Source organism: Erinaceus europaeus, chromosome 12 (genome assembly GCF_950295315.1).
Source record: "Erinaceus europaeus chromosome 12, mEriEur2.1, whole genome shotgun sequence".
NCBI classification, from domain to species: Eukaryota; Metazoa; Chordata; class Mammalia; order Eulipotyphla; family Erinaceidae; genus Erinaceus; species Erinaceus europaeus.
Window position 1 is genome coordinate 85154561 of NC_080173.1, and position 130543 is coordinate 85285103.

General features: G+C 45.7%; 7 protein-coding genes across 17 annotated transcripts in view; 2 read left to right on the plus strand and 5 right to left on the minus strand.

Moving 5' to 3' along the window:
• Positions 1 to 2071: 2071 nt before the first annotated feature.
• On the plus strand, positions 2072 to 11043 carry BCL6B (BCL6B transcription repressor). The gene is made up of 9 exons (XM_007521674.3): positions 2072 to 2220; positions 2650 to 2840; positions 3257 to 3478; positions 3586 to 3936; positions 4230 to 4354; positions 7457 to 7621; positions 7703 to 7833; positions 7920 to 8057; positions 8683 to 11043. Exons 2-9 carry the CDS (start codon positions 2662 to 2664, stop codon positions 8797 to 8799), a joined length of 1428 nt encoding a protein of 475 aa, XP_007521736.2. The 5' UTR covers positions 2072 to 2220; positions 2650 to 2661; the 3' UTR covers positions 8800 to 11043.
• A 5221-nt stretch (positions 11044 to 16264) lies between these two features.
• On the plus strand, positions 16265 to 20649 carry SLC16A13 (solute carrier family 16 member 13). 2 transcript variants are annotated; one of them, XM_007521686.3, is made up of 4 exons: positions 16265 to 16939; positions 17043 to 17186; positions 17909 to 18646; positions 19568 to 20647. In XM_007521686.3, the coding sequence occupies exons 1-4, from the start codon at positions 16741 to 16743 to the stop codon at positions 19762 to 19764; spliced, it is 1278 nt and encodes a 425-aa protein (XP_007521748.1). In that variant the 5' UTR covers positions 16265 to 16740; the 3' UTR covers positions 19765 to 20647. The 2 variants fall into 2 exon arrangements, with proteins under 2 accessions (XP_007521748.1, XP_060060247.1); XM_060204264.1 differs by having other exon boundaries at positions 16806 to 16939; positions 17023 to 17186; positions 19568 to 20649.
• A 573-nt stretch (positions 20650 to 21222) lies between these two features.
• SLC16A11 (solute carrier family 16 member 11) lies at positions 21223 to 25147 on the minus strand. 5 transcript variants are annotated; one of them, XM_016188023.2, is made up of 6 exons: positions 25002 to 25146; positions 24673 to 24744; positions 22892 to 23099; positions 22504 to 22647; positions 21587 to 22354; positions 21223 to 21499 (listed from the first exon to the last, which is right to left on the minus strand). In XM_016188023.2, the coding sequence occupies exons 3-6, from the start codon at positions 23091 to 23093 to the stop codon at positions 21270 to 21272; spliced, it is 1344 nt and encodes a 447-aa protein (XP_016043509.1). In that variant the 5' UTR covers positions 23094 to 23099; positions 24673 to 24744; positions 25002 to 25146; the 3' UTR covers positions 21223 to 21269. The 5 variants fall into 5 exon arrangements, with proteins under 5 accessions (XP_016043509.1, XP_060060244.1, XP_060060245.1 ...); XM_060204261.1 differs by lacking the exon at positions 22504 to 22647 and having other exon boundaries at positions 25002 to 25147; XM_060204262.1 differs by lacking the exon at positions 22892 to 23099.
• A 29947-nt stretch (positions 25148 to 55094) lies between these two features.
• On the minus strand, positions 55095 to 59219 carry LOC103113717 (C-type lectin domain family 10 member A-like). The gene is made up of 9 exons (XM_016187514.2): positions 58923 to 59219; positions 57923 to 58039; positions 57536 to 57631; positions 57366 to 57437; positions 57195 to 57266; positions 56975 to 57061; positions 56743 to 56894; positions 56364 to 56473; positions 55095 to 56233 (listed from the first exon to the last, which is right to left on the minus strand). The coding sequence occupies exons 2-9, from the start codon at positions 58035 to 58037 to the stop codon at positions 56077 to 56079; spliced, it is 861 nt and encodes a 286-aa protein (XP_016043000.2). The 5' UTR covers positions 58038 to 58039; positions 58923 to 59219; the 3' UTR covers positions 55095 to 56076.
• Positions 59220 to 64722: 5503 nt separating this feature from the next.
• LOC103113727 (C-type lectin domain family 10 member A-like) lies at positions 64723 to 72914 on the minus strand. 2 transcript variants are annotated; one of them, XM_016187515.2, is made up of 10 exons: positions 72360 to 72914; positions 71224 to 71309; positions 70224 to 70340; positions 69837 to 69932; positions 69667 to 69738; positions 69484 to 69555; positions 69243 to 69329; positions 69012 to 69163; positions 66554 to 66660; positions 64723 to 66423 (listed from the first exon to the last, which is right to left on the minus strand). In XM_016187515.2, the coding sequence occupies exons 2-10, from the start codon at positions 71288 to 71290 to the stop codon at positions 66267 to 66269; spliced, it is 927 nt and encodes a 308-aa protein (XP_016043001.1). In that variant the 5' UTR covers positions 71291 to 71309; positions 72360 to 72914; the 3' UTR covers positions 64723 to 66266. The 2 variants fall into 2 exon arrangements, with proteins under 2 accessions (XP_016043001.1, XP_016043004.1); XM_016187518.2 differs by lacking the exon at positions 71224 to 71309 and having other exon boundaries at positions 72360 to 72913.
• Positions 72915 to 83289: 10375 nt separating this feature from the next.
• Positions 83290 to 98505, minus strand: LOC103113739 (asialoglycoprotein receptor 2). 4 transcript variants are annotated; one of them, XM_060204266.1, is made up of 9 exons: positions 98322 to 98505; positions 97629 to 97652; positions 97298 to 97516; positions 95840 to 95959; positions 95623 to 95715; positions 95044 to 95115; positions 94744 to 94830; positions 94514 to 94659; positions 83290 to 83862 (listed from the first exon to the last, which is right to left on the minus strand). In XM_060204266.1, exons 3-9 carry the CDS (start codon positions 97419 to 97421, stop codon positions 83566 to 83568), a joined length of 939 nt encoding a protein of 312 aa, XP_060060249.1. In that variant the 5' UTR covers positions 97422 to 97516; positions 97629 to 97652; positions 98322 to 98505; the 3' UTR covers positions 83290 to 83565. The 4 variants fall into 4 exon arrangements, with proteins under 4 accessions (XP_060060249.1, XP_060060248.1, XP_060060250.1 ...); XM_060204267.1 differs by lacking the exon at positions 97629 to 97652 and adding an exon at positions 85934 to 86040 and having other exon boundaries at positions 83657 to 83862; positions 98322 to 98502; XM_007523302.3 differs by lacking the exons at positions 83290 to 83862; positions 97629 to 97652 and adding exons at positions 85354 to 85731; positions 85934 to 86040 and having other exon boundaries at positions 98322 to 98500.
• A 30684-nt stretch (positions 98506 to 129189) lies between these two features.
• Positions 129190 to 130543, minus strand: part of LOC103112310 (asialoglycoprotein receptor 1) — a 3642-nt gene continuing 2288 nt past the window's right edge. For both annotated transcript variants that reach the window (XM_016188051.2, XM_007521714.3), the window contains exons 5-9: positions 130398 to 130469; positions 130137 to 130223; positions 129883 to 130034; positions 129694 to 129800; positions 129190 to 129609 (exon numbers count right to left, since the gene is read on the minus strand). In XM_016188051.2, the coding sequence (XP_016043537.1) occupies positions 129453 to 129609; positions 129694 to 129800; positions 129883 to 130034; positions 130137 to 130223; positions 130398 to 130469 (575 nt within the window). In that variant the 3' untranslated portion in view covers positions 129190 to 129452. The remainder of the gene's footprint in view (positions 129610 to 129693; positions 129801 to 129882; positions 130035 to 130136; positions 130224 to 130397; positions 130470 to 130543) is intronic.

The window sequence follows — 130543 nt, forward strand, 5'->3', positions numbered from 1 at the left end:
TGCTTTTCCATTTCCCCTATCTTGAATCAGTTTAAAAAAAAAAAACTTCAGATTGAATTTCATTCCCCCACAAATCTAATCTGAGCCTCAAAATTTGTGGAACCCCAAGACTCACTGTACCCCAGAATTTTATGACTACACCTCCTGGAATCAGATTGCCGGTATACACCAGTGACTAGGAACCCCAAAGACAAAACCCCCATCTACATTCCAAAGAATTCCTAGAAGGTTCTGACACTTCATCTCTGACAAAGGTGGGCAAAATTTCAGATTCGTGGATGTCAAGATTACCAGGATAAATGTAGCTTCAAAATAAGCTCTGGCTCAAACTTAACATTGACCCTCAAGCCTGAACACCCCCACAGCCCAGAATGAAGGTCAAACACCTTCAACATCCCACTACAAACATATACTCTACAATTGTCCAGATAACAGGGGAAAAGAAACAAAAACAGTTCCACCCTATACCAAGCAAAGCCCCTCAGCTAACTCCCACCCTCCAAACTGGACAGTTACCAAAGGAACCTCCACATGCCAAAGCCACCTCACCATCCTGATTCCTTAGTGACCCCCACTTCCCGGGTTCTTTTCATTCACCCAGACAAAGACACCTTCAGATATGAAGGACAGGGCCCCAGGTCACTGATAGGGGTCAGCTGATTGTTGAGCCCAGGTGTCAGGCACACTCGATTTGCAGCTGGACTCACATCTGGCCCTTTTCCAAAAGAACTGTGTGTCCTGTGCCCCCCCAACCTCCTTCCCACTCACCTCCAACCCCTGCAGCCCCCCAAGCAAAACGTGATGGAGGGTGTGATACACACTTTTCTTCAAGATCAGGGATTTTAAATTTGGGTTTTCTCTCTCCCTTTTACTCTGGGAACTCATTTTTCTTTTCTTTCTTCTTTTTTGTTTGTTTTTGTTTTTCCTCCTTGCTGTTTGTCCCCCCCAATCTTCATATTCATGACTTCTGAAAATTCACCTCTAAGGACATCTAGATAATAGTCAGGTTTGGTTAGAAAGCAAGATCCTGTGCCTCCTCACCCCATCTGGTTCCCTTGCTCCCGAAGCAGCAGATTTCTCACCCCAGGTAAGACCGCCAAACTCATAGCAAAGTCCCTTTTGTCCCCCACCCCAACTCTTCCTCCCAGCTCAGTCTCCTAGGAGACAGAGTGACAACAGCAACCAGCGCAAAGGGAAAGAGGTCCAAGGTTTCAACCGTGCAGGCCGAATAACCCGCGGCCCTTATCTGAGTGGACCCCCCACACACACCCCGCACCCCACTCTCCCGCCGCAGCCGGATGGAAGCGGCTCAGCGAGGCGAGGCTGGTGCTCGCCCGCCCCCTGCTGGACAGAGCCTCGCATTGCCGAACGTCGCCTACTTGCCGCGCTGGACTCCCGCGTCCCGCCAGTCCCGGGGCTCAGCCGGCCGGCGGTGCCCGGGACCTTAGAGAGAGGGGATGGGAGGGAGCGAGCAGGCTGGGGGCGGGAGTCTGGCTCTCGGGATCCTTAGAGGATTCAGGAGAGAGACGAGAGCAAGAGTCCGACGCCTAGGTCCTCTGAGCGTCTCTCGGCTCCCCAGCGGGGCTTTCCCCACCTCCTCGGCGGGGAAGCAGCTGTCGGAGCCGTCCGGTCCCGGGACAATGGAAGGAAACCGACTAGAAATCATATCCGCCCCTCCCTGCCCCGCCCGGGCAGAGCCCCCCTCTCCCTCTCTGCAGGCCGTGCTCGACGAGGCGGCCATTCACACCACACCCTCCCTCCGCTCTGTCTGAGACCCCGCGGGAGCCCGCCATCGCCCCCAAGACCTGGTGCCTCCTGGGGCTCCCCTGTATCTCCTTTGCCGCTGGCACCCCCTTCCCAAAGCCAATTCTCACGTTTTCTCTATCCTAAGCCCCCACCCCACCCCTCGACGGCCCAAGTCGCTCTCATTTCCAGCCCCCACACCCCAGTCTTCTCCCCCCCACACGCCAACACCCCACCCTGGGATCCACTGTCACGGGCCCGAGATCCCGTCCATCACCACCCCCGGGGTTCCTGAGCTCCCGCCCGCGAGCCGGAGACCCCGCCCCGGCCTCGCCATCTGTAGATGGAGGAAGGAAGGATGCAGACCCAGGCGTTCACCCCACCTCCACCCCGCCCCCGACATCCCGGCCAGATAAAGGACCGAGGCCGAGGGGAGCGAGACCCGCCAACCGAGGCCGCGGCCCCTGCAGGACGGGGGTAAGAGCGCCACTGGGCCGGGCCGGCGCCTGGTCTGCAAAGACGGCCGGGGTCTGCTGGGCAATGCCGAGGCCCAGGAAATGAACCGAGCCACGGCTCTGGGAGTAGATCTGGGGGGACTCCGGGGCTGGCTGGGGAAGGGGGCTTCAGCTGAGATGTGGACGGGTGTGGGCCGCATGCAGGTCCTCCGGAGGCTCGGGTACCCGGACTCGGACATGCAGGGAAGTGGGTGTGCGGGTGCTAAGGGGTCACCGGGACTCCAGCTCGAGGCCCTGCAGACCAGACGCCCCCTCGCTCCGCGCCCCCTGGGAGCTGGAGCTGGAAGCCAGCAGGGAGGGGCTGCGGGCTGAGGACCGGGTGCGGGAATGGGGCTCCACCCCGGCTGCACTTGAGGTGCTGAGGACTGAGCCCTTCGCTTGGCTCCCCCAGGCCGGCGTCGCTATGGACTCCCCCGCGTCTGCGCAGGGAGCCCTGGGTTATGTGCGGGAGTTCACCCGCCACTCCTCCGACGTGCTGGGCAACCTGAATGAGCTGCGCCTGCGCGGGATCCTCACTGACGTCACGCTGCTGGTTGGCGGGCAACCCCTCCGCGCTCACAAGGCGGTGCTCATCGCCTGCAGGTTCGAGGCGTGTGGGTGCTTGAGTTGGGTTGGGAGGCCACCTAATAAAAAGGAAAGAGCCATCCAGTTTCTGGGAGGTCAGCTGAAGGTCAGCCTTCCGATAAATGAGATGGAGTCTCCTGTAAGTGGGGAACACAGTGATATTGGGGAGGAGAAAGAGGGCCATCTTTAAAAGGTATTTCATTAATTCATTTTTAATGAGTGACAAAGAGACCACAGCACTGCTCAGATCTGATTTACGGTGGTGCTGGGGATTGAACCTGGGATCTCAGAGCCTGAGGCATGAAAGTCTTTTTGCGTAACTATTGTGCTGCCTCTTCAGCCCAGAAGAAGGGCTTCTGCTGGGTGTGACTTTGGTGGCACTTGCCTTCAGTGGGTTTCCAAGTCCCTAACACGGCCTATCTGCCCTTCTCCAGTGGCTTCTTCTATTCAATTTTCCGTGGCCGTGCAGGAGTGGGAGTGGACGTGCTTTCCCTGCCCGGGGGCCCCGAAGCTGGAGGCTTCGCCCCTCTCCTGGACTTCATGTACACTTCGCGCCTACGCCTCTCTCCCACCACTGCACCCGCAGTCCTTGCCGCTGCCACCTACTTACAGATGGAACACGTGGTGCAGGCATGCTACCGCTTCATCCAGGCCAGGTGAGGGAGACCCAGCTCAGTCTGCATGGCGGGGTGGCATCCCAGACGTCAAGGGTAGAGGTCAGGATCGGAATATATAGCACTAATGCCCATCACGCTTTCCCTAGCCATGAACCTCTGGGCATCTCACTGCGGCCCCTGGAGGCAGAACCCCCCACGCCCCCAACCGCCCCTCCACCAGGGAGTCCCAGACGCTCGGAAGGGCACCCAGATCCACCTACTGAATCTCGCAGCTGCAGTCAAGGTTCTCCCAGTCAAGGCAGTTCAGAACTCAAGGCCTGCAACTGGAAAAAATACAAGTTCATCGTGTTGAATTCTCAGGCCTCCCAAGCAGGGAGCCTGGAAGGGGAAAAGAGTTCTGGTCAACTGTGCCCCCAAGCCAGGCTATCCAGTGGCGATGAGGCCTCTGGCAGCAGCAGCAGCAGTGAAGAAGGACTCATTCCGGGTCCCCAGAGCAGGTACAGAAACTAAGAATCCTTAAGAATCAATCCCTAAGAATCTGTAGAGTCTAACCTCAGAGGCAGAAGCTGGGCCTGGGTGGGTAGTCTGAAGCAAGGAGGAGGTGGATTTCAGAAACATTAGCCCACCTCAGAGATTAGCCAGAGGCCATGCTTTCTGCTTAATTAGCAGCTAGCACTGGCTACCCCTCTCCCTCCCCAAAGATGGACCTTTGGTGTCAGGTTCTCCAGGTGCACCAGCCCCCATGTGCCCTCTTCCTGACCCTTTCCTCTGGACCTTGCCTTCTGCCTAGGCTCTCTCCCACTGCTGCTACTGCCCAGTTCAAATGTGGGACTCCAATCAATACCCCTCGTCTCCTCACAACCCAGGCTCAAGAGGCCAATGGATTGCCTTCTGGGCAGGCTCACCCACCACCAGGTAAGAGCCCCTTCTACCTCCTTGGTTTTTCTCCTGTGACTGCTCAGGGCAGGTCCAAAGTCCTCAGGAAAAGCCTAGTTAATATAAATTAGAATCTCTGCTGTGTCATAAATTATTTGTAAATAAGGCTTTTGACAGTCTGACAAGATAGCAACAGCAAAAACTTAACAGCCAGCTTTAAGCCGTTCTGCATATCAAAAGATAAAATCTCCATACCTTGCTATTGAGTGGAGGCAATTGACTAGAAACCTGCCCGTGACAGGTGGCTACTACATGTTCCTTCACCCACTTTCCCACAGACCCAGTTTTCACTGAAATCTCCATAACCAAGGCTTCCCTGCCCAGCAGCAGGCAGTTGGCTCTCTCCTTGCTGACAGGCCTCCCTCTGCCTCAGCTCCTTTTTACTGTCCACCCCTCTCTTGGTGACTATTTATTAACTTGTTTATTCCAATCAAATTTACATATTTTTTTAAAAAACCTTTGCAGCTGCCTCATTCTCTGTCCCTGACATCCCTGTGCATCACAGGCCATAAGAAGGCCATATGGGTGGTCCAGGAGGTGGCGCAGTGGCTAAGGCACTAGACTCGAAAGCATGAGGTCCTGAGTTCAATCCCTGGCAGCACATGTACCAGAGCAATGTCTGGTTCTCTCTCTCTCTCTCTCTCCAATAAATAAATAAATAAATAAATAAATAAATGGGAGTCGGGCAGTAGCACAGCGGGTTAAGCGCAGGTGGCACAAGGACCAGGGTAAGGATCCTGGTTCAAGCCTCTAGCTCCCCACCTGCAGGGGAGTCACTTTACAGGCGGTGAAGCAGGTCTTCAGGTGTCTATCTTTCTCTCCCCATCTCTGTCTTCTCCTCCTCTCTCCATTTCTCACAGTCCTATCCAACAATGATGACATCAACAACAACAATAGCTACAACAATAAAAAAAGAAACAACAAGGGCAACAAAAGGGAATAAATAAATAAGTAAATAAGTAAAATCTTTAAAAAAAAAAGGCCATATGGGAGTCAGGCCTTAGTGCAGTGGGTTAAGCGCACATGGCGCAAAGCACAAGGACCTGCATAAGGATTCTGGTTCGAGCCCCTGGCTCCCCACCTGCAGGGGAGTCGCTTCACAGGCGGTGAAGCAGGTCTGCAGGTGTCTATCTTTCTCTTCCCCTCTCTGTCTTCCCTTCCTCTCTCCATTTCTCTCTGTCCTATCTAACAATGACAACAACAATAATAACTACAACAATAAAAGAAAAAAACAACAAGGGCAACAAAAGGGAAATTTTTTTTTTTTTAAAGGCAAATTATGTCTTCATCTAGTGGCCCTGGACAGTTGGTTCATGGACCTTTCCCTGTCCTGTCATACCTGTCTGGCTGCCATAAGAAGGCAAAATATGTCTTTAATTACTAAGGGAGTTTTTAGCTTATTTTATTTATTTAATGCATGAGAAAGAAAGAGGTAGAAAGAACAGAGCACTGCTCAGCTCTGGCTTATGGTGGTGCTGAGGATTGAACCTGGGATCTGAAGACCTCAAGCATGAAAATCTTTTGTTTAACCACTATGCTGTCTTCCCAGCCCACTAAGGGAGTTTTTTTTGTTTTTTGTTTGTTTGTTTGTTTTAAAGGTTCATTTTATTTACTGCATATGAGACAGTATGTACAGTGCCTGGCATGAAATCAGGAACCTCAGGCATTCCAGTCCAGTGCTCTACCAGCTGAGCTATTTCCTCTGGGTTGGTTTGTTTGCTTTATTATTTGTTTCTTTTTATTATACCAGAGCTTGGCTCAGCTCTGGCTTACGATGATGTTGGGGATTGAACCTAGTCTTTTTTGCATAACTATTATGCAATCTCCCCACCCCCACTTTTGTTTTTCTTTGCTAGCAGGAAGGGCTTCAGTGGCTCCCAAAAAAGGTCTTTGTTTTTCTTTTTTCCAACGAATGGATGAGAAATGGAGGGGAAGGGCACAGAGAACTCTTCCACCACTTGTACTGCTTCCCCTTTGTATGGTGTTTCCACATGGTGGCCAGAGGCCTGAACCCAGGTCTTCATGCAAGCGAGCCATCTCCTGCACCCCCCAGAGAGCTTTCCAAATCCTATTGCTGGATTCAGTGAAGTGGCTCAGTGTACACAGCAGGGCACTTGCATACATAAGGTCCCACCCCTAGGACCACATATGCTGGATCTATATTCTAGGTCTCTTCTCAACAAATATTTTATTTTTTTATAATTAATTCTAGTCACTTCCTATGTGAGAAAGAGATCATTTTACATGAAAGAGAAAGAAAAGTCAGAAAGGACCGGGTGGTGGCACACTTGGTTGAGCGCATAAGTTATTTGTAAATAAGGCTCTTAACAGTCTGACAAGATAGCAACAGCAAAAACTTTCTTTCATCTCCCCTTCTCCCGCTCAATTTCTTTCTTTCTTTTTAATTTATCAGAACACTGCTCAGCTCTGGCTTATGGTGAATTGGGGGACTGAACCTGGGACTATAGAACCTCTTAGGCATGAGAGTTTCTTTGAATAACCATTATGCTACCCCCCCTCCAATTTCCTTCTGTCCTATCAAAATAAATAAGTATATTTTAAATGGTAAAAAAAAAAAAAAGGGAGTCTGACGGTAGCACAGTAGGGCAGTGGGCTAAGCACACGTGGCACAAAGTGCAAGGAAAGGCTTAAGGATCCCAGTTTGAGCCTCCAGCTCCCCACCTGCAGGGGAGTCGCTTCACAGGCAGTGAAGCAGGTCTGCAGGTGTCTGTCTTTCTCTCCCCCTCTCTGCCTTCCCCTCCTCCATTTCTCTCTATCCTAACAACGACATCAATAATAACTACAACAATAAAAACAAGGGTAACAAAAGGAAAAAAGAGAAAGATTGGTCTATCAGGAGGAACCTCCACCTACAATTACCACTGTTGAAGAGATTAGCAGACTACTCTGTGAGAAACACAATCAAACCCTGACTTCTCCTCTGACTAACCATGTGACCTTGAGCAAGTCAAACGAACCCTAGAAGTCTTAACAGGAAATCAGAAAAAAGAAAAGTTACGACTGTGTAGTTTGAGCACTCAGTGGTATCCACTGGTCACTGTCCCCCACCCTTTCTTGCAGGAAGGGGATTTTTCAGCTGCCACAACTGTGAGGCAGTGGCTGGGTGCTCATCAGGGCTGGACCCCTTGGCCGCCGGGGACGAGGAGAAACCATACAAATGTCAGCTTTGCCGGTCAGCCTTCCGCTACAAGGGCAACCTGGCCAGTCACCGCTCTGTGCACACAGGTAAGGGAGTAGCTGAAAGCAGCATGGTACTCCTTTGGTGTCCTGGCGCAGTCCTTGATGTACTTTCCTTTTTGCCTCCAGGGGAAAAGCCCTACCACTGCTCTATCTGCGGAGCCCGCTTCAATCGGCCTGCTAACCTGAAAACACACAGCCGCATCCATTCGGGAGAGAAGCCCTACAAGTGTGAGACATGCGGCTCGCGCTTTGTACAGGTAGGAAGCGAGGGACAGAATCGCCAGAAGATGAGGGGAGGGGGCAGCCCTGGGAGCGTCCGTCCTGAAGTCCCTTCCCCTCGCAGGTGGCTCACCTGCGTGCTCACGTGCTGATCCACACTGGGGAGAAACCCTATCCTTGCCTCACATGCGGGACTCGCTTTCGCCACCTCCAGACTCTCAAGAGCCATGTTCGCATCCACACGGGAGAGAAGCCTTACCACGTGAGTAGCCAGCCCTCTGGCCTGACCCAAAGTTTAAAAAAAAAAAAAAGGAAAAAAAAACAAACCCTCTGGTTTACATAGCCAAGGAGAGCCTGGAGATCCCAGCGCTCTTCCAAAAGGATAGTGATCCTGATCTGAAAGAGCCCATGAGAAGAAGGGGCTGCAACCTGCGGAAGGAATGAATAGGCCAAGAAAGTTAGATTCTGGGCTGGGGAGACTGCATAAGGGTTATGCAAGAAAAGACTTTCATGCCTGAGGCATCAAAGGTCCTAGATTCAATCCGCAGCACCACCAAAAGCCAGAGCTGAGCAGTCTCCTGGTTTAAAAAAAAAAAAATCCTGGACTGACCCTAACCCTCCTAGAGAACAAGCCTTTCCCTCCCCCCCCTTTTTTTTTCTTTTCAAGATTTGTGTATTTATGAGAGAGAGAGAACCAGGGCATTACTCTGACATGCGCAGTGCTAAGAATCCAGACCAACACCTCATGCTCCAGGGTCCTGCTGCAGAGGGCAGGGTCTATACGCCTCCCTCCCCGAATCTGGGTGGATGTAAAGGTTTCGCTAGGACAGACCGCAAGCTGTGGGTGTAGAGGAAGCTGACCCGGATGTTCTCCCTGTCCCCCACAGTGTGACCCCTGCGGCCTGCATTTCCGACACAAGAGTCAACTGCGGCTACATCTCCGCCAGAAACATGGAGCTGCTACCAACACCAAAGTACACTACCACATCATGGGGGGGCCCTAGCCAGGCCTTGGCTCAGAACCCCACCCTCCTGAAGGCCAGGAAAGCATCAGACTCCGGCCCAGCTTCCCTGTCAGGCTTGGGCGTGGAGGTGTGCAAGCCCCCGCCCCCGCCCTCACCCAACTCCATCAGAAACTATCCCCACTGGGATTTCTCCCTGGGGAGAGCAGGAGTGGCAGATCCTGGCTTGATCTGCCTGTTTTGCTGGTCAAAACCTCTTGCCCACAATCAAAATGGTTTTGAGAACACTGAGAGAGGGGAGACTGAAGACCCGGTTTTCTTAAAGGAAACAGTCTCCATCTCACTCAGTTTATCTATAAATGTAATTTATTGAGGCCTTTGGATGGCACCAGGGCCTTCATTCTATTGCCTTTCCCACCTCCTTCTTCCACGAGTGTGATCAAGTGACCTGAATCACAAAATGTGAGGTTACAGCTCTGCAGGCAGAGATGAGCACTTGGCTGTTGTTCCTTTTTTGGCTTGAATGTTTTATATTGTTATTGTCATAGCCTTTACCTTTAGAGGCGTTCTTCCTCCCATTTGTTTGTTGGTTGGTTTCATGTGGATAGAGGAGTTCACTGTGTCCTGCTCCTAGAGGTCTGGAACCTTTCTTTGTTCCAGGGGAGTTCTGGGAAAGTGTGGGCTTGTGGAATTGAGTTAGGAACTCTCTCTGGTATTCAGGATATTGTAGTTTCTCTAGCAGACTAGAAATGGGTAGAGGCTTTTCTCTCTTCTCCGAGGGTTGTAGGAAGTTTGTAGTGAGCCTGAAATGGAGGTGACAGTGCTTCCTGAAGGTCAGATGGAGGGGAGGCTGGATAGCATTGCTCTGAGGGGAGGCTGGTCATCACTACTGCAAGGTGGTCCAGAAACTCAGCTAACCCGCCCGTCAGGCCACATAGGTTTAGCTCCTCAGTGTCCTGCAGTCATGACAGAGGTCTTACCCAGGGCCTTGAGTTAAGTCCACAGTCTTCTCATGGGGCCCTGTCCTCAGCACTGAATTGATCTCTCCTTGGGGAGCAATCTGAGATCCTTTATCAGAAATGATGCAGACTTTTCTTGAGTCTGTCCAGTCTCTAAGAACATTATGACATAGGACAGAATTTCAGTGCTCTTTTTAGCTTGACTAAGCAGTAAAGAGCCCTGAACTCTCTTGAACTACAGACGTGTCTGGGTTTGAATGCCCCAAAGGGTTCTCTCTGTCTGAGACAAACATCTTTCTTTAGTAGGTTTTTGGACATCTCTTGGCAAGGGTCCAGATTCCAGAACCTTCTTTGACTCTGTACAGTATGGATGTTTGGTAACTTTCCTTTCTTAGAAAAGCTGGGTCTGTGACCTGGTTTTCTTGTCACTATATTCCTGTCTGGAACCAATGAATGCACTAGAAGCTTCCACAGGGAGAGAAAAGGGACTGAATTCCATTCTGTCTGTTGTAGTCTGGAGTTACTGATGGGATTAAAAATTTAAAAGATTTTGGGAGTTGGGTGGTAGCGCAGTGGGTGTAGCACACGTGGCACGAAGTGCAAGGGCCGGCTTAAGGATCCTGGTTCGAGCCCCTGGCTCCCCACCTGCAGGAGAGTCACTTCACAGGTGGTGAAGCAAGTCTGCAGGTGTCTTTCTCTCTCCCTCCATGTCTTCCCCCCTCTCCATTTCTCTCTGTCCTATCCAACAAGAACGACATTAATAACCACAACAATGTTAAACAACAAGGGCAACAAAGGGGAAAATAAATAAATAAATATTAAAAAAATAAAAGATTTATTGATTGATGGATCAAAGGCGCCTTCTAGTTGACCAAGTATCCAGGTAGGATTAAGAGGTTGGTTGAGAGGCACATTCTCTGGTGTAGGCCAAGTAGGTGGAAAGTTGGGAAAGAGGTTGCCTCTTAACTGAGTAGGTCTGAAATGTTAGCTGATATTCTGAAATTGATTTGCAACCCAGCCCCAGTTGATCTGGGGGCTGTTTGAATATGAAGCATGGGGTAGATGGTAAGAAACACTTTGTGGGATGGAGTTTCCTTGAGATAGGTCAGTACTAGGTCTGTTTGTTTCCTAGGGAATGGTGAGAAAGCTCCCTTCTCCCTCCCCACTGCAGAAGTGAAGGAGGGGAAAGCTGAGGAGGAAAACGTGAGCAGGAACCATGACTGACTTTTATTTAGCAGACTGAATGGTCAGGTGGAGAATGTCTAGAGTTAAGAGATGTCAGATCTTGCCAGATGAAAAATTTTGGAATAAAATCTTCTCTACACTGTCTTCTGTGTCCTGGGGTCTTGACTGGGGGAAATCTGGGGACTAAAGGGGTAAAAAGGTTCTTCCCTCCTGGATACCAGTGTGGATTCTGTGCCTATCCCACTCCATCCCACCAGATACTCTAAATGGCCCTGTTCCCCTTCCCTACCTTTGTCTTCCGGCTCATTGTGTAGGAACCAGTGACTTCATTAAGTTCTCCGGAGCCACCTGCATCCTGCTGCTGTGAAGTCACTTCCTGCCTGGGGCACAGAATTGGCCAGCAGAAGCCAGGAAATCACTAATAATGAGAAATAGGGGGATGCATCTTTATTGGAAATCTTAATGCTTGAGACATCCTCAAACATTACTGCCATCACCAAATAGATAGGATTTAGGTCCCTTGAAGACAATAGGAGCTGAAGGTGGCAGTAGAAGGTTGTGTGATAAGAGCCAATCTGCTAACTCCCCCTTTCCCTGGCACTAGTGTCTTAGAATATATTCCTGGCCCAGTGGATGCTTCTCTGCCTCCCTTCCCCCACCCTGTGTGTACTGGATGTGCAGCTCTGTTCTTACTCATGGATGGGGGTAGATGGTTACTACTTCTTTTTTTTTTTTTTTTTTCCTCCTCCAGGGTTATTGCTGGGCTCGGTGCCTGCACCATGAATCCACCGCTCCTGGAGGCCATTTTTTCCCCCTTTTGTTGCCCTTGTTGTAGCTTCGTTGTGGTTATTACTATTGCCCTTGTTGACACAAATCGTTGTTGGATAGGACAGAGAGAAATGGAGAGAGGAGGGGAAGACAGAGAAGGGGAGAGAAAGACAGACACCTGCAGACCTGCTTCACCGCCTGTGAAGCGACTCCTCTGCAGGTGGGGAGCCAGGGGCTCGAACCGGGATCCTTATGCCGGTCCCTGCGCTTTGCGCCACATGCGCTTAACCCACTGCGCCACCGCCCAACCCCCTGGTTACTACTTCTTATTAACTACCTTCATTTTGGACTTAAATTTTTTTTAAGTTTTTAAAATTATATTTATTAAATTCTTCTTGAAAGGAATCTCCTAATATAGTCTCTGCAGTTCTTCAACATTTACAATGTGTGCTAATATTCTTCAGTCTTTTAAAACCCATCACCCGGATTTATGGATTAGATAAGTTTTTTTTTAAATATTTATTTTCCCTTTTATTGTCGTTTTTTATTGTTGTTGTAGTTATTATTGTTGATGTTGTTGTTGTTGGATAGGACAGAGAGAAATGGAGAGAGGAGGATATACAGAGAGGGGGAGAGAAAGATAGACACCTGCAGACCTGCTTCACCGCCTGTGCCAGGTGGGGAGCCAGGGGCTTGAACCGGGATCCTTACGCCGGTCCTTACCATGTGCGCTTAACCTGCTGTGCTACCGCCCGACGCCCATATAATTTTTTTTTAAACTAAAAACCTTCATCTGCCACTACAGCTTATCTTCCTGTTGAAAATAAGATCGCTAATATTACTTATCTCCTGCAATAGTAGGCATTTTAGCACACAGATTTTCTTTTTTCTTTTATTTATTTTATTAATGAGAAAGATAGGAGGAGAGAAAGAGCCAGACATCACTCTGGTACATGTGCTGCTAAGGATTGAACTCAGGACCTCATGCTTGAGAGTTTAGTTCCTTAACCACTGCACCACCTCCTGGACCACAGCACACAGATTTTCTAATTCAACTCTCTCTGAAAACCCTAAAATTAAGTGTCATTACTATCTATAATTTTCAGATAGGGAAACATAAACAATGTTGACCAAGTTAATAAATGAAGACAGGCTGGGACTGCAATTTGATTTTAAAGTTAGAGCTCTTAACCACTGGGTTATATGACCACTCCAGTTTCTACATCTTTAGCATATTCTTCACCAACCAAAGTATTTTTTTAAAAAAGATTATGGGGGCCAGGTGGTGGCACACCAGGTTGAGCGCACATATTACAGTGCACAGGACCCAGGTTCAAGCCTCTGGTCCCCACCTGCAAGGGGAAAGCTTTGCGAGTGGTGAAGCAGTGCTGCAGGTGTTTCTCTGTCTCTCTCTGTCTCCCCTCCTCATCTCAATTTCTGGCTATCTCTATCCAATAAATAAAGATAACAAAAAAATTTAAAAAAAAAAAGATGGGCCAGGGAGATAGCATAATGGTTATGCAAAAAGACTTTGATGCTTGAGACACCAAATGTCCCAGGTTCAACCCCCAACACCACCATAAGCCAGAAGTGAACAGTGCTCTGCTGTTTGTCTGTCTCTCTCCCTCTCTTCTTCCATGTATCTTTCTCTTGTATCTATCTCATTAAAATAAAAAAATTTAAATGTTTATTTATGGGGAGCTAGAACAAAAGCATTTGCTGCTAGAGATTGAACTTCAGACCTCATGCTCTCTAGTGCTTGACCACTGCTTCACTTCCTGAGCCACAACAGCTGAATTTTGACCAAGAAAAAAAAAAGGTGGGGGCTTTCTTGGGGAGGTAATGCTATTATTAGACAGAGAAATTGAGGAGGGGAGATGGAGAGTGAAAGAGACAGACAGCTGCTTCACCACTCATGAAGTTTCCCCCTGCTGTAGGTCTGCTTTTTCTTCTCTTTTATAAAATTTATTCATTCCCTTTTGTTGCCCTTGTTGTTTTATTGTTGTAGTTATTATTGTTGTTGTTATTGATGTCATCGTTGTTGGATAGGACAGAGAGAAATGGGGAGGGGGGGAAGAGAAAGACACCTGCAGACCTGCAGGGGAGTCGCTTCACAGGCGGTGAAGCAGGTCTGCAGGTGTCTAACTTTCTCTCCCCCTCTCTCTTCCCCTCCTCTCTATTTCTCTTTTCTATCCAACAACAACGAAATCGACAACTACAACAATAAAACAACAAAGGCAACAAAAGGGAATAAATAATATTAAAAAGAAAGAAAGACACCTACAAACCTGCTTCACCGCCTGTGGAGCAAACCCCTGCAGGTAAGGGCCCTCAGGGCTCGAACTGGGATGCTAATGCAGGTCCCCTGTTGCATACCGCCTGGCTCCCTCAATGTGCTTTTTTAAACTACAAAGCTTCCCTCTCCATTCCCATCTGAGTGTGAACCTCCTGGCCCAAGGTTTTTCAAGGTGAGGATCCTGAAAAACTTGAATTATATCAAAGAAAAGGGAAACAGAAGCCACTAGGGCAGCAAAGGATGGGAGCTCTGGTTGGACAGGAGGGTCTCACTGCTTCAAAATCATGGTTTGTCTCTTTAATCTCTCCCATCATGAGATATAAGTGTGGTTAGTTACTAGAAGGCCAAGGAAGAGTCCAGCCCCACTGAAGAAGGGTCAGTGTGCTGGTGGGGCCCAGAGTGAGCTCACAGCCGCCCTTCCTCTCTAGTTATTTTTGGTCTCTGTGACCTGTAGGTTTCCTGTTAGAAGAGAAGTGACAGGCACAAACTCCCATTATAGAAATAAAAGCCAGGAGTCCAACAGCCCACTCTGTCTATCTCTTCCCTTGGTCTTTCAACCCATGTGGGATCCAAGCATCTAGATCTTGGTGTTGGTGACTGTCGTGAGCAAAAGACTCACTCAGAGAGCGTGTCGGGGTAAAACAATAATTTTTTACTTATTTTAGATGCCATAGAAAGATCACACAATTCATACAACACACAGCCAACCCGACAGCCCCCTCCTTACTTAGTATTTGTACGCAGGCACGGCTCACAGCCCGCTGGAAGGGGTCCTTTTGTTCTGCGGGTGCAGCCAAATAAGCGAGAGCTCTGGCAGCCGGTAGCTAAGTTACTGAGGCGGCTATAGCCGCGCCTGCTTTAAGCTTAGCCACACCGACAGCATGCCATTCAGTTATGGCGGAAATCGCTTGCTTTTAGCTGGTTTCTGAGCTTCTATTTATACTTAGCTTGCCTCTGGTTTCAGAGTTACATCTCCTTTGGCCAAGTTCAGGTTGACGTCTTATCTAATGCACACATATGTTTCTGTGTTATTACACTACGCAGCTGCACTATGGTTACTAAAGTTACACTTGGTTTACAAGTCCGTGTTCACTACATTTATATACTCACTACATTAGAGTTACATGTTCCTTACAATGACCTCTATCTCTAGGCAGGCATTCTGAGTTTCCTCTCTTAATTTTGCCGTCACTGGAGCTTTATCATTGCAGGTCAACTTTTTCACATAGAAAGACAGAGATAATGGGCCGGGTGGTGGCGCACTTGGTTGAGTGCACATGTTACAATGCACAAGGACCCAGGTTCGAGCCCCCGGTCCCCACCTGCAGGAGGAAAGCTTTGCAAGTGGTGAAGCAGGGCTGCAGGTGTCTCTGTCACTCCCCCTCACTATTTTCCCCTTCCCTCTCAATTTCTGGCTGTCTATCCAATAAATAAAGATAATAAAAAAATTTTAAAAAGAAAGAGATAGACATAACAGCTAAAGCTTCCTTCAGTGTAGTGGAGGCTGGGTTTCAATCTAGGTGGTGCTCATGACAAAGCAAGCTCACTAACCAAGGGAGCTATCTGGGAAGCATGCAACTAGCATAATGGGATTATGCAAAGAGACTCAGGGCTGAGGCTTCAAAGTCCCAGGTCCAATCTCCTCGCTACCACAAACCAGAGCCACGCAATGCTCTGGTTAAAAAAAAAAAAAAAGTAACCAGCTGATCGATCATGCCTGAGTTTCCTCTCATACCACTCCCATATTTGCCCTGACCTGGCCTTGCAACTCCTGTGCCCCTCCCTGAGGAAATGAATATTTTCTTTTTCTTCTCCCCCTCCCCGTTAGTCCTCCCCCCCCTCTTGCTTCTTCGCTCACAGATCCTCCTTTACATGAGGCTCTTGATGCTGGAATCTGGACGAACCGACCTGCTAGGTGCACTAGAGATGGGAGCCACCTCTGGGAGCCACCCTCCGCGTCTCTAGGGGGCCATTGAGTGCGTCCTGAATCCCTTTCCAGGACGCGGGTAGATAACATAATGGTTATGCAGAGACTCTCATGCCTGAGGTCCCGAATTCCCAGGTTCAACCCCACCCATACCCCACCCCCTCCACCTCCGCACCACCCTAAATCAGAACTAAACAGCTCTCTGGTAAAAAAAAAAAAAAAAGGGAGGAGGGGGTGGTCCCTTTCCCACGCATGCGCCCCATTCCCTCCCTGCGCAGGGTGCAGAACCAGGACCGCCCCGTCCCGCTGGCTCCGCCTCCTGCTCTGCAGCCTCCTGCCCTCATTGGCGAGCTACAGACGGGGATGTAAGCCGGGTGGTCATTGATAACCCATGCCAAAAATAAATAAATAAATAAATAAATAAATAAATAAATAAATAAATAAATAAATAAATAAATAAATAAAAAAAAATAGCCCACGCCGAGGCCCAAGCCCCGCACTGGGGAGAGCTCCCTTCTTTCCCCCACCTCCACCCCGGATTTCCAGACCAGGTGTTGGCGGGCCCCCTCCCGGGCCTCGACTCTGGACTCTGAGACGGGGAGTCACGCCCCCGGGAACTGATCTGCGCGCGCCGGGTGCTCCCGAGTCTACATCGCCCCCTCTCGGGGAAGGGAAGGGCGCCCGCACGCAGCCTCTGCCGCTGGCCAGCCCTCCCGGTCCCTCGCCCCCTGCCAGCCACTCCTCCCCCAAGGCCTGGAGCCCTCACGCCGGGTGCGGGTGCGGGGCTGCGGCTGGGCGGAGAGGACGCTGCCTGAGCCCCTAGAGGCGGCGGCCCTGCGGCCGCCCGGATGGCGCTCAGAGCCGAGCCCCCCGATGGGGGCTGGGGCTGGATGGTGGTGCTCTCGGCCTTCTTCCAGTCGGCTCTGGTGTTCGGGGTTCTCCGCTCCTTCGGCGTGTTCTTCGTGGAGTTCGTGGCGGCGTTTGAGGAGCTGGCAGCGCGCGTCTCCTGGATCGCTTCCATAGGAATCGCGGTGCAGCAGTTCGGGAGTGAGTGCTGCTCCTCACAAGGGAGAGGGGATGCGGGGAATGTTCAGAGCAGGGGTTAGGGGATGGCTCTTGAGATCTCGCAGAATCCCGTTCTTTTTTCCAGGCCCAGTGGGCAGTGCCCTGAGCACGAAGTTCGGGCCCAGGCCAGTAGTGATGACTGGGGGCATCCTGGCCGCGCTGGGGATGCTGCTCGCCTCCTTTGCTACCTCCTTGACTCACCTATACCTGAGTATTGGGCTGCTCTCAGGTGAGCTGGGGAAGGGGCAGAAGAGTGAAAGTTCTGAATCTTTGGCCTCTCGGCTTTCACCTTCTTCCTACTCCTAAAAATCCTAAGGAGAAGCTAGGAGAAACTTCGGGCTAGCACCTTTGCTCTGAAAGGGATACTGAAAGAGGAATGACAGGGGCTGGAGAGATAGCCTAATTGAGATTCCAGATCTCAGGCTCAACCCCCTGCTACCACCATAAACCAGAGCTGAGCCCTGCTCTAGAGAAGCACAAAACAAAACCAAAGAAGAGAGAGAAAAGGAAGAATGATGGTAAAAGCAGGGTTTCAGAAGTCAGGAGTCCAACATGTGCCAGCCCTGAGCTAGTGGGACTGGAGTGTAAAAGAATTATGATAAAATTAAGCTGTGTGATTGTGGCTGTGAAATAAATAACATTATTCCAACTTAAAGATGAAGATCTTAGAAGTTTATGCCACTTGCCAAGTGAAGATGGCACAGCCAGAAACAGTAGAGCCCAGTTCTAACTCTAAAGTTCCATGCTACTCACATTACAGTATTGTACCTTTAAGCATCTAACATCCCACAAGCCTTATTACACCCCCCCCCCGCCCCATTTTGTTGGGAGATTAAAGTCCATACTAGAATCGTATCCTAGGATTGGACACTGTGCTATAGTGGACTCTACTGTGCAGTGTTGGGGTTAATGGGTACTCTGAAGTTCCTAAAAGTTCTTCTTTTTTGACAGGCTCTGGCTGGGCCTTGACCTTCACTCCCACACTGGCCTGCCTGTCCCGCTACTTCTCTCGTCGACGTTCCCTGGCTACTGGGCTGGCCCTGACAGGAGTGGGCCTCTCTTCCTTTGCCTTTGCTCCATTTTTTCAGTGGCTACTCAGCCACTATGCTTGGCGGGGGGCCCTGCTGCTAGTGTCTGCCCTTTCCCTCCATTTGGTAGCTTGTGGTGCTCTCCTCCGCCCACTCTCCTTGACTGAGGACCCAATTGTGGGTGGCCCTGTGGCTCAGCTTACCTCCTTGCTTTACCATGGTCCCTTTCTCCGTTACACTGTTGCCCTCACGCTGATCAACACTGGTTACTTCATTCCCTATGTGCACCTAGTGGCCCATCTCCAAGACCTGGGTTGGGACCCACTGCCTGCTGCCTTCCTACTCTCAGTTGCTGCTATTTCTGACCTTGTGGGGCGTGTGGTTTCTGGGTGGCTTGGGGATGTGGTCCCAGGGCCTGTGGCACGACTCCTAATGCTCTGGACCACCTTGACTGGGGTGTCACTGGCCCTGTTCCCCATGGCTCGGGCACCCAGCGCCCTAGTAACTCTGTCTCTGGTCTACGGCTTCACATCTGGGGCCTTGACTCCAGTGGCCTTCTCCGTGCTACCTGAACTGGTGGGAACTGGCAAGATATACTGTGGCCTGGGACTGTTGCAGATGGTAGAAAGCATCGGGGGTCTACTGGGAGCTCCTCTGTCAGGTAAGGAGAATGAGGTTTCCTGGGCTGCCATGTTGTACAGTTTGGGGAGGAGCCTATTCATAGTATATTTTATGTGAAAATTGCCTGTAGTCCCAAAGTAAGTCCGATGTAAAAAAACAATGGAATGACTAAAAGGAGCTACTGATATATAAGACTGAGGAGATAGCACAGTGGTTAAAAGACTTCCATGTCTGAGTCACTAAAGGTCCTAGGTTCAATCCCCAGCACCACCATAAGCTAGCACTAAGTAATGCTATGGCAATAAATAAATCTAAAATAAATAAATAAGGAGCTCTGTGGTGAAATATCAATACTAGAATCAAAACCTAGAATTGGATCCTGTGCTACATCCTCCTGTGTAGTGTTAGGGTTAGCAGTAACTCTGAAGTCCCTAAAAGCTACTCAGTCCCATTTCCCAAGCTACAGCTTGGGTTTGCAGAGAACTTGATTTGACCTGCCCAGATAAGCATGCTGGTACCTGCCTTTTCTCCTGGCTCACTGGGCCCCAGCCCAGGTGTCTGAGCTATCTATCTGTCCAAAGTTCTCCTGGCTCCAGATGCCAGAACTTTCAGACCCATAACACTTCTCTTTTAACAATTAACTTTTGCTGTAGAAGGAAGGACTGGCCACAGTTGCCACAAAGAAAGGCCAAGATACACTAGATTTGATTTGGAGTCCCAAATTTCCAATCATTAATTTGGAGCTCCATTCTGAAATTAGAAAGGTAGTTGAGACTAACTCTGAGGTTCCTTGGGAAACCATAGTTCTCAAGTTCATCCTCCCTTTAGAGTCCTAACTCTTCCAAGATAACAGGCTCAGGATTATTTACTTTTTTTTTCTACCTCAAAAATGTATCTGGTTCATCAGTTCCTAGAAACAAATCTCCTGTCTGTGTGTTCTTTTTTTCTCTCTTGGACCTAGGCTACCTCCGGGATGTGACAGGCAACTATACAGCTTCTTTTGTTGTGGCTGGGACCTTCCTTCTTGCAGGGAGTGGAGTTCTCATCACACTGCCCCACTTCTGTTTCTCGGCTCCTACCTTCAAGCCCCAGGGCCCTGTAACAGACACACTGGATACCCAAGTTCCCCTGCCCAAGGAAGAACTTGGAGAAGAATGAAACTGTAAGAAGGGGCGGTTATACCCAGAAAATCAGAGTGGCAGTTTCAGATCTCCTCCTGCCCCATCTTGGCACCCACATAACCACAGTGCCTTAAGCATCTTCGTCTGCCTCCCCTATAGCAGAGCTGCAGTTCTACGATAGGTGTGCCAGTCATTTGTGGAGGTTTCATCTCTTCTGTGTTGTGCTGCCACATTTTCTGAAGGTTCCAGGAGTTCAGTCTGCTTCAGTGAGCCGTGAACCAACTGTGAAAATCAAAGGCCAAGAAACTTACATGTTTTACATATGATCTAGAGGTGCCCAAGTTTCTTCTCTGATGCTTGAGAAAAAGGGATATTACCCCTTTGAGATAAAATTGAGTAAGAAAACTGGATAGTAATCAGAACCTCAAACAGAGCTGGACTCATGTGCTTAGGTTGATAAGAGCTCATGGCTGGGTTAGGGGGTATCCAGAGCATCTTAAGCTTGGACTCTGCTCTTGAGACCACCACTAACCTCTCTGTTTACCACTGTCCCTTGACTTAGAAAATAAATTAAAGGTAGGGGAGATAGCATAATGGTTATTCAAAAAGACTTCCATTTTCTGAGGCTCTAAAGTCTCAGATTCAATCCCCCAAACTACCATACCAGAGCTGAGCAGTACTCTGGTCTCTGTATGTCTCTCATTAAAATAAATTAAAATATATTTTATTTAAAAGAGAAAATAAAGGGAGTTGGGCAGTAGTGCAGCAGGTTAAGCGCATGTGATGAAAAGTGCTAGGACTGGCATAAGGATCCCAGTTCAAGCCCCTGGCTCCCCACCTGCAGGGAGGTGGCTTCACAAGCGGTGAAGCAGGTTTGTAGGTGTCTATCTTTCTCTCCTCCTCTCTGTCTTCCCCTCCTCTCTCCATTTCTCTGTCCTATCCAACAATGACGATGACATCAATAACAACAACAATAAAACAAGGGCAACAAAAGGGAAAATAAATAAATATTTTTTTAAAAAAGAGAAAATAAATTAAGAGCATGGTAGGGACACTGGGGTAGCTTGAGGAAGGGTTAAAAGTTTAGAGACTTGAAGTCTTAGGTCTAGAATTCATGTATTTCTCTCAAGGCAGTTGAAGTTGACTGAAGTACAGGAAAATTTTCTGGACAATCTAGATAGTCAGTTAAGGGAAATGAAGGTGAACAGTTAGCTCCTGTGGGCAGCCCTCCTTCAACAATCTGAAGTTAACAGACAACTTGCTAGACTATGGTCACAGCATGCTGAACATGCCTGATCTTCTCTGATCTTGAAAGCTAAGCAGGATCTGGCTTGGTCAGTACTTAAATGAAAGAAAATGGAGTGACTAAATAGACACCCTTCTCCTCCCCCAGGGCTTACTGGAACTCTTCCTTTCCCAACCAGACTTCTTGAATATCTTAAGGAGTGTGTTTTTAGCGTCCTAGATTGGGTAACAATTGGAGCTTGGCAGAAAGCCCGATAGAAATTCTTTATTGGGGCCGGAGTTCCTGCGAGAAAATGGTCAACAAGTGGTGTCCAGTGCAGGTCGAGGGCCTTCCGGAGAGAGCAGGGCCACCTGGGGGGTGGGGAGCTGCTCCCCCCTCTCAGCGGGAGGCATGGTGGGGCGGGAGGCTGGCCGGCAGTGGGGCAGCGCTCCTGGCAGACCCATATAGACGAAGCTGCCAGACAGGATGAAGGAGCCGCACACGAGGAAGGAAGCCGTGAAGTCACCAGTCTCATCCCGCAGGAAGCCTGAGGGGAAGGGTAAAGGATTTCAGAGGTCTGGCTCCTCTAGGGCAGAGGACAGCTACCAGCCAGTTGGCTGACTCTGGCCCTTACCTGACAGGGGAGGGCCTATAAGCGCCCCGAGGCTCATCAGCATCATCACCAGCCCGGTGGCCTGGACCACGCCTGCGATGCCCACAAGCCCCGGGAGAACACCGAAAACCAGCGGGGCGTAACTCCCGGCGCTCAGGCCGTACGCCCCAGCCGCCACCAGCAAGGGCCCCTCCCAGCTCTCCTTGCTCCCCATCACGGGCACCAGCCCCACTGCCAGTAGCCCCAGGCCCGTCAGACCCCCGAACACTGCCAGCAGCCGCGGGAGGGGCACCCAGCCCTGGTCTGCCAGCCACCCGCAGACCAGCCGGGCGCCCGCATCCCCCACGGCAGCCACTGCCACTACCAGCGCAGCCCCGTAACCCCCCAGGCCCCGGTCTAAAGCGTGAGGGGCCAAGTGCACATAGGGGACGAAGTACCCGCCCCCCACCAGGGCGGTGCCCAGAGCGAAAACCAAGAAGGCCCGGCGTGTGAAGAGACCCAGGCCGAGAGCAGCCAGGGGCCCTCGGGGCGGGGCGGCGGGGTCGCCAGGCAGAGCCAGGGGCCGCAGCAGGGCTCCGCAGGGGGTGAGGTGGAGGGTGATGGCGCCGAGGAGGAGCAGGGCGCCTCTCCAGCCGAAAGTGTCGAGGAGGAGCTGCAAGGCGGGCGCCAGGAGTAGCGAGGAGACCCCGTTGCCCGTGAGTGCTAGACCCACGGCCAACACTCGACGGCTGGAGAAGTAACGTGAGAGGGTGCCGAGGGCGGGGGCGAACACCAGGGCCCAGCCGGAGCCTGCGAATGGGTGGAGTTGAATGAGGCCAGGGACCCCCGGGATGCCTCTCCCAGGGGTTCCCGCCTCGCAGGCCTCCAGTCCCCAACAAGCTAGAGGTGATGATCTCCATCATCAACCCTTGGAGGGCCCGGCATCCATCTCCCCTCACCAGCAAGGAGGCCCAGGCCAAGGAAGAGATGCAGCATACTGCTGGCGAAAGCCGAGAAGACGAAGCCGAGCGAGGTGAGAACACCCCCAACCATCACCACCGGGCGCGACCCCCAGCGAGTGCTCAGAGCACTGCCCACTGGGCCTGGAAGGGGGCGTGGTCAGTGGGAGCCACGCCCACGGACTCCCAACACTTCTCATTGGCTAAAGCCCCCTGGCGTAGTTAATAGCTCCTCCCCTTGACGACTAGACCCATTCTGCAGGAGCTGGATCCTGCTGATCACCCTGAGTCAGGTGGCTTGGTAATCGGTGGGACCCCCCCCCCTCACTCCTACACTCACGGCCCCGCCACCCGGTCTCCACCTCCCATCCCAGAGCCCCCCCCTCACTGGCTGCCTGCTGCACGGCCAGTGCCAGGGCGCAGACCCACGCAGTGTCCTGGGCATTTCGGTCAAAGTGCTCTGCGAGGTCAGGGAAAACCAGGCCCAGAGAGCGCAGGACCCCGTAGGACAGCCCGTTCACCGCGAAGGCCGAGGCCGCCACCACCCAGCCCCAGCCCCCGTCCGGGGGGCCGGCCGGCTTGGGGGCCATCGCCGTCTGGGGGGAGAGGGAACACCTATGAGTGGGCGCAGTGCCCTCGTCTGCGCCTTCTCTCCGGTCTGGCATCCCTGAGCCCCAGTTTCTGGCTGTGTGCCCGGTGCGGGGGCAGAGGGCGAGTACCCCTGGGCGCGGGGAGCAGGGCGCCGGGCCTGGGGATCCCGACCCGGGTCCGGGCGGGGGTGCCGTGGCTCCCTCTCCCACCAAAAAAAACCCTTGCCCCTTACCCGACTTCTCCGGGCGTTGGGGCAGGGGAAGGGCGAGGAGACGCTCGGCTGGGTGTTCAGCCCGCTTCCGGCGAGGCCGGGGTCCCAGAGTTGGAGCGAATACTGAAGTGGAGCCCAACCTGGACCGGCTTTCCCGGTAAACAGATCACCACAGGGGGCCTGGGCCACCTGGGACGCGGGGGTACGGAGGGCGGGGGCGAGCCGAGGCAGCCAATCCGCCGCGCGCGGGTGAGGCCAAACCCGAGTCCCACGGGGATTGAATTCTGCACCCCTGGCCCGCGGGCAGCTAGCAAGAGGCACCCTGCCCGCCCCGCTCACACCCACGCACTGCCAGCCCCAGGTCGGTAGGTCCTGCTCAGAATTAGAGGTGACGCCCTGAAGCCTGAGGGGAACAGCACTTTTGTTCCACGGAGGGTCAGGGAAATCTCGGATATCAAGTCACAAACCTCCGTGGTGCTTAGGTTCCGGGTTCAACCACCCTGTGTCCTTGAGGGACAGAGAGGAAGTAGCTGTGAAGTGGCAGACACCTTTTCCGATTCATCCGTGACCCTATGAAGAAGCTGTCACCCCCATTTTACAAATGAAGCTTAGAGTGGTTAGGTGACCTGCCTAAAACCACCCAGCTACACAATTGGGTTGGAAGGGGGAACATTTGGATTTAGATCCAACTAACTGGAGGACCGTGATGAAGAGAGAGGATGTAGGACTGAAGCAGATGCTACAGGCCCTGTCTGCCACAGTTGAAAGGAATGACCTAGAGTGGATTTTTTAAAACATATTTATTTATTTATTCCCTTTTGTTGCCCTTGTTGTTTTATTGTTGTAGTTATTGCCGTCGTTGTTGGAATGGACATTTGGAGAGAGGAGGGGAGTCAGAGAGGGGGAGAGAAAGATAGACACCTGCAGACCTGCCTCACCGCTTGTGAGGCGACTTCCCTGCAGGTGGGAGCCAGGGGCTCGAACCGGGATCCTTATTCCGGTCCTTGCGTTTGCGCCACATGCACTTAACCTGCTGCGCTACTGCCCGAACTCCTGACCTAGTGTTTTATGACCTGGAATTGGCGAAGCCTTCGCAGGACAAGAGAGTTTATGCTTCTGTAAGAGAGTGGTCATGGGAAGTGAAACACATCCTTGAAATCCATCAGAATCACTAAAGATTTAGATTAGAAATTTAAAGCAATCGGATGAGTTAACCTAGCTAGTGACTTCTTGGTCGACTCTATATTTTTAAAAAAAGTAGCCTTTTTACATTAGGATTCAGGTCGCCATTGCTTTGATTCAGTTATTTAAATCCAAAGATGTCTCTGGTTTAATTATTAAACAATAGAGAAAATTCAGTCACTTACAGTTTGGAGTATGTATCACCCAACAGCCACTTGATGGCAGTCTTTCCTAGATGTTGAGAAACGTGGTAGTTGCTAAAAAAGAAAAATACCGTCTTAAGCAGTGAAACTGTAAACCGAGTAAACAAACCGTGACCTTCCATAGCTCTCAGCTGCCTCTAGGGAGAAAACAAAATCAAATATTTGGACTCTGTGTATAAGGCTTGTCATAATCAAAATGAAAATCTAGATCCAGGCTGCCTTTCTGCTCCATCTCCTTCCTTTCTCAAACGCCCTTCCTTCAGCCATTAGCTTCTCATCTGCTCTGTGGGTAAAGCCTAGCTTGTTCTTACTCCTGGGTTTCTGAACGTCATGTCCTCTCCTGCAAATACCCTGAATAGACAACATGAAGATCCATGAATGTTGGCGGTCCTGACACGTAGACCTAGAAAAGCGACCTCACCGGTTCCCCAGCCCAAGATGCTGTTGTGCAAGGCACCTAGGAGGTGGAGCCAGAAGGTGCTTTGCTATTCTAGAGGGCAGGGAGCTTGCTTCCCTAATGGCCGGCTAGGATTCACTGTGCACTGAACAAAGCCAACTGAAACAAACAAAATACACTATAGTGAAGGTCAGTAGAGGAGATTGAGCCCTTTGAGTCAGGGATGCAAGCAGTTTAACAGGATACTAAAGAATATACATAATTGGGTGGGGGGGGAGATAGCATAAAGGTAATGCAAAGACACTCATGTCTGAGGCTCTGAAGTCCCGGGTTCAGTCCCTTGTACCACCAAAAGCCAGAGCTGAGTACTGCTCTGGTTATAGAAGAATATATATATTTAACAGGATATACAAAGGGCATCCAGAACCTGGGACTGGGGCAATTGGTTGTGAGAGGGCAAGTTTCTCTTTTTATTCTTTAAAACTTTTAAAATTTAATTTTAATGATAGAGATACAGAGAGAAACAGAAAAACCAGAGCACCGCTTAGCTCTGGCTTATAGTGGTGCTAGGGACTGAATGTGGGGCCTCAGAGCCTCAGTAATGAAAATTCTTCGCATAACTATCATGTCAGGAAATTGTGAGGATGTGGTTGAGCTCGGCAGGGTTTGAACCTGAGGGGTGTGTCTATCCTGTTAGTCTCTCTCTACTGAGAGGTTGAGCAAGGAAGGACAGTAGTAACCCCAAAGATGTGCCTCATCCTATCAGACTCCCTGCCTCACAAAGCACCCCGCATTCCTGATATTATGGCCTTTAGAAAAAAAGAAAGGAGGAGATGTTGGACATTAAGCCAGCTCCCCCTGCTCCACCCTGCATTGCTGATAGTATGGCCTATTTACATAATCATTGTTTTGCCTGATCCATCTTCTTTCTACCTTGAGACCCACCCTGCCTGCAGGGTAACATTAATCCCATCTGCTAAAACCTTCTCAATAGTTGCTAAGGAAGCTTCCACCTTCCCAGCATGCCTTTTGCCGTTCTCCACCCCCTTCCCTAGCCATTTCCATTTCTGACTTGCCACTTCCGGTTTTATCCTATAAAGCCGCTTCTGTTTCTGGTTTCTCTCCCTTCTAGAGGAGGGCAGTTGTGCAGGAGGAGGCAGATGCTGGCCATTGCGGTTTTTGGCTCCATGTGGGTTCGGTTTTTGGCTCCAAGTGACTTAACCCGCTGCACTCACACCTGACTTTGAAGCTCCTGCATGAATAAAGATTTGTATTGCTACCGCCACGAACTTGGTTCCTGGATCCTCTCTCTCTCCTGCGAAGCTAGACCAGCATCCCTGTTCCTGGCAAGTTCTTCTACCTTGTGATATATATATTACCACCACCACCACCCCCAGAGCACTGCTCAGCTTGGCTTGTGGTTGTGTTGGAGATTGAATCTAGGAGTTCAGAGCTTCAGGAGACTGGAAGCTATTTGTATAACCACTGTGCTATCTCCCCAGCCCTATAAACATGTATATATATTTTTTGTTTGTTTGTTTTTAATATTTATTTATTCCCTTTTGTTGCCCTTGTTGTTTTTTATTGTTGTGGTTATTGTTGTTACTGATGTCATCATTGTTGGATAGGACAGAGAGAAATGGAGAGAAGAAGGGAAGACGGAGAAGGGGAGAGAAAGACAGACACCTGCAGACCCGCTTCACTGCTTGCTTGTAAAGTGATTCCCCTGCAGGTGGGGAGCTGGAGGTTCGAACCAGGCTCCTTATTCCAGTCCTTGCGCTTTGTGCCACCTATGCTTAACCCACTGTGTTACCACCTGACTCCCACAAATGTATATGTTAATGGCTTTGCATTATTGTGAAAACCAGTTTTAGAAAAAAATTATTTATTTATGAAAAAAAGAACCAGAGCATCACTCTGGCGCATGTGTTGCCAGGGATTCAACTCAGCATCCTGTGCATTGAGGCTCCAACACTTTATCCACTGCAAGATTCATGTTTTCAATATTCCTAGCCAAAATTACCATTGCAGTGTATCTTTTTTTCATAAAAGGATTATACCTTTGAGGATGGGAGAATAGAGCCCCAAACAGGACTCCCAAGGTTAGAATCTCAGCTCCTGCCACTTTCTAGTTGTATCATCACGAGTAAGTTACTCAGCCTCTCTGCGTCAGTTTCGTCATCTCTAGAACAGGGATAATAAGCATAGCTAACCCAATAGAATTTTCTGTTTTTTTTTTTCAGCACTGATGAGCTCTGGTGGCTTATGGTGGAGTGGGAGGATTGAACCTGGGACTTTAGAGCCTCGGCATCAGAGTCTCTTTGCACAACCATTATGTATCTATCCCCACCCCCCAATAGAGTTTTCATGAAGATTAATGCGTCACCATGTATACATGTCAAAATAGTGCCTGGAGTTGAGGAAATAGTGCAGAAGTTCATGAAATAGACTCACTCCTAAAATCCCAGAGGCCCCAGATTCAATTTCTGGCAGCACCACCATAAGCCAGAGTTGAGCAGTGTGCTGGTAAAACAAAACAGCAGTGCCTAGAGCATGATGTGTGTCAGCCTCAGGGGGCCCACTGTGACCCCAACAAGCCCGTCTACACTCTGCAGCACTGCTGACCCTTCCACAAATGTCTCAGGATCAAAGAACCACTTTGGTCTGATGAATATGCAGTGGAATTACATGGGTTTTCATGATGTGAGGCTACAGAAAAGAGGACTTTTTCTTCTTGGTGGCAAGTGGTTTTCTTAGCCTTTTCCAGAGTTTGAAAAATGTATCTCTCTCTGTTTGACTCTAAAAACAAAAGAACAGAGTCAAAATGAGGTTTTTTTTTTATTTGCCCTTTCAAACTATAGGCAGATAAGGTACTGTATGCTGTGCTGGTGGTGAGGGATGCAGATATAAATGGCACAGTCTCCCCACTCTCCAGATTCCCATAACCATGACACAGAAAAAGTGAAGTAAAGAAAGGAGAAGAAGGACCTGGTGTGACCTGGTTCAGCACACACCTTACCACGTGCAAGGACCCAGGTGCAAGCTTCTGTTCCCCAGCTGGGAACAATGAAGCAAAGCGCTCTCTCTCTCTCTCTCTCTCTCTCTTTTAACCAGAGCACTGCTCAGCTCTGGCTTATGGTGGTTCGGGGGATTGAACCTGGGACTTTGGAGGCTCAGGCATGAGAGTCTCATTGCATAACCATTATGCTATCTACCCTCCACCCTCTCTCTCCCCCTTTCTCTATTTTGCTTTGTCTTATCAAATTAAAAAACAAACTCCAGGAGTGGTGGATTTATTGTGCAAGTATAGAGCCCCAGCATAACCCTGGTGGTGGGATGGGATGGGGGGGAGTGGAGGGTGGAATAAAAAAGGAAGGAAGGAAGGAGAGGGGCACATAGAATGGGAGGAACTGATTCTCTTACTGGAGCCTGATGGGAAGACTTCACAGAAAAGGAGCCCTTTGAACTGGGTCTTGCAGGATGAATAGGAGTTTGCCAGATGGCTACGTTGGCAGGGGCATCCCAGGCAAAGGGAAAAGATTGTGGAAAATCACAAAGGCAAGAATCATCTTGGTACATTGTTTATCATTTGGGGAACTGCAAATAGCCACCGTGTGGGGGATGAAATATGCAGGAGAGTAAGGTAAGACCAAGGTGCTGGGGCAGAGAGTCCCATATGAAAGGCCATGAAAGCCAAGCTATTGAATTTAGCTTCTTGCTTTAGAAAAATATTTATTTTTATGAATTAATCTAACAGGAAAGAACCAGAACAGCACTCTGGCATATGTGATGCTGGGGATCAAACATGGAAACTCATGCTTGCAGCTCTACTCCCAGGTCGCAAATTTAGCTATTTTCTGAGATTAATGCTTCTCAAATATCTCCACTGATGTGGATTTCACTGTTACTTATTGGAAGCTGAGTGCAGAGGGAAGCGGAATCACACCAGCGTCGGAAGGGTCAGGACAATCTAGGGTTATAGACATTTTGAGAGTCAGAAAGGTTTTTGAAAGTTCTGGTTTTATATTGACATTTTAGTGACAGATTTGCATCCTATTTCATCTCACTGTGTTATATATTTTGTTTGAGATCTATTTATTTGATAATAAGAAAGAGGAAGGGAGAGAAGCAGATTACCACTGTGACACCTGTAGTGCTTTTATTTGACACTTTCTGGTTCTGAGACTTTGACCTGCAACTATGTCAACACTCTTTGTGACACTCTTTTGTCATGAGACTGACTCTTAATTAATTTGAGGAGAGAAAGGATTGATTACAGGTCTGGGTAGCTCTCAGAATTACCAAGATTTGGCAGAAACACAGGCTGTTATAGACCTAAATGTCTGCCAAGCTCATTCTATCATTGGGCACTAGATGTCACTGCTGCTTCCTTGACTACTGAACCTTTCCACTGAGGCTGCTGTTAGTGAATCTCGAATTCATTCACCGTCAGCCCCAAGTCTAGGCTCAGTACTCCCAACCACCAGAACCGTGGTTGTGTGATATTATCTTAGCTGGAAGGGACACTGGGAAAATGATCCCCTACTTATTCTTTTCTCTTTGTTGCCAGGATCTCACCACTCCAACAGAGACACAGGAAGAGAAAGATAACACAGCACCCAAAGATTCTCCTAAGAATGGTCAGGGCTGGGGAGTCGGGCCGTAGTGCAGCAGTTTAAGTGCAGGTGGTGCAAGGTGCAAGGATCAGCTTAAGGATCCTGGTTTGAGCCCCTGGCTCCCTACCTGCAGGGGGGGTTGCTTCACAAGCGGTGAATAAATATTGTTGACTGTAAATCCCATCGATTTGATGTGATCTGGGGCCCATATTCAGCTTAGGAGCCTATGTGACCTCTGCATCCCTGTAGATCCGAGCTCACATTCTGTGGTCATGAGTAGGAATGTTCCAAGTTGCCCCATATTAGGACCCATTGTCCTCAGGTGTAGTATAGAGTATATTGTCTATCCTCCCTTCGGAGGATGGAACATTCTCTACCATTATTGATCAAATTTGAGGGCAAGGTCCTATGGGGGCCCACCAAGGGGTCTATTGTGTTGTTCCTGATAGGAATGACCGGTAACAGTAGAGAGAGGGATTTATTTGAGGTCTAGGCCCATCATGTCTGCTTGGGAATCTCAGGACTCCCTGAATACGGTCCCAGCATCTATTCATATCTTCTGCCCACTTTTTTTCCCCCCTTATTTCTTTTCTTTTCTCTCCTTTTCTCTCCTCCCTTTCCTTCTTTCTTTCTTTTTTTAAAATTAGCTTTATGGTATCTTTTATTTTATTTTTTGAGGGAATTAATGTTTTACATTCAACACTAAGTACAATAGTTTGTACATGCATAACATTCCCCAGTTTCCCATATAACAATACAACCCCCACTAGGTCTTCTGAATCCTTCTTGGACTTGTATTCTCTCCACCCACCCACCCACCCCAGAGTCTTTTACTTTGGTGCGATACGCCAATTCCATTTCAGGTTCTACTTGTGTTTTCTTTTCTGATTTTGTTTTTCAACCTCTTCTGCCCACTTTTTTTATATTACATTTACTTATTTATTGGATAGAGACAGCCAGAAATCAAGAGGGAGGGAGAAATACAGAGGGAGAGAGACAGAGAGACACCTGTAGTCCTGCTTCACCATTTGCAAAGCTTTCCCTCTGCAGTCAGGGACCAGGGGCTTGAACCTGGGTCCTTGTACATTGTAATATCTGCCCTCAACAAGGTATGCCACCACCTGGCCCCCTAGTACCCACTTTTTTTATTGAGTTGTTCTTTTTGTTGAACTGTATTAGTTCTTTATAGATGTTCACAATTCTTTTTTCTTTTAGCAAGGCAGGAGGGACAGAGAGATAGTCAGCCTGTGAGAGCACCAGTTGTCACGCCTGATGCCACAGAAGGTCAGTCTTCCTCACCACCTTGTGCCAGAGCTAAACAGTGTTCGGGACCATTCTCCCATTTACTCTTTAAATAGATAAATAAGTAAATGGGGGGGCAGTTGTTGGCACATAGGTACAATTTCCCATCTCACCAAGATAGGTGTCTGCAAAACACTCCCAGCCCCAACTTAGTTCCTTTTCCATCATCAAGTTAAATAACCACTGTGCTATCTACCCTTACCTTTAAGTAAACCCTTTAAAAACTAAAAATAAAAATGACACTGAGGCCTCACCTGTATGCATGATTTCCATCACTCTAGTCCACCTTTTTTTTTTTTTAACAGAGACAGGGCGATCACAGCACCTCTCCACATCCCTGGCACATCAGTATCTCTTTCTTGGTATATTGGTCTTCTCACATGGTGCTACTGCTGAGGCTCAAACCCAGGGCCTCCTGTATGATGAGACAGGTGCTCCCAGGTGATCTCTCCAGCCCCAAAGCACATTTTGTTTGTTTTACCAGAGTATTGCTCAACTGTAGCTTGAGGTGCTAGGAACTGAACCTGGGATGTCAGAGCCTCATGCACTGAAGGCTTTGTAGCATAACCATTATACTATCTCCTCAGGCCAAGAGTACAGTCCTCAAGTTAACTCTGATATGTTCTAGGTATTCTTAAAAGATGGTAATACTGGGGGCCGGGCAGTAGTGCACATTGTATGAAACACAAGGACCGGCTCAAGGTTCCCGGTTTGAGCCCCCAGCTCCCCACCTGCGTGGGGGATCACTTCACAAGCATTGAAGCAGGTCTGTTGGTATCTATCTTTCCCTCACTCTATCTTTCCCTTCTCTCTCAATTTCTCTTTGTCTTATCTAACAACAACAACAACAAAAATGGGGCGGGGAGAGGAAGATGTCTATTAAGGACCAGTGAATTCATGGTGCAGGCACCAAGCCCCAACGATAACCCTGGAGGGAAAAAAAAAAGGTAATACTTCAGAGGATTATTGGTGAGTGCAAGAAAGGACCCAGAACAACTCCAGGTGCAAGGCAGGCTCTCTGAAAATGGAGGTTCCCTCCCTTTTCATTTCTTCCCATTTTTCTGGCCACAAGTAGTTAGTCACCTCACCATTCCAAGTTCAGTCCAATTTCTTTTCAAATTTTCTGTGCTCCTGTGTCTTGATTTAAAGGTGGGGAGTCACACTAGAAGGAACCTGGGTGAGATCTCTCATTTCCTTTCCCCTCTGCAGGACCTTGCTTTTCACTCACCTCTAAATTTCCTGGGCCCACTGTCTGGCTTCACAGTCACAGCCTGAGACCTCAGAAGCAGGTGCAAAAGAGTTCCAGCTCTTCCCTAGGGCTGCAATGGCCCTGCCTGGCTGGAATCTCTTTCCCAGTTGAATGATGACAATCTGAACCATACAATAAGGTAGAAGGAGGCAGAGTGTCAGAGAACAGTCTTTCTTACTGCTCTAGGCATGTCAACTGACACATGTTAGGCCAAGGAAGCAAAGGGTGCCAGTTTTCATTTCTCCTAATGTGGGCACTGGGGAGAGTGGTTGTGAGAGTCCACTAAGGACTGGGAAATTATTATTATTTATTTTAATTCTTTTTTTTTTCTACCAAGGTTGTCACTGGGCTCCATGACTATATAATTCCTCCACTCCTGACAGACTCAAATTTTTATTTATTTTAGATAGAGGATGAGAGGGAAAAAGAGAAAAAGCGAGGGCAAAGGTGATAGCATAATGGTTATGCGAAGAGACTCTCTTGCCTAAGGCTTAGAAGTCCCAGGTTCAGTTCCCCACACTACCATAAGCCAGAGCTGAGCAGTGCTCTGGTAAAAAAAAAAGGGGGGGGGAGGAGTGGCTGGATGGTAGTGCACCGGGTTAGGTGCGCATAGTACAAAGTGCAAGGACCAGCACAAGGATCCCAGCTCCCCATCTGTGGTGGGGGGGGTCGCTTCTCAAGCAGTGAAGCAAGTCTGCAGGTGTCTATCTTTCTCTTCCCCCTCTTTATCTCCCCTTCTTTCAATTTCTCTCTGTCCTATCCAAAAAAAAAAAAAAAAAGGAATAATGACCTTTAGGAGCAGTGGCTTTGTAGTGCAGGCACTGAGCCCCATCGATAACCCTGGACATAAAAAAAAGAAAGAAAAGAAAGAAGAAAAAAAGAAAGAGATGAGAGATACCACAGCATGCAGGTGCTCCCATGTGGTGGTCAAGGACTCAGACCCAGGTCCCCAGGCCTGGGAAACCGTGAGCTCTACCAGATGATTTACATGGGAAGCTCCTGAAACCACCAGGAACATCTGGGAACTGAAGAGGCTGTGACCAGGGGCCACTGATAACACTCCAGCCACCTCTCATCCTCACATAGGTGGCTCTTCCCCCTCTGTGCTCCCCCTTCCAACAGTCTCCGGTGGCCTTTATGGACATCTCCACGTCACTTCCTCTGCAAAGCCTCCTCCTGCCTCTGCCTCCACATTCAAAGCTGTTAAAATGCCCACAAGTCTCTCTTCCTACAGGTGCCTTCCCTCCATCCCAGCTGTAGCCAGCCATTTCCCTCACAGCGTCACTGTCCGTCCTGGGCTCACTACCTCCCAAAGGGACTGGTGTTAGTGTGCAGCATATCTGTGGGCTGGCTTTTTTTTTTTCTTTTCTTTTCTGTCATCACCAAGGTTTTCCCAGTCTGGGATGACTTTTTCAGATAAAGAGAGACAAATACAAAGAGGGATGGAAGGAGGGAAGAATGGAGGGAGGGAGAGAGAGAGAGAGAGAGAGAGAGAGAGAGAGAGAGATATCACAGTGCTGAAACTAACCTTAGTACAGTCGGCGGGGGGCAGGCTCAAACGTGATCTTGCACATGGCAAAGCAACACCTTATCCAAGTGAGCTATTTCACCAGCCCAGCTACTTAATTAAAAAAAAAAAAACCAACAGGATTTAGTTATTTCCTTAGCAGAGCACTGCTCAGCTGTGGCTTATGGTAGTGTGGCAGATTGAACCTTGGGTTTTGGGGGGCCTCAGGCATGAGAGTCTCTTTGTATAGCCATTATGCTGTCTCCCCCCACCTCATCTACCTAATTTGAACAGTGTGGTGGCAGGGTCACATCTGGGTGTGTGCATAGAGAAGTGAGAGCTGGCTCCGGGAACCTGCTCAGCCAGCTGGCTAAGACCAGGAGTCTGAGAGGGAGGAAGTTGGTGTTCAAGGCTCAGGTGCAGGTGTTTCAGGACCACAACCCGAGGGGCTGAGAGCAAAGAGCAGCAGGCTGTAGGGAGGATGGGCACCTGCACTCCAAACCTGCTGGGGGACTTGTGGTTTCCAGGTGTTTTTCCATGTCCTCCTTCAGGAGAGGGGAGTTCTCTGCTGAGTGCACTTACAGCTAAACGATCTCTTTTTTTTCTTGTCTCCAGGGTAATCGCTGGGGCCAGGTGCCGGCACTATGAATCCACTGCTCCTGGAGGCCAATTTTCCCCATTTTATTGGATAGAACAGAGAGAAATTGAGAGAGGAGGGGGAGATAGAGAGGGAGAGAGAAAGATATGTAGGCTAATTTTCTTACTGCCTAGGATTTTTTTCAATAGTCTTGTTGATTGCTGAGAAATCAGAGCCAATTATAAATCCATGAGTTTCTTATAGACAGGTATTTTTGAAATTTTTAAAAAATATTTTATTTTATTTATTTATTATTGGATAGAGACAGAGAGAAATTGAGAGGGGAGGGGGAGGTAGAGAGGGAGAGAAACAGAGAGACACCTACAGCCCTGCTTCACCACTTGTGAAGCTTTCCCCCTGCAGGTGGGGACTAGGGGCTTGAACCTGGGTCCTTGTGCACTGTAATGTGTGTGCTTAACCAGGTGTGCCACCACCTGCCCCCCCTTTTAAAATAATTTAATTTATTTATTCATGAGAAAGATAGGAGGAGAAAAAGAACCAGACATCACTCTGGTACATGTGCTGCTGGGGATCGAACTCGGGACCTCATGGTTGAGAAGTCAGTGCTTTATCCACTGTGCTACCTCCTGGACCACAACAAGTATTTCTTTAAAAAGAAAGAAAAATGTTTTTAGAGACAAAGACAGAGCAAGAGAGAGACCACAGCACTGAAACTTCCACCAATGCAATAGAGGTCAGACTTGAACCTGGGCTGTATTCATGGCAAAGCAGCATACCACCCAAGTGAGCCATTTCACCAGCCTAAGAATGAATATTTATTTATTCAGAAGAAAGAAACCAGAGCATCACTCTGGCACATGAAATGTCAGAGACTGAGTTCAAGACTTCATTCCTGAGTTTCCAACTCTTTACTTGCTTCCAGGCCATAACAAATTTAAAAAAAATTTCAAAAGTCTTAGCAGCAAAAGTATATTTTGTTTGTTCTGTGAATGTGTCTTAATACACACAGTACTGATAGGCAGTAATGTGGTGGGAGGAGCATGGACCCTGGAACAGACTGCCTGGGTTCAAATCCTGGCTCTGGGAGTGGGAATGGGGTTGTAACTCAGAACAGACAGAGCACATACTTCATGTGTATGACACCCTGGATCCAAACCCTTGAACCCCCCCCAAAAAAAAAGAAAAGAAAAAAGTTTTTTTTAAAACTTCTGGCTTTGTAACTTATCAAAATCAACAAATTGACATACTCTGTAAATATCCCCTCCCCCACCATAAGACAGATGATGAAAAAAAGAAATAATACCTACTTCTGAGAATAAAGATGTTACTACTATTTGTTTGGGTTGTGAGCGTTAAAAGAGTTGACAGTTGTACATTGACTGGAAGAACCTCTATCAGGAAGTAAATACAATTTAAGGGTTTGCCTAGATAAACACAAGAGAGCCTTTGATTCCACAGTGTTTGCTTAAGTCTTTAAGAAAGTTTGGTCTTAGTTCACCTTGGGTATTGAAACTTACGGAAGTCTTAGGCCATATCCGTTAGAGGAGCTGTTGTATACTTTGGTGCTTGGGGGATGAAGAGAGAAGGGAAAACTCCAGAGAGAAGCAAAGTCTCACATCAGAGGAGCCTAGAGATAGCTCGCCCAATAGATCACACACTTTACCACGTATAAGAAACCGGGTTTGAGCCTCCTAGTCACCATGTGGGAGCACCGTGCTGAGGAGAAGTTACAGGAGTGATGGAGGAGCAGTGCTGAGGTATCTCTCCTTCTCTCTCTGTCTCTCACCTTCTATCGAGAGAGAGACCCCTTCAGAAGTAGTAGAATGGTACAGGCACCATGTCCCCATGAAAACCCTGACAGCAAAAAAAAAAAAAAAAAAAAAAAGGAAAACTTAGAGCAGATCAGAGTTGTTGCCCAGTTTTCTGTGCTTTTCTTACCTGAATTAACTATGGAGTTTCCAGGTGTTTGTTTGTTGTTGTTTTGTTTCTTTGCCTCCAGGGTTATTGCTGGGGCTCAGTTCCTACACTACGAATACACTGCCCCTGGAGGCCATTTTTCTCATTTTGTTGCCCTTGTTGTTTTTATTGTTGTTATTGCTGTTGTTGTTGTTGGATAGGACAGAGAAAAATGAAGAGAGGAGGGGAAGACAGAAAGGGGGAGAGAAAGATAGACACACCTGCAGACCTGTTCCACCGCCCATGAATTGAACCCCCTGCAGGTGGGGAGCCGGGGGCTTGAACTGGCATCCTTATGCCGGTCACTGTGCTTTGTGCCATGTGCACTTAACCCACTGAGTTACCACCTGGGCCCCCAGTTTTTCTTTTTCCATTTTTTATTTTTGATTAATAGTGGGCTACAAAATTGTAAGATTACAGTGTATAATTCCACAAAACACCCACCACCAAAGTTCTGTGTCTCCAGTTTGGCTTTATTAAGAATTCTTAATAAAGTTCTATTTGGAAGTTCTTTGTTCATTAGTTTTTTTCCAAAGCACTGCTAAACTATGGCTTATGGTGCTGCTGGGGATTGAACTGACACCTTTGTGCCTCAGGCATCAAAGTCTTTTTCTTTTATAATCATTATGCTATCTTGCCAGCCCAGTAAGTCTTTACTTTTCCCAAAACTAGTTATGTATTATGTGTGGGATGATTTCACTCATAGACAGAAGTTGAAAAATAAGAACAGAAGGGGGAACACAAAGCAGAACTAGGACTGGAGTTGGTGTCTTGCAGCAAAGGAAAAGACTGGGGGCGGGGCCAGGGGAGGGTCAGGTCCTGGAACAGGATGGCAGAGGAGGACCTACTGGGGGTTGAATTGTTCTGTGGAAAACTGAGAAATGTTATGTATGTACAAACTACTGTATTTTACTATCAACTATAAACCATTAATCCCCCCAAATAAAGAAGAAGAAAAGTAACAACACAGCTTCCATAATTCCAGGTGTGACACTGGTGTCTAACAACGTGCAGAGGAAAACAAGCACAAGTCTTCCAGTGTGTCCCCTAGCAGTCAGGATATCCTCAACAGCCTCCTGAAAGAGTCCCTCGTCCACACCCAGATTTGTATCCCATGTCCATAATTAACCATGTCACTGACTATGGGCATGGCTGGCTCAGGTCTCCTCTGAAACCAGCTTCACCAGAAGCCCGTGACTGTGTTATAGTAAGTGGAATTCTAAACATCATTCAGGGTCAGCTAGGAAGGAAGGGAAAGTTAGGTGGCAGAGTGTGAGGCCCTCAAGCATGAAGTCCTGAGTATGATTCCTGATGCTGCAGGTGCCAGAACTCTCTCTTGTGTTCCCAGGTTCAGTGAGAAGAAAGAATGAGCGACTGAACTACAGTTCCATCGAGGCCACGGAGCTGGCGGAAAGGGTTGCGTGCAGGGAAAACAGGAGATCCAGAAAATATAGATGAACAATGGCTTTGACATTTCACTTTCAAGAAACATGGGCCGGTTTTACTGAAAACTGGATGAGCCTTGATGTCATCATTCTTCTGAAGAGGGAAGGATCCAGAATTCTCTGATTCTATTTCATTTGTACCTTCTGTGAAGGAGATTTTGTCATATCATGTAATACTGGTAATGCCAAAAATCCACTGTTTTAGGGGCATTTCAAACTTTTTACATCACATTTCCAAATAAACACAAAGGAAATATTAAAAAGGAGAGAGAGAGATATGAACAGGCATTGTATGGTTAAAATCTGGACATAGCAGCTCACCAGTAAGATGTGAAGAGCAATGTATGAATTTCAGCAGTTAATTTCTTTCTTTCTTTCATTCTTTCTTTTCTTTTCTTTCTTTTTTTTTTTTTTTTTTTTGCCTCCAGGGTTATTGCTGGGGCTCAATGCCTGCACTACAAAACTACAAATCCACTGCTCCTGGAGGCTGTTTTCACCCCTTTTGTTGCCCTTTTTAAAATTATTATTGTTGTTGTTTGTTATTGATGTCATTGTTGGGTAGGACAGAGAAATGGAGAGAAAAGGGGAAGACAGGGGAAAAGAAAGAAATATACCTGCAGATCTGCTTCACCGCTTGTGAGGCAACCCCCCTGCATGTGGGGAGCCAGGGGCTTGAACCAGGATCCTTGCATCAGTCCTTGCACTTAGCACCATGTGCACTTAATCCGCTGGACCCCCAGTCAAATTCTTTTTTAAAAAACATTTTATTTATGTGGTTTTTTTAAAAAAATAAGGATATTGACTTCTTTTTTAATTTTTATTTATTTATTTATTTATTCCCTTTTGTTGCCCTTGTTGTTTTATTGTTATAGTTGTTATTGATGTCATCATTGTTGGATAGGACAGAGAGAAATGGAGAGAGGAGGGGAAGCCAGAGAAGGGGAGAGAAAGATAGACACCTGCTTCACCACCTGTGAAGCGACTCCCCTGCAGTTAGGGAGCCGGGGCTCGAACCGGGATATGTGTTTGTGTTTCCCACAGCACTGCTTACCTCTGATTTATGGTGGTGCTGGGGATTAGACGTGGGACCTTCGGTGCCTCAAGCATGAAAGACTCTTTGCATAACCATTATGCTGTATCCGCAACCCTCAATTTCTTTTCCTTTTCTCTCTCTCTCTCTCTCTCTTTTTCTTTTTAAAGATTTTGTTTATTCATGGAGAAGATAGATGGAGAGAGGAGTAGAGATCAGCCTCCATCTCAGGATAGGCTCTGATTAGTGACCAGTGAACTGGTAACAGTCTCAAGGTTAATGTGAGTGACCAGATGGCAGGGAGTATACAGTAGTCAAGGCCCCATCCACCAACAACACTTAATGAGGACTTCAGCAGGGTATAGTTCAACAGGTGGTACTGTTGACAAAAGAGAACAATCTTTTTAGTTTAGCTCCTCCACCCCAACATGGCCCCTAGGCTTCACACCTGCATGACTCCAAGCTCCTAGCAACTCTCTCCTTCCCTTCCCTTCCCTTCCCTTCCCTTCCCTTCCCTTCCCTTCCCTTCCCTTCCCTTCCCTTCCCTTCCCTTCCCTTCCCTTCTCTTCCCTCCTTCCTTCCTTTCTCTTTCTTTCTTTCTTTCTTTCTTTCTTTCTTTCTTTCTTTCTTTCTTTCTTTTTTCTCTCTTCCTTCTTTCCTTCCTTTCGTTTTTCTCCCCCTTTAGAGAATGAGAAGCAAGGGCTGGGTGACGGTGCACCTGGCTGAGCGCACATGTTACAGTGAACAGGACTCAGGTTCAAACCCTTGGTCTCCACCTGCAGAGGGAAAGCTTCACAAGTGGTGAAGCAGTGCTGCAGGTGTCTCTATGCCTCTCTCCGGTCTCTATCTAATAAATAAATAAAGATAATAAAAAACTTTTTTAAAAAGAGAGAGAATGAAAAGCAAAGGAAGATAAAGAGAAAGAGGGGGGAGAGATCCCACATCATACTCCACCACTCATGCAGCTTCCTTTCAGCATAGTGCTCCCATGTGACGGCTAGGGGCTCAAACCCAGGTCTTTGCTCCTAGGAAAGTGACCTCTACTGGGTGAGCTATCTCCTGGCCCCTCCGGTTGTTGTCATTTTGTGTGTGTTCCATCTGTACAATTTCCTTTTTATTTTTTAAAAAATATTTATTTATTCCCTTGTTGTTTTCTTTTTGTAGTTATTGTTGTTGTTGTTCTTGATGTTGTCGTTGTTGGATAGGACAGAGAGAAATGGAGAGAGGAGGGGAAGACAGAGATGGGGAGAGAAAGACAGACACCTGCAGACCTGCTTCACCGCCTGTGAAGCGACTTCCCTGCAGGTGGGGAGCCGGGGGCTGGAACCGGAATCTTTACACTGGTCCTTGTGCTTTGCTCCACCTGCATTTAACCTGCTGTGCTACCACCTGACTCCCTACAATTTTCTTACAAAGGCCAAAGGCAGAGATACTCTGGTTTCTCTTCAGGTCGCATAAATCTTTCACCTTTTACAAAGGCCAAAGGCAGTCTAGTTTATAGAAATATTCTATTCCTCATAATCTACTGGGTCAGAACTACTCCATTTCGTTCCATTGTGATCAAGGCTTGAAACTGGAGAGTTTGTGTGTTACTCAACTGGCTGGTGTCAGGTGGTAGCATCTATGTATGTGTTTCTGGAGGGAACTGGCGTCTCACTCCCTAGTTCTCAGGCAGTGGAGAGTCGGAGGGCTGTGCATAGCTTGTCCTGATTTATTTAGTGGCTTTCTTTTCTCATTCTGAAACTATCTTGTCAAATAGCAATAGACTGTTCCCATCCTCCCCCATGAAGTAATCGTGTGCCACCATGTGTAATAATCATATTACACAATAGGACTGCTGTTTCACTTGTGAAACATAACCAGCTGTGACTCATTCTGGCATTTCAAATTCTAAGAATCCCGGAGGCACTACTAGAGGCATTCTTCCTCTGTAGGCAATGATTCATACATGTTCTTCAGATTCTGTTCAGCTTCTTGTCCCCAAACCTACAAGCAAGTTAAATCTGAGGGAAGTGCATACTGTCCTTCCAAAGGAGAAGCAGGGTTTACAGAGCACTTGGCGGGGTATACAGAGCGCTTGAGTCATTGAACACCCACTTCTCTGCCTTCCCCCAAGAGAGCCCAACAGGCTTATCATCCTTCTACAGCAGTTAAAACCATTTGTTGCTTAGCAGAGGTGACTTGTTCTGTGAAATGTATCACGAGGCAACCTTCATCATTGTGCATTATACAGATTTATTGCTTTGGTTGTGGTTGTTGTGGAGGGTAGTTAGCATAATGGTTATGCAAACAGACTCTCATGCCTGAGGCTCCAAAGTCCCAGGTTCAATCCCCCGCACCACCATAAGCCAGAGCTGAACAGTGCTCTGGTTAAAAAAAAAAAAATGCTGTGAAGGTTGTGGTTGTCATGGTACCAAGAGTGAAGCACTCCTGTGTCTCGAGGTTAATCCAGGGCAGTGACATTTCTCCACGGACCAGTGAAATAACTCGCTTGGACAGTGCTACTTTTCCATATGTCTGACCCAGTTTTGAGCCTGGCCTCCACTGCAGCAAAGGAAGCTTCTCTCTTGTGGTCTTTTTCACTTTCTCTGTCTTCTCTGTCTGGATTAAAAAAAACTTTGTCCACATTTAATATGAGTCCTTCTTGTATTCTTCCTACTTTCTTTCACTTTCAATGAAGTAGATCCATCAACAGTTCTGCCATTTGTCTTGGGGTGTTTTTATCCTCTCTGTTTCTCTCTCTCTCTCTCTCTCTCTCTCTTTTTTTTTTTTTTTTTACCAAAGCACTGCTCAATTCTGGCATATGATGATGCAAGAGAATTGAACCTGGGACTTTGGAACCCCAAGAATGAAAGTCACTTGCATAACCATTATACTATCTTGCCAGTCCTGTTCTAATTTTTTCAAGATCTTAGCCATGGTGGAATGGTGCATGACTGACTGGTGAGGAAAATCCATCAGTGATTTTCTGCTTTAATAGTCCTTCATCAATTTTCTTCTTAGTATTTTTTTAATTGCTACCAGTGTTATCACTGGAGCTTGGTGCCAGCACTATAAATCTACTGATCCTAGTGGCCATTTTTTCCTTTTTTCCTTTCTCTCTTTCTTCCTTTCTTTCGCCATTTCTATTATATTTGAGAGGGCAAAGAGAAATTGACAGGGGAGGGGAGATAAGGAAAGAGAAAGATGAGAAAGATAGATACCTCCAGACCTGCTTTACCACTCATGAAGCATCCCCTCTTCAGGTAGGGAGTAGGGGCTCCAACCCAGATCTTTGTACATGGTAATATATACACTTAACCGGATGCATCATCACCCAGCTCCTGTAATTTAAAAATTTTGTTAGTGATTTAATAATGATTAACAGAATTATAAAGCAACAGGGGTATAATTCCGCACTGTTCCCACCACCAGAGTTCTGTGTCCCCATTCTGTCCACTGAAAACTGCAGTAGTTCTCCCAAGATCACAGATACAGTCCTCACCATTGCTAGTTCATAGTGTGGGTAGGGTCCTGAAGAAGCCCACAAGAGGGCTTATGATGTCGTTCCTGATAGAAGTGACTGGTGATGGTGGAGAAAGCTGTCTATTAGAGATCTGGGCCTACTGTATCTATGGGAGAATCCAAAGATTCACTGACTAGGACCACAGGAGCTCGGGTGGCCTGGCAGTACCAAAACAGACCATGGTTAAGTGATCCAGTCTCTTGCCCTTTTCCAGCTTTTTTTTTTTTAATATTTATTTATTTATTTCCTTTTTGTTGCCCTTGTTTTTATTGTTATAGTTACTACTGCTGTTGATGTCGTTGTTGGGTAGGACAGAGAGAAATGGAGAGAGGAGGGGAAGACAGATGGGGGAGAGAAAGATAGACACCTGCAGACCTGCTTCACCACCTGTGAAGTGACTTCTCTGCAGGTGGGGAGCCGGGGGCTCGAACCGGGTTCCTTAAGCCCGGTCCTTGCGCTTTGCACCACGTGCGCTTAACCTGCTGCGCTACGCCCGACTCCCCTTTTCCAGCTTTTGTAGTCCCTTCTTTATCTGACAAGCTTAGACTTTCTCCCAGTTGCTAAAGTGTTGAGTGTCATTTGTTCTGTTCAAATGGGTTTATGAGGTCTGGCCTCAATTTAGGGAGGAAATACACCTAGGATTTTAGTGGGCCTAATTTTAATTTTATTTCTAGGTGAATCATTGGAAATTAAATTACTGGAGATCAGAAGTACAAATAAGGAAAATGACCCTATCAAGAGGTACAGAACTGTGAAGTGTATGAGCATGAAAATGTTTCAAGATGGTGGCTGTCTATTGGCATCAACATCAATCTTCACGAGGCAATAGACTCTGGGATGAGGCTGGGAAATAGCTCACCTGGCAGAGTGTACACTACTACAAGGGGTCCAGCCTGGCCATCACATGGGAGCACCAATCAAAGGGGAAGTTTCACAAGCAGTGGAGCTGTGCTGTGGTCTCTCTCTCTCTCTCTCTTTCTCTCTCTGTGCTCAGGCAAAACAATGATTATGTAAAGGGACCATAGTGTCAGCAATGGAGCATGGAGCAGAGCAGGGGGTGAGGCTGGCTTTAAGGCCCGACATTTCAGTAGTTGGAGAGTAAAGCCCAGGAACTGTTTTTCAAAGGAGAATGGTGGTCAACAAAATATGGCACGATCTTATTCCAAAATCCCAGGGTTCTGTACTGGGAGTCCCACACTGGGATTTACCAAAGGCTCAATTTAGTACCCACATTTGCCACAGATAATCACAGTGCCATTGGATCCTCTCAGGTATAAGACCTAAAGAGTTGAAAAGTTTATTCTGCAGCTGCAGTTGAATACCAAGTTCTTTTCTTACTATATTTTTATATGTGTCATGCATGTTATTAATTTATTCTAAAATTCAAAGACATTCAGAGCATCTTGCCTCTTTCCTCTTGATGGGCAGATCAAGGAATGACAATTTAATTCTAACTTTTGAAGGCCATGGTAACAATACCCCCAAGGCCATGGATTGTTACCCAAGGGAGTAACCCTGTGGAGAGTCTACCCCATTCCTCTAGCATGGGGTAACTTTTAAAAAGAAAATGAAGGTGCTTCTTCCTCCTCATCTGGTCAAATTAATCTACTGATGTCATGCATTACTACTGTGGTGGTGGAGTCTGGCCAAAGTCCAGGGGGAGCCCTGGGATTATTAGTCTGCTTCTGGGAAGATTCAGTCATTGTACCATCTTGAAAGGAATTACAGTGACTTTATGGTCAAATATGCAAATTTAAAGCTTTTTTTATTACAAAGATGTAAGGTAGAATTCATTCAGATGTGACATTAAGGTGCAAAGAGAGCCCATGAGAGTAGAGTCCACGAGGGTCATAGAAGAGAAAAAGACAAGACCGGCCGGCCCATGTGTCTTTCCCTAAATCCTTATCTTCGTCACACCTGGGGCTAGCTTCTCATTAATTCCCTGAGATCACTTGTCTTTCTGTGTTAGGTTACAGCTTTCCAGGTGTGGTTACCTTCCTATAACAACTCCCAAGTTGAGGGTCGAGTGGTATAGCGCAGTGGGTTAAGCACATGTGGCACAAAGCACAAGGACCGGCATGAGGATCCCAGTTCGAGCCCCCAGCTCCCCACCTGCAAGGGGGTTACTTGGAAAGCAGTGAAGCAGGTCTGCAGGTGTCTGTCTTTCTCTCCCCCTCTCTGTCTTCCCCTCCTCTCTCCTTTTCTCTCTGTCCTATCCAACAACAGCAATAACAATAATAACAACAACAATGGCAACAAAATGGGAAAAATGGCCTCTAGGAGCAGTGGATTCATGGTGCAGGCACCGAACCCCAGCAATGGCCTTGGAAGCAAAATAAATAAATAAACAAGTAAATAAAAATAAAAAATAACTACCCCCGAAGTGTGCACGGTGCATCCTTTTGTGCTTTCCAAAAACTGTCCTACAATTTCCTGGTGCTACCTTCAAGTTCTTTCCCACTGGTATGGGAAAACATGTGATAAGGCAGAACGAAGTGACCATGTCCTGGCTATTGAAGGCTCCAGGCCTATATTGTCCCTACTACTATGATGCTTTGTGCAAACTGTAATAAATGTGCACAGCGTGACAAAAGCTCCAGACCCCCTCCAGGCTATGTTATGATAGAGAACAGAGTTGGCACAGCTCATGTGTTACTTAGAGGACAGCAGTGGGGACATTGGTAAGAAAGGGACTATGCACTGGTGTCTTCCCACACGAAGACAAATCGTTTCCGATTATCTTTGCGGATAGACATCTATAATGAAAGCATTCAATGAATTAACAATGGCTTATGAAGCAGCAGTGAATGTGTGGTGTTACTTTGGCAAAGACAATTCATCTTCAGCCTTATTTATAATTGTATCACATTAATTCAGTTTTATAATGCTCACAGCCATTCTTGAAGACCTAGCAGAAAACAAAGAGGCTGTTAACTGGAGACATAATAGAAATAACTTGTGCGTCATAGTACTGAAGCCCTAGTGTTTTGGTCTTATTCATTTCCCCAGGGGGCATAACATTATTTCAGTCTAATATCTTCATATTTCCAGTGGATTCCAATTTTCTCCCCCTCCCACAATGTGAAGCAGTTTTAATCAGGGTGTAGCTATTATTCCAGCTGCTGTTCTGGATGTGTATCATGGCCGAAACATATTTATAAGACATCAGGCATTAAAAAAAAAAGGCCGGGGCCAGGTGGTGGCACACCTGGTTGAGTGCACGTATTACAATGTGCAAGGACCCAGGTTTAAGCCCCCAGTCCCCATCTGCAGGGGGAAAGCTTCATGAATGGTGAAGCAGGGCTGCAAGTGTCTCTCTGTCTTTCTCCCTCTCTATCATCCCCTTCCCTCTTGATTTCTGATTGTCTCTATCCAATAAATAAAGATAATAAAAATTATATATAAAAAAGGCCTGGGAGTTGGGCAGTAGCACAGTGGGTTAAGCACAGGTGGCACAAAACTCAAGGACCAGCGTTAGGATCCTGGTTCAAGCCTCTGGCTCCCTACCTGCAGGGGAGTCGCTTCACAAGCGGTGAAGCAGGTCTGCAGGTGTCTGTCTTTCTCTCCCCCTCTCTGTCTTCCCCTCCTCTCTCCATTTCTCTCTGTCCTATCCAACATTGACAACAACAATGATAACTACAACAATAAAACAACAAGGGCAACAAAAAAAAAGGCCTCAGGTATGTGCGCAGTGATTTCATGGGGCCATTCTTTTCCATTCTAGTAAAAAAAACAGAGGATCAGGAACCATTCACATGCACAGGAAACAGACAACAACGAGTTACTGTTTTTCCTCAGGGATATTTAACATATGACATATTTAACATATTATGATAGTCATAATCTGATAGTGTTTCAAAGTAAAAATAGTGCTCCATGACAGGTGTCAACTCACCACTCTAACGATTGCACTATGCATTTTTCCTCCCCAGAACTGTATGATTTTACTCCTCTTAGGTCACCTTTTCACTTGGCTAGGTACAGAGACAGACATACACCAGAGCACCTGAGCTTCCATCAAGCTTAGGCCCTTCAAGGCACATGCCTAACTGGATGAGCTATCTCACTTTACTGCTTTTATTTATTTTACTTCAATGAAGGAGAGAGAGGGTATGTGTATATGTGTGTGTAGGGGGGATATGTGTGGTGGAGACCAGGGCACTGCTTACCTCTGTCATAATTATGGTGGTACTGGGGATTGAATATAGGGCCTCTGAGTCCATAGGCAGGAAATTTTGGTGTACAAAACATTGTGATATCTCCCAGGTCCCATTGTGCTTTTCTTTTTTAAATTTTTTAATTATCTTTATTTATTTATTGGATAGAGACAGCCAGAAATTGAGAGAAGGAGGGGAGCTAGAGAAGGAGAGAGACAGAGAGACACCTACAGACCTGTTTCACCATTCACAAAGCTTTCCTCCTGCAGGTGGGGACTGGAGGCTCGAACCCGGGTCCTTGTGCACTGTAGCATGTGCACTGTAGCATGTGCGCTCAACCAGGTACGCCACCACCGGCCCCTTTTAAATTTTTTAAATTATATTTATTTATTTATTGGATATAGACAGCCAGAAATTGAGAGGGGAGGGAGAAATACAGAGGAAGAGACACCTGCAGCCCTGATTGACTGCTTGTGAAACTTCCCCTCTACAAGTGGGGACTAGGGGCTTGAACTGGGGTCCTTGTGCACTGTAGTGTGTGCACTTAACCAGGTGTGCCACCACCCCCTATTGTGCTTTTCTTAAGACAGTTGTAGTACTTAGTCCAACAGAAATGCTTTTATTATAATTTTTATTTTATTTATTATTATTTTTTGATAAACCAGGGTTATCGCTGGGGCTCAGTGCCTGTACTATGAATCCACTGCTCCTGGAGGACTTTTTTATTTTTATTTATAAAATGGAAACACTTGGGCGGAGGGTAGATAGCATAATGGTTATGCAAACAGACTCTCATGCCTGAGACTCCAAAGTCCAGGTTCAATTCCCCTCACCACCATAAGCCAGAGCTAAACAGTGCTCTGGTTAAAAAATAATAAAAAAAATGTTATTCTTCTAAAATGGAAACACTGACAAGAGCATAGGATAAGAGGGGTAAATTCCACACAATTCCCACCACCAGAACTCCACATCCCATCTCCTCCCCAATAGCTTTCCTTTTCTTTAACCCTCTGGGAGTATGGACCCAGGGTCATTGTGGGATGCAGAAGGTGGAAGGTCTGGCTTCTGTAATTGGTTCCCTGCTGAACATGGGCATTGGCAGGTTGATCCATACTCCCAGCCTCTCTCTCTCTAACCAGGGCACTACTCAGCTCTGGCTTAGGGTGGTGTGGAATATTGAACCTGGGACTTTGGAGCCTCAGGCAGGAGAGTCTATTTGCATAACCATTATGCAACTCAGGCATCCAAGTTTGACATCCTCGAGGAAACACTCACAAAAGACATGTCTCTGATATCTGATTACTGTAAAAAATGGCGACTAATCCCTAGCACTGCAAAAAACGGTATCATCTGTTTTCCATCTACACCATGCCTCAGCCTTCCGTGCAGCTTGGCGATACGAGAATCCGGCATGAAGCCCAGCCAGTCTATCTTGGCGTTACTCTCGATCGCACTCTGTCATTTCACGAACATCTCATAAAAACTGCAGCAAAGGTGGGCGCGATAAGGTGGGCGCGAGGAATCACATCATTGCAAGACTGGCCAGCTCCTCATGGGGCGCGAGCGCTTCCACACTACAATCATCCTCTCTGGCATTATGCTATTCCACTGCAGAATACTGTGCCCCAGTATGGTTCCGTAGCCCCCATGTCCACTTGGTCGATTCCAAATTATATTCCTGCATGAGGATAATTTCTGGAACCATCCGTTCCACCCGGTTCCATGGCTGCCAGTTCTTAGCAACATCGCCCCGCCAGATATTCGTCGGGATGCGGCATCATCTAAGTTCATTTCCCACGTCTACGCTCGACCGGACCTGCCAATCTACGCGGATATCTTCGCCCACCCTGTCCAACCCTTGACGTCTCATCACCCAATCTGGTCTCCTACACCTACACTGAACTTCTCTGTTCCAGACTCTTGGAAACAGAGTTGGCAGTCAGCTGAGGTAAAGAACAAACACCTCATCACAGACCCCTGCAAGCATCAACCGGGCTTTGACCTAGCACGTTATGACTGGGCCCTCCTCAATCGCTATCGAACAGGCCATGGCCGGTGCGCGGCTATGTTCCATCGCTGGGGAGCCAGAGACGACCCGAACTGCCCCTGCGGCTACAGACAGACTATGACCCACATAGTCAACGACTGCCACCTCTCCAGATTCAAAGGAGGTCTCGAAACTTTACATCAGGCTCAACCTGACGCTGTTGACTGGCTATGGAAGAAGGGCAAACGCTAGAAGAAGAAACCATTATGCTATCTACCCCCCTACTCCCAGAAGTGCTTTATATGTACTTATCATGTTAAAGACAAGAAAAAGGTACTCAGTTGAGACTTAATAAAATTAGGAATATTTTCTGCTTTATGAAGAACATTCTTGGGGGCCAGGTAGTGGCACACCTGGTTAAGTGTGCACATTACAGTGCACAAGGACCCAGGTTCAACCCCCTGCCCCCACTAGTAGGGAGAAAGCTTCATAGTGGTGAAGCAGGGCTGCAGGTATCTAGCTCTCCCCATCCTCTTTCTTTTTTATATAATCTTTAAAAATTTTTTATTATATTTATTGGACAGAGACAGCCAGAGATCAAGAGGGGTGGGGGAGATACAGAGGGAGAGATACAGAGAGACACCTGCAAACATGTTTCACCACTTGTGAAGTTCTCCCTTTCCAGGTGGGGACCAGGGGCTTGAACCTGGGACCTTGCACACTGTAATGTGTGCGCTTAACCAGGTGCGCCACTGCCTGCCCCTGCCCCATCCTCTTTCAATTTCTCGCTGTCTCTGTCCAATAATAAACAAGTAATTTTTAAAAAAATAAAGAATATTCTTAATTAAAACTGGTATATTTTCTCCATAAGTACATGACAGTAAAGAATAGTACAAAGCAGTGTCATTTCTTTATTCATGCTAGTATAACAATCATTTTAGACATCATACCTTTTGCACCATCTGTGTAAATGTTAACACAGTGAAAAGGAAATATCATCTTTGTATTATTGTTTAAAATCTCTTTCAAAAAGGCCTCAGTATTTCATGAGAACCTGTGATGTAGTGTGGCTCTTTGATAGAATTATCTGGTATCCAGGAATGTTAACAAATATTATTATTATTGTAGTTTTTAAATCAAATTTAAGAATTTAGTTGAGGGGCTGGCAGTACTGGGTTAAGCACACATAGTGTGAAGCATAAGGACCCGCATAAGGATCCCAGTTTGAGCCCCTGACTCTCCACCTATGGGGGGGGTCACTTCACAAGCGCTGAAGCAGGTCTGCAGGTGTCTGACATCTTTCTCTCCCCCCTCTGTCTTCCACTCCTCTTTCTATTTTTCTCTGTCCTATCCAACAACAACAGCAGCAGCAACAACAATGAAAAAACATGGCCACTAGGAGCAGTGGATTCGTAGTGCAGTCATCAAGCCCCATCAATAACCCTGGAGGCAAGAAAAAAAAAATTAATTGAAATCTCACCCATCCAGGTGCAACTGCTGAGAACATCTCAGTATGTACACTTCTGGATCTTTCTCTGTGTGTGTGCACTATCCTACTTCCCAAAGAAAGTTTCAGAACTTCAGTCCCCCCTGCTGAACATTTAAAAGCAACAACAAACCTAGTCAAAGTTTGAAAGGTATTACATACTGTATTCCCTTCTTTAAGTTTTGAGATGTTCACTGTAATGAATATCTATTGTAAAGTTCATCATGAAAGAATTTAAAGCTAGGGAGAGACCCACATCTAACTAAGAAACTCATATAAGTTTGTTGCTTTCTCCTCCTCAACTCTTTCACTTGAGAATCTTTTTTCATCTGACAGCAATTTAACAATCATGTGATGCTTCTGAGGAATTTTTTTTCTTGCCTCCAGGGTTATTGCTGGGGCTAAGTGCCTGCACCATGAACCCACTACTCCTGGAGGCCATTTTTCCCCCTTTTGTTGCCCTTGTTGTTGTAGCCTTGTTGTGGTTATTATTGCTATTGTTGATGTCGTTCGTTGTTGGATAGGACAGAGAGAAATGGAGAGAGGAGGGGAAGACAGAGAGGGGGAGCGAAAGACACACCTGCAGACCTGCTTCACCGCCTGTGAAGCGACTCCCCTGCAGGTGGGAGCCGAGGGCTCGAACCGGGATCCTTCCTCCCGTCCTTTCGCTTTGCGCCACGTGTGCTTAACCCGCTGCGCTACCGCCCAAGCCCCCGGAGAATTACTTTTATAATGCCTTTTAAAAAGCCTTTTAGGGAGTCGGACGGTAGCGCAGCGGGTTAAGCTCAGGTGGCGCAAAGCACAAGGACCAGCATAAGCATAAGGGTTAGAGCCTCTGGCTCCCCACCTGCAGGGGAGTCACAGGAGGTGAAGCAGATCTGCATTTCTCTCTGTCCTATCCAACAACAGCGACAGCAATAACAATAATAATAACTACAACAATAAAACAACAAGGGCAACAAAAGGGAAAAAATAAATAAATATATATTTTTAAAAAGCCTTTTAACCATATAAGCCACAAATAGAAACAGACGTGTCTTTATACAACTATATTTTTTAATCTTGCTGCTTTAGCTAGGTGAACCAAAACAGTACTAAATACTAGGAAGCAGGCATCTCTTTTTTTTACTAGATGGTTTGCTGATGGATTTTTCTTCTATTTTTATTAAATTTTAAAAAAAAGGAGAATGACTCGTGGGTGTTACGAAATATCTTTTAGAATCTATTGTGGTCAGGGAGGTGGCGTAGTGGATAAAGCATCTGACTCTCAAGCATGAGGTCCTGAGTTCAATCCCCGGCAGCACATGTACCAGAGGGATATCTGGCTCTTTCTCTCTCCTCCTTTGTTTCTCATTAATAAATAAATAAAATATATTTTTTAAAAAGAATCTATTGTTACATTGATTACTTTTCTTTCTGGATTTATGGAGGTAGGAAATTATGACCTGAGACTAATCTACAGACTCTGTGTGTCTGTATTGAGAAAAGCCATCAGGGCCAGGCAGCAGCACACCTGGTTGAGTGCACACATTACCATACACAAGGGCCTGGTTCGAGCCCCCCTCCCCACCTTCAGGGCAGAAGCTTTACCAGTAGTGAAACTGGTCTGCAGGTGTCTTTCTTTTTCTCTTTCTCTCCCTATTACCCCTCCCCTCTCAATTTCTCTGTCCTATAAAATAAAATATAAAATTAAATATTATTAAAATTAAAATTCATATTATTAATTTTAAATTAAAATTAATATTAAATTAATATTATTAAAATATAAAAGAAACACACGCACACACACATCAAGACACCATCAGTTCTGGTTTATGGTGCTGGGGATTGAGCCTGGGACTGCAGAGACTCAGGCATGAAAGTCTTATGCAGGGGCCAGGTGGTGGCAAACCAGGTTGAGCACACATGTGACAATGCGCAAGCACCCAGGTTCGAGCCCCCAGTCTCCACCTGCAGGGGGAAGGCTTTGCAAGTGGTGAAGCAGTGTTGCAGGTGTTTCTCTACTCTTATCACCCCCCTTCCCTCTCGATTTCTGGCTGTCTCTATCCAGTAAATAAAATAAAGATAATAAAAACTTTTTTAAAGGCCTTTTGCACAACCATGATGCTATTTTCCCAGGCCTACTCTTGAATTATTTTGTACAGCATACATAAAATGATATGTGATAGGAAAGTAGATCCTGCATTTCATTTTGATGGCCTGTAGGGTATTAGCCAGTTTTACTCCTGGTTCAGCAATCATATTCCTGAATTCTTTATATCAATCAATAAAATTATTTCTGTCTCTCCTATACTCTCTATTTTTTTTTTTTGCCTCCAGGGCCAAATATCTGGGACTTGGTGCCTGCACCACAAATTCACTGCTCTTGGAGGCTATTTCCCCCCCTTCTGTTGCCCTTGTTGTTTTATCGTTGTTGTGGTTATTACTGTTGTTGTCATTGCTGTCATTGTTATTAGATAGGACAGAGAGAAATGGAGAGAGGAGGGTAAGACAGAGAGGTGGAGAGAAGGATAGACACCCACAGACCTGCTTCACTGCCTGTGAACCGACTCCCCTGCAGGTGGGGAGCTGGGGGATCGAACCGGGATCCTTACTCTGGTCCTTGCACTTCAGCGCCACCTGCGTTTAACCCGCTGCACCTGTATATGTACCGCACACTAACCGATTGCGCCACTGGAGCTCCCCGACCCCCCCTCCTATACTCTCTTGAACCAACTTTACTGATATACTGGTCCCCTCTTTGATGTGTTACATTACATAAATCATAAGTTCATTTTATAAAGTACAATGCATATGGTAGAAAATTACAAGTAGAATGAAACAAAATAAAATATGCAGTAGTTGTATTTGGAGCACTAAATCGAGGCATCTTTGTCCTCGCCATCAAATCTCAGGCTATTTATCACCTTTCCCCACCTCTCAAGTACTCAACAGCAGTGAGGTGGTCCCATATCACACTCTCTAGTGCCCACTGCCCACTGTAAGTGTCACTGTGAGTGTCTGGCCCCTCAGGAGCACAACCTAAGCACTGACATCTGCTCCTGGAGGTTGTATCCCTTTGGTCACTTGATAGCATTAGGCCTCCAGACTGAGCAGTTTCCCTGGTATTCTTCCTTCTCCTTCTGAGTCTTCAGCCCAACCTTCAGCACAGATTATCCACTAGAGGCAGGGGAGACGTAGTATAATGGTTATACAAAACAAAAAACAAAAACAAACAAAACAAAAATCTTCGGCCTGAGGCTCTGGGATCTCAAGTTCAATGTTCCATGCCACCATAAGCCAGAGCTGAGCAGTGCTCTGGTAAAATAAATAAATAAATAAATAAATAGACTACTGACTGGGTTTAATGGTAACAGGCATGGAAACTATGTGAGAATTTACAGACTCGTACACCAGGCTGCAGTTGGTTCCAGTATTTGATGCCCAGGTCCAGCTGGGTGCCACTGTCCCTTATGGAATCTCTTCTTATTTTTTCTTGAATGTTGGATAGTACCCTCCATGCCCTCCAGGCTCCATCACTTCTGGGTCCCCCTCTGAGCACTTTCTGTTGAGACCAGGGATCTGGCTCTACTCTGATGTTGTGCCAGTAGGCAGGAGAAGTGAGGGGGGACTGCCTCTTAGGAGCTAAGAGTTACCCTTCCCATATCTTTCTTTTTTATTTATTTTAACAGATACGAACTGATGTATGCTATACAGTTCTCTGGTTATAAGCAATTCAGTAATGAATGAGTCCTGCCTGCTTTCAGTGGGCACATATAAAATTTGTCAAAAGTCATCACTACTCTCAATAGGTGACTTTACAATGAAATAATCATGACTCAGTGAAGTCTTTAATCACAAAACTTGAAATGTAGAGAAAAAGAGTACTCTTGTGCACTATTGGTGGGAATGTGAATTGGTGCAGCTCCTATGGAAAATAGTACAAACATTAATCAAAATATATATTTATATTGTTGGAGAACAATTATATTAGATATAAGATATCCAGGGAAAAGGGGAGATAGCATACTGGTTATGCAAAGAGACTCTCATGCTGGAGGCTCCAAAGTCCCAGGTTCTGTCCTCCACACCATCATCAACCGGAGCTGAGCAGTGCTCTGGTTTAACAACAAAAACAAAAAATCTGATATTCCTAACTTCAGGCTTAATTATACTTAATGTCTAAGTCTATACACAGTAAGCTACTTGCAAATGGGCAACAGCCCCTGGATAAAATTGACTACTGGTATGGGGAAGGAAAACAATAAAGAGCTCACTGAGGCACGGTAGCCATAAAGACACTGGGATTAGATCTCCAATGCATCAACTCAGTTACCACTTTTCATATCCTAAAACTGTTTATTCACATCCTACTGTTTGCCATGCTTCCTGCCTGAATTAGCACCTTTGAAATTTGGAATTCTTGGTGCATTGTAAAACTTGTAAATAAATAGGACTCAGGCCTAATCGGGGTGCTTCTTTGGTGGTACTCACTTCTGTAGTGATGCATGTCTAGGGAAGACACCGCTAGGCTTTTATTATTTATTTATTTAGATTTGTAGATATTTATTTATTAATGAAAAAGATAGAGAGAGAGAAAGAGCCAGACATTACTCTGGTACATGTGCTGCCGGGGATTGAACTCGGGACCTCATGTTTGAGAGTCTAGTGCCTTAGCCACTGCACTACTTCCCGGACCACTCTTTTAAATTTTTTTAAAATCTTTACTTATTTATTGGATACAGACAGCCACAAATCTAGAGAGAAGGGGGCGACAGAGAGGGAGAGAGAAAGAGAGACACCTACAGCCCTGCTTCACCACTCTCAAGGATTTCCCCATGCAGTTGGGGACCGAGGGCTCGAACCTGGTTCCTTGCGCATTACAACATGTGCGCTCAACCAGGTGCGCCACCACCCGGCTCCCCTCTAGGATTTTAGTCAGAAGATAAATTCAGTCTCTGTGAGTAGTCTTTTGGAGACCCTGCAGTCGCCAGCCCCATGGACAACATGACTTCATATGCTGCAGCCATTCCATCTATAGGACTATGTCCAAAGGAAGCGCAAACAGGAAAGCAGAGGTGTCTGCACGCCATGGTGAGTGTGACATATTCACAGTAGTCAACATAGGGAAACAACCTAAGCGCCCTTCAGCAGTGGAATATATAAAGGAGGCACACACTGGGAAATTATTCAGCCATGAGAAAGCATTTATTCAACCTGCCATTTTGATAACACTGAGTGAAATGAGAGGGCATTATACTCAGTGAGCTAAGCCAGAAAGAGAAACACACTGCACTGACCCACCTTATACTTGGAATAAGAAAGCCAAACTCAAAGAAAGAGTAGAAAAGTGATCACCAAGGGTTGGGGCAGAGGAACTAATAGATTGGTAGATGGTTATAGATTTTCAGTTATAAATGATTGCGGTCTGATGGTCTAACACATAACACAGGCTGACTAGACTTAACACTGCAGTGCAGATTAAAAGTGCTGAAGGTAAATCTTTTTTTAATATTTATTTATATGTTTATTCCCTTTTGTTGCCCTTGTTTTTTATTGTTGTAGTTATTATTGTATTTGTTATTGACGTCGTCATTGTTGGATAGGACAGAGAGAAATGGAGAGAGGAGGGGAAGACAGAGACGGGGAGAGAAAGAGAGACACCTGCAGACCTGCTTCACCACTTGTGAAGGGACTCCCCTGCAGGTGGGGATCTGGGGACTTGAACCAGTTTCCTTATGCGGGTCCTTGTGCTTTGTGCCACCTGTGCTTAACCGCTGCGCTACCGCCCTACTCCCTGGTAAATATTTTCATATTCACAAAGAGGTAAATATGTGAGGTGACTGTCATGTTAGTTAACTATATGGAAGCGATCTGTTCATAGTATAACACATATAAAATCACCATGAAGTATACTTTACATATCTAACATGTTCAGTAAAGCCAAATTCTTAAAAATAATAACAATAACCTTAAGGTCTCTATATAATCTTTTGAAAGCTAAAGAAAAAGAAATTCAAAATGAGGGCAGTTTCCAACCTCCCAGGCTCCTTCCCCCTTCCACAGAGGTCTTATAAGAGGCCCCAAGGGAAGGCCTGCCCACAGCATCTCCACCCCATTTCCTGTCTTTTTAAAGACTGAATGGTCCCTAGGAAGCAGCTCTGAGGATCTCCTAGCTGGCTTTGCCCACGCTGGTCTCACAGGCCCACTGATAGAGCCTCTCACAGATATCATCATTCCACTTGCCATTGGAATGGATGTAGGTACAGTTCTCGCCTATGCCCAGAATGTGACCTTGCAAGTTGTCGGGCTGCCCCGGTGTCAAGTTCCTGAGGAGAAAACAGAGAGCACACTAGGCGGAAAAGGAAATCCAGGTCTGGAAGAAGGGGCAGAGGGTCAGACCCTGAGGAATCAAAGCTGAAGGAAGAAGGAGGACATAGACAGACAGAGGGCACTCACTTGAAGTTGGTCTCATAGTCAGTCCCATCCACCCATTTCCAGTCTCCATCAGAATCACTGAGGCCTATCCAGGTGTTATAAAAGAAGCCGATGTGTTTCTGGACAAAATTCTGGGGCAACAAAAAGGTTAATGATGACTTCGGCCACTCAACTGCTTTGACTAGCAGTTCTAAACATCAACTGTTCATTAAAGCAGTTGAATTTGGCTTGGGGTGGGGTGAGGGCTGTCTCAATTACTGAGGCAATGACACTGTTGTGGTGAGTACAGGAAGCAGTTAGTTACCCCCCAGGTAATTCTGATGTGTTTCTGAGGTTGAGGGTTCTTTCCAAAAACAAGACATGTCTGGGGACCTGGGGACCTGGGACCAGAGAGCTTCACCTGCTCATCCTTGGAGTTGATGACCACCAGGTGGGAGTCCTCCAGCTGGCAGTACTTCTCAGCCTCAGCCCAGGGCTTGCCAGAGCGAGAGAACCAGTAGCAGCTGCCTTCAAACTCCAGCCAGTTAAGGGGACAGCAGGAAGTTTTGGAGCCTGAGAGAGCAGGGGAGGCTGAGATGTTGCCCAGTGGAAGTGGGCAGGAGGTGGGCTGGGCACACCCCGCACAGCCTCACCATTGCTCTTGAGAGCAATAACCTCACACGTCAGGGATTTCAGGTCTGTCACCAGCCAGTGCACCAGTTGAAGCATCTCTGGATAACCTGGGCACAGAGAGATGGGGAGTGGGTGCCCTGAGTGGAGGTTCTGCTCACTGTATCCCAGGAGGCCCAATCTAGAAACCATCAAACTGTCCCATTCGGTCCAGGCCCAGGAACAGAGAAAGATGCATCTGACCTTGTTTGAATTCCTGCTGATCTTTGTTCAGCTCCTTCTGCACGAGAAGTATCAACTCATTCAAGCTGCGGGCTAAAGGGAAAGACTTGGAACTGAAGGGCTGCCTGATGCAACCTGGCACACAAGTGCAAAGACACACACACACACACACACACTTGGAGGCTTTCTCACCTATTTGTATTTCCTGCTTGTGTTTCTCCATCTCAGTTCCCAGTGATGTTATGGTTTCTTGCATATTGTCACCTGCAGGTGACAGAGCTCAAAACTCAGCTCCCACCCACCACATTGGGCACCCTGCACTCCCTGGTCCTCAGGCAGGGCCCCTTCCACACCAAGCTCACCCTGGGACCTCAGAGCCTGGACAGTGGCCGTGGTGTTTGATGAGAAATTGTTGAACTCTGCTCTCATAGTCACCATGTCCCTCTGAGACTTGAAATCTGGCAGGGGAAAGGGGCACTTGGTGCTAAGATGCAGCAGGCCCTTCGTGCATGAGCACCAAGCAGGACAATTGACCAGCATCCCCTCACTTAGCCTCCCAGCAACCAGCCCACCGACAGGAGCTCTTGAGTGCCACAGAGAAGGAGGCTGAGATAGAGAGCTTCAGTCCTCTGACTACATTCTCCAACAAGAAGTGACAGCATCTGCAGCCATCCTACTCCATCAAGTCTCCTCAGGGCCCCTGCCACTGCACCCACTACTACACACCCCCACCAGCGTGTGAGCCTCACTTTGGGATCCAATCACACAGATGCCGACCAGCAGGAGGAGGCTGAGGCCCAGGGACAGCAGGACTGGACGGAGGCCAGAGCAGAGATACTTCAGGAGGGACTGGGGAGGAGGCATCCCTGCAGGAGGAGCATGTGTCAGACCCACGAGGGACCAGGACAGGGGCTTATAGGCAGGGGGGAGGGCCACGGGGGACTGTCAGGGTGAAGGCCGACCTGGGTGATGCTGGGAGAGGCTGCACCGGGAGGATGCAGGATGGGGGGCTGCCTGTGGACAAGATGACCTGGGCCCCTCATCACCCGCACAAGTCCTCATTCAAAAGGGCCCCTCACAGGGGCCAGGCAGTGGTGCAGCTGGTTAAGTGCACACACACTACAGTGCACAAAGACCCAGGTTCAAGTCCCTGGCCCTCACCTGCAGGGGGGAAAGCTTCATGATTGGTGAAGCAGGACTACAGGTGTCTCTCTGTCTCTTTCCATCTCTATCACCCCCAGCCCTCTCAGTTTCTCTCTGTCTCTCCAGTAATAAGAAACGTATTTTTAAAGGGCCTCTCACTCTCCTGGGGACATATCTACACAAAGACACACACAGGACATGAGGGCATGGTAGAAGGTCCTGTCATGCGGGGTAGAAGCACCAGAGAGAGTAGGAACAGCCAGGCCGTTGCCCAACTCACGCTTATCAGTTCTCTCCAGTGAGCAAATGAGTTTCAAACCCAACTGCACATCCTTCACCCACCAAGTCACCCCACATTGACTACCTGCAGTGCAATCTCTCATGCCTCCCCCAGAGCACAGGAGCCAGGCTGGCTGTGACCTCCCTGTCCCTGCCTTTCTGAAGATCCTCAACTCTCTTCATACTGAGAACCGATGAGGCCAGGACCCTCCCTCTCAGAGTGGAGGACCTCACTTGTGCTCATGACAGAGGCATAACACCACGCAACAGAAACCTCCTCTAAGTAGAGTATAAAGGCTTGTAGGAGACACCATCTCCCCCTCTTACCATTTCAAAAGCACTGGCTTTTATTCTCACTCTCTGAGCTCTGGAAGTTCTCATACTTCATGGACATGCTGGGGCCAATGCTGGAGCTGTCAGAGCAGAGACAGAGGTGGGGCCAGTGGCCAGTCTGGAGCAGAAGCTGGAGCAAATGGGAGGCTGGAACCAAGGTGAGGGTTGAGGTGAGGGCTGGAGTGAGGCAAGAGTTTTGGATTGAGAAGGTGTCCTAGTACAGGACTAGAAACAGGATGGACCAGGGTTTGCAGCTGAGGTTAGAAGTGGGGTCAGGCTAGAGCTTTGAAGTGAGGTTGAGTTTGGGGTTGAAGATGGAGGTATAGTTGTGATTAAATTTATCTCAGGATTGGGTCAAACAGGGGGGCTAGAAAGTGGCTATAACTCCTGCTAGGATTGGGATCCATACTCATGTAAGAACCGTAGATGAAGTTGACCTACATCTGGCATAACCATGGGATAGAGCTGAGACTCAGCTACATGTTGGGGTAGTCTTAAGATTCTGGTGCACTCGGGGGCAGGCAGTGCAGTACCCAGGAGAGAGCAGAGGTTACTATGCATGACTACCCAGGTTTAAGTCCCCCTCTGCACCTGCAGGAGCAAAGTTTCACAAGGGAGGGAGCAGTGCTACAGGTGACTCTTTCTCTCTGACTTTCCCTCCTTATATCTCTCTTTCACCCTGTATCAAAACATAAAGAAAAATGAAAATGGCCCCTGGAAATGGGAAGTCATGCTAGCATCCAGTACCAGTTATAACCATGATGGCAAAAAAAAAAACAAAAAACTAGTGTGCTCTGTAGTTAAAGGAGGAGTTGGGGGTGGTGGTTAGCACTGAGGCTGGTTTGGGTCTGAATCCAAGAATGGACTTGGGCTAGAAAATGGGGACTGAGTTTGAGTCCTGTGTGTGACTTAAGTTATAGATGCCATAATTCAATCCAAATCCCATGAGAAGAATAGAGTCTAACATTTCCACTCAATTAATAAGCCCCCAGACCACCCCCTCCTTCTGTTTGCTTAGTCCCACACAGAGCCACAGCCCTTGCTACCTGCTTACTCTAGCATCTTCTCTATCCCCAGGGTCCACCTTCAGCCTTGCCCAGTTACCTGTGGAAAGTCTGTGACCCCTTGGGATCCTTGTGCAGCAATGACCGGAGTTAAAGAAATCTGAATTCTAGAGCATTGGGGGAGCACTGATAGAGAACCCATGTCAGTAACCGCAGTCCTCTTGGTCTTTGTGTCTGAATATCTAAAATCTATAAGTTGGGATCTTTCATTTCCTCAATTTGGACTTTAAAGAAGAAATGAAATAGAAATAGGTGGCATGCAAAGATTTGGAGTATGAGAGTAGCTATAGGAGCAGTTTTGCTGTCAATCTCCAGGGTGTCTATCCTCTGTCTGCTTTTTCCTGTACTTGGCTTCCTCATTTTTGCCATCTGAGAGAAAACTGGACCACAAGGGACCCCACCACTTCTCACTTCCTGTATCTGAGTTTCTCAGAATCCTTGGTGTCTTCACCATATCTCCTGAAGGAGATCATCTCTCTGCTCTTGCTAAATCCTACCAGAGTCTATGACCTCTGAACTTTCCTGAGGCCTCAACCATTAAGCTCCCTCCACTATAAGAAGGGAAGATGGTAACTGAGAATAGGATGTTTTGGTGGGAATACAGGAGAGGAGGTTAGAAAAGAAATATTTTATTTTACTTTATTTTATTGTTACCAGAGCCTCTGATGGCTTTGGCTTAAGGTGGTACTGAGTAAAAATTGAATCTAGAACCTGAGCACCATGGGCATGAAAGCTTTTTGCATAAACATTATGCTATCTCCTAGGCCTCCAAGGAACAAAATTGTTTGAGTGTCAACTCTGCACTAGGACTTGTGCTGGACATTAACCATTCAGTTTCCACAGGAAACACAGGTAGCATTCTGGATGCTCCGCCATGGCTCAGAGCCATTGCATATCATATATATATATATACATATACATGCTAAGTAACAGAAGCAGAATTTTACTTTTTTTTTTTTTCCAGAGCACTACTCAGCTCTGGCTTATGGTAGTATGGGGGATTGAACCTGGGGCTTTGGAACCCCAGGCATGAGCATTTATTTGCATAACCATTATGCTGTCTCCTCCACCCTCAGACAGAATTAAATCCCAGTGCTATGTGACACACTACTTGGGTTTTCTCCTTATGCGTTGTCTTCACAAAAGGAATTCCATTCACCAAGTCCTTTTACAGCAGATGACCTCAGTTGTTGATATATGCATTTTTTTCCAATAAGAAGGAAGCTCAGTGACTTGAAAGGTGGAGAAGGAACACAAGTACATTTTAGATTATCTTTTCTTTTTAATTTAATTTTACTTAGTTATTTGATAGAGAAATTGAGAGGGAAAGGGGTGATAAAGAGGGAGAGAGAAAGAGAGACACCTGCAACACCTTCACTGCTTTCAAAGCTTCCTCCCCTGTAGATGGTGGCCAGGGACCCAAACCTAGATCCTTGCACATTGTAACATGCACTCAACCAGGTGAGCAACTGCCCAGCCCTTAGATTATATTTTCTATATTAAAGAGATTGTTTTCTGCTACTTGATTTTTTATTTAAATCACAATGTATTTAGAGTATAAGCTCCTAAAATTTCTCTGTATCAGCTAGCAGTCTGGAGAACTCTCAGAAAACTAGAAATGGGCCTACCCTATGACCCTGCAATTCCTCTCCTGGGGATATATCCTAAAGAACCCAACACACCCATCCAAAAAGATCTGTGTACACATATGTTCTTAGCAGCACAGTTTGTAATAGCCAAAACCTGGAAGCAACTCAGGTGTCCAACAACAGATGAGTGGCTGAGCAAGTTGTGGTATATATACACAATGGAATACTACTCAGATATTAAAAAAGGTGATTTCACCATTTTCAGCTGATCTTGGATGGAGCTTGAAGAAATCATGTTAAGTGAAATAAGTCAAAAACAGAAGGATGAATATGGGATGATCTCACTCACAGGCGAAAGTTGAAAAACAAGGTCAGAAGAGAAAACACTAAGCAGAACTTAGACTGGAGCTGGTGTATTGCACCAAAGTAAGAGACTCTGGGGTGGGGAAAGGGAGAGTTCAGGTCCTGGAACAGGATGACAGAGGACCTAGTGTGTGTGTGTGTGTGGGGGGGGGGGGTTGCATTGTTATGTGGAAAACTAGGAAATGTTATGCATGTACAAACTATTGTATTTACTATTGACTATAATAAAACATTATTCCTCCAATAATTTTTTTCTCTGCATCAGCTAATAAATTCATTTACATCTCATCTTCATCTCATTCTATAGCATGCACCATAATTTTTAGTTCTTAATTTATCTTTACTCTTTAGCTTATAAATAACAGTTTGTCCTTCAGAAGAAATTATAATTGGTGAAAACGTCTTCAGATTATTCTCTCATGTCCAAGAGAGAGGAAGAAGTTAGTCTTTGACTTGAACACACACACACACACACACACACACACACACACACACACACACACTGGGATGATCTTAACTGCAATTAGCATTCTTCTGCTGTTGTTGTTATAAAACTTCCAGTCTGCTTCTTCCAGATGCCCTTCTCTGATAGAGGTAACAGCTGGCAGCCTCATATTTACATATTCCTAGCAGCACTTAAAACTTCATTCATGAGCTCCTGACGCACCAAAGCTGTCTTCTGTCATAGCCATCTGTAGTTGTTTCACGGAATCCAAGCCCAAGACTGCCTCCCAAGGGGTTAACTTCGAGACCACAATGTTCATTTCTGACTCTAAATACTCTTCTGTTAGCTTTTGCTGAATACTCTTCTAGGCCACCACATTCATGGCATTATACATTTTCTCCTTTTTTTTTAAAAAAGAAGATTTACTTATTGGGGGCCAGGAGGTGGCACAGAGGGTTAAGCGCACGTGGCACGAAGCACAAAGACTGGCGTGTGGATACGGTTTGAGCCCCTGGCTCCCCACTTGTAGGGGGTCACTTCACAGGCGGCGAAGCAGGTCTGCAGGTGTCTGTCTTTCTCTCCCCCTCTCTGTCTTCCCTTGCTCTCTCGATTTCTCTCTCTGTCCTATCCAACAACAATGACAGCAATAACAACAACAATAATAACAACAATTTAAAAAGATTTATTTATTTATGATCAAGAGGGGGACAAAAGAAAAAATCAGAGCATCACTCTGGCACACATGACGCTACAGTTTGAACTCGGGACCTCATGCTTGAGAGTCCAAGATTTTATCCATTATGTTATCTCCCAGGTGGGTGTTAAGAGCACACCTGGCCTTTGTGATGCTCAGCCAGAGATTCTACATCAGTGCTGAGTCCTTACAACTTGCAATCTGTGCCAGAACTAACACATGGAACATGCTCTCCTCCTCTGACTACAGATAAGAACTCCAATTCAGGGAGTCGGGCGGTGGCGCAGCAGGTTAAGTGCACGTGGCACGAAGCACAAGGACCGGCGTAGGGATCCTGGTTCGAGCCCCCAGCTCCCCATCTGCAGGGGAGTCGCTTCACAGGCGGTGAAGCACGTCTGCAGGTGTCTTTCTCTCCCCCTCTCTGTCTTCCCTTCTCTCTCGATTTCTCTCTGTCCTATCCAGCAGCAACAACAACAATAATAATAACTACAACAGTGATAAAAACAACAAGGGCAACAAAAGGGGGAAAAATGGTCTCCAGGAGCAGTGGATTCATGGTGCAGGCACCGAACCCAGCAATAACCCTGGAGAAAAAAAAAGGAGAAACAAAGGAGAAACAGTTCTTGTTTGCACTTGATGCCATCAGCACATCAAAAATCACAATATACATGGAAAAGCCAACATAAAGCGAACTTGTGTTGGGTGGGATGAGTCAGGAAGAGAGGGATGAATGCTGGGATGGCTTCACCTGCAGGTGGGACCTAGGAGACAGAGTCAGAAAGGGAGAACACAGGGAGTCAGGTGGTAGTGCAGCAGGTTAAGCACACATGGTGCAAAGTGCAAGGACTGGCGTAAGGATGCAGGTTCGAGCCCCCAGCTCCCCACCTGCAGGGAAGTTGCTTCACAAGCGGTGAAGCAGGTCTGTAGGTGTCTGTCTTTCTCTCCCCCTCTCTGTCTTTCCCTCCTCTCTCCATTTCTCTCTGTCCTATCTAACAATGACAACAACAATAATAACCACCACAATGATAAAAAAGCAAGGGCAACAAAAGGGAATAAATAAAAAAAAAAAAAAAAGAAAATGATTTTTAAAAAAAGGGAGAACACAGGGTAAAAGTTGGCCTGGGAGTAGTGGACTACACAAAGCAAGAGGCTCTGGGGAAAAAACTGAAAAGGGAGCTTGGAGGAGAAGTTGGGGTCCTAGGTTGGGGGGCAAGAGTATTTTGCAGACACCTGTTATGCAGAACTGGAAAATTATACCCATGTGTAGGCAACTGTGCTGTGAATCATTAACCCCTCAATTAAAATTTTTAAGATGAATTCAGATCTTGTCAGATGAATTAACAATCAACTAAAAAACAAAATACAGGGACCGGGTGGTGGTGCACCTGGTTGAGAGCATATGTTACAGTGCACAATGACCCACCCGGCTTAAACCCCCCACTCCCCACTGCAGGGGGAAAGCTTCACAAGTGGTGAAGCAGGGCTACAAGTGTCTCTCTGTCTCTCTCCCTTTCTATCTCCCCCCTCCTCTCAATTTCTGGCTGTCTCTATCAAATAAATAAAGACAAGTTTTTAAAAAGGGATGCAGAGTGAGAAGAGTTTATCAACATTAAAAAAAAAAAAGGCTTTTCAACCAAGGTTACCATAAAATTTTTTATTAAACTTTTATGTTTTTAATCAAAACCTATAAAAGGAAGGCTAGAAGGAGTTCAGCACTGGAATGAAAAAGCCCTTTAATAACCCCCACCTCACCCATCCAGATGGCAGAATAACAAAACAGAAATATAACTACTAAATGATCTAGTGATTTTACTTCTAGGAAAATGTCCAAAGGAAATGAAAATGGGGTGGCCCAGGGGCTCCTGCTCACCAGGGTCTATTCAGTGTATTCACCACCCAAGGGCCCATCAGTAGTTGAATGGGTAGAGAATGTATGTAGTAGAATAATGTTCAACCAAGAGAAAGGATGACAGTCCTGGCATTTGTGACAGTATGAGTGAACCTGGAGCCATCTTGTCAGTGAGCTACACCAGAAAGAGAAAGACAAACATCGTATTGGTAGACATAGATCTGGAAGAAAGTCAAGCTCTTTGAAACACAGTAAAGGGGTGGGTTAGAAAAACTAAGGAGAGGTTGGTAAAAGGACACAAACCTTCAGCTATTAAATGATAAAGATAAGGTCACGAGAAATTTCATTAATGTCAGGGTTGGGTGGTGGCACACTCGGTAGAGCACACACATTACTATATTCAAGGACCCGTGTGCAAGTCCAAGCTCTGGCTCCCCACCTGCAGGGCGGAAAGGGACTTCACAAACAGTGAAGCAGTGCTGCATGACTCTCTCTCTTCTCCTTCCATTTCTGTCTCTCTAAAAAAAAGCAACAGAAATAAAATGACTACAAGGAATGCTGCATTCACTGTGCAGGCACTTAGTCCCTTTTTTAATTCTAATGCAATGAAAAGTAACAAAGAAATTGTATCCATGTGCCAACAGCTGAACTGTAAACCACTATTCCCCACCCCCCAATAAAATGATTTGGAAAAATATATATGTTGTTAAGTCCTAAGAGCTAGTATAATATATACAGTGACTATATTTAACAACACTATCATATAAATGAAATTTCTTAGGGGTATAGAGTTAAATGTTCTCTTACATTAAAAAGATACATATGTGAGGTATATATAAAATGTATACATAAAACAAATGGCTTTGAAACACCCTTAAATTTTTTTTATTCTCTTTATTTATTGGATAGAGACAGCCAGAAATTGAGAGGAAGGGAGGAGATAGAAAGGGAGAGAGGCAGAGAGACACTTTCAGCACTGCTTCACCACCGTTGAAGCTTCTCCACTGCAGATAGGGACAGCCGGCTTGAACCTGGGTCTTTGTAGATTGTAATATGATCTATCAAACAGGTACAACACCACCCAGCCCCCTGAAATGCCCTGTGGATACCATAAAAATATGTGTATAACAATAAATCTGAATTTATGTAAAAAAAAAAAACCTTAGGGAATCTATATATGCTTCTGAAAGTTAAAGAGAAATTCAACCTCCAACCTCAAACTCTCCCTTCTCTTTCACAGAGGTTTTGTAAAAGGCCCCAGGTAAGGGTTTCTCACTCTATTTCCTGTTCTTTCTGAGGCTGAATGGCCCCTAGGAAGCAGCTCTGAGGATCTCCTAGCTGGGTTTTCCCTGGCTGGTCTCACAGGCCCACTGGTAAAGCCGTTGACAGACATCATCATTCCATTTGCCATCAGGATGGAAGTGGGCACAATCCTCTCCTCCACCCAGTCCATGCCCATGCCAGTCATCTGGCTGCCCTGGTCTCCAGTTCCTGAGGAGAAAACAGACAGCACACTAGACAGGAAAGGAAATCCAGGTCTGGAAGAAGGGGCTGAGGGTCAGACCCCAAGGAATCAAAGCTGAAGGAAGAAGGAGGACATAGACAGACAGAGGGCACTCACTTGAAGTTGGTCTCATAGTCAGTCCCATCCACCCATTTCCAGACTCCTTCGGGATCACTGAGGCCCATCCAAGTGTATGAGGAGCCTATATGTTTCTGGACAAAATCCTAGGACAACAAAAATGTGTCATAATGGTGACTTCTCCTGCCAGTCAACTGCTGTGACTAGCAGTTCTAAACATCAACCGTTCACTAAAGCAGTTAATTGTTTGGAAATGTTTCGCTTAATGCCTGAAGCAATGATTGCTCTAAGGGTGATTCCTGGAAGGCAGTTGCTTTTAAAGTTCCCCAAATGGAAAATATCTGCACATCACACATCAGACAAATGATTGATAGGAAAAATTATAAAGAAATCATACAGGTCAACAACAGCAAAAAAACCTAAACACCAATAAAACTGGGCAAATGATCTGAAGAGATGGCTCCCTAAAAAAGACATTCAGATGACTCACAAAATATGAAAAAAAAGTTCCATGCCACTTATGATTAGACAAATACGTATTAAAATTTACACCTCACACAATGCAAAATGGCAAGTATTGACACAGTTGTGGGGGGAGCTCTGAAATATTATTGATGGGAATGCAGACTATTGGGCTAGAAAACAACGTAATGGTGATTATGCAAAAGACTTTTAAGGTTCCAGGTTAAATCCCTGGCACCATCATAAGCCAGTGCTGAGCAGTAGTCTGGTCTTTCTTTCTGTGTCCTTGTCTATATATCTCTCTTTCATTAAAATCAAATATGGGTCCCAGATCAAATCGGTGGGGGTTACAGTCCACAGTATTTACACACTTTTCCCACATTTGGGAGCTGCTCTCTTCCCTGATCCCATTTTCTAGCCCTCTTTCCAGCCGTGACATCATCTCCCCAGACAATAACTTGGGCCCACCTGCATATCAGATGTCAGGCTCAGGCAAAAACCAATAGTCCTTTGGACTAGACCTAAAATAGACCTACTAGCTATTTCCAAAACAGAGACCCCAAATTTTCATCTGCAATATTCCAGCTTTAGGTTCATGATTAGTCAAAAATTTGTATGGCTTTATATGTTAACTCTTTTTTCAGCCACCAGGTTCCAGATACTAAGATGATGCCAACCAGACTTCCCTGAGCAGACGATCCCACCAATGTGTCCTGGAACCCCGCTTCCCCAGAGCCCTGCCCCACTAGGGAAAGAGACAGGCTGCGAGTATGGATCTACCTGCCAACACCCATGTTCAGTGGAAAAGCAATTACAGAAGCCAGACCTTCCACCTTCTGCAACCCATAATGACCCTGGGTCCATACTCCCAGAGGGTTAAAGAATAGGAAAGCTATCAGGGGAGGGGATGGGATACAGAGTTCTGGTGGTGACAATTGTACACCTCTTATCCTATGGTTCTGTCAGTGTTTCCATTTTATAAATAAATAAAAAAAATTTAATGTTTTTTAAAGCAGGGGAATGGAAACTGATGAAGCCCCTATGAAAAACAGTATTGGGAATCGGGCGGTAGCACAGCGGGTTAAGTGCAGGTGGCGCGAAGTGCCAAAACCAGCATAAGGATCCCGGTTCCACCCCCCACTCCCCACCTGCAGGGGAGTCGCTTCACAAGCAGTGAAGCAGGTCTACAGATGTCTGTCTTTCTCTCCCCCTCTCTGTTTTCCCTTCCTCTCTCCATTTCTCTCTGTCCTATCCAACAACTTCTACAACAATAAAATAGTAAGGGCAACAAAAGGGAATAAATAAATAAATAAATAAATAAATATAAAAATATTTTAAAAAAGAAAAACAGTATTAAGAATACATAAATGAAAATGGAAATACCTAGCGTCCCAGGAAATACCACTCCTACACACACATATATACATAATTATACACATATGTATAATTTGAAAAGATATATGTGCTCTTATGTTCATAGATGCACTATTTATAACGGAAAAGAGATGAAAGCAGCCCGAATGCCCAATGACTGATAGCTGGGTAAAGACTTCTGGGGTAGACAGCCAATGAAATACCACCCTGCAATCAAAAACAGTAAGCTTGTATTGTTTGGAACAAAAGTGAATGCGTCATGAGGTGATTATGCTTAGTGAAGTAAGTAGTGAAGCACAAAGATCAGATTCTTGTCTGTGTGGAGATTATAGATGACTAACATGAATAAACTTCCAAAAAAAAAAATGGTGCCCAAACTGGTTCTCTGTCTTCATGGCGTTTATGAGAGTGGGACACAGGACGTTGGTGGAAGATGTGGAGACACATACACACAGAGTAAGGGTGTGAATGTATGCCCCCAAAACTGTATAATTTATAAAATGCTAAAAAAGTATTTACATAGAAAATAAAACTACGACAAAGACCGGCTTATAAAAGCAAATAGAACTCAAGTGATTCTGATGAGCTTCTGAAGTTGAGGGTTCTTTCCAAAAACAAGACATGTCTGGGGACCTGGGGACCTGGGACCAGAGAGCTTCACCTGCTCATCCTTGGAGTTGATGACCACCAGGTGGGAGTCCTCCAGCTGGCAGTACTTCTCAGCCTCAGCCCAGGGCTTGCCAGAGCGAGAGAACCAGTAGCAGCTGCCTTCAAACTCCAGCCAGTTAAGGGGACAGCAGGAAGTTTTGGAGCCTGAGAGAGCAGGGAGGCTGAGATGGTGCCCAGTGGAAGTGGGCAGGAGGTGGGCCGGGCACACCCTGCACAGCCTCACCATTGCTCTTGAGAGCAGTAACCTCGCACCTCAGGGATTTCAGGTCTGTCATTAGCCGCTGAGCCAGCTGAAACACATCCAAATAACCTGGACACAGAGAGATGGGGAGTGGGTTCCCTGAGTGGGGGTTCTTCTCTGTGAGTCCCTGGAGGCCTTTGATCTCAGCTCAGGTCCAGCCTAGAAACCAGCAAACTGTCCCCCTGGTCTCGGGCCCAGGAGGTAGGAGGAAGATGCCTCTGACCTGCTTTCAGTTCCTGGTGTTGTTTCTCCAGCTGGGTCTCCAGTAAAAGCACCTTGTCATTCAAGCCGCGGGCTAAAGGGAAGGGTGCTCAGAATGAGGGGCTACTTGCAGCCCCCCGCCCTCTCTCCTCATGCCTGGCCCCACCAGGCGCCTTCCCCCCACACCCCACTGAGAGCATCTCACCTGCTTGTATTTCCTGCTTGTGTTTCTCCATCTCAGTTCCCAGTGATGTTATGGTTTCTTGCATATTGTCACCTGCAGGTGACAGAGCTCAAAACTCAGCTCCCACCCACCACATTGGGTACCCTGCACTCCCTGGTCCACAGGCAGAGCCCCTTCCACACCAAGCTCACCCTGGGACCTCAGAGCCTGGACAGTGGCCGTGGTGTTTGATGAGAAATTGTTGAACTCTGCTCTCATAGTCACCATGTCCCTCTGAGACTTGAAATCTGGCAGGGGAAAGGGGCACTTGGTGCTAAGATGCAGCAGGCCCTTCGTGCATGAGCACCAAGCAGGACAATTGACCAGCATCCCCTCACTTAGCCTCCCAGCAACCAGCCCACCGACAGGAGCTCTTGAGTGCCACAGAGAAGGAGGCTGAGATAGAGAGCTTCAGTCCTCTGACTACATTCTCCAACAAGAAGTGACAGCATCTGCAGCCATCCTACTCCATCAAGTCTCCTCAGGGCCCCTGCCACTGCACCCACTACTACACACCCCCACCAGCGTGTGAGCCTCACTTTGGGATCCAATCACACAGATGCCGACCAGCAGGAGGAGGCTGAGGCCCAGGGACAGCAGGACTGGACGGAGGCCAGAGCAGAGATACTTCAGGAGGGACTGGGGAGGAGGCATCCCTGCAGGAGGAGCATGTGTCAGACCCACGAGGGACCAGGACAGGGGCTTATAGGCAGGGGGGAGGGCCACGGGGGACTGTCAGGGTGAAGGCCGACCTGGGTGATGCTGGGAGAGGCTGCACCGGGAGGATGCAGGATGGGGGGCTGCCTGTGGACAAGATGACCTGGGCCCCTCATCACCCGCACAAGTCCTCATTCAAAAGGGCCCCTCACAGGGGCCAGGCAGTGGTGCAGCTGGTTAAGTGCACACACACTACAGTGCACAAAGACCCAGGTTCAAGTCCCTGGCCCTCACCTGCAGGGGGGAAAGCTTCATGATTGGTGAAGCAGGACTACAGGTGTCTCTCTGTCTCTTTCCATCTCTATCACCCCCAGCCCTCTCAGTTTCTCTCTGTCTCTCCAGTAATAAGAAACGTATTTTTAAAGGGCCTCTCACTCTCCTGGGGACATATCTACACAAAGACACACACAGGACATGAGGGCATGGTAGAAGGTCCTGTCATGCGGGGTAGAAGCACCAGAGAGAGTAGGAACAGCCAGGCCGTTGCCCAACTCACGCTTATCAGTTCTCTCCAGTGAGCAAATGAGTTTCAAACCCAACTGCACATCCTTCACCCACCAAGTCACCCCACATTGACTACCTGCAGTGCAATCTCTCATGCCTCCCCCAGAGCACAGGAGCCAGGCTGGCTGTGACCTCCCTGTCCCTGCCTTTCTGAAGATCCTCAACTCTCTTCATACTGAGAACCGATGAGGCCAGGACCCTCCCTCTCAGAGTGGAGGACCTCACTTGTGCTCATGACAGAGGCATGACACCACGCAACAGAAACCTCCTCTAAGTAGAGTATAAAGGCTTGTAGGAGACACCATCTCCCCCTCTTACCATTTCCAAAGCACTGGCTTTTATTCTCACTCTCTGAGCTCTGGAAGTTCTCATACTTCATGGACATGCTGGGGCCAATGCTGGAGCTGTCAGAGCAGAGACAGAGGTGGGGCCAGTGGCCAGTCTGGAGCAGAAGCTGGAGCAAATGGGAGGCTGGAACCAAGGTGAGGGTTGAGGTGAGGGCTGGAGTGAGGCAAGAGTTTTGGATTGAGAAGGTGTCCTAGTACAGGACTAGAAACAGGATGGACCAGGGTTTGCAGCTGAGGTTAGAAATGGGGTCAGGGGGAGTCGGGCGGTAGCACAGCAGGTTAAGTGCAGGTGGTGCAAAGCGCAGGGACCAGCGTAAGGATCCTGGTTCCAGCCTTCAGCTCCCCACCTGCAGGGGAGTCACTTCACAGATAGTGAAGCAGGTCTGCAAGTGTCTATCTTTCTCTCCCTGTCTCTGTATTCCCCTCCTCTCTCCATTTCTCTCTGTCCTATCCAACAACGATGACATCAATAACAACTACAGTAATAACTACAACAATAAAACAACAAGGGCAACAAAAGGGAATAAATAAATATTTTTAAAAATTTTTTTAAAAAAAAGAAGTGGGGTTTGGCTAGAGTTTTGAACTGAGGTTGAGTTTGTGGTTGAAGGTGGAGATATAGTTGTGATTAAATTTATCTCTGGGATTGGGTCAAACATGGGGGCTAGAAAGTGGCTATAACTCCTGCTAGGACTGAGGTCCATACTCATGTCAGAACCATAGATGAAGGTGCTCTAAATCTGCCATAACAACTGGAAAAGATTTGAGTTTCTGCTTTGCACTGGGGCTGGTCTTGAGACTCTGTTTAACCCAGCAGTGAGAGGTAGAGTTGTGGTTAGTGTTTGGGTTAGGCCTGAGGCTGGCTTGCAGTTGAGTCCAGGATTTACTGGGCTAGAAAATGGGACTGAGTTTGAGTCTCTGTGTGTGACTGAAGTTATAGGTGCCATGATCCAATCCAAATTCCATGAAGAGTCTAAAATCTTCACTCAGTAACAAAACCCCAGACCACCCCGTTCTGGTTTTGTCCATTTAGTCCCACATAGATGGGGACAATTCCTCTAACACCATCTTCATCCCCTCAGCCTCCCTGCTACCCCATCCAGTTACCTGTGGAGAGTCTGGAGCTGAGACTCTTGAGATCCTTGTACAGCAATTTCAGTGGGAAAAATCTAAATTCTGAAGCTAAGGGAGAGATGGCAGAGGTGCCACGTTCAGTAACCAGAGTCCTGTCAGTCTTTGTGTGAGAGTACGTCTATCATTTGGAACTTCCCAGTTCCTTGATTTTGGGCAATAAATAATGACAAGGAATGGAAATCAGAGGATAGGCAAAATTTTCAAGTGCAGAGGCATGGGGGTGGGGAAAGTTGGCTTTGCTGTCCTCTTCCGGCTCTGTGTATTCCTTTTCCGTTTTTTCCAGCTTCCTGACTTCCTCATTTTACCATTTGGGAGAGAGGAACTGGACCAGAAGAGACCACATATTCACCCTGTTGTTTCTCATTTGTCTTCACCAGTGTCCACTTCCTTCAGCTGAACTTCTCAGAATTTTGACATCCTCACCCTATCTCTGGGAGGAGACCATCTCTCTCCTCTTGCTGAATCCAGAGTCTATGACATCTGAGCTTGCCTGGACCACACCATTAAGCTTCCTCCGCTATCTAGAGGGAAGATGGTGACTGAGAATAGGATGTCCTAGTGGTAATACAAGGGGAGGAGCCTGGGAAAGGAACCAAACTATTTGAATTTCAACTTTGTGCTGGGAATTGTGCCAGACATTAACCATTGAATTCCTGCAGGAAACACAGGAAGCATTCTGGAGACTGGACCAAGGCTCCGAGCCATTGCATGACTTGCACAAGTAACACAGCCAGAATTCAATCCCAGCACCATGTCGCCACAATACTTGGGTTTTTCTCCTTATGCACTGTCTTCACAAAAGAGACTCTATTTCACCCAGTAAGACCAGCAAGTCCACTTACAGGGGCTGCCCTGGGTTCACATAGGCATGAACCCTGGTCCTTGCACATTGTAACCTGTGTACTCAACCAGGTGCGCCACCACCCAGCCCCACATGTTCTTTTTTGTTTTCAAGGATTTAAATTATTTATTTAAAAAACATTTTAAAAACACCCACAGCCTTTTGAGCCTCTGCCTGTGCCCTAGCACAGCTGCTGGAGCTCTGCACCCACTGGATACAGGATGCTCAGGCTCTCTGAACTCCACCATGTGGGCATCCCAATGGAAGAAGCCTAGGCTGCATGGCACAGCCCAAGCCCCTCCCAGGCTGCCTCCAACACAGCAAGGGTTCCTCCTCCACCAAGCAGGGACACTGAAGTAGCAAGGTCAGGCTCTGTCCCTGGTTTTCTTCAGAAGAGCCATGGGTATGAGGATAGAGAGACAGTGCCAACCTTCTCACAGAGCAGGGACCTCTTTTTAGGCTCCTCTTTATTACAACAAACCCCAGAATGGGCATGGAGAGGCTGAGATGGAAAGCTGGGCCACAGGGTCAACAGAGGTGCTGAGACAGCAGAGGGAGGCCTTTCTTTCTAGTGGGCTCATGCAGGCACAGCACTGCTATTTCCTCAGGGAAGGGAGCTGAAATGAGTCCTTCCAGCTTCTCTGCTTACTGCTCCAATCTCTCCATCACTGCTGTAATCTCGTTGGAACTGATCACAGCAACTGTACTGTCAATTGCTTTAGTCACCTGAGCTATGTCCTCCTTCATGGTCACAGCTGTCCGCACTTTGTTGGAGACCATGTCATGTACATGGGAAGCCATATAGAGCCACTCCACACCCTCATTCTTATGGATAGCATTCTCAGCATACATACAGGCACACTCAACATTTCTCTGCCTAAGGGCCTTTTTCACTTTCACTTGCTCCATCTTGGAGTCTTTCTCTGCCTTCTTGGCCAGCTTCTCCAGATCCTTTGATGAAAGCCTCAAGTGGGACAAGGTATGGACCATGATCCTTTTGGCTGCCCCACTCAGGGTGCTGCAGGGCAGGGCTCTAAGAACGTGTTCTTACTGTGAGTCTGAGAGGCAAACTTTGGGGTGGTCAGAGCAGAAGAGTAATGGTCTGATATATGTCAGTCAGCAATGTGACTGTCACATTGTGTGTTTCATGGAAAGGGGTGGAGTAGAAATGGAGTGTCCAGGTTAGAAGCTATTGTGACATCCAGGTGGGGGATATTGGTGGCATATGTGTGGGGATGGTGAAAAGTGTTCTGATTCTCGGTAGATTCTGAAGGTGGAGTTGACAGGATTTTGCTGATAAATTGCATGTGGGTTAAAAAAAAAAAAAAAGACAGTTCTCCTTCTAGTCACCAAAATAAATTAAACTTTGAACATTTCCTGGAAATTGCTGACTGCCTAGGAAAAACAACTTTATCTCCAACATTTGAAATGCTGACGCCTAAAGTAACATGCCATGACCTTTCATGAATATGATAATCATGTGAGAGAAGAGCTGTTTTGCCTTCTGAAGCAGGAAGGTGAAAACTTGTTAGCATTCATGATCTTGTAAAGCTTTCTTTTGAAAACAGGCTAATACAAAATCTGGGTAGATAGCATAATGGTTATGCAAAAGAGACTCTCATACCTGAACCTCCAAGTCCCAGGTTCAGTCTCCCACACCACCATAAACCAGAGCTGATCAGTATTCTGATATAAAGTAAATAAATTAATAAAAAAATTTTAATCTGGCTGAATTTTCCTTTGAATACGTGCTGTGGTTTAGTTGGGTTAAGCTGTCCTCCCTAAATCTGATGTTGCTAGAATATTTTTTGCAAACAACCTTTTTTTTCCCCCCAAAGTGCTCTATGAGCCTTATCTCATGGCTGACAGTCATAGTTTCCTTCTTCCAACCCCTTTTCCACGATCTTTTTACTCTCTTGAGCACTTCAACTGGTTAGAATTCTTTGGTGTGGTGAAGTGACCCAGATCTTCATTTCCACAGCCCTTAAGTCCTTCGTGGTCTTGTGTTTATTGATTCACCACAATTCAACATTGAGTTTTATAGTATTGGACATGTGCTGTGTGACAATCCATAGTCTCATGGATTGTAGACTCAGTTTTTTTTCTTCCATTGTGAATCGGTAGACATATTTCTCTCCTTAATCAGAATTGGTAAGGCCTCAAAGCACATCCTCTTCCTATTGGGCATGACCAGGAGACAAAAATCAACCAGAGGTCCATCTCATATTTAACTATTTTTTTCTATCATTGAGGCTACACTGTTCCAGGATGGATTTTTTCAGATAAAGACAGAGACAAAGAAGGAGAGAAAGAAGAGAGAGAAAGAGAGAGAATGAAAGAGACCACTGCACCTCAGTTTCCTCCATCCTAGTGGGGGCCAGGCTTGAACCTAGATAACACAAATGGCAAAGCAGCACACTATCTAAGTGAACTCTTTTTCTGGCCCTCACCAAATGTAAATGGTCCCAAGATTGTCTTTCCCTGTGGGTAGGTTTTTCCTTGGACACTAGAACAAAATCCAATAACCCAGACTGTGTAGTTGAAGAAAAAAAACTCCTCCTACAGATTACTGTGTCTCTTCTGTTTGTTGTACATATGCCTGAGGGAGATGGCACTATGTTGACTATTAATTTAGCTGTATGTCTACCGAGAGGTGAGAGAAAGGGAGCAAAATGAGACATTTCATTCAGAAAGAATAGAGACAGAAAGCAAGAGAGACACACAGAGAGGGAGAGACACTACAACACTGGAGCTTCCTCTGTCCACAAGTCTCGAGGTAAGAATTTGCTGTGAGGGAGTCCAGTGGTAGTGCAGTGGGTTAAGCGCACGTGGCGTAAAGTACAAGGACCAGCATAAGGATCCCAGCTCAAGATCCCAGTTTGAGCCCCCAGATCCCCACCTGCAGTGGAGTTGCTTCACAGGCAGTGAAGCAGGTCTGCAGATGTCTTTCTCTCCCCCTCTCTGTCTTCCCCTCCTCTCTCCATTTCTCTCTGTCGTATCTAACAATGACATCAACAACAACAATAAAACAACAAGGGCAACAAAAGGGAATAAGTAAATATTAAAAAAAAAAAAAAGAATTTAATGTGTAGGGAGCCGGGCAGTGGCACAGGGGGTTAAGTGCATGTGCAAAGTGCACTGCCGGCTTAAGGATCCCGGTTCAAGCCTCCCCCCCCCCCCAATCTGCATGGGAGTCCCTTCACAGGCAGTGAAGCAGGTCTGCAGGTGTCTCTCTTTCTCTCCCCATCTCTGTCTTCCCCTCTTCTCTCCATTTCTCTCTGTCCTATCTAGCAACGACAATAGCAATAACAACAACAATAATAAACAACAAGGGCAACAAAAGGGAAAAAAATAAAATAAATAAATTTTTAAAAAAGAATTTGATGTGTGTCTTTTCAGATATTTATCTGTGCATATGGATACACAAGTTAAGAATACATACAAATACCTCATTAATAAATTGGTTACACAATTTTTTCTCTATAACATCCTCACTCATTTGTTGATTTACACTTACATTGCTTCTGAATTTTATGATTGTTTCTGATTTTATAAATTATATTATAAATGATAAATATACTATTATGATCACTTATGTACACAACTTTGTGACAATATATTTTATCATCTTTCTTGAGAAGATATCTAACTGTGGACTGATCAGGTTGTAGGGTAAGTATGTGTCAATTTTTTTTTTTTAACTACCAAATAATGGGGTAGGAGACCTAGGTTGGGGAAGTGAGTATTTTCCAGACCCCTAGACACTTACCATGGGAAGATGAGGGCTTTTACTTATGTATCAAAAACTTTACTATAAATCCTTAACCACCTCCCAATAAAGTAACATTGAAAGAAATTATAATTAAAATAATTCCCCCAGTTGATCACACCCATTACCATGTGCAGCAACCTGGATTCAAGTCCCTGGTCCCCACCTGCAGGGGGAAGCTTCACAAATGGTGGAGCAGTGCTACAGGTGTCTCTCCTCTTTGTCTCTTTACCTCTTTCTGTCTCTCCTCTCTATAAAAAATGGGAAAATAGGGAGTCGGGCAGTAGCGCAGTGGGTTAAGTGCACAAAGCACAAAGCGCAAGGACCTGTATAAGGATCCCAGTTCGGGCACAAAGCGCAAGGACCAGCCTAAGGATCCTGGTTCGAGCCACCAACTTCTCACCTGCACAGGAGTCGCTTCACAGGCAGTGAAGCAGGTCTGAAGGCATCTATTTTTCTCTCCCCTTCTCTGTCTTCCGCTCCTCTCTCCATTTCTCTCTGTCCTATCCAGCAATGGTGACAACAATAATAACTACAATAATAAAACAACAAAGGCAGCAAAAGGGAAAATAAATAAATAAATTTTTAAAAGTGCTCAAGGACCCAGGTTCAAGCCCCTTGTCCCTACTGCTGGAGGAAAGCTTCACAAGTGGTGAAGCAGGGCTGCAGGTCTCTCTCTGTCCCTTTCCCTCTCTATTTCTCCAGCCCCTCTCAGTTTGTCTCTCATCAATGACTGTCAGGAAATTGTGAGGATGTGGTAGATAGAGCCTGGCAGGGCTTGACCTGATGAGTACATTTATTCTGTCAGTCTCTCTCTCTACTGAGAGGTTAAGCAAGGAGGGACAGAAGTAACCCCAAAGGTGTGCCCCATCTTATCAGACTCACTGCCTCACAAAGCACCCTGCATTCCTGATACTATGGCCATTAGATAAAAAGAAAGGGGAAGATGTCGGGAAATTGTGAGGAGCCTCACAAAGCATCCTGCATTTTTCTGCCTCCAGGAGCTTGGCATTCCTTAAAACATTAAGCCAGCTCCCCCTGCTCCACCCTGTATTCCTGATACTATGGCCTATCTACATAATCACTGTTTTGCCTGAAAGATCCCCACCCATTCCATTCCTTTGATCTATCTTCTTTCTACCCTCAAGACCTTCCCTGCCTGCAGAGTATCATTAATCTTACCAGTTAAAACCCTCGCATGTGGTCCGGGAGGTGGCACAGTGGCTAAAGCACTGGACTCTCAAGCATAAGGTCCTGAGTTCAATCCCCGGCAGCACATGTGCCAGAGCGATGTCTGGTTCTTTCTCTCTCTCCTATCTTTCTCATTAATAAATAAATGAAATCTTAAAAAAAAAAACAAACAAAAAAAAACCCTCGCAACAGTTGGTAAGGAAGTTCCTACTTTTCCAGCCCCCTTTTGCCTTTCTTTGCTCCTTTCCCAGCCATTTCCGTTTCTGACTTGCCACTTCCGGGTCTGCCCTTTAAAAGCCTTCACTCTCTGATCAGTAAAGTATTGCATTGCCTTGCCGCCACAGGCTTGGTTCCTGAGTCATCTTCCTCGCGTTGCTGAGTGAGTAGCAGCCCAGGCTGGCTCCAGTCAACTCTGGGTTGGAGAGAGCATGTGCCTGGGAAGAGGCACCCCTATGCCAGCCTGGCAAATGACAACAACAACAGCAAAACACTGGAGAGACACCCCAGTGATTTAAAAATAAATAGATAAATAAAATGTATAATAGAAGTACTAGAAAATTACTAAGTATTATGGGTTATATGATTTATATGTATTAATTAAAAAAAAAAAATAGACCTTAATTGAGTTGCCCAAAGTAACACATAACTGACTGGGATTTAAACCTAAGAAAATTTGCCTCAGGATTAAAAACATACAGAAACCACCGTAATCCTAGAAAGGAGGAACATTTAAAGAATTACATGGAGGAGCCAGGTGGTGGCACACTAGGTTAAATGCACATATCAGGTTCAAGCCTCTGCTCCCCACATGCAGGGAGGTTATTTCATGAGCAGTGAAGCAGGTCTACAGGTGTCTATTTTTCTCTCTACCTCCCTTTCTCTCTTAATTTCTTTCTGTCCTGTCAAAAAAAAAATTTAAAAGGTGGCCACCAGGAGCCATGGATTTACAGTGCTAGAATATAAACCCAGCTATAACCCTGGTAGCAATAAAAAATAAAATAAAATTATTACATGGGAGATTGACTCTAAAAGGTGGATTTGACTACCTGAAAAATGGCAATCCTTTGTGTGTGGGGAAAAAAATGTGCACACAGCAGAGCAGATGTGTTACAATACACAAGGACCCAGATTCAAGCTTCCAGTTCTGACCTGCAGAAGGGGAGCTTCACGAGTGATGAAGCAGTGCTGCAAGTGTCCCTCTCTTACTCTCTGGCTCCTCCTTCCCTGTCGATTTCTCTCTGTCTCTATTCAAAGTAAGTTAATTAAATATTTTAAAAAAGAAAGAAAGAAAGTCTACTGATAAAATAGGCACAGTATATAGCTTATACATAGGATTTTCTACTCTAATATGAAGGGAATGAAACAGTTGAACCTCTTGCTACATGTAAGAATTCCCTTGAAATAATCTAACTCCTCACTGTTTTCTTACAGGGACTGGAAAGAGTGATAGTTGCTTGCTCTCCTTTTTAAGTCTTGATTAACAATGTATCTATTTCCTGTGAGCTGCTTTCCAGCTTTATTGAAATATAACTGACATACATTATATATTACATATATACATACATATTATATATATGGTATATAATGTATTAACTAGATCAACACAGTATCAGCTGTCACTTCCATCCTTTCACATATCATTTTTTCTTACGGTGAGAGCATTTAACATGTACTCTCTTGAAGGCTGGGGAGAAACCATAATGGTTATTGCAAAAGACTCTCATGCCTGTGGCTCTGAGGTCCCAGGTTCAATCCCCAACACCACTATAAGCCAAAGCTGAGCTGTGCTCTGATCTCTCCCCCACCCCTTCTCTCTTCCATTGCTCTTTCATCAAAATAAAATATTTTTTTAAATCTACTCTCTTTTTTAAAATATTTATTTATTCCCTTTTGTTGCCCTTGTTGTTTTAATTGTTATAGTTATTACTGTTGTTGTTATTGATGTCGTCGTTGTTGGATAGGACAGAGAGAAATGGAGAGAGATGGGGAAGACAGAGAGGAGGAGAGAAAGACAGACACCTGCAGACCTGCTTCACCGCCTGTGAAGCGACTCCCCTGCAGGTGGGGAGCCGGGGGCTACAACCGGGATCCTTAGGCCGGTCCTTGCGCTTTGTGCCACGTACGCTTAACCCGCTGCGCTACCGACCGACTCCCTAAAATATGCTCTCTTAACCACACTCAGACATATGCTTCAGTGTCATTAGCTATAGCCACCATGCTATACATGATTTCCAAACCTGTTTTACCTTAAAGCTGGCACTTTGGACCCTTTGACCAGTATTTCCCCAACTCCCCAATTCCTCTTTGCCTTAAATGTCTGAGCATTTCTTCAACAGTTATTCTCAGCTATGGAAATCCAGCCAAATTTCCATAAAAACAAGAAAACTATCATTTAACCTCCTATTTCATGTGGCCATGTCACTTTTCTCAGTTCTTTATTTGAGCTTGCCAAGATTTTATTGATGACATTAGTCTTTTTTGAAATGGATTTTTGTTAAGTTAGCAGGAAGATAAACTACAGACCTGAAGAAAATATTTACAAACTGTGTCTCCAAATAAAGACCAATAACTAAAATGTATCAAGAACTCTCAAAACCCAAAGGTAGAGGAGGAGAGGTAGCATAACTCTTTTTTAAAAAATATTTATTTATTTACTCCCTTTTGTTATCCTTGCTGTTTTATTGTTGTAGTTACTATGGTTGTTGTTGTTGTTGGATAGGACAGAGAGAAATGAAGAGAGGACAGGAAGACAGAGAGGGAGAGTGAAAGAAAGATAGACACCTGCAGACCAGCTTTACCGTTTGTGAAGCGACTCCCCTGCAGGTGGGGAGCCAGGGCTCCAACCAGGATCCTTATGCTTTGCGCCACCTGTGCTTAACCTGCTATGCTACTGCCCGACTCCCGATTGTAGCATAATTCTTGTGCAAAAAAGACTTTTACGCCTGAGGCTCTGAAGTCCCAGGTTCAATGCTGCATACCACCAAAAGCCAGAGCTGAGCAACATTCTGGTAGTACTAGTAGTAGTAAGAAAAAGAAGAAGAAAAAAGAATAGTGAAGTAAATACATGACCTGGAAGTATTAAACTTACAAGCATGAAGTCTTGAGTTTAATCCCTAGCACTGCATGTATCTAATTAATGCTCTTGTTCTCTTTCCCTCTCTCAGTGATAAATACATAAATATTTTTAAAAAATAAATAAGGGGCCAGGTGGTGGTGAACCTGGCTGAGTGCACACATTACAGTGTACAAGGACCCAGGTTCAAGCCTCTGGTCCCCAGTTGCAGGGGGAAAGTTTCACAGGTGGTGAACTGTGCTGCAGGTATCTCTGCCTTCCCCTTTTCTCTCAATTTCTTTCTGCCTCTATCCAAAATAAATAAGTACATAAAATATTTTTAAAATAATAATAAATACGGAGTCAGGTGGTAGTGCAGCGGGTTAAGTCACATGTTGCAAAGCACAAGGACCGGCGTAAGGATCCCAGTTAGAGCCCCCGGATCCCCACCTGCAAGGGAGTCACTTCACAGGCAGTGAAGCAGGTCTGCAGGTGTCTATCTTTCTCTCCCCCTCTCTGTCTTCCCCTCCTTTCTCCATAATAATAACTTAATAATAATAACTTAATAATAATAACTCCTTTCTCAATAATAATAATTACAACAATAAAACAAGGACAACAAAGGGGAATAAATAAATATTAAAATAAATAAATAAATCTTTAAGAGCAAAAAAAATCCAATTAGAAAATGGGCAAAAGAAGGCTGGGTAGATAGCATAATGGTTATGCAAAGAGACTCTTATGCCTGAGGCTCCAAAGTCCCAGGTTCAATCCTTCGTACCACCATAAACCAGAGATATGCTCTGGTAAAAAAGGAAAAATAGAAGGAAATGGGTAAAAGACGTGAAGTAGCGTAGTCTGCGAGGTTGCACAGCAGTAGACTGCCTGATTTGCAAGTTCAATCTTTAGCTTTATAGCTGCCAGACTAATGCTTTGTCTCTTTATTTTTCCCTCTCTTATAAGTAAATGAATACATAAATATTTTTAATACAGGAAATGATGTTTATCAAAAAACAAATATACGGATGAAAAATAAACATGTAAGGAGAGTGTAGAGATAGCATAATGGTTATGCAAAAAGAATTTCATGCCTGAGACACACCAAAGGTCCTAGATTCAGTCCCCAACACTACCATAAACCTGAGCTGAGCAGTGATCTGGGGGAATAAAAAAGAATAAATTGAAAATAAACATGCAAAAAGTAAGTCACACAGCACTCATTTTTTAAAAAAAATTATATTTATTTATTCCCTTTTGTTGTCCTTGTTCTTTTATTGTTGTAGTTATTTTTATTGTTGTCATCATTGTTGGATAGGACAGAGAGAAATGGAGAAAGGAGGGGAAGACAGAGAGGGGGAGAGAAAGACAAACACCTGCAGACCTGCTTCACCGCCTGTGAAGCGACTCCCCTGTAGGTGGGAAGCCAGAGCTCAAACCGGGATCTTTATTCCAGTCCTTGTGCTTTGTACCACCTGCACTTAACCCACTGTGCTACAGCCTGCCTTTTGATGCAGCACTCATTTATTAGGGAAATGTACTAGAAGGTCACAGAAATATATCCTTACATACTTGCCAGATTAGCTAAAATTAAAAAAATGGAGACACTGACAAATACAGTTGAAGATGTAGAAAAACTGAGTCACTCATACATTGCCAATAGAAATATGAAATGTACAGCCCCTCTGGTATACTATTTGGAAGTTTCTTCTAAATCTAAACATATAAACACTGTATGGTCCAGCAATTACACTCTTAGACACTTCCCTCAGAAAAGTGGGAGTTTGTAATCCCACAAAAATGAGGATGTGAATGATCACAGCAAATTCAATAGTAATGGCCAATGGCTGGAAACAACACAGATTTGTTCAGTGGCTACACGATTCAACAAACTGTTGAATTCCCCTGAAATAGTATTCAGTAAAGAAAACAATGAATTATTGAGACATGTAGCAACTTGAATGACTCTTTAGGAAATGATGATAGAACAACAGCAAAAGCCAATCCCAAAGAGTTTTATGTCGTAGGGTCCCATTTTAATGACAATTTTAAGTTCTCTTTTAAGATACATTTATTTATTTCATGAGTGTGAGAAACCAGAGCAGTACTACCACTATGCTATCTCCCTGGTCCAGCCTGTATTGCTTTTCATCCAACTAAGTTAGTTTGAAAGTACTCTGGACTGGAGTGGAGCGGGACAACATGTGTCTTCAGTCACATCATGTCTACTTATTATTGTTGTCATCGTTGTTGGATAGGACAGAGAAAAATGGAGAGAGGAGGGGAAGACAGAGAGGGGGAGAGAAAGATAGACACCTGCAGACCTGCTTCACTGCCTACAAAGCAATTCCCTTGCAGGTGGGGAGTGGGGGGCTCCAACTGGGATCCTTTCACTGGGTCCTTGAGTTTTGCGCCACGTGCGCTTGACCTGCTGCTCTACCGCTGACTCCCCATATCGACTTTTGTTTGACCCATCAACACAGGAATGACTTTCAGGCAGACTCACAGGGTGTGGGGTGGGGAGTGACACAAAGGTAGGATGAGAGCACAGTCTGAAGCACTGACAAAGAAGACAGAGATCCTTCTCTTCTCTGCATGGTAAGTTACCTGGTGACAGTTTTGTGACCTGCAGAAGTAAACAGTGAGTATGCTGCTAAAACAAAGTTAGGGAAATGGATTTTAGAGATGTGTTAAAAATTACGTAAAATATTAGATCTCATTTTGTGATTTTGTGACATTTGTGATAACCTTCAGCTTGCTAAATTTCTGATTGTTTTATAATTAAAAATTAATATTTCTCAGACAGGGGATAGATAGCATAATACTTATGCAAAGAGACTCTCATGCCTGAGGCTCCAGAATCCCAGGTTCAATCCCCTGCACCACCACCATAAGCCAGAGCTGAACAGTGCTCTGTTAAAATAAAAAAAATAATAATAGTAAAAAAGGAAGGAAAGAAAGAAGGAAGGAAGGAAGGAAGGAAGGAAGGAAGGAAGGAAGGAAGGAAGGGAGGGAAAGTTGCTCCTTTGGGAACCCTTCAGAGTGTGGGCAGACCCTCCAGCAGGAGTCCAGTCAATACCTACCCAGCCACAACCTCTTGTGCCCCAAGCCCCTCCCCTTCCAAGCCCAGCCTGCGACCCTTGGGTCTGTAGATCAGACAGCAGCCAGGACAAACTTTCAGCCCCCATCCTCTCCTTCTTTGCACCTTGCCCTTGTTGTTTTTTATTGTTGTAGTTATTATTGTTGTTGTTACTGATGTCATCACTGTTGGACAGGACAGAGAGAAATGGAGAGAGGAGGGGAAGACAGAGAGGAGGAGAGAAAGACAGACACCTGCAGACCTGCTTCACCGCCTGTGAAGCGACTCCCCTGCAGGTGGGGAGCCGGGGGCTCGAACCGAGATTCTTTTATTTATTTATTTATTTATTTATTTATTTATTTATTTATTTATTTTGTTGTCCTTGTTGTTTTATTGTTGTAGTTGTTATTGATGTCATCGTTTTTGGATAGGACAGAGAGAAATGGAGAGAGGAGGGGAAGACAGAGAGGGGGAGAGAAAGATAGACACCTGCAGACCTGCTTCACCGCCTGTGAAGCGACTCCCCTGCAGGTGGGGAGCCGGGATTCGAACCGGGATCCTTATCCGGTCCTTGTGCTTTGCCACGTGCGCTTAACCCACTGCGCTACCGCCCAACTCCCTCTTTTTTTTAATATCTATCTATCTATCTATTTATTTATTTATTTATTTATTTCCTTTTGTTACCCTTGTTTTATTGTTGTTACTGATGTCATCGTTGTTGGATAGGACAGAGAGAAATGGAGAGAGGAGGAGAAGACAGAGAGGGGGAGAGAAAGATAGACACCTGCAGACCTGCTTCACCGCCTGTGAAGCGACTCCCTTGCAGGTGGGGAGCTGGGGGCTCAAACAGGGATCTTTACACCAGTCCATGCACTTTGCAACACCTGTGCTTAACCCGCTGTGCTACCGCCAGACTCCGATCTCCCAGTTCTAAAGAGCCCATCCACACAGTTTGAAGCACTGGTTTCCTCTTTTTCTGCTCTTTTGAGAAGGCGGAGAATGATAATCATTTTCAATATCCAATCAGTTCACAAGACATTGCAAAAGAAGTTGATGTCTCAGTCTCCCAGGGTCTGAGATTCTTTATTATTCTTGATTTCTTTGGCAGGCCACCTCTTCCTCAACTTTCCTCAACTCCTCCCCACACCCTATGACTCTATTCTTCCCTTTGTCAAAATCCTCAATAGAAAAGTGGGTGTCTGGAGGGGCCAGGTTAGGGTGTTAGGGTGTGTGTGCCTGGCAGGGGGAGCTCAGAACTCCTAGCTGGTGATGTTGGACTTCATCTCACACACCCAGCGGCGCATCTGCAGGCAGAAATCGTCGTTCCATCCGCCATCTGTGCGGATCTCGGCACAGTCCTCATTTCCACCCACCTCATGGCCTCTCCAATTATCTGGCTGAGTGGGAGCCCAGTTCCTAAGAAGGTAGGATACAGCTCAGTTTCGGAACTTCTCTCCATCCTAGCAAGCCGCACCCAACCCTACTTCTTGGGGAAAGCAGGGCCTTGGAAAGGGGGCTTTAAGGGAACAGAGGCTGCAGCCTTGGGCAGGGGAGAAACATAGGGAAATGCGCTCCCTGCTGTCTCCAGGCCAAGCGAACCAGGGAGCAGAGCCCCTACCTGTAGTTAGAGTTATAGTCTGTGCCATCCACCCATCTCCAGGAGCCACTGCTCTCATTGAGTCCTATCCAGGCATGGTAAGGGTTTGTGTGTTGGAGAATAAATTTCTGGAAAACAGGCAAAAGGGGAGTTTCTAGTCCCTGTACTTCCATACAGGCCTTAGCTGGGGTTCTTGCAGCCTTCCCTACCCGCCCCACCCCAACTAAAGCATTAGTTCCTAACACAACTATTTCCTTACTTTCGTTTCTGTAGCTATTATCTAGTGAGCACTCACTGGGTTAGACCGCACACTAAGGGCTTTATAAGGATTCTTTTAATTCGTCTTCCTAAAACTTTCTAAAATGGGTGCCAACATGCACTACACCCAGGAGAGGAAGCAGTCAGTGCAGTGTCTGAGTGCGAACGCTGCTCCCTGATCCGGTCTCTTCCTTCATCTCCAGCTCACAAGTGTGACCAGAAAGTACACTTCCCTGACCCGCCCTACCCCCAAATCTTGTGGAACTGCAAACTTTTGGAATACACACACACACACACACACACACACACACACACACACACCCGCCTTTGCCACCAAGGATCCCAGCATCCATTAAGCATCTCAGTTTCACCTGCCTCTCAGATACTTCTGCCAGTCCTCCCAATTCTACATGTTGCTGTAATTCCCAGAGGTCTGCTAGGCCCCAGATGTCTGACTCACAGCCCGGAGTCTGCTGTGACTGGGCTACACAGGGCCTGGGCCAAAAACAACCGGCCAGCTGCCAGGGGCTGGGTGGAAAGCAGTTTCTGAGGTTGTACCCCTCTTACCCTATGGTTTTGTCAATGTTTAATTTTTATTAATAAATAAATAAGTAAATAAATAAGCAAGTTCAGTGAAGAAAAAGTGGGGGGTTGGGCGGTAGTGCAGCAGGTTAAGCGCACATGGCGCAAAGCCCCAGGACTAAGAATCCCAGTTTGAGCCCCCAGAACCCCACCTGCAGGGGGGGTCGCTTAATGAGCAGTGAAGCAGATCTGCAGGTGTCTTTCTTTCTTTCTTTCCCCCTGTCTTCCCCTCCTCTCTCCATTTCTCTCTGTCCTACCCAACAACAACAATAATAATAACCACAACAATGATAAAACAACAAGGGCAACAAAAGGGAAAAAAAAAACTGCCTCCAGGAGCAGTGGATTCATGGTACAGGCACTGAGCCCCATCAATAATCCTAGAGGCAAAAAAAAAAAAAGACATTAAAAAAAAGTGAATTCGGACTTCCGGAGGTGGAGCTACGAGCAGCAGATCACTTTCTCTCCTCTCCTCTCCTCTCCCGGATCAACTAGGAATACCAAAGGAGACCACCCGTACTGAAACAAGACAGGACTAGAATGACCAAAGGAGCCCAGTAAATCACCCGTGAGTACAAACACATGTGGCTGGTGACAGAGAGGAGAGAGGAGCCTAAGGAGAGATTAAGTGACTGCTAACAGTTTAGCAGTTTATCAGTTGAGACACCACCTCCAGTCTGCTCCAACAACAAGGGGACAGCTGAAGGGAGGAGAGGACTCCCCAGAGACTCACCAAGTGCAACTCTGACTCTCCATTGCTACTACCCTCAGAATCTGGAGCAGCAACAGGGAGGGACACCAGGGGACAGAGATCTAACCGGGAAACTCAGGAGAAGACCTATACCTCATGGTATAGCTGAGGGACTGTGAAAGTCTCTTTGCATAACCACTGGATTATCTCTGCCACACCCTGCTTTATCTCTTGGTCAGGAGTCAGTGATTAAGCTAAGAAGCCTATTGATAGTTTAAAAGCCCTCAGGCTCCCATAGCCTACAGGGAAGAAAAAAAAAAGAGGCTTTTAAACCACTGAGCTCCAACTCAGGGATTGAAACAACGTTAACTTCCACCACTGTGAACCCTTTAATTACCTTACTTAGACACAAGTAAATCCAGGCAATAGTGATCAATAATTTGAAAAGTACTGATAAAGGGAACTCATAACATAATATATAAAATGGTTAAAACAACAAGAAAAAATATTGGAGACTCGAACCAGGACAAGAGTCCAGCTAAAAGTCCTCCAGAGGGTGAAGCACAAAATAACGAGTTCAACATCCAAACATTAGCTAAGGAAATAATGACAGGAGTGAGTAAAGAATTTGAAAAAATTGTAACCAGAAATGCAGGAACAACAAATGAGAATATGGAAGAAAATACTAATTATCTCATGGTTATTAGAGAGCTGAAAGCTGAAATCGCTGAGCTAAGAATGCAACTAGCTGAACAAGCTAAAACAGTATCAGAGCAGGGCAACAAAATAGATGAACTCCAGAAAACAGTAGAGGGCAGAGAGAATAGAATCTATGAGGCTGAAGACAGAATTAGCAAGATTGAGGATGAATTAGAGACAACTAAAAAAGAAGTAAGAGATCTCAAAAAGAGATTAAGAGATGCTGAAAACAACAACAGAGTCCTATGGGATGACTTCAAAAGAAACAATATACGCATTATTGGCATACCAGAGGAAGAGAAGGAGAGGAAGAAAGCATTTTCCAGGCCATAATAGCTGAAAATTTCTCTAGTCTAGACAACATCAAAGACATAAAGATTCAAGAAGCCCAGAGGGTCCCAAACAGAATTAACCCAGACCTAAAGACACCAAGACATATCATACTTAGAATGGAAAAGAATAAGGATAAAGAAAGGATCCTGAAGGCTGCAAGAGAAAAACAAAGAGTCACCTACAAAGGAAAACCCATAAGATTGGCAGCAGACTTCTCCATAAAATACTACAGGCCAGAAGAGAATGGCAAGATATCTATTGAGTGCTCAATGAGAAAGGCTTTCAGCCAAGAATACTATATCCTGCTAGACTGTCATTCAGACTAGATGGAAGCATCAAAACCTTCTCAGACAAGCAACAGTTGAAGGAAGCAACCATCACCAAGCCTGCCCTGAAAGAAGTTCTGAAAGGTCTCCTATAAACCAGACCACCACAAATAGGACATATATCAAAACAATCTAAAACTCTACAAGAATGGCATTAAAATATCTTCAATCTTTGATATCAATAAATGTCAATGGCCTGAATTCACCTATTAAAAGACACAGAGTAGGAAGATGGATCAGAAAACACAACCCAACAATATGCTGTCCACAGGAAACCCACCTAACTCAACAAGACAAACACAGACTTAAAGTGAAAGGATGGAAAACTATCATACAAGCCAATGGCCCACAAAAAAGGGCAGGAACAGCTATTCTCATATCTGACATGATAGACTTTAAAATAGATAAGATTTAAAAAGATAGGAATGGACACTACTTAATGCTCAGAGGATCAGTCAATCAAGAGGACTTAACAATTATTAACATCTATGCACCCAATGAGAAGCCATCTAAATACATCAAACTTCTACTGAAAGAGCTACAGCAATATATTAACAGTAACACAATCATAGTAGGGGACTTCAACACCCCACTCTCTCAACTTGACAGATCATCCAGGCAGAAAATCAATAAAGACATAAGGGAGCTAAATGAAGAGATAGATAAACTAGAACTATTGGACATTTGCAAAGTCATTCATCCCAAGAAACTGGAATACACATTTTACTCAAATCCACATGGGTCATTCTCAAGGATAGACCATATGTTAGGCCACAAAGACAGCATCAGCCAATTCAAGAGCATTGAAATCATCCCAAGTATCTTCTCAGACCACAGTGGAATTAAACTAACACTTAACAATCAACAAAAGATTAGTAACAATCCCACAATGTGGAAGCTCAACAGTACACTTCTTAACAACTTCTGGGTCAAAGAGGAAATCAAGGAAGAAATCAAAATGTTTCGAGAGTTCAATGAAAATGAAGACACAAGCTATCAAAATATTTTGGACACAGCTAAAGCAGTCCTAAGAGGGAAGTTCATAGCTATACAAGCACACATTAGGAAACAAGAAAAAGCACAAATAAACAGCCTGATTGCATGTCTTAAACACCTAGAAGAAGAACAACAAAGGAACCCTAAAGCAACCAGAAGTACAGAAATCACTAAGGTTCGGGCAGAAATAAATAACATTGAGAATAGGAAAACCATACAAAAGATCAACGAAAGTAAATGTTGGTTCTTCAAAAGAGTAAACAAAATCAACAAACCTTTAGCCAGACTCACAAAACAAAAAAGGGAGAAGACCCAAATAAATCGGATAGTAAATGAAAGAGGAGATATCACAACAGACACTGCAGAAATTCAACATATCATGCGAGGCTTCTATGAACAACTATATGCCACCAAGCTAGAGAACCTGGAAGAAATGGACGATTTCCTAGATACCTACCAACTTCCAAAACTAAGTCAAGAGGAAGTGGATAACGTGAACAGGCCCATCACAGCTAATGAAATTGAAACACTTATCAAAAATCTCCCCAAAAATAAAAGTCCTGGACTAGATGGTTTTACAAATGAATTCTATAAAACCTTCAAAGAAGAACTAATACCTCTACTTTTAAAAGTCTTCCAGAAGATTGAAGACACTGGAATACTCCCTGCCAGCTTCTATGAAGCCAACATCACCCTGATACCAAAAGCAGACAGGGACACAACCAAAAAAGAAAACTACAGACCAATATCTCTGATGAACATAGATGCGAAAATATTGAACAAAATTCTAGCCAACCGGATACAGCAGTATATCAAAAAGATTATTCATCATGACCAAGTAGGGTTTATCCCAGGCATGCAAGGTTGGTTTAATATACGTAAATCAATCAATGTGATCCACCACATCAACAAAAGCAAGACCAAAAACCACATGGTCATATCAATAGATGCAGAGAAAGCCTTTGACAAAATACAACATCCCTTTATGATCAAAACACTACAAAAAATGGGAATAGATGGAAAATTCCTGAAGATAGTGAGTCTATATATAGCAAACCTACAGCCAGCATCATACTCAATGGTGAAAAACTGGAAGCATTTCCACTCAGATCAGGTACTAGACAGGGCTGCCCACTATCACCATTACTATTCAACATAGTGTTGGAAGTTCTTGCCATAGCAATCAGGCAGGAGCAAGGAATTCAAGGGGTACAGATTGGAAGAGAAGAAGTCAAACTATCCTTATTTGCAGATGACATGATAGTATACACAGAAAACCCTAAGGAATCCAGCAAGAAGCTTTTGGAAATCATCAGGCAATACAGTAAGGTGTCAGGCTATAAAATTAACATTCAAAAGTCAGTAGCATTCCTCTATGCAAACACTAAGTTAGAAGAAATTGAAATCCAGAAATCAATTCCTTTTACTATAGCAACAAAAACAATAAAATATCTAGGAGGAAACCTAACCAAAGAAGTGAAAGACTTGTATACTGAAAATTATGAGTCACTACTCAAAGAAATTGAAAAAGACACAAAGAAGTGGAAAGATATTCCATGTTCATGGATTGGAAGAATTAACATCATCAAAATGAATATATTACCAAGAGCCATCTACAAATTTAATGCTATCCCCATCAAGATCCCAAGCACATTTTTTTGGAAAATAGAAAAAAATGCTACAAATGTTTATCTGGAACCAGAAAAGACCTAGAATTGCCAAAACAATCTTGAGAAAAAAGAACAGAACTGGAGGCATCACACTCCCAGATCTCAAACTGTATTATAGGGCCATTGTCATCAAAACTGCTTGGTACTGGAACATGAACAGACACACTGACCAGTGGAATAGAATTGAGAGCCCAGAAATGAGGCCCCATACCTATGGACATCTAATCTTTGACAAAGGGGCCCAGACTATTACCTGGGGAAAGCAGAGTCTCTTCAACAAATGGTGTTGGAAACAATGGGTTGAAACATACAGAAGAATGAAACTGAATCACTGTATTTCACCAAATACAAAAGTAAATTCCAAGTGGATCAAGGACTTGGATGTTAGACCACAAACTATCAAATACTTAGAAGAAAATATTGGCAGAACTCTTTTCCACATAAATTTTAAAGACATTTTCAATGAAATGAATCCAATTACAAAGAAGACTAAGGCAAGTATAAACCTATGGGACTACATCAAATTAAAAAGCTTCTCACAGCAAAAGAAACCACTATGCAAACCAAGAGACCCCTCACAGAATGGGAGAAGATCTTTACATGCCATACATCAGATAAGAGTTTAATAACCAACATATATAAAGAGCTTGCCAGACTCAACAACAAGACAACAAATAACCCCATCCAAAAATGGGGGGAGAACTTGGACAGAATATTCACCACAGAAAAGATCCAAAAGGCTGAGAAACACATGAAAAAATGCTCCAAGTCTCTGATTGTCAGAGAAATGCAAATCAAGACAACAATGAGATATCACTTCACTCCTGTGAGAATGCCATACATCAGAAAAGGTAACAGCAGCAAATGCTGGAGAGGGTGTGGGGTCAAAGGAACCCTCCTGCACTGCTGGTGGGAATGTCAATTGGTCCAACCTCTGTGGAGAACAGTCTGGAGAACTCTCAGAAGGCTAGAAATGGATCTACCCTATGACCCTGCAATTCTTCTCCTGGGGATATATCCTAAGGAACCCATCACACTCATCCAAAAAGATCTGTGTACACATATGTTCTTGGCAGCACAATTTGTAATAGCCAAAACCTGGAAGCAACCCAGGTGTCCAACAACAGATGAGTGGCTGAGCAAGTTGTGGTCTATATACACAATGGAATACTACTCAGCTATAAAAAATGGTGACTTCACTGTTTTCAGCCGATCTTGGATGGACCTTGAAAAAATCATGTTGAGTGAAATAAGTCAGAAACAGAAGGATGAATATGGGATGATGTCACTCTGAGGCAGAAGTTGAAAAACAAGATCAGAAACGAAAACACAAGTAGAACCTTAAATAGAATTGGCGTATTGCACCAAAGTAAAAGACTCTGGGGTGGGTGGGTGGGGAGAATACAGGTCCATGAAGGATGATAAATGACATAGTGGGGGTTGTATTGTTAAATAGGAAACTGGGGAATGTTGTACATGTATAAACTATTCTATTTACTGTTGAATGTAAAACATTAATTCCCCAATAAAGAAGTAAATTTAAAAAAAAGTGAATTCAAGGCAAAACACATTAAACAGGACAAGGATGCGCCCTTTCTTGTAAGTACTGCATGCTAATGATTAGGCCCCTGGAGCTACAGGTGAGCACTTTCTTTCTTTTTTTTTAAATATTTTATTTATTTTTGAGAAAGAAAGGAGTAGAGAGAGAGAACCAGACATCACTCTGGCCCATGTGTTGCTGGGGATCGAACTTGGGACCTCATGCTTGGGAGTCCAAAGCTTTATCACTGCACCACCTCCCAGACCACAGGTGAGCACTTTCTAATCACAATCTGCCATCAAGTTGTCACCATCATGAACTTGTAAACCAAATTACTGAAATCCTAGACTCACCCAGATGAGCGTGACACTGGTGTCAGTCACAACTGACTGAACTTGGTGATTTCAATCATGTCAGTAAGGCCAAATGTTTGTGGATAAACATAAGTATCTTTGACATAGATAATGATATTTTATAAATCTATGCTTAGTTTACTTGGAATACATAGCCCATATATTTGGGAAACATATCTTAGGACTGGCAAAATAGCTCACCTAGAGAGTATGCCTGCTTTGCTATACATGCAACCCAGGTTCAAGCTAGGCCCCTACCATGTTGGAGGAAGTTTTGGTGCTGTGGTTTCTGTCCTTCTTTGTCTCTCTATCTGTCTGAGAAAGTCACTTGAGAGTGGTGAGGCCCCAGTGCCAACAACAACAAAAAACACATGTACCAGAGTGATGTCTGGTTCGTTCTCTCCTATCTTTCTCATTAATAAATAAAATCTTTAAATAAATGAAACTTTAGAGGGGCTAGGCAGTGGCACACCTAGCAGAGGGTGCATGTCACCATGTGCCAGGACCCATTTTCAAACCCTCGGTCCCCACATACAGGGGTGAACTTCACGAGCAGTGAAGCAGTGCTGTAAGTGTCTCTCTCTCCCTCTCTCTCTTCCCTAACCTGTCAATTTCTCTCTGCCTGTCTCTATCAAACAAACAAATAAATAAATAAATTTTAAAAATAAAAATAAAATCTTGAGCCAGCAAAATAGTTTTTTTTTTTAATAGGCGTGCTTTGCCTGGCCCTCAGCATACTAGAAGAAACTCCAGTGTTTCTGAAGTTTCAGTCTCTCTCTCTCTCTTGAAAAGTCAACCTGGAGTAGTGAATTTCTAGTGATGAAATCTTAAAAATCTTAATAAAGACTGACCCCTCTTGGGGGCCAGGTGGTGGTGCACTAGGTTAAAAGCATAGTACAAAGCTCAAGAACTGGCGTAAGGATCCCGGTTCGAGCTCCCCACCTGCAGGAGGGTGGCTTCACAGGCGGTGAAGCAGGTCTGCAGGTGCCTGTCTTTCTCTCCCCCTTTCTGTCTCCCCTTTCCTCTCTCACCTTCTCTCTGTCCTATCCAAAAAAAGAAAAGAAAAGAAAAGAAAAGAAAAGAAAAGAAAAGAAAAGAAAAAAGACTTGACTCATCTCCCAGACTTTGTAATCCAGGTGTTTCTCCTGCTCACCTGCTCTTCCCTGGAGTTGATGACCACCAGGTGGGAGTCCTCCAGCTGGCAGTACTTCTCAGCCTCAGCCCAGGTCTTCCCAGAACGAGAGAACCAGTAGCAGCTGCCTTCAAACTCCAGCCAGTTAACTGGACAGCACTCTGTGCCTTAGAGGGGACCGGGGCAGAGGGAGGTGAGAGCCTGCCAGAGGGGATAAGCACAAAGGGACTGGAGATGCCATTTCACCCTACCGTTGCTCCGGAAGAATGCCACCTGACAGGTCAGGGTGCGCAGATCCGCTGGGAAGTGCTTCAGGTGAAGGAGCAGGGAGTTATGATCTAGGGGGCAGAGGGACAGACAGTGTGGGGTGGGGTGGGGAGTGTGGGCACCATCACAGGGCTTCCAGCCTTTGGCCAGGGAAAACAACACACATACACTGCAGACCATACCCCCCACGATTACTTTTACACCAACACCCACATACACAACATGCACGCAGTGTATGCTCTCACACACATACAACAAGCACTTCACAGAGCAGGAACTCTGACCTGCTTTCAGGTCCTGCACTTGTTTCTCCAGCTTGGTTTCCAGAGATGTCACCTTGTTACCTGTGCTGCCTCCTGGAGAGAGAGAGAGAGAGGGAGAGAGGGAGATGGAGAAAGAGGGAGAGAGAGAGAGACCAGTTTTCCACCCACTCTGGCTCCTTAGCATCCCTCTGTCCCCATGCAGCTGGGGCGCCATCGCTTGGACCTGGGACACTGCCAGCTCTTGCCCACGCTGCCTCCAACTCCAAGGAGTCTCCAGGCGCTGACGCCATGGCCTTTGGGAGCACAAATGCACTCGGGTCTCTGTGTCCTCCAAACTAAGCCCCAAGTACTCTAGCCACATGGTCTGACCCCTGCTCTGCCCTCTGGCCCATGCTTCACCACTGACCCACCACCACACCGGAACTGCTCCCAACCTTCCTCACTACCTCCTCCCACCCACAGGCTGTTCCCTCTGTTTCAGCTCAGGGAAACTTGGCCCAGCTTCTCAGACTCGATTGTCTGTCCCACCCCCAACTCCACAAACCCAGCTCTGGGTCCCCAGCCTGACAAGCAGGCCCCTGGCCCCCTTCCCACACTCACCATGGAAGCTCACAGCTCGGAGTTGTGTGAGGGTGCTGGAGAAGTTGCTAATCCTTCCTTTTAGAGCCCACAACTCCTCTTGCAGTTGTGTTCCTTGTCAGGAGACAGAGGGAACAGGACAGAGTGGTGCCTCACAGGAGAGCCCCATCACTGCCCATGTGCCTGTCCCCATTTCCTCCACCACTGGCCCCTCCCTCCTGACCCTTGTGGCCCTCACTTTGAGACCCAACCACGCAGGTGGCCACCAACAGCAGGATGTTGACGCCCAGGGAGATCAGAGCGAAGCTGGATGAGGAGCGGAGACTCTGCTGCAGAAGGGGCCGGGGCTGAGGGGTTCCTGCAAGAGGAGGTGGGTCAGAGACAGGGGGTCAGAATGAGTGAACTGGATGCGGGCCGGGGACAGAAGGCTGGAGAAGCAGAGCCAGCAGGAAGGGGGGGCACTGGGGGAGTCGGTGGTCTTTACCCACGTGTGTATTTGACACGTTATTACATGTGGGTGATGATACCACATCTGTGCCCAAAGCTTTGATCTTGGGTCGGGAATTCCCAGAGGCCAGGCCCTGTGTTCCTCACACAAGTCCAAACCTGGAACAACCCCTCCAGTTCCAGTGGGATCCCTAAATCCATGTCATCTCACCAAGGCCACCTCCCAGTGGCCGCAGTCCATGCTCCACTCTCTTTCCTTGTCTCACATCGCTTGGGAAAAAATTCTCGTGTGTGTGGTGGGGGGAAGGGTCTCACACATGCACGATTCCACCACTCTAGGGCTGAATATTTCATTCTTGTTATTTCACATGGAGAAAGAGAGAAATACACACACGTGCACACACACACACACACACACACACACACACACTCACACAGAGAGAGAGAGGGAAAGGGAGAGGGAGAGAGAGGTAAAAAAAAAAACAACACTGTTCTGCCACTTGTGGAACTTCCTCTGGTGCTATAATGCCCATGTGGTGTCAGAGCTCAAACCCAGGGCCTCACCCATGGTAAACAGTCAAACTCAGAGGAAGGGCCCTGATCTACCACATGAGCCTCTCTCCCATCATTTGGAGCCTCCTTTTTCCCTTCCCTTTCCCTTGTCCCTAGGAAACCTTGTTTCCCTATAAACTCTCTTGCTTCATCTTCATCCTTTCCACATAAAGTTCCTCTTCCCACCACCCAGCTGAACCTGTTCTATCATTCTCTTCCTCTCTCACACACACACATTCGTATTCCTAAGACACGTTCAGGTAACAGGACAATGATCTCTTAAGCCTAGGAAAAAGGAGCTAGGAGTCCTTGCACCAAGGTAAAAGACTCTGGGGTGGGGGGGAGGTTCAGGTCCTGGAACACGATGGCAGAGGAGGACCTAGTGGGGGTTGTATTGTTGTGTGGAAAACTAGTTTTGTATTGTATTTCACTGTCGACTGTAAACCATTAACCCCCCAATAAAGAAATCTAAAAAAGAAGAAACTATGAGCCCTATGGTCTGTCTCAGTCTAGTACAGATTGGAGTTTTCAAACATGAAGCAGAAGAGGACATTCAAGAGCCTAGCAGACACTCTGCATTGAGAAGATGGCGCCACGGTGGTTGGCTTGGAGTGAATGTGAGAGAGATATCAGAGAGACAGAGAGCAAACAGGAGCTAGACAGAGGTGGAGCAAAGCCCCCAAAATGAAGCTCTTGCCTTTCCAAAATGGGTCTTCTCTCCTGGCACGGTACCTACGAGTGCCCGGCCTCTCATCTGCACCAAACTGATGGTCATTTTCCTCGGGGTCCAACTGCTGGATGTCTGGCAAGTCCTTCTCCATGCTGGGGCTGGGGCTGGATCTGGGGTTGGGTTGAATTGCTCTTGGGGCTGAATTTGGGGCTGATGCTCGTGCTAAGATGACAATTCAAGTGGAATCTGGTAATGGGATTGAATGTAGAACCCAAGTAAATCAAGGGAATAGCTCGGATGGTGACTGAGGTGGGTGGTGAATTGGGAGGCTGGGGGGCAAAATTCAGCTGAGTCTCACCTGGCACCAGGAAACTGCTTGGGCCTTGACACAACCATAAACATCCCCTCATCACCATTAAGAGAAAAGCCATCGGGGCCGGCGGTAGCGCAGCGGGTTATGCACATGTGGCACGAAGCTCAGGGACCGGTGTGCGAACCCCGGTTCAAGCCCCCAGCTCCCCACCTGCAGGGGAGTTGCTTCACGGGAGGTGAAGCAGGTGTGCAAGTGTCTCTCTTTCTCTCCCCCTCTCTGTCTTTCCCTCCTCTCTCAGTTTCTCTCTGTCCTGTCCAACAATAGTGACAATAACAATATTAACAACAACAACGATAGACAACAAGTGCAACAAAAGGGAAAAAGTGGCCTCCAGAAGCAGTGGATTTGGGGTGCACGCACCAAGCCCCAGCAATAACCCTGGAGGCAAAAAAAAAGCCATCATGGAACCAGGCAGTGGTACCCAGTTAAGCACACATATTACCAAGCTCAAGGACCCAGGTTCAAACCACCTGCAGGGGGGTCTGCTTGACCAGTAATGAAGCAAGTTTGCAGGTGTCTATCTTTCTCTCCCTCTTTCTAGTTCCCCATCCTCTCTCAATTTCTAAAATAAAAAATAAAATTAGGGAAAAAAAATCCCACACTTTCCCACTGTCCTTAAATGCTAGTCTCTTTAATTCTAGTGGCCACAGTCTCATTTGCCTCCCCACCCTTGGTTACCTGTTGAAGGTGTGGAGGGCTGACTCCAGGGTCTCTCAAGAAGCTCAGACCCCAAAGCAAAGGAGAAGCTGTGACACAGAAAAGTGGGGCAGGCAGAGCTGGGTGAGTAGAGGAGGCCAAGGAGCTGGTCCCTGGAGGGCCCTGAGCCCTTGTATCTGAGTGTCCAGCGGTTCTAGCCTGGCATCTCTGGCTTGAACTTTGGACAGTAAACAGAAGAGGAAGCATAGTCAGAACTTGGCAATATATCACAGGGTGAGAGACAGAACCGTTGTTTGTTTTCCCAGAGAAGGGGGGCCTCCTGCTCAGTCCCTCCACCCTGCGTGCCTGTCACCTCACTCCTCCTTACAGGTCTGAGGGGGAGAACCAGGTCAGAAGGGTAAGGGGGCCCTTGACTATTTCTCCTCAGTCCCTTCTCCCTTTCACTTCTAGCCTCTGAAATTCTCTGAATGGTTGGTGACTCCAAAAACTCTTGACCTAGATCTGAGGGGCATGATCCCTGCTCTTGCCCAATCGGGCCTGTGACCTTGACATCTGGGCCCAGGTCCCAGCTACCTGCAGGCTCACTCCCTAGCTCCACCCTGACCAGCCTCAGTCTCCTGAGAGGTAGGACCCCAGGTCTCAGGGAGAGGCCCCTTCCATGGCTTAAGCAACAGCATCGACCTTCGTCCTCAGGCCTGGCCACCGTTCCCAATATCCATATATGTCGTGTGTAACCCCCACACAGCACCCCCAGGATGCAGGTACTTCTGTTGTTCCCATTTCACAAGAGAATAAATAGAGCTTCAGGAAAATTAGATGACTTCCTCTGGGCAGAGGACTAGAGAGCATAATAATTGGTCTAATTAAAAATACAGATTTCCAGTAGTAATAAACACATGATGGGAAGATAGCATAGAGATTTTATGCAAGACTTTCCTGTCTGAGACTCCAAGGTCCTAAATTCAATTTCCTAAATTCAATTTTGGCACCAACATAAGCCAAAACTGAACAATGTTCTCATCCCTCTGTATCTTCCTCATTAAGAAAATAAAATGGGCCGGGCGGTAATGCAGCAGGTTAAGCGCGCGTGGTGCAAAGCACAAGGACCAGCATAAGGATCTCAGTTGGAGGCCCTGGCTGCCCACCTGCAAGGGAGTCACTTCACAGGTGGTGAAGCAGGTCTGCATGTATCTTTGTCTTCCTCTCCTCTCTCTATTTCTCTCTGTCCTATCCAACAACGATGACAGCAACAACAACAACAATGATAAACAAGGGTAACAAAAGGGAAAAAATAAAATAATAAAATAATTTTTAAAAAAAGAAGCAGTGGAGTTGCCGTGCAGGCACTGAAGCCTCACCACCTTGGTGGCAAAAAGAATAAGGGAAGAAAGAAAGAAAGAAAGAAAGAAAATGTTATTTTTTGTTTCTTTGGTTTTCTGAACACAACACAATAGTTGGAGTCTAGCAGCCAAAAAATCCTAAATACCACTATAAGCCAGAGCTGAACAGTGTGATGTGCCAATATCTTCTCCCATTGACTGGGTTGTCCTTGTGTAGTCTGCATATAAAGAATTGGTATACTCGCCTCCCCAGAGCCCTACCCCACTAGGGAAAGATAGAAACAGGCTAGGAGTATGGATCCACCTGCCAATACCCACATCCAGCAGAGAAGCAATTACAGAAGCCAGACCTTCCACCTTCTGCACCCCATAAAGTTCTTTGGTCCATATTCCCAGAGAGATAAAGAATAGGGAAGCTTCCAATGGAGGGGATGGGACACAGAATTGGAAACTGTATGGAAGTGTACCCCTGTTATCTTACAATCTTATTAATCATTATTAAATCACTAATTAAAAAAAAAAGAATTGATACAGGTCTACAAGAGAAAAAAAATAACCCAAGAAAATAGTGAGCCAGGGCTGAGAAGACAGCGTAATAGTCATGCAAAAGACTGTCATGCCTGAGGCTCTCAAGTCCCAGGTTCAATCCCTGCACCACACAAACCAGAGCTGAGCAGTGCTCGGTGGCACTCTCTCTCTCTCTCTCTCTCTCTCCAAAGTAAATAAAGAAAATAATGAGCCAAAGAACTAAACAGTTTTCTAAAGAGGAGACACACATAGTCCACAGATATAAGAAGAAAGGCTCCATTTCGCTTATTACTACAGAAATGCAAAATAAAACTACACTGAGATCCCATTTCATACCTACGAGGACGGTCTACATCAACAAATCAGGAAATGACAGGTGTTGGAGGGGTTGCGGAAAAAAAGGGACTCAGCTCCACTGCTGGTGGGAATGCGAACTAGTGCAGTTCCTTGGAAGATTAGTTGGGACTTAACATACGCACTGTCATTCTTTTTCTTTCTTTCTTTCTGGTTTTATATTGCGTTGTTCCTTTCCAGTTGTTTGTACCTGCCTTTTCATGTGAATGGTTTTCTGTGGTGATTATATTTATTTTTCTCTTTTGTTGTCCTTGTTGTTTTATTGTTATTATAGTTATTATTGTTGTTATTGATGTCGTCGTTGTTGGATAGGACAGAGAGAAATGGAGAGAGGAGGGGAAGACTGAGAGGAGGAGAGAAAGACAGACACCTGCAGACCTGCTTCACCGCCTGTAAAGCGACTCCCCTGCAGGTGGGGAGCCGGGGGCTCGAACTGGGATCCTTACGCCGGTCCTTGTGCTTTGTAGTCCATGTGCACTTTACCCGCTGCGCTACCGCCTGACCCCCAGTGATTATATTCTTAACTTTTTTTTTCTTATAAATGTCCATGCTTCATATTTGTGTTAGGTCATTACTGTGAGGGCAAATGAATCTTTTTGCTGGTTTTGACACATCATCCCTTTATCTCACTGCTTCTGTTTCTTCCTCTCACTTTATGTTTTCCCCCCATTTTATGTTTTGCTGTTGCCTCATATTACCACTGTTTATTACCACTGCTTTACTGTTGATCACTTTGCTCGGGGTTTTGTGGTCTTTTCTTCTTTTCTCATGACACATCTTTCAATCATTCTCATAGGACATGTCTGTTGGTGGCAAACTCCACCATATTTGAGTGGTAGCTTTTCGGAGTAAAGTACTGATGGTGACAAGTCTTTCAGTACTCACCTATGTCACCCCACTCTCGCCTAACCTGTAGGATTTCAGTACTCACCTATGTCACCCCACTCTCGCCTAACCTGTAGGATTTCTGTTTTGAAGTCTTGTTATTTATCTCCTTTCTCTATCAGCCTTTATCTATTTGTCCCTGTTTTTTGTTTGTTTTGTTTTGTCCTTTGTTTTGTTTTTTGTGTGTCATTGTTTTGTTATATCATTGTCAAGGCTTCACCACTTTCCCCACTCCAGGCCAGCAGTTTCAGATAAAAAGAGAGGGAGAGGGAGAGGGAGAGGGGGAGGGGGAGGGGAGGGGGGAGGGGGAAGAAGAGGGAAAGGGGGAGAGAGAGAGAGAATGAGAGAAAGATATCACAGCTTCTCCCAGGGCAGCAAAGGCCAGACCTGAGCCTAGATGACATTCATGGTAGACCAGGCACCTTTCCAGGGAAGCTATCTTAACAGCCCTTTGACCTCGACTTTTGACTAATTTATAGTAATGTCTTTCAATGTCAGCTATTTTGGATTCAGCAATGTGGGTGTTCTTTCCACTTCCTGAACACCTAGCTTTGGTCATCCCTGTTTTGGAAGTGTTTCTGCGATTATTCCTTTGAACATGGACACTGACTGCTTCCTCCTCTTTCTCTTCTCCCTCTTCGATTTCTATTTCCTTTGATTTACTTTTCTTTATAAATATATTTTATATATATTCTTCTAATAAGAGAAAAGAGATGCAGAGAGAAAGAAACAGAGAAAGATCTGAGCACTGCTTAGCTCTGGTTTATGGTGGGGTAGGGGGTTAAATCTGGGAGTTGAGAGCCTTGGGTGTGAAAGTCTTTTGTATAACAGTGATGCTGTCTTCCCAGTCCTCATCACTTACTTTTTTGATGGAATGTGACCTTTCTTGTAAAATTGCTATTATGCACTCAAGGGTGCAACTAGAATGTCACAGACTTGCTCTAATAAGAATGGTTCAAATCTTGCCCCCTACAGAAAAAAAAATGTTGGTGAGGGTAAGAAACAAGGGAACTCTCATACATGGCTGGTAGGAACATAAAATGGAGTAAATCACTGTGATGACCTATTTGACAGTGTCCACTAAATTTGCACACACATCCCAGGAATTCTAGTCTCAGAAATATGCCCAGGCTGGGAGACAGCATAATGGTTATGCAAAATATTTTCATGCCTGAGACTCTGAGGTCCCAAGTTCAATCCCCAGCACCACCATAAGCCAGAGCTGAGCAATGCTCTGCTCTTGCTTTCTGGATCTATCTTTCTCTCTGCATCTCTTTAATTAATATAAAATATTTTAAAAGTACCAACAACTGTCTTTACTGCAAACCATTACTCCCCACCAATAACTATATTTAAAATATATAATACTCAGTAGAAATTCATCTGTATTTTTCACACAAAAAATATACGTTCAGTGTTCATAGCAGCACACAAGTATTATCAGTTCAAAAATAGGAAACAGTCCGAATACCTACCAGAAGTAGAGTAAGTGAATCAGGTTGTGTTCACACAAATGTAGGCAACAATTTGGGTTGTGTGACTTTCACAATCCATGATGAGGGAAAGAAGCCAAACTCGGAAAAGTCTTGGTTTGGTTTACTTACAAACAAAAACTGACAAAACTAACCTAATGAATGTTCTACATGAAGCCTGGAGGTGGCGCACGTGGGACTGGAAGTGGGTGCAGTACTTGGAGGTGCTGAGGAAGTTCTTTCACAATCTGGTTTCCGGTTGCTCCCCTATTCAGCTTGTAAAATCTGACCTATTTTGCCTCCAAGTATGGAATACTCCAATAAAATTTTTCAAACGTTACTCTGGTAGGCTGGAAGTAACTTTAGAGTAGATGGATTTAGTTTTTACATTCCCAACTGGCAGGGTGGCAGCGCCACCGTGTGGTCTCACTGCACAACGCGCCGGTCTGCAAGGACAGATTCACGCCTTCCCACCTTTTATTAATATGACGCCTCTCTCCAAATAGCTTATGTGAAATATTACATAGTGCAAATATTATTCTTATAACTTTTTAAAGATTTTATTTATTTATTAATGAGAAAGAAGGAGAGAGAGAGAGAACCGACATCACCCTGGTACATGTGCTGCTGGGATTGAAGTCAGCGCCACCCCCCCCCAACCACTTTTTTTTTTTTTTCGCCTCCAGGGTTATTGCTGGGGCTCGGTGCCTGCTCTACGAATCCACTGCTCCTGGAAGCTATTTTTTTCCCCCTTTTTGTTGCCATTGTTGTTTATGGTTGTTGTTGTTGTTGTTGTCATTGTTGTTATTGCTGTTGTTGTTGGATAGGACAGAGAGAAATCGAGGGAGGAGGGGAAGACAGAGAGGAGGAGAGGAAGATAGACACCTGCAGACCTGCTTCATCGCCTGTGGTGAAGGGCGGGGAGCCTGGGGCTCAAACCGGGATCCTTACTCAGGTCCTTGCGCTTTGTGGCACGTGAGCTTAACCCGCTGCCCTACCACTCGCCCCCCACCCCCCGCGGACCACTATTCTTACAACTTTATCGAGGCCACTTTATTGGAGGAAATTCAGATTTACAAGAGTGTTGTTACCTATGCTATCACCTAGAGACAGGAGTCAGCACACCACACCCTCCAGCAAGTTGTTGCCCTTCCCCCCGCCCTAGGATACTGGGTCCCAACCACCCGGCCCCCACCCTCCTTTCAGCTACTTTACATTTTACATCTCTCTCCTTCCCACATTCTTATACTCTGTTTAACAGAGTGGTTTTTAAAGACTGTTTATCAATTCATGAGCGATAAAGAACCCCCACCCATGTAATGTTAAGGATCAAACGTGGGACCTCACACTTGGGAGGACAGTGCTCTATCCAAGTGCCACGTCCCAGGCTAATATTCTTACAATTTTGTTTTGTTTTTTAAACAAATCAAAGCTTTTATCAAATCAACTCCTGGGAGCAACTTGACAACTTTTTCCTCTGGTCATTTTTCTTCTGTTAGTTTTGACTAACTTTGCCTTATTCTAATCCTATACATTTTCTGACTACTCTGACACAGATCTTAGAGTCAATAAAGACCAGCAAGGACCTTGGAGGTGTAAAGCAGCCAGGCTCAAGAAAGTGGTGGCTGTCTCTCTGGTTAATCCCCAGGTTTACGTATTTCTCATCTTACAGAGAAATTCCTAACACCCGCCCAAGCTGGTTTCCGCCCAGGAAGATCTACCTGCGAACAAGCCCTGGCCCTCTCAACTTACATTGAAAATGGATTCCAGAAGAATTTAAAGACGGGTGCTGTCTTTGTTGATCTCACAGCAGCCTATGACACGGTCTGGCACCGTGGTCTCCTAGTCAAGATCTCAAGATGCCTGTCTCCATGGGTGGCCAACACTATATCGTTTCTTCTCTAAAACAGAAGATTCCGGGTGCATCTGGGTGACAAGTCTAGCAGATGGAGACTTGTCTCAAGTGGCCTCCCCCAGGGCTCTGTTCTGGCTCCTACGCTATTTAATATTTACATCAATGACCTCCCAGAAACTTCTTCAAGGAAGTTCATCTACGCCGATGACATCTGCTGTGCAACTCAGGCATCCAAGTTTGACATCCTCGAGGAAACACTCACGAAAGACATGTCTCTGATATCTGATTACTGTAAAAATGGCGACTAATCCCTAGCACTGCAAAAACGGTATCATCTGTTTTCCATCTACACCATGCCTTGGCCTCGCGTGAGCTTAATGTGCAGCTTGGCGATACGAGAATCCGGCATGAAGCCCAGCCAGTCTATCTTGGTGTTACTCTCGATCGCACTCTGTCATTTCACGAACATCTCATAAAAACTGCAGCAAAGGTGGGCGCGAGGAATCACATCATTGCAAGACTGGCCAGCTCCTCATAGGGCACGAGCGCTTCCACACAACGATCATCCTCTCTGGCATTATGCTATTCCACTGCAGAATACTGTGCCCCAGTATGGTTCCGTAGCCCCCATGTCCACTTGGTCGATTCCAAATTGTATTCCTCCATGAGGATCATTTCTGGAACCATTCGTTCCACCCCGGTTCCATGGCTGCCAGTTCTTAGCAACATTGCCCCGCCAGATATTCGTCGGGATGTGGCACCATCTAAGTTCATTTCCCACGTCTACGCTCGACCGGACCTGCCAATATACGTGGATATCTTCGCCCACCCTGTCCAACGCTTGACGTCTCGTCACCCAATCTGGTCCCCTACGCCTACACTGAACTTCTCTGTTCCAGTCTCTTGGAAACAGAGTTGGCAGTCAGCTGAGGTAAAGAACAAACACCTCATCACAGACCCCTGCGAGCGTCAACCCGGCTTTGACCTAGCACGTTATGATTGGGCCCTCCTCAATCGCTATCGAACAGGCCATGGCCGGTGCGCCGCTATGTTCCATCGCTGGGGAGCCAGAGACGACCCGAACTGCCCCTGCGGCTCCAGACAGACGATGACCCACATAGTCAACGACTGCCACCTCTCCAGATTCAAAGGAGGTCTCGAAACTTTACATCAGGCTCAACCTGACGCTGTTGACTGGCTACGGAAGAAGGGCAAACGCTAGAAGAAGAAACTGAACTCAAGTTCATAAACCAGGACCACTGAGCCTAACTCCCAGCTTCTATGTTTATGCATATTTACAGGGCACATATATATCCTCCCACCTTCTGGACCCCTTTACCCATAGCTCCCCCTCCTCACCTCAGGCAAACTTCCACTCTATCTCTGAGATGGGTTGTCTGTTGATCTTTTTTTTTTTAGATTCCACATAAAAATGAGAGTATAAATCCATAAGTTATCATAACTAGCATAAAGCCCTTACCCATGTTGTCGTAGATGATTAAATCTAAATCTAAAGTCTTGGGCCCAGGTGGCTGTGCACCTGGTTTAGCACACACAATGTGCACAAGGATCCAGATTCAAGCCCCTGGTCCCCACCTGCAAGAGGAAAGCTTTACAAGTGGTAAATCAGGGCAGCAGGTGTCTTTCTGTCTCTCTATCTCCCTCTCCTCTCTCAATTTCTCTGTCTCTATCCAATAATAAATAAATAAATAAATAAATTTTTAAAATAATAAATCAACATTTAGTGGAGATGGCAGTGGATAAAGCTTTGGACTCTCAAGTATGCGGTTCTGAGGTCAATCCCTGACAGCACGTGTACCAGAGTGATGTCTGGTTCTTTCTCTCTCTTACCTTATCTTTCTCATAAATAAATAAATAAATACTTGAAAAATAATAATAAAATAAAAATCACAAGTCTTGGGAGTCGGGCAGTAGCACAGCAGGTTAAGTGCACGTGGTGCAAAGTGCAAGGACCACATAAGGAGCCCGGTTCGAGCCCCTGGCTCCCCACCTGCAGGGGAGTCACTTCACAGGCAGTGGAGCAGGTCTGCAGGTGTCTATCTTTCTCTCCCCCTCTCTGTCTTCCCCTCCTCTCTCCATTTCTCTCTGTCCTATCCAACAACAATAATGACAATAATAACTACAACAACAATAAAAAACAAGGGCAACCAAAGGAAAAATAAATAAATATTTTAAAAATTAAAATAAATAAAATCACGAGTCTTGATTTATCTGAAGAAATTCCTTTTTGTTTTCTTAAGTATGCAGCTAAATTACTTAACAGAAAATACAAATTGGGCAGGAAAGATAGCATAGTGGTTATGCAAGCAGATGCTCATGCCTGCAACTTTGAGGTCTCAGGTTCAATCTTCCACACCACCATGAACCAGAGCTGAGCAGTACTCTGGTAATTAATTAATTAATTATTGTTAGAAATATTGGACACAAATGAGACAAGTCAAGTGTGTAGCCAAAGGAAAGTTTTAATGTAGTAGCAGTGTGAGTGGGGGGAGCCCCGGCCACAGAAGCTTAAGAAGTCCAGCTATCAGCCAGGGGAGCTTAGAACCCCCAGCTGGGATGAAAGAGCCCAGTCAAGGGGAGCTGAGGAGCCTGTCCTGGGACAGGCTGGTAAGCCTTATATAAGGCCTTGGCTCAGGGCTGTTTTTGTAGTGTGGAAAAGCCTGGTGGTCTTAGATATATTGATGTATTCAGGGATATTTCTGGTTGCTCTAGGATGTGTCCCATGCAGGTAGGAACAGGATAAGTTTTCTGTGTGGCTGAGGGGTCTTGTCCCCAGTGCATGTTCCTTTCAGTCTATTTCAGTAAGATAAGTTCTTCGTGTGAGGGTGGGGGATCAGGCCTTAGCATATTTCCTTCAATAATCATAATCATCATCACCACACTGGAAACTATGAAAGATTCACTTTTATTCAATTCTATTTTATTTTAGATAAAGATAGATAGAAATTGAGAGGGGAGGGAGAGGCAGAGTGGGAAAGAGAGAGAGAGAGAGAGACCTGCAGCCCTACTTCACCACTGATGAAAGCTTCCCCACTGCAGACTGGGCCCAGGGACTTGAACCTGGTTCTTGAGCATCGTAATGTGTGTGTATATCCTCTGCCAGATGCGCCACTACCTGGCCTGGGAAGGATTTGTTTTTTAATATCTGTATTGTTTGTACTTCTAGTATTGAATATATATTTTAATTAATGCTTATAACATTTTCTCTTTTTTTAAGTTTAGTTTAGTTTCTGTCTCCTCTTACTCTATTAAGAATTATAAAGTGGAGCAATGAGGTGGCCTGGGAGGCGGCACAGCGGATAAGTCACTGGACTCTCAAGCATGAAGTCCCAGATTCAATCCCCAACATCACATGTGCCAGAATGATGCTCTGGTTCTCTCCCCCTCCCTTTCTCTCATAAGTAATTTTTTTTCTTTGTTTAAAAGTCTTTTTAAGTTTCTTTTGTAATTATCTTTATTTATTTATTGCATAAAGACAGTCAAAAGTTGAAAGGGAAGGGAGAGATAGGGAGGAAGACAGGCAGGCGCCTGCTGTACTGCTCCACCACTTGTAAAGCTTTCCCTCTGCAGGTGGGATAAGTAAATCGTTTTTTGAAAGAAAAAGAAAGCATTAGTTCTAATAAGACTTTTTAATGTTTATTTATTTACTTATTCCCTTTGGTTGCCCTTGTTGTTTTATTTCTTGGCACGTTCCCGCATGGCCGAGGCTGAACGAGATCACTGAGAGAAAAAATGAGAGCTTGAGACACGGGGTAGAGAGGACTGTATTATAGATACAGTAACTTTATTTCTAAGTCTCTAAAATTTATACAGAAGGCAAGCAGTTCTACACGCAATACAAGATTACACAAAGTCTCATGATTTACTGGCAGTTAGTTAAAGATCAATCGGTCACTGTAAAGATCAAGCAGTTACTGGCATTTGCTTACTTCTACACACTATTCTCTGTTTATTCAGCAGCCGACTATTGTTCCCTAAGAGTAATTTGTCTTGCCAAAATCAGCAAAGCATAAACAGGGGAGAAGCAGGGGTCCACTCAAAGGCCATGGTGTTCTTTTTCCATGCTTACTCTCAGCAGCCTCATTTACGGAGGGCCTGATAGAGGGCCACCTTTCTGGTGGTCCCCTACATTTATTGTTGTAGTTATTATTGTTGTCATTGTTGCTGGGTAGGACAGAGAGAAATGGAGAGAGGAGGGGAAGACAGAAAGGAAGAGAGAAAGACAGACACCTGCAGACCTGCTTCACTGCCCTTGAAGCGACTCCCCTGCAGGTGGGGAACCGGGGGCTCCAACCGGGATCCTTATGCCGGTCCCTGCGCTTTGCACCACATGCGCTTAACCCGCGGCACTACCGCCCAACTCCCTCTAATAAGATTTTTTTTTTAATGGAGAAAGACAACCATACATGCCCAAGACCCCAGTGCCATGATGAGAGAATGAGAGCTGATGATTCAGGGTTCATTTGTTCCTAAAACAAATCTAAGCCTTCATCTCCCCAGTGGGAACATGACCGTTTGTTTTTTGAGGTCCTTAAATGTTTGCTTTAATAAAAATGCAGTTAATCAATGTGCCTGGCTGATGTTTGTTTAAGGATTAGGTGCCTTTGTTGAACAACAAACCATATTGTTCACTGAGAACCGGCCCCTTATTAAGAAAATATCTGTGTTGTGTTTCTAAACAGTGTCCCAGGGAAAGAACTCCGGTTGTCAGGTCATGAAATGTTTCTGCAAACCGAGTGGAATTGTAAGGGACGAATCTTGCATTTTAAATTCAGGGCCTGTTCTGTTTCTGAATAAAAGCAGAGAGCAAGCAAGCCTGCTGTGGGGGGTGGTGGGAGGCTGCAATGGCCTCCCTGACAAGGAAACCCTCCAGCCCACAGGGGACAAAAGACAAAATTCCAACCACAGTTGAAAGTTGCTGGCTAAACTCTGCTCCTTTCACCTCAGGAATTCTTCTACAGAAAAACAAGACACTCAAAATACAAGGAAAGCCTGTCTTCCCCTCCCTCCCCCCCCTCTCCTTCTGCCCTCTGGATGGTGGAATGCCATCTCTATGATGATGGGATCTTAGGCTGGAGGGGCTGGCCCAGAAGACAGAAGGAAATGTCCTCTTCTGTGGAGTGTGGAGGCTGCAGGGAGTGGGCCTGAGGAATCCTAGAAGGAGCCCTGGTATACTTCATTGTCAAAACTCCTTTGGGACCCAGGGACTAGAGAGACTGAGTTTCCACAGCCTTATAGGATCCTGAGGTGAAGAGGTACCAGAGCTCATTAAATCTGAACTGAATTTAATATGTTAAAGACAAACCTGGGAACAATGGGAGAGCCTCAGGGACTCAAATTTCCAGCCTCTTCCTGGAGGTCTTGCCTTCTGTAACAAGAAAGCATAACTAACACCCATTGTGGGCTTTGTTCCAGGAGGAAGTGTGAAGACACTTGGTTCTACAGGCAAGAAGATCTGAGGGCCTTCCACCTTCCCCAACTGTCCCCATATTCAGCTCCTGGTTTCCCTCACACTCCTCCACTTCAGCCTGTAGAGAAGGCTGACACTTCAGCCTTTTGGGCTCATTCTAGGGCCCTTGGGACTCTTTCCCCTGAGCTTTACCTCACTTCCTTCCTTCCTTCCTTCCTTCCTTCCTTCCTCCCTTCCTTCCTTCCTTCCTTCCTTTCCTTCTTTCTCTCTTTCTTTTATATTTATTCATTTACTGGATAGAGACAAAGAAACTGAGATGGAAGAGGGAGACAAAGAGGGTAAAAGAGGGCGAGGGTACATAGCATAATGGTTATGCAAAGAGACTCTCCTGCCCGAGGTTCCAAAGTCCCAGGTTCAATCACCCACACCATCAGAAACCAGAACTGAACCGTGCTCTGGTAAAAATAAATAAATAAATAAATAAATAAAGGTAGGGTGAAAGAGAGACACCTGCAGCACTGCTTCAATCTTCATGAAGCTTCCCTTCTGAAAGTGGGGGCTCGAACCCAGGTCCTTGCATATAGTATAATGTATAGTATAATGTGTCCACTCAACTGAGTGTGCCACCACCCAGCCCTAGCTTTATCTTTCTAACTTCACTTCTTCACAGATCCTACTTCAGAACCCAAAAAAGAAAGAATTTGGAAACTGCAAAAAAGGAAGGGAGGGAGGAAGGAAAGAGTTATAAATAAATTAAAATTACTTGTCCAGGCAAAAGATAAGGAGTTGAATTCAGCAAAGTGTTTATTCTTTTGCAAAAGGGCATGCAGCCAACAGTGGCAGGCAGGCAGGCAGCAGCATACCTAACACAGAACTGTCTCCTCCACCCCAGGGCTGGGCTTCAGAGCTCACAATCTCCCTATTGTCTAAATAAGGAAAGGAGGAGAGTCTAGGGGGTCTCTACTGGGAGATTAGCAAGCACTGCAAGGAATTATTAAAAAAAATATTGTACTAAACAGTTGTTCTATTCATGTTCCCTTGAAGAGAAGACCTAACCATCTCTCACAGAAGGAAGGACTGAAGGAAGGAAGGAAGGAAGGAAGGAAGGAAGGAAGGAAGGAAGGAAGGGAGGGAGGGAGGAAGGAAGGGGAGAGGAAAGCTGACACTTCAAAGGCCTGAGGATATGGGATTTGAATTGAGGCTCCAGCTTCTGATTGCAGGTTTGAATGGCAACACAAGAAATCTCTCTCCATATGAAAGCTGTTGTGACAGTTTGGTTTTCTGTGACAACAGGCAGTCCTCACTTGACTAGACTCCCAACACATGTCACTTTTTTTTTTCACGTGTCATTTTCAGTGCAATGACTTCATGTTATACTGATTTCCTTGCCCAAATGTTGTGATTGAGTGATTTAATCAACCCGGTTGGGATTCCAAGATAGAAGAGTACAAATCCTGCTAATCCTAGTTGGCAAGGAGACAAATGTTACTGGTGAATTTGGTTATTGGTTATTTTATGAGAGTACAGATTTAACTTATGGTGCATTAAAAATAGATATTTTATTTACACAGAGAGACAGAGAGATCAGGGCATCACTTAAGTACATGCAGTGCTAGGGATTGAACTGGGGGACCTCAGGCATCCAAGTTCAAAGCTTTAGCAGTTGTGCCATCACCTCAGCTGCCTTATGGTGCATTTTATGTGTTTTCATGCCAAGTGGGAAGTTCAAGATTAAGGTGTCACTGGCAGGGCTGGCCCTTACCAAGGTGTTAAGGGAAGAGTAGGTCTTTGAACCCTTGTCCCACTGTGACTATCTCAGACCTAAAACTTTTGTGACCAGGACCCTTTGTTTTTGACCCCATAACTGAGAGGGAAAAGAATTTGGAGAACACCTGTGGAATCTGATCCTTTGTTTTTCTTACCTAGAATAAGGATAAAGAACACCAGAGAAAGTACTAATTCATGTAGGTGTGTCTTACAAAGGAAAAGAGGTGGCAGGGGAGAGACAGAAAATATGTAAAGACCTCAGCTTGATCAGTTACTTGCCATTTTGGCTGACTGACTCACACACCTACAAGTGTATTTTCATGTTACTAAATAAAGTTTATAATGCCTGAGTCCTGCTTCAAGTTACCACAACGAACCAGACACTATAGGAGATGTACTTTGGCCTCATTCCCCTGAAACAGTCTGGTCCCAGGCCTCTGTCCCTGACTTGTAGATAGCCTTCTCCTTGTGTCTTCATATCAACTTCACTGCATAAAGCCATGGCTCCAAAGAAACAAGGCTACCTGCCATGATCTTCAGAGAAGGGGACCTAAGATTATGTTAGATCAAAATATTGGGTTGTCAGAAAATCATGGTTTTTGCATAGAAAAAAAATACATTATGTAAAAGCACATGACAAGAAGCACAAGGACTGGTGCAAGGACCAATGTAAGGATCCAGGTTCGAGCCCCAGCTCCCCACCTGCTGGGGGGTCACCTCACAAGAGGTAAAGCAGGTCTGCAGGAATCTGTCTTTCTCCCCTTTCTGCCTTCCCCTTTCTCGATTTCTCTCTGTCCTATTTAACAACAACAACAACAGCAGTGGCAACAATAACAACAAGGGCAACAAAATGGGGAAAATGGCCTCCAGGAGCAGTGGATTCATAGTGCAGGCACCGAGAGCCCCAGTGATAACCCTGGAGGCAGAAAAAAATGCATTATGCAACAAGGGCAACAAAAGGAAAATAAATAAATTTTTTTTTTAAAAATGCATTATGACTTTTCCCACAGCCCAATAAGATTAGACAAAGATTATGATCTCAGTACTCTGCTTACAAAAACTTTTTTTTCCTGTTTGCTCACTTGCTTGTTTTATTTTAGGTGTTTGTTTTTTTTAAGAAACAGTTATCATCTTCAGTCAAAAATACAATAGTCAGAAACTCATCCCCTCACCCCCTTTTACTTGTCTTGCCCCTTCAGAACAATAAGAAGAGCAAAGACCTAAAAAAAAAAAAAGAAGAAGAAGAGCTAAGACCTGCCAAAAGCTTTGTGTGAGCAAGAAACTCTGTCGGACTCTTCAGTGGTGAAACCTCTTCCCAGGCACAAACTTCGGGCTTACCTGTTCTGTTAGGTGTGGGAGTCCTGAAGGAATGTTCTGGAGCAGTAGGAGTGAACAGACTGGATCTTTCCCTGTGTAGCAAGAGACACCACCAGAGATCACCAGGGGAATATTTCATGCACAAAATCCGTTTATTGAACAGCAAAGCAGGGTTTATATGGGGTCACAGGAGGAAGTGACATGTGTATACCATATATGGTAGGGAGGCAAAGGGTCTGGGGGAAGGTCAGGACTTTTCCAGTAATTGTTGAGCAAGAGGTTTAATTGGTTAAAAGAATAAGAAAGCAAGGTTATTAGTAATCAGCAGCCAGAACGGGGTCCCAAGGACAGAGAGAAGATAGATCAGATATGATCAAAGGAATGGAATGGGTGGGGAAGTAGAGAGGGGACTTTGAGGCAAAACAATGATGATGTAGATAGCAAGGGAGTTAAGGGAGAGGGCTATTGTGAGGCAGGGAGGCTGATAGAGGGAACTTTTCCCTGGTGGTCTTTTTCTTCCATGCTCGATCTCAAGTAGAGAGAGACTGACAGAAAGGTCGTGCCATCCAGGCTCCCACTTGGCAGTAGAAGGTCCCACACCATGCTCAACTATATCCTCACAATTTCCTTACAAACTTAAGGAAAACCCGTCATGACCCAGAAAGCAGATGATCTGCTCATCTCGCCTCTCCACCCTGTCTACTCTGGGAGGCACCTCCTGGTTTTCCAGTCCTTATTTCTTTTTTTATTTCTTTTTTTTTTAATTTTCCCTTTTGTTGCCCTTGTTTTTCATTGTTGTTGTGGTTATTGTTGTTGTTGTTAATGTCGTCGTTGTTAGATAGGACAGAGAGAAATGGAGAGAGGAGGGGAAGACAGAGAGGGGGAGAGAAAGAAAGACACCTGCAGACCTGCTTTACCACCTGTGAAGTGACTCCCCTACAGGTGGGGAGATGGGGGCTCGAACCGGGATCCTTACGCCCGTCCTTGCGCTTTGTGCCACGTGCACTTAACCCGCTGCGCTACCACCTGACTCCCTTCCAGTACTTATTTCTGTGTAAATGTCCCCTAAAGCAAAGGAACAAGAGCTGCCAGCTTCAATCTCCAGCATCACCATAAGTCAGAACTGAGTGGTGGTGTGGTCTCTCTCTCTTTCTCTCTCTCTCTCTCACACACACATACACACACACACACATTTTAATATTTTACTTATTTTTATTTATTTATTTATTACTGCATAGAAGACAGAGAGAAATTGAGAGAAGAGGGGGAGATAGAGAAGGAAAGAGACAGAGAGACACCTGCAGCCCTGCTACACCTCTCGTGAAGCTTTCCCCCTGCAGGTGGGGACCAGGGGCTTGAACTATAATTTGTACACTTAACCAGGTGCACCACCGCCTGGACCCTGTCTCTTTGTTTCTCTCTCCCTCTTTATCTCCATCTCTCAGGGAAAAAATTAAATAAGTGATCTTTTTCTTTAAGTTTATAAAGTTTCACTTAAAAAAAAGAGACAAAGCAGAGCAGATGAAATAGCCCATGTGCATCTCACACTGCTTTGCCATGTGCACGACCCAGGTTTGCTGTGGCATAAAATTGTAAATAGGACTTCTGCTGAGCCAAGTGGTTGCACACCAGGTTAAGTGCTCACATTACAGGGCACAAGGACCTGGGTTCAAGCCCCTAGTGGAAGCTTCATGAGTGGTGAAGTGCCGGGATAGCCTGAGGGTGCTTCTTCCCGAGCTAGTGCTCTCTGGGTTGGAGAGAACTCAACTGGAGCCGATCTAGGCTGCTGCGTGGGAGAGGGATCAGGAACTCGTGCCGCACTAACTTTGCAGGAGATACACTCTGGAACTCTCGGAGCCGGAAAGCAATTTCCAAGTGTCTTTAATCAGAAGAGCAGCTGTTTTTATACTCTCCAAGTAGGGTGGAAACAGTATGTGACATAGAGAGGGTGGAGCAAAAAAGTGACTGGTGGAAGATCAGGAGAGGGGGCAGAGCAGGTGAGAATTCTACCACTGAACTACCAATGCCCTGGAGGGAAGGTGGTGCTTTATGTAAATGTAAAAGTGATTTATGTAAACAGACCGCAGCTTTGAATGGGATCAAATTAATCTCATACAGACATACTGGTGTTTAAGGTGGGGGGGAGCTGGCATACTATCCAACAGTGAAGCAGGGCTGCAGGTGTCTCTCTGTCTCTTTCCCTCTCCATCTCCCCTCTTAATTTCCTTCTGTCTCTATCCAATAATAAACAAATTAATTAAAATATTTTTAAAGAAAATTTTATGTTATTTGTTTCATTTTTTTATATTTTAATTATTTATTATTGAGTAGAGGCAGAGACAAATTGAGAGGAGAAATATAGAGAGGGAGAGAGACAGAGAGACACCTGCAGCCCAGCTTCACTGCTCATGAAGTTTCACCCCTGCAGGTGGGGACCAGGGACTTGAACCTCGGTCTTTGCACACTGTAATGTGTGCTCTTACCTGGTGCTCCACCACTTGGCTACTATAGATGTACTTTTTTTTTTTTTTTTGCCTCCAGGGTTATGGATGCAGCTTGGTGCCTGCACTACAAATGCACTGCTTCTGGAGGCCATTTTTCCCATTTTGTTGCCCTTGTTGTTATTGTTGCCATTGTTGTTGTTATTATATATGACAAACAGAAATTGAGAGAGGAAGGGAAGACAGAAAGGGGGAGAGAGAGATAGATGCCTGCAGACCTGCTTCACCGCTTGTGAAGCGGCCCCCCTGCCTGTGGGGAGCCCTGACTCAGATGTGGATCCTTACACCAGTCCCCGCACTTTGCACCATGTGCACTTAACCCCCAGCGCTTACCGCCCAGCCCCGTACCTATATTTTAAAGATTTAAAAGAAAGACAAGAGAAAGATACAGAGTTACCAGAGCACTGCTCAGTTCTGTCTTGTGGTGGTGCTGGGGATCAAACCTGGGAATTTGGAATTTTCTTCTTTTTTAATATGTTATTTTAAGGAAAGAGATAAAGATATGGAGAGACCAGAGCACTGCTTAGCTCTAGCTTATGGTGGTACCAGGGGATGAGCCTGGCTACTTAGTTTTCTGTTGCACCAGGAAACAGGCCCACATTCTGTTTCAGCTGTATACTCTAAAATTCCCTTCCCAGTCAGCAGATTTGAGCACTTCATTTTAAGTTAGCCTCCTCTTTAATGACCCTGTCTACCACAGCCTGGAAGGTGGTGCAGTGGATAGGGCATTGGGCTTTCAAGCATGAGGTCACAATTTCAGTCCCTGGCATTACATGTGCCAGAGTAATAGGGTGTTTTCTGTATCTATCTATCTATCTACCTCTGTCTCTGTCTCTATCTATTTCTCTCCCTCACTCCCCTTAATAATTAATAATCTTTAAGTAAATAATTTAAAAAAAAAAAAACCTTCTCCAAATATGGTCACATTCTCAGATATTAGGGACAGGTGTCCATAAATGCATCCTCATGAATTGTTGGAACATTCAGCTCTTGGGCCCTGAATGAAGTAGCTGGCACCTGGCATCCCAGAGAGGTGAGTCCCAGTGCCTCTGGTCTTACTGTCCCTGGGCACCAGAGATCTTTGTGGCCTTCAGCTGTTCTCCCCTGCCCTAGCATTCGGTGCATGCACCTCCCACTGTGGAAGTGAGTCTATGGCATCTCTCCTCCCCAAGTCTACTCGAGCTACTTTGGGGTGACCACAGCCAGACGGATGCTTTGGTTTTGGTTTGCACCACCAGGATTATCGCTGGGGCCCAGAACCTACACGATTCTACCACTCCCATTGGCCTTTTTTTTTTTTTTAGATAAAGGGTAAGAGATGGGGGGTGAAATAAGAGACACCACACCAGAGCAGCACTCTCCTATTGCTTGTGATGCTTCCGTCCCCTGCAAGTGCTCCTACAGGGCTCAAACCCAGAACCTTGTGCATAGTAACATGTGCACTCTACTGGAGGAGACACCTGCTGGCCTCTGCTGAGCGGATGCTTTGAAAGATGAGATCTGATGATGAGAACCTGCCCTTAGTTTGATCAAAGTGAGATTCTATGTTCATCCTCTGGCTAGGCACTTGATATTAACCACTGTCCATTTTTTGTTATTGTTGTTTGTTTGTTTTGTTTTTTAAAGATCTTATGTATTTATGAGAAAGACAGGAGAAGAGAGAGAGAACCAGACATCACTATGGTACATGTGCTGCCAGGGATTAAACTTGGGACCTCATGCTTAAGAGGCTAATACTTTATCTACTGTGCTTCCTCCTGGACCACTGCTTTGTTTTGTTTTGTTTACCAGAGCACTGCTCAGTTCTAGTTTATGAAGGTGCTAGGGATTGAACCTGCGACTTTGGAGCCTCAGGCATGAAAGCCTTTTTTACACAACCATTATGCACTCTCACCCCTACCCCACCCAACCATTGTCCACTTGAAGCTATGGGAGTTGACAGGTGAGCATGTCGCTTTATGGACCTGGGTGCACTTCCTAGAGTCTTGGCTCATTGAGTTAGTAAAAGTAGAGGAAACTGACTCTAATATTTTTCTTGGCAGGGTGAGAGGAATCTGGCTTCCATGGCAGTCTGTACTGGGTGAAACTGAGATGAGACTGACACTTCCCTGGTATCATGTAGAGGAAGGAATATAAAATTGGATGGAGAGGGGTGGGGTGATGAGGAAATAGGCAGTCACCACTTAGTATCAGCTTATCGACCAGATGAATGCTATTGGGCATCACGGAGGGAACAGCACATATGTTTAAGTCACTGCTTAGCATTGAGATCCGCCTTCACTCTCCGCCAGCACCACCATCCATGGGTGAACTTTCAGAACATCTTAGTCGCTATCATGGGATACACAGTATATTCTTGAGCCAGCAACTCATTTATAGCTAAGGAAGTCTGCCAGTGGGCTCAGGCCCACGGAATTAACTGAACTTTCCATACATCTTGCCACCCAGAGGCAGCTTGCCTGATAGAGAATGACAGCATGGATTAGTCAACACTAAGCCATGCCAGCTGGGAGACAGCACTGTGTCAGATGAGAGTGCTAGCCTAGAGAAGTCTCCGCAGGCTCTGAATGGCTCCTCCCATAGCAGAACTCACAGGTCCCCAAATCAAAGGTTCCCCCCCACTCTCTCTCTCTCATATTTAATAACTCACTGTGTCTGGCTTCTGTTCTAGTGAAATGTTTGCATGAGGAAATATAATCAGTTCCTCTGAACTGGAAATGGAGACTCCCCCGTGGCTATTTTAGGCTCCCCCGGTGCTGAACCACAGGCAAAGCTGTGCTGTGTGAGGCGGCTGATGCACGTTAGAAGGGGAAGTGGGTTGCTGTGACACAGTGGAGGGGTAAGGACACCGAGAACTCGAGATTTGTGGTCACCCTTGGTGCTGATATGTCTAGTAGTCAATTTTAATGACAGGTATAACAAAGGTGCAAAGACGGGGCTGGGCAGTAGTAGCACAGCGGGTTAAGCATACATAGTCTGTAGATCAAGGATCCTGGCTCAAGCCCCTGGCTCCCTACCTGTGGGGGGTGGGGGGGGTCACTTCTCAAGCCACGAAGCAGGTCTGCAGGTGTCTAAGACCAGGGACTAAGACCCTTTAGATAAAAAGGTTTGTGTTTCAACCAAACACAAGAAGAGCCTCATCTGCTAAGGTTCTGGACCAGAGCAGAGGAGAACTTGTATTTGGGTAGTGGAAGAAGGCAGTTAGTAACAACTACAGTGCTGAGACCAAAAGTAAGAACCCTCGCAGGTAGACATGCCTTATTCCTAACTGGTAGAATTTTTGAAATCAATTGTTTCTTTTTTCCTCCTTACCCTTTCTCCTCCTACCATTTTAGAAGCCTCTACATTAGAACAAATATTAGTTGTACTGTATTGGGTGTGTTGTTAGTAATGTCCAGTTAAAATTACTTGTCCAGGCAAAAGATAGGGAGTTGAAGCAAGGTGTTCATTGTTTTGCAAAAGGGCACGCAGCCCACAGTGGCAGGAAGTCAGCAGCGCGCCCCCCCACTTCTCCCCTCTTTCATGCCTGACGCAGAGCTGTCTCCTCCACCCCTGGGCTGGGCTTCAGAGCTCACAATCTCTCTGTTGTCTAAATAGGGAAAGGAAGAGAGTCTGAGGATCTCTATTAGCAAGCACTGCAAGGAACTATTATCTGACCTAAAGAATTCCAAACTATTGAGCACAATTAGTTTAAGAAAAAAAAATTCATTTAAAAAAATTTTTTGTACTAAACAATTGTTCTACTCATGTTCTTTTGAAGAAAAGACCTAACCATCTCTCACAGGTGGAGGTATAATATCTTTGTTGTTATTATTATGTGGAAATTAAATATGGTAGAGGGGTGATAATAATTTTGTTTTTTTCTAGCTTCTTTTTTAATTTTTTTATATTTATTTATTTATTTATTCTCCCTTTTGTTGCCCTTGCTGTTTTTTTTTCACTGTTGTTGTAGTTATTATTTTTGTTGTTGTTGATATCGTCGTTGTTGGATAGGCAGACAGAGGAGGGAAAGGCAGAGAAGGTGAGAGAAAGACACCTGCAGACCTGCTTTACCACCTGTGAAGCGACTCCCCCGAAGGTGGGGAGCTGGGGGCTCGAACCGAGATACTTACGCCAGTCCTTGTGCTTCGTGCCACGTGCGCTTAACCCACGGCACTACCGCATAATAATTTTGAACCACGGGCGTCAGGCGGTAGTGCCGCGGGTTAAGCGCACTTGGCTCAAAAGTGCAAGGCCCGACATAAGGATTGCAGTTCGAGCCCCTCCCCACCTGCAGGGAGGTCGCTTCACAAGCGGTGAAGCAGGTCTGCAGGTGTCTGTCTTTCTCTCCCCCTCTCTGTCTTCCCCTCCTCTCTCCATTTCTCGCTATCCTATCCAACAGTGATGACATCAATAACAACAATAATAACCACAACAACGATAAAAAAAGCAACAAGGGCAACAAAAGGGGAAAAAATACCCTCCAGGAGCAGTGGATTTGTAGTGCAGGCACTGAGCCCCAACAATAACCCTGGAAGTAAAAAAATAATAATAATAATAATTTTGAACCATATTTCATAAAGTCCATTTGGCTAGAATGGCCCTAATTCGTTTAATGAGCTGTTGGAGCCTGTTTGCTAAAATATTCAGGATTTTACAACAATATTTGTGACTAAAATAGCTAAGCAATATTTGTGGTGATCTTATTGTTTCAAAATTAATGTTGTATTAACAGCATTAATTTGGAGAGTCTTGGTCTTCTTCTGAAATGTCTGCTCTAAAGGTTTGCTAGAATTTTGCTGTGAACCCAGTGAGTCATATACTTTGGGGAAAGCAAGTAATTGTAAGGTTATTGGCAGAAAACTATAACAGGATTGAGGTGCAGGATTAAGGTTTCCTACCTTAGAGGTCTCTTCCCAGTTGTGGTTTATCATGCTAAAGGGTTGTTTTTTTTTTTGGGGGGGGGGTTAGAGAGAGCATGTCTTTCCGTATCCTCACCATCTGGATGCTGACCTTTTGTCCCCCACCTTGGATGTCACAGGTGATCACCAGTACTTTGACCAACCAGTCAAAACCAGCAGATCCCATAATTCCCTCTTGAGGCCTGAAAACTTGCTTTAGTTGCTCACTGAACTCATGGAAACACCTTTGTTGACTTATTACAGGGGATGTGATAAAGGAAACAGATGAGGAGCGGGGCTACATAACTGAGGTCCAGAAGAGTCCTGAGCACAGGAGCTCAATCCTCCAGGCAAGTGAATGTGTTTAGCCCTGAAGTTGTCGCTTAGGGTATTATTATTCCTATTATTGTTGTTATTGTTATTGATGTTGTTGTTATTTAACTTGATAAAACAGGGAGAAATTGGGAGGGAAGGGGAGATAGAGAGGAAGAAAGAGAGATACCTGCAGCACTGCTTCACCACTTGTGAAGCTTCTCTCCTGCAGGTGAGGACCAGGGACTTGAACTGGGTGGGGTCCTTGCACATGGTAACATGTGTGCCCAACCAGATATGCAACTACCCAGTGGCCCTGATTAGGGGTTTTTATGGAAAGGCCACATCATATGGACATTATCACCTATTAACTCAGTCTCTAGTCCCTCTCCCCTCCAGGATGATGGAGAGGGGGTGGAGGGTTGAGATGAAAGTCTTAAGCTTCTAATCATGGCTTGGTCTTTCTGGAGATTATCATCCATCCTGAAGCTACCCAGGAGCCCACTAAGACTTAAATCATTATCAGAAAATTTCTGCTGTGTTTATTTGCTTTTTTTTAATATTTATTTTATTTATTTATTCCCTTTTGTTGCCCTTGTTGTTTTATTGTTGTAGTTATTATTGTTGTTGTCGTTGTTGGCTAGGACAGAGAGAAATGGGGAGAGGAGGGGAAGACAGAGAGGAGGAGAGAAAGATAGACACCTGCAGACTTGCTTCACCACCTGTGAAGCGACTCCCCTGCAGGTGGGGAGCCGGGGTTCGAACCGGGATCCTTATGCCAGTCCTTGTGCTTTGCGTCACCTGCGCTTAACCTGCTGCGCTACAGCCCGACTCCCTATTTGTTTGTTTTTACCAGGGTATTGCTCAGCTCTGGTTTATGGTGGGGTTAGGGGTGAACCTGGAACCTCAGAGCTTCAGGCATGAAGCTATTTTGTATAAACATTATACTATCTCCCAGCCTCAGAAAACTGTTTCTGTCACCAAGGAAACGTCAGGGGATTTAGGATTTACAGGAGCACCCTGTACGTTACTTCTATCACCCTATGGCTCAGGAAATTACAAGGGTTTTACGAAGTCAGTCACAGAAGCTGGAGACAGAGACCATGTATAATACATAGTTCTTATTCTGTCACAACTCTCTACTAAATTCCTATTGTGAAGAGTTGTTCAGTGCCCAAGACTGCATCTTACTGAAATTTTAACTTTAAAAAATCACTAGTTCCTGACTAGAAAGAACCAGTTTCCAGCTATAAACAGTCTTTTCTGAAAACTGCCATTTTTTTTCACTTCTCTCCATCATAACCAAGGCCTAATGAACTCTAAGGAATATAATCTATACTACTTCCTACTTCACTGTCAAATCTGTCCTCTCCTCCTCATTATCTTTCCCCTTTAAATGTCTTTAAAAGGGGCCAGATGGTGGTGAACCTGGTTAAGCGCTCACACCACAGTGTACAAGGACCCAGGTTCAAGCCCCTGGTCCCCACCTGTAGGGGGAAAGCTTCACGAGCAGTAAAGCAGGTCTGCAGGTGTCTATCTTTCTCTCTCCATCTCGATCTCCCCCTCCCCTCTCAATTTCTCTCTGTCCTATCAAATAAAATAGGGTGGGGTGGGGAATGGCCACCAGAAGTAGATTCATAGTGCAGGCACTGAGTCCCAGTGATTACCCTGGTTGCAATAATAATAATAATAATAATAATAATAATAATAATAATAATAATAATACCTTCTGCCCAAGATACTTCTTTACCATCAGCAGGAGCTGTGGACACGCACTAGAACAGTTCAGAACTGCTGGGCCATTACCATCCACAGGAGGTGGGCGGGGGTACACTCCACCACTCTGTAGGCTCAGGAGATGCTGATAAGTTCCCTTCCTAAGGTATATGGCAACTTCGGTGATACCTCCTCACTGGTCCAACTCTCCCTCTGTTTTCCTCACTCCCAATGTCTGGCAACAGCTCCCAAGAAAACACCTTCCCTGACAACTTTCTCTCTCTGCTTCCAGGAGACACTGAGGCTAAGAGGCCTCTATGAGATGCAAATTCAGTGAACAGTAAATGAAAATCACTCAAGCCAGATGGTTTCCTTTCTGCTAAGAAACAGAACCCTCCCTAGCAGCAGATTCTCTTGTAGTCGAGAGCCATGTCCTGCATCATTTCAAGCAGGGAAAGTGAGTGTCACTGGATAGTTTCTTCTCAGGGACTATGACAAAGGGCAAGAACAGCTCACCTGGCCTTCCAGAAAGTCAGGTGAGGAGTGTCAAAGACTTGATAGGTGGTTGGGCAGGTAGCTTAGTTGGTAGCACACAGGATTTGCATATGTAAGGTGCCACATGCACTCTGGCATCTATCTATCATCTATCTATCTATCTATCTATCTTTTTAATCATCTTTTAAAAAATATTTATTTATTTATTCCATTTTGTTGCCCTTGTTGTTTTATTGTTGTAGTTATTATTTATGTCATTGTTGTTGGATAAGACAGAGAGAAATCATGAGAGGAGGGGAGGATAGAGAGGGGGAGAGAAAGATAGACATCTGCAGACCTGCTTCACAGGTCACCTGTGAAGCGACTGCCCTGCAGGTGGAGAGCCGGGGGCTCGAACCTATCTATCTCTTTTTAAAAACATTTTAATTTACTTATTACTAGATAGAGACAGAGGGGGAGGGGAGACGTGGAGGGAAAGAGACAGAGACACCTGCAGTCCTGCTTCACTACTTGTGAAGCTTTCTCCCTGCAGGTGGGGACCAGGGGCTTAAACTTGGGTCCTTGCACACTATAATTTGTGCACTTCACCAGATGCACTACCACCTGGTCCCCTTTATGTGTGTGTGTGTGTGTGTGTGTGTGAGAGAGAGAGTGTGTGTGTGAGTGTGTGTGTGTGTGTGTGAGAGAGAGAGAGAGAGATTCATGAAACTCTCATATGATTTAAATAATAAAATAAATATTAAAAAAATGAAAAGCCTAATAGACATGCCTTTTTTCCTCTGACATTTCTTATAACACACACACACACAAACACATACACACACATATACACACACACACACACACACACATGTCAAGTGATATACTAGATAAACTTTCCTGAGTCCAGCAGCCTTGGGTGCCTTGACCCCTCTTTTCAATGCCTCTAATCACTTCATTTCTCCTCCATATTTCTGCAGCCCTACTTGGCCTGTTTCCCTCAATTCCAGGCCAAGACCATTTGTTTTGCTCCCCAAAGCACAGTCAACTTGAGTCATTAAAAAGGGATATAAGACAGTGGCTACAGAGGGGTTGGAGGTCAGGTACAGAGCTTTTGTGTGAGAAAGTCTTTGGTTTTGTTTGAGAAAATCCATGGAAGAGGAGAGAGTGAAAGTATGGTCTAATTCTGGAGGTCAATCCAACTAAGAGAGAAGAATACAAATATTAGAAAGAAGGAAGTCAATTTAGAAAATTGCAGACATCAGGCATCTCTATAGAAATGCAGCTCAAACAACAAAGCATCACCCAGGTTTGCTTGGAGACTCAAGCCTGAAGCTGACCAAGTGTGCATCACTCATTACTAGGTTCCAGGAAGTCAGCTGCAGGGAAGGGAACACAGATGTGCTTCCAACAAGTCTAGAAGGTGGAAGATTTTATAGGGCCAACTTCCAGTTTTGTCAACAAATTAATGAAAAGGAAAGCAAGAGAGAAGACTGTTTTAGACTAAATAGCCTTAAATACCAATGCTAACACATCTGGTATGTGCAATATGACAACACTGGCTCTTGGTTTGTAAAAAGACATGGGAAAATCACTGAACTTTGCACCAAAGTAAAAGACTCTGGGGTGGGTGGAGGGGAGAGTACAGGTCTAAGAAGAATGACAGAGGACCTAGTGGGGGGTTGTATTGTTATATGGAAAACTAAGAAATTTTATTCATGCATTGTATTTAACTATTGCATTTACTGTTGAATGTAAAATATTAATCCTCCAATAAAAAAAAGACATGGGAAATCAGATAAATGTGACTACTAACTGGATAAAGCATTGATTGTCCTTTATTTCCGGTGTAATAATATTTGGCGATGTTAAAAACAAAACATTCTCTATTTTAGGGATGCATGCTGGAATGTTTATAGATGCAGTTATAGATCTGGAATTTGCTCTAAAATAATTTAGCAGGGTGGGGGAGGCAGGAGGGGTGTAGGAGAAACAAAACAGGTCATACGTTAGTAATTGCTGAAGAGCGCGCCCAGTATGTGGGTGTCCATCAGACTACCCTCACAACTTTTATATATATTTTGTTCACTAGATCTGAATCAGAAGCTGCAGAGCCTAAAGACAGGACTTGACTGCAATGTAATAGATTATTTCTTACAAACATGATGTGAGGGGGAGGGGTCCGGTGGTAGAGCAGCACATTAAGCGCACATGATGCAAAGCGCAAAGACCAGCATGAGCCCCCGGCTCCCCACCTGCAGAGGGGTGGCTTCACAGGCGGTGAAGCAGGTCTGCAGGTGTCTTTCTCTCCCCTGTCTTCCCCTCCTCTCTCCATTTCTCTCTGTCCTGTCCAACAACGACAGCAATAACAACAACAACAATAATAACCACAAGGATAAAACAGCAAGGACAACACAATGAGCACCACCTCGGCCTGCTTCACTTCAGACTGTGTTCAGAGGCATCAGTCGTGGAATGTCCGCCCTTCAGCCTCATTATTACGGTGAGACCTTTCCTCTCATAGGACTAATTCCATTCCAGGTGGTTCACTTCCTAACAAAGTCCCAAAACCTAGAAAAAGACCAGGTCCCATGAGATAGAGCATATGTTCACATGTATCCATAAATTAGGGCAAAATATATACCTGAAAGCAAAAGTGCACAATAGTCTGTAGTGAGTCAGTATAAAGTTCATAATGAAATAGTGTCCACTCAGACTTAGATACCCTCCTCACCTACTTCCTATTACAGTTCTCTCACTCCAAAGCTAACCTTATCAAAGCAAGGACTACAAAAGCTGAATAAGGGCAAGAGACTGGCATATTTTAACGATGACTCTTAGTCACTATCAGGCCACCCCATCAGCTGGGGCCCTAATTGGGGAGTCCTGAGATTCCCAAACAGACATGATGGGCCTAGACCTCAAATAAATCTCTTTCCATTGTTACCAGTCATCTATATCAAGAGCAACAAAATAGACCCCTTTGTGGGCCCCCAAAGGACCTTGCCCTCAACTTGGATCAACAACGGTAGAGAATGTTCCATCCTTCCTTCAGAGGATGGACAACATACTCTATCTTCCACCTGAGGAAGATGGGTCCTGATATTGGGGCAGCTTGGAATGTTCCTACTCATGACCACAGAATGTGAGCTCAGATCTACAGGGATGCAGAGATCACATCAGCTCCTAAGCTGAATATGGGCCCCAGATGACATCAAATCGATGGGGTTTACCATTAACAGTATTTATACACCTTTCCCATATTTAGGAGCTACTTTCTTCCCTGATCCAGCTTTCTGGTCCTTTTTCCAGCCATGACATCATGTCCCCAGACAATAACTTAGATCCACCTGCATATCAGATTTCAGGTTCGGAAAAAAAAAACTAGTATAGCCAGAGGCCCTTGGAATATAACTAAAATATGCCTACTAGCTATCTACAAAATGGAGGACACCCACACACACACAACTCTTCATCTGCACTATTCCAGCCTTTAGGTTCATGATTGGTCAACAATTTATTTGGATTTGTATGTTAACTCTCTTTTCAGCCACCAGGTTCCAGATGTTAGCATGATGCTGACCAGACTTCCCTGGACAGACAACCCCACCAAGATGTCCTGGAGCTCCACTTCCCCAGAGCCCCAGCCTACTAGGAAAAGAGAGAGACAGGCTGGGAGTATGGATCAACCTGCCAACGCCCATGTTCAGCAGGGAAGCAATTACAGAAGCCAGACCTTCCACCTTCTGCACCCCATAATGACCCTGGGTCCATGCTCCCAGAGGGATAAAGAATAGGAAAGCTATCAGGGAAGGGGATGGGATACAGAGTTCTGGTGGTGGGAAATGTATGGAGTTGTACCCCTCTTATCCTATGGGGTTTTTTTTCTTTTTTTTTATCCTATGGTTTTGTTAGTGTTTTCTTTTTATTAAAAAAAGAAAAGGACAACAAAAAGGGAAAAAATGGCCTCCAGGAGCAGTGGATTTGTGGTGCAGGAACTGAGCCCCAGCAATGACCCTGGAGGCAAAAAGAAAAAAAAAAACATGGTATGGGGAAATAACATATTACTTCTACAAAAAAAGATTGACAAATTTGACTTAGCTAAAATTAGAAACAAGGAATAAGCTTGAATGGGAAGGGCAACACTTAAAGCAAGTACCTAATATCCAGAGATAAAGAATAATAATAGAGAATTTCTACAAATAACAAGAAAAGAAAAGCAATATATTATGATAGTAATCATATGTCATCTCTGCTTGGAGGGCTTCTTCATTATGGGCATACTTGGGGAATCACAAGAAGTCCTTCTTACCACCCCAGTGTAGCCAATGGCCTGCTAGACACTCTCTCCCAGGACAGTGGATTTTGAGTGTATGAAGTAATTCTAGGTTAACAGCTGGTGGAGGGAGGGGGTCCCACATAAGGCCTTTAAGAAATTAAGTGAAGGGACTGGATCAGGCTGTGGTTCACCTAGTTAAGCACTCACATTACAGAGCACAAGGATCCAGGTTCAAGCCCTTTGTCCCCATCTGCAGGAGGAAAGCTTCACAAGTGGTGAAGCAAGGCTGAAGGTGTCTCTCTGTCTCTCTCCCTCTCTATCCCCTCCCCTCTCCATTTCTCTCTGTCTCTATCCAATAATAAATAAGTAAATATTTTTAAAAAGAGAGAGAAAGAAAGAAATTAAGTGAAACCATGGAGAAATAGCTTAGTTGGTAGAGTGAGGGACCCTCATGCTTAAGGCTCTGAGCTTGTCTGGCTGTTTGAAAGTTCATGTGTGTTGTTCTCTAGACTCCACATATGAGTGAAGCCATCTGGAATTTTCTCTCATCTCCCTACTTATTTCACTAGGCATAACCACTTCCAGTTCCATGATTTTTTTTTTTTTAAACCAGAGCACTATCCAGTCTGGTTTACGGTGGTACTGGGGATTTAACCTGGAACCTTTGATACATTTGGGCATGAAAGTCTTTTAACATAGCTATTATGCCATCTTCCCAGTCCCCCAACCTTTTTTTTTTCACTTTTTTCCACCAGAGCTACTACTGGAGCTTAGTGCTTATATGACAACTCCACTGGCTCATGTTCTTTTGATAGAAGATTAGACAGAAAAAGATAAGGCAGGGGAGAAAGAGAGAAAGAAAGAGAGAGAGAGGCCCACAGCACTTCTCCATCATTCCTAAAGTTCCCTCCTGCTGGTAAGGACCTCTTTGAACTCAGGTCCTCACACACGGTAATGTGCACTCTACCAACTGCACCATTACCCAGCTCCCTTTAATTATACTTTCATGTTCATTTCTCTATTTTACTGTGGTCTTAACACTTTTCCTTTTTCGAATTAGTTGAGTTCGTGTGTGTGTTTCATGAGCTAACACTTTGTTGATAATCCTTTGTCTATAAACTATTTGCCCTGTGAACTCCCACCCTGGGTTGTGGACTCTATATATCTGGGGACACCTTTTCCATGGCACTAATTTTCTGTGAGTGTTTGGTGATTCTTGGTTGTGGACTCAACAGTATTTGCTGCCTGTCTATAGGCACAGCTTGTGTTCACTGTGATGCATGCAGACACCAGTGAGTTGCATTCCCAGCTTGGAAAGCAGGCCTGAGAGAGAACTTCCTCACAGGACCTGTGCCCTGGCATGCTTGTGGCCTGGGCTGGAGCCCTGGCACTACATCAGAGCATGGGAGCTCCATGGCTCCATGGGATCTCCCCCCCCCCCGGCTCCCCTACCCCTGTCTGCCCAAATGAAGAAAAAAAAAATGACCCAAGAGCAGTGAACTATACATAAGTGAGATCTTGGACCTACAGGAAAAGGTACTCAACACACTGAGGTGGTTCTATTAGGGGAGAAAGGCAGCCTTGTCCCCAGTAACAACACTCTATAAAACTAAGACTTAGCAGAATAACTTACATATCTGAAAATTCAAAGCCAGATTCTTGGGCCAGGCTGCTGGGCCCAAAATCCATATAGTTACTGTGATGCCCCACTGTTTGCACAAAGTGTCCTGCTGCCCACCAGTCCACTTCCAAGTCCTAATCTCCAGTGACCAAACAACTCACAGATTTAAACTGTATTTCTCTTTTACTCTTAAAAAAAAAAAAAAGTTGACAGTAACGACCTGCAAGCTACAGAAATTGGGATGGGTTTCAGCGTCCCACCACTCCAGACAGCATTCTACATTCCTCAGACACCTTCCTTTTCCCTTCTTAGGAAAAAGTCCAAAAATATGGAAGAGGATCTCAAACAGAAGCAGGTGCAGGCCTGGCCCCTTTAGCAGGTGAAGGTGTTAAGGAAATAAATTAGGGGGAGAGGAGGCTCTTAGCTGATGTGGTTCCGCTCTATCTCACAGACCCAGCGGTAGGGCCTCAGGCAGAAGTCATCATTCCAGGGGCCATCAACCGTGAAATGGGCACAGTCCTCACCTCCTCCAAGTCCATGCCCGTACCAGTCATCTGGCTGATCTGGCTTCCAGTTCCTATAGAGACCAGACAGATAAACAGGGGTTCCCAGGAAGTCAAAGCTCCTTGCACCCGGGGACTAGAAGGTGGCATACACTCACTTGAAGCTCTTCTCATAATCAGTCCCATCCACCCATCTCCAAGGCCCATTTTGGTCAGTGAGGCCTATCCAGGTGTTGACAGGACCTGCATGGTGCTGGACAAATCTCTGGGGGGCAGGAAGAAAGGGGTGGGCAGTCACCTCTCCTTAGATCACCAAGCTCCCAGGTGAGCCCTGGCAGGGCTCTCACCTGCTCTTCCATGGAGCCCACCACCACCAGGTGGGCATCCTCCAGCTTGCAGTAGTTGTCAGCCTCAGGCCAGGGCTTCCCAGACCGTGAGAACCAGTAGCAGCTGCCCTCGTACTCCACCCAGTTCACAGGGCAACAGGACTTTTCAGAGGCTAAGGGGGCAGAGGAAACGTGAGGGGTCTGAAGAGCTGGCTGAAGGTGAAGTGGCAGGAAAGGGGGAAGGAGGGGTGGCAAGCCCCCCCCCCCCCCTTTACCATTGCCGTGGAGGATGGCCATCTGGCAGCTCAGGCCTCGCAGGTCAGACACAAACTGCTTCACATGGAGCAGCAAGGAGGAGTGATCTGGGGAAACCAGGGTGGGGAGAGCAGGTGTTAAGGAGGTCAGCATGAACACTGAGGTTGGGAAATGTTTGTCATCTGCAGGCTGGGACCAGCCACAAATGCCCCTGGCACAGACACCCAGTTTGGCCCAAGAGCCAGCCTCCTGCGTCCTGCTCAACCTCTTTCTGCTCTGACCTTCTTTCAGGTTGCGCTGCTGTTTCTCCAGCTGGGACTCCAGGGACTTCATCTTTTTGCCCACACTTTCTCCTGGGGGGAGAGTTTGTTCAGTGCCCACCCCCGACCTGGCCCTGCCTTTCCATGGCCTTCAGCACCCACCCCCA

Bases quoted from the DNA above. Each gene is read 5' to 3' on its own strand.
- BCL6B (XM_007521674.3), top strand. From the start codon at position 2,662: ATGGACTCCCCCGCGTCTGCGCAGGGAGCCCTGGGTTATGTGCGGGAG. The intron at 4,355-7,456 runs GTAAGAGCCCCT...CCTTTCTTGCAG, and splicing joins GCAGGCTCACCCACCACCAG to GAAGGGGATTTTTCAGCTGC. The intron at 7,834-7,919 runs GTAGGAAGCGAG...TTCCCCTCGCAG, and splicing joins GCGGCTCGCGCTTTGTACAG to GTGGCTCACCTGCGTGCTCA.
- SLC16A11 (XM_016188023.2), bottom strand. From the start codon at position 23,093: ATGGCCCCCAAGCCGGCCGGCCCCCCGGACGGGGGCTGGGGCTGGGTG. The intron at 22,648-22,891 runs GTGAGGGGGGGG...GCCCCCTTCCAG, and splicing joins GGCCGTGCAGCAGGCAGCCA to GCCCAGTGGGCAGTGCTCTG. The intron at 21,500-21,586 runs GTAAGGGCCAGA...CCTTCCCCTCAG, and splicing joins TATAGGCCCTCCCCTGTCAG to GCTTCCTGCGGGATGAGACT.
- LOC103113739 (XM_060204265.1), bottom strand. From the start codon at position 97,421: ATGGAGAAGGACTTGCCAGACATCCAGCAGTTGGACCCCGAGGAAAAT. The intron at 95,960-97,297 runs GCAAGAGCTTCA...CTCCTCTTGCAG, and splicing joins AGAAGACCCATTTTGGAAAG to GAACCCCTCAGCCCCGGCCC. The intron at 95,716-95,839 runs GTGAGGGCCACA...TCTCCTGACAAG, and splicing joins CTGCGTGGTTGGGTCTCAAA to GAACACAACTGCAAGAGGAG.
- SLC16A13 (XM_007521686.3), top strand. From the start codon at position 16,741: ATGGCGCTCAGAGCCGAGCCCCCCGATGGGGGCTGGGGCTGGATGGTG. The intron at 16,940-17,042 runs GTGAGTGCTGCT...TCTTTTTTCCAG, and splicing joins CGCGGTGCAGCAGTTCGGGA to GCCCAGTGGGCAGTGCCCTG. The intron at 17,187-17,908 runs GTGAGCTGGGGA...CTTTTTTGACAG, and splicing joins GAGTATTGGGCTGCTCTCAG to GCTCTGGCTGGGCCTTGACC.
- LOC103113717 (XM_016187514.2), bottom strand. From the start codon at position 58,037: ATGCCTCCTCCCCAGTCCCTCCTGAAGTATCTCTGCTCTGGCCTCCGT. The intron at 57,438-57,535 runs GTGAGCTTGGTG...TGTCACCTGCAG, and splicing joins CCAGGCTCTGAGGTCCCAGG to GTGACAATATGCAAGAAACC. The intron at 56,234-56,363 runs GTGAGTGCCCTC...TTTTCTCCTCAG, and splicing joins GACTATGAGACCAACTTCAA to GAACTTGACACCGGGGCAGC.
- LOC103113727 (XM_016187515.2), bottom strand. From the start codon at position 71,290: ATGTCCATGAAGTATGAGAACTTCCAGAGCTCAGAGAGTGAGAATAAA. The intron at 69,739-69,836 runs GTGAGCTTGGTG...TGTCACCTGCAG, and splicing joins CCAGGCTCTGAGGTCCCAGG to GTGACAATATGCAAGAAACC. The intron at 69,164-69,242 runs GTGAGGCTGTGC...CTGCTCTCTCAG, and splicing joins TACTGCTCTCAAGAGCAATG to GCTCCAAAACTTCCTGCTGT.